This window comes from Choloepus didactylus, chromosome 15, assembly GCF_015220235.1.
Source record: "Choloepus didactylus isolate mChoDid1 chromosome 15, mChoDid1.pri, whole genome shotgun sequence".
Taxonomy (NCBI): Eukaryota; Metazoa; Chordata; class Mammalia; order Pilosa; family Megalonychidae; genus Choloepus; species Choloepus didactylus.
This window is the reverse complement of record NC_051321.1, coordinates 10,091,732-10,235,910: the sequence shown is the minus strand read 5'-3', so window position 1 is coordinate 10,235,910 and position 144,179 is coordinate 10,091,732. Positions and strand designations below refer to the sequence as shown.

General features: G+C 42.6%; 1 protein-coding gene and 1 pseudogene across 3 annotated transcripts in view; one reads left to right on the top strand and one right to left on the bottom strand.

The window, feature by feature from the left end:
* The window catches only part of BUB3 (BUB3 mitotic checkpoint protein), a 24,106-nt gene extending 9,878 nt beyond the window's left edge, over positions 1–14,228 (top strand). Inside the window, exons 1-8 of one of the 3 annotated variants that reach the window (XM_037805016.1) lie at positions 2,199–2,475; positions 2,903–3,097; positions 3,661–3,730; positions 5,585–5,736; positions 8,249–8,407; positions 10,152–10,329; positions 10,850–11,066; positions 13,299–14,228. In XM_037805016.1, coding sequence (XP_037660944.1) covers positions 2,903–3,097; positions 3,661–3,730; positions 5,585–5,736; positions 8,249–8,407; positions 10,152–10,329; positions 10,850–11,066; positions 13,299–13,308 — 981 coding nt within the window. In that variant the 5' untranslated portion in view covers positions 2,199–2,475 and the 3' untranslated portion in view covers positions 13,309–14,228. Of the gene's footprint in view, positions 1–2,189; positions 2,476–2,902; positions 3,098–3,660; positions 3,731–5,584; positions 5,737–8,248; positions 8,408–10,151; positions 10,330–10,849; positions 11,071–13,298 lie in introns of those variants that run through there. The other 2 variants (XM_037805017.1, XM_037805018.1) reach the window with 2 other exon arrangements.
* Positions 14,229–28,768: 14,540 nt separating this feature from the next.
* On the bottom strand, positions 28,769–62,468 carry LOC119509830 (annotated as a pseudogene).
* Positions 62,469–144,179: the final 81,711 nt, after the last annotated feature.

Below are 144,179 nucleotides of genomic sequence, written 5' to 3'. Positions count from 1 at the left end.
TTATTTCATTTCAACTTGGTTAAATTAAATATTTATTGAGCCCTAGTATATGTGGAATACTACGGTAAATGTTGCTAGTCAGAGAGGGAAAGTGAAGACATTGGATCCGTTTTTTTTCTGATTTATTGGGTACATTTATTTCAGTGAAGTTCTCTTCTTCCACTTTATAATCAAACTCCTAAGAATTTCTTTTCCTCTAATATGGCTATTGGAATAGTCTACACAAAATAACCAAATTGCTTCCAAGGAACTGGTTAGATGTGAATTTTCCACCTATACCATTCTTGTCTGCATTTCAAAAGATTATGGTTTTTAAAAGAGATGATGGTTTTAACATTATTGGGCCACTATATCCTCTTTAGTCTTTCTCCTCTGGTAGGAAGTGATTTCTTTTAGTCACTGCCAGTCAAGGCACTCACAGGTAGAGTGGTTTTGCCAGTAAGATTTTAGGGAATGACCATTTCCCAGTTTGTTATATAGTGTAAATTTGGCTTTTTTACCAGCCCAGAATTTAGCAGAGGACCCAATGGTGTAATTAGGTTCTAGGAATTTCTCTCCCTTACAGGTAACTTAAAGTATCACCACAACAAAAAATAGACTTGGCATTTGGACAACAATTTAAATCCAAGATTCCCTTGTTGCCAGATTTTCTATCTCAAGATTATTAATTTGTTTGAATAATAAGCAAAATAATCAGCCTTCTTTCAGTCTCTAAACTAGATTTAAAAGATTAACGTTTCTTCAAACTCAAATGGAGTCTGGCTGTAAGTCCATGTCCAGAGGGACCTGAATCATACACACACTGGATAATGAAATATACTTAGATTTTATTAGTGAGTAATTCATGCCCAGAATCTCAAAACACCAATAGAATTAAATAAAAACTGGGAGAGGGAACCAACTAAATCACGAGATGAAATTATTTAGCCAAAGTTAGAATGGAGGCAAGGCATTGCATTTTTTAAAATTCCAAACTTGGACATTAACTTGTTGAGAAGAGAAAGAACCGAGCATGAGGACTGGTGGGGAGGAAGGCAAGAATTTGTCTTTTCAGTAGTAATATAATCAAAGCAATGGATAGGGTTGTGTGTGTGTGTGTGTGTGTGTCAGGAATCATAAAAAGATGTACCTAATTCAGGTTGTGTGAATGAATAAAAATTAACAACACTTCCTCTTATTAGTGTACCTTATGAGTTAAGCACTTTAAACCCAACAATTTCCTCTCCCTTCACACAAAATCAAATAATAAAATAAGATTTTTTTTCTTAGTAAAAGGCAGTGAAAAAGATGTTATAGCATGGATTAAATTGAAACTATTCAGTGAAACTTTTTCATTCAACAGTAGCTAAGTCAGGGCATTCTAGTGATAAATTAAGTATTGCTTCTCTTTAGTGGCCATCAAATCATCTCTCATTTCTGAAGCAACCTTTTTGAACCTCTTATTCCTGGAGGATTCTAGAAACAGAAATTGGAGCAAACTAAGCCTGTAACTCTGGAGAGTGGTGGGTGTTGGTGTGGATGTGGGTGGGCAAGGGGGGCTTATGTTTACCATATTAGAACTTTCATAAACACATCTTTATAGGAAAGTGTTTGAGCCTTAACACATTACATATTATTTGTTTTCTGGTCTGTCCACCCTTTTGGACAGAGAGCTCCTTGTGTTTCCCAGAGCCTCTAGCCAGGCCTTGTTCGTGATGGGTGCTCAATAAATGCTTGCTGGAAAGATGAATTGGAGAAATAAAGCATAATATAAATAAAGGTGAACTTCTGTGAGATCAATAGAACTTAACACAATAGGAAATGTGAGACACTGGTTTATAGGTGGAAACTCCAGGAAACTGAAAAAATCGGAACAAATAATCCAATTGATGGGAACAAATATTTCCTTCACTCCGATTTTTGGTTAACTTCACGGGCGTATGCACCTCCTGGGAAAGGGAGAATTTAACCCTACAGAAATATTGACCGAAGGGTCTCCTGTGCCTGAGAGTTTAACCGAAATGGCGAGAACACCTCAGGTAAAGCTGGAAAGAGCATCTTTCCCGCCTACTAGTCGGAGAACAGGCAGGGCGTAGGCCTTAACGAGACTACACCTCCCAGCGTGCCGCAAAACAGTAGGAGAAGGCGTAAGCGCGCGGCCTTGGTGTGGTGCTTGCTGGGAGTTGTAGTTTCCACTGGCCCAACTCGCACGCGGGGACCTAAGCCTTGTGGGGAAACGAGACCACGTGATCGGATAAGCCGCGTTTTCCCTTTGAGCCGGAACAGGATGACTGCGTTGACCGATGATGGGCAGCCAAACGGACCAATCGGCTGCCTAGAACGAGACGTTGGTGTTTGAAATCAGCCAATGACAAGCATACGCTGCGGTTCCCTCCCCTCCCCTTTCGCCCATCCCGAGAGTTCTCCGAGGGACACAGGAAGGCGGCGGGGAGCAACGGAGACTGGTGGAGACGTTGCTTCCGAAATCTGCTCAAGGTAGCGAGGCAGGGCGAGGCGACGGGGCGCAGGAGCGGACTCTCGGGGGATTTCCTCTGTCCGGAGCGAGCGGAGCGGTCCGCGGGGAAGCCCGTTGCGCTTCCTCCGCTTTCCTCTTATTATTTAGGAGCGCCTGGGTCACGAGCGCCGGGTTCCCTGGGGTGCGGAAGCCCGCAGCAGGAGGGGTGCGACGGGCCGGCCTCGGGACTGGAGGGAGGGGTGCGGCGCCGCTGGTCGGCGGGTTGGGGAGCTGGAGATGGACGGCGCCGGGGGCTGGCGGACGAGTTTCGACGGTGGCGGGCGCGCAGGCGCAGAGACTTTGTCGCCGAGGTTCCCTGGGGTCCGTCGCGCGGTCCGCCCCCGTCCACCCCGTGGTCAGCCGGCGCGGCCTCTGGCCCGTTGGAGACTCGGATCGCTTGTTCCATAGATGACCGGCTCTAACGAGTTCAAGCTGAACCAGCCTCCCGAGGATGGCATCTCCTCGGTGAAGTTCAGCCCCAACACCTCCCAGTTCCTGCTGGTCTCCTCCTGGGACACGTCCGTGCGCCTGTATGATGTGCCAGCCAACTCCATGCGGCTCAAGTACCAGCACACCGGCGCGGTCCTGGACTGCGCTTTCTACGTAGGTGTCCTCAGTTTCCGATCCTGCCCACTTTCTACGTTAATAAACTCCCTCTGCCAGTTTGGGTTAAGGCTTCTGTTGGTGGAGTTACTGGGACAGCTGTTCAGCTTTTCCCTAGCACCTCCCTTGGCCCAGGTACCGTTTTGGCGATGGGGAGACGCAAACATCGGAGACTCGGTCTCCACTTTCAAGTTGAGTCTAATGCAGTAACCTGACAGACCTTCTGGACATTTGACAATTATATTTGAGATTTGCCTTGGAAACAGTAAGATCTGTTTGCTCTATTAAGAGGAAGATTTAGAAAGAATGCCTTTTTATTTTTAGCCAGTTTAGTGAACACAATATGCCAGCCCTCAGTTAGCCGATGCAGTTTTTGTGAGCACCAAGTTGCTTTTTATGTGGTTTGTTTTTTGTTTGTTTACAATTAATGTTCAAGCCATTTATTGTAATGAATGTTCATCATTCTGAGTATTAACTGAGTGGTTGGCTATAGAAACAGGGATTTTGAAACACATTTTCTAAAACTGCAAAAGTCTTAAATGATCTGTAACTTAATTTTGTAGGATCCAACACATGCCTGGAGTGGAGGATTAGATCATCAATTGAAAATGCATGATTTGAACACTGATCAAGGTAATATGGTCACATTTTTGCCAGTTTATTATTGTGTCAACTTGTGTGGTTTTTAAGAGCGTTAAGTATTTATGTAGGAAGAGTCATTCTTAAATTGCTTAGACATAAGTGGCTTGAATTTAGTTATTTTTTGTTAGATGATAACCAGTATGTTAGTGGTCACACAAACACACGCTGTCTGTGTGTGTATTTATCTATCTATATAGGCAAATACATATCTATGTGTTTTTTTTGTTTTGTTTTTTAATTTCACAGTAAAGCTCATTGTGATTTCTGTCCTAAATTTTACATCAAGTAGCACTGAAGTATTTGACTTTTTCCTTGTCTTTAGAAATGGACTGGATCCTGTAGTGGTCTGTGTTCTGTTAGGACAGTGCTGATGTTTGACAGTTCTCTTTCTCAGAAGCTAATTTAGTTTAGACTGAAGACAGATTTTTAGGTTTTTTTAACATTATAAGATAGCTAACCCTGTCCTAGTATTGTATTAATTCTGTTCATATAACTGTTCAGCAGTAGAATGTGCTTCAGTTGCATTTATTGAATGAATAAAAAGAAGGTGTGTTTTCTTTTAATTTGTTTTCTAGACTCCAGATATGAAACGATGTGCCCCAGATTTTATGGTGACTTTGGGGCAGAGATTAGAATGGAACCCAAAATGCACAGAGCTCTCTAGCTAAGCTGTTTATTTTGTATTTATTTTTGGTAGGTGCATATATTGGACACAGAGGTACTTGAGAGTGCAGAGCACAGAGATGTGGCTAGATAGAGGATGAGTCTGTGGAGGTATGAATAGAGAAATGGGACAATATTTTGTCAAAAGAAGATAGCTTTGAGTCAGAAGAGGCTTTTGCAAGAAGTCACTTTATTTTGTAACTGCAGATGTTTGAGTTTGTTGCTAGCTTACCCTATGTAGGTAGAGTTTATAGTTGTAAGTACTCTTTGAAAATTTGGGGGAAAAATGTTGAAAAGCAGACAAAAATTGTAGATGTTATAGACCATAATTTAGGGAATTGGCTGTTTATTCTCCGAAGATCATTGCCAGGTTTCACAAGATAATTTCCTTTCTTATTTAAATGGTATATTTTTAAACAGGTAGCTTTCTTGCTTGAGGCTCCTGACCGTATGTCACTGTTCATCTATGTATAGCACAGATTGTGGCACATTGGTAGACACTCTGTAATGTTGAATGAATGAATGAATGAATGTGATAATGTGAATAACATGAAGAGTTGAAATTGAAAGGAAAAAATTATGTATTGGAAGTTTGACCCACCATGAAAACCAAATGAAATAAATGAAAATCAAAAGAAATAATTGTCATAAAACTCCCTGTTTTCCTTATCCCGTGCTCTCAGATAGTCCTGTAACTGTGTAATAAGTTTCACTTAAGCGTTGGCTTAATGTTCAAGAAAGTCTTTATCTAGATTTAGAAGCCCAGTATTCTTTACTCAGTTGTTTATTGAGCAGGTATTTCTTGAGCACCTGCTATGTACCAGACTACACTACATGCAGTCAGAGGTAAAGAGTTAAACGTAATCCCTGATTTTAAGGAAGCTAAAATCAAGAAGGGAAAGTAACAGGCATGCCACCATTTTCATGTAGTCTGAAAGTTAAGGCAGCCTTTGGATGGTGCCATGACAATGGATCAAACTGTGCCATGAGGTGAGGAGACGGTGTGGATGACTTTTTGCAGCTGCATCATGGAGAGAATTTCCATGTGTGGACGTTTCTATGGAGTTTGTCCCAGCCAGTTCATCACAGTTGAATGAATGTTTCCTTTTCTCGTTTATTTGAGGGATCTTTGTTTAGTAGAGGTAGTAAAACTAGGTGTTGGCTTTTTTTGTTTTCCTATAGAAAATCTAGTTGGAACCCATGATGCCCCCATCAGATGTGTTGAATACTGTCCAGAAGTGAATGTGATGGTTACTGGAAGCTGGGATCAGACAGTTAAATTGTGGGATCCCAGAACTCCTTGTAATGCTGGAACCTTCTCTCAGCCTGAAAAGGTAGGCACTTTATGTTAATAACAAAAATTGTAGTACTTGGGGTGATTTGATTTGAGGCATGTTTGATGAATTTGGTTTTGAATTTAGAAGTTAAGAATTGATGATGACTCTATAACTATTATATAGAAATATTTTAATATAAAGGGAAGTTAACTGGAGTTTGGGTCAACTTGTAATGGAGAACACTAGTCTTAAACTGCTTCCATGTATTTTTAATGCTTTAAATCTTGGGACTAAGAAACAACTCCCTGGTTTTTTCAGAGAAGTCATTTAGCAGAGATTGTTGATGGTCTTAAATTGGGTTTGACTTGCCCAAACCAGAAAATGGGATGGGGCATCACTCATTTTCATTTATGACCTGAGGTTTCATTTCAGAAGAGTGTTAATAGGGTGAAGTGGTTTATCATTTCAAGTTTAGTGAGAAAGGTGTTCCATGTTCCCAGGCTTTTACTATTTGTTTATTTTGTTAATATTGACAAATGTAGTTTGAAGGCGCTAATGAATGAAGCTTCTTAAAACTGAAACTTTGTGTATTTTTCTAACTTTTTGCTCTTTACCATGAAAGTGTAATTGAACATTCATCTTGTAGCCTCATCAGACTTTATCAGGTGGTTGTTAATTTTAAAGATTGATTGTTTTAACCGTTCAAAGGTATCCTTCACTTGAGTCTGCTTCCTCAGTGTAAATATACTATTCTGTTCCTGTTAGCTATCATTATACACTGTAGTGCATCCAAAGAGCCATTATTTTTGTCACATCACAGTTGAATCTACTCCTGGCAAGACCTTTGTTCAGAATAAAATAATTGCATTGTTTCTAGTTTTGATTTATGGTTCTATGTAGCATGTTAAGAGCTGTGATAAATTGCTGACAGAATATCATATAATGGACAGCCACACTGAATCAAGCTGCTTATTGGTTCAGCAAGGTTCATTATGTCACTTTTTTTTAATACTTTCTTGATAAATGTATACACCTAGTCAGTCCCGTGACAGTGGTTTCACTTGATTTACGATCAGTGGTGATAGAAAGCACTCTTAGAAGCTTGTGTGTCACCTGTGTAGTAAAGATTTAAGATAAAATTCCTGATATGATTGTACCATTATAAATCCATCTGTTTCTGGATTCTGTGTTTTTAAGTTTGGCACTTCACACCTCTGAGATCAGTTTCCATTTTCTGCAAACATTTTGTTTTGTTTGTTTCTGCAAACATTTGGTAAATCTTAAGTTCTCATATACTTAAATCTGCTACTTAAATAATTGTTCTAAATGTTTAATTCCTTGTTTTCCTCTTGGTCAAATTAGTTGTTGAATGTTAAGGCTAGATTGTAGACACTTTTGAGTCCTTGCATTGTTAAATCTAACTTGGTTCCCTCGACTTGTGGTAAACAGTCAAAATACTAGTAATTTCTTATCATATGGTTTAATTACTGACTGTTGAAGAGATACCTTCCCTTGTTGTGAGCCTTTACATTTTTATAGCGATGCTTCATGTTTTAAAAAGTATTAGATCAGATTAAATTAGGGCTGCTTATTAATTGAAAGTGATAATCAGTACAGTTACGTTACTGAAATCTAGATTAAAAAAAGATTTTAAATGATCAGGAAAATTTTTTTTTTTTTTGCCACCATTTTCATGAATTTGCTAACTGTTTAGTCTCACATTGTATCTGAAAATAAACTACTTTAAATGTTTGCTTTCAGGAAATTCCATGAGTAGTTATAAAGGAATTTTTGTGGAAATTTGTTTTAATATTGAGAAAGCAGGCATATAAGGGGACAAAAAAAATAGATGCTTTTAGGGGAGAAAATGCCTTTAAAAATTTTCCCTAAAGATGAATTTTTGCCTTTAGTGTTGAGTATGATGTCAGGACAGAAGAATTTGCCTTGTCATATGCCAGGCCACTCTCCTTGTCTTTTAATTTTGAGATCGTATGCCACCAAAAGCAAATAAGCAGCTAATTAACAATGGCTCCCTCGCTCTGCCTGGAAAGGCCTATTTATGTGGTGTGACAGCTGGGGAAAGTCAAGATATTTAAAGAGTTGCAAAATCTCCTTCCAAAAGGTGGTCATTAAAAAATAACTTTGAAAATAATTGTTTTATGAAAAGCCTGAAGCCCACTGAAAGGTATCTTGAATTTTTTTTTCATGGGTTATCGTCTCCTTTTTCAGTACTTTTGTCACACTTACATTGTCTCTAAATGATACAGGAAGGCTGGAAAAAATCAGCTAATTTGTTTTAGTAGTGAAGAGATTTAATCTTCAAAAGCAACTTTGTAGGATGAATTACACCACATATTACATGAAACTTGGTGAAGCATTAACAGCTTCGCGGGTTTGTTGTTTTTTTTGCAAATTACGTGGTTGAATTCCTAAAATTAGTACTTGTATATGGGAGCCTAATCAGCCAATTTTTTTATTGTTTTATGATTAGATGCACTTTAACTTGGGGCAGAATGTCATTTTCAGGCAAGTAAATGGTTATTTAGCAAGTGTTGCTCTCTCTGGGAAGGTGTACACTCTCTCAGTGTCTGGAGACCGGCTGATCGTGGGGACGGCGGGCCGCAGAGTGTTGGTCTGGGACTTACGGAACATGGGCTATGTGCAGCAGCGCCGAGAGTCCAGCCTCAAGTACCAGACCCGCTGCATACGGGCCTTCCCAAACAAGCAGGTATCGACCCATTTCTTTTTCCCTTTCTGGAATTTGAAACTATGTGACCTTATGTAGTAATGGTTTGGTCAATGCCTTTTAAAGCTTTATTGATTTAGTTTTTGAGTAATGAATTAGGTATATTTTCGTTAATATTTTGACAGTCTTGCATTAAAGACAGTGTGTTCGTCCCATTTTACAGATGAGTCGATGTTCAGATATGTTAGGTAATTTGCCTAGGATTGTCCGGTGATTTGAATAGAGGTCTGCTGGTTCCTTGTTGATTCCTGGTTCTGGATGTTTGACAGGTACATGAGAATGGAAGACGGTTTTGCAGATGTTTCAATTTACAAACCGGTGAATTCAGATTTAAATGTGGAAATTTAGACTTGTTCTGTAAATTGCTGTTCCCTTTTTTTTGCCTCCTTGTAGATCTAATAATAATAGAGGTCTTTCCCCCCAAAAGAATGGTTAGAGGTAATGTCCTTCATATAATGACTGAAGCTCTTGATGAACAGGGTGGGTTACCTTTCAACCCCATTGCTAAATGGGATTAGCCTGTTATTAGTTAGTCACCCCCCCCCAACCCCCACCAATCCTTGAGTTTCTAAGGGAAGGTGATGATGTGGTCAGCTGCAATCAGAATTTTGCAAGAAGAAAAGTCATTAAAAACAGCAGATATCATGGGAATCCTATCGCTGTCCTTTAGTGGTTGTGGAGCTTGAAGCAGTGAGATAATTGGAGATAATTTATGTCATTTATTCTCTTGGCCCTTCTATCTTGAAAGGCCAGTACCTTAAATGATGACCACAGTTCTTTTTTCAGGAAATTGTATGTTTCCCTTTAAGATAAGGAATGGCAGTTATGTGAGACTTTAGAGGTTTATACATGATTAAAATAAGTTTGCATTCATAAGTAGTATTTTATTTGCCTCTATACTTCCTAAAATTTTCTGTAGTACTATATCTTCAGTTTAGGATAGAAGCTTAGCTAAAAGAGGGGTTTTATTGATTTTTTTTTTTTCCCTCCATAAGCAGATTTTTAGGAATAGGTCTTCCCTGCCTGGAAAGACTAAAAAAAGATATAAAAAATAGATAATGGATTTACCTTCTCTTGTGCTTTCTTTGATATATTTGTTTTTCAAGAAAAAGTGAAAGGTTTGAAATTGTAAGCCACATTTGAAGGTTTCTGAAAATCTCTATTGTTTGTTTATAAAACCAACTCATTGTAGTTAAATGTAAGAGGCAGAATGACTGAGATGGGAGGCTCCTTTCCCAGTAGGTTTGGATTATTGACACTCCTAATGAAGGAAATAAACTTCTTAGATTTGTTAGGGGTAAAGAGTTGTAGTGTGGAAAAAAAAAAAAAAGAGTTGTAGTGTGAAGGAAAAAATATTCTGATTGATGGAACAGCAGATTTGAGTTCCCTTTGGACAGGACAACAAATAATGATACTGAAACACTTTCAAAATCTTGGTTAAGTTTGACAGAGTAACTAGAAATTATTGGTTGCAGTGTGCAAGGCACTGGTACAATGAAGAAAGCAGTGATGATAGCCTTATTTGTTTTTCAAAAACAGGTATGATTTGTATGCTTAAGCTCTTGGAATGGTATAACTATAGGAAGAGTGTAACGCTGTTAAAAGTCAGGCTGTGTTTTTTCATTTCTGAAGTAATCTTCTTTATTATGGGTTGAATTTGAGAATTAGTGCCTTGTTTTTAGAAGCTGGATTTACCATTTCATTCCTTCTGATCCCCTCTTGCTAGGGTTACGTGTTAAGCTCTATTGAAGGGCGGGTGGCAGTTGAGTACTTGGACCCAAGCCCTGAGGTACAAAAGAAGAAGTATGCCTTCAAATGTCACAGACTCAAGGAAAATAATATTGAGCAGATTTACCCAGTCAATGCCATTTCCTTTCATAACATCCACAATACGTTTGCCACAGGTAAAGTATGACATGTTAGCATATCTAGTATTAAGGTAATATCATTCTACTATTATAAGAACATTAAACATTTATACTTTTTAAAAAAATTTATTTTGAAATAATTTCAGACTTACAGGACAGTTGCAAAATAATAACAAACCAATACAGAGAACTCCAGTATACCTCCTACCCAGATTTACGAGCTGTTAAGGTTTTGCCGCATTTGTTCATTATTTCTCTCACTCTTTCTCTGTCTCTCTGCTGTGTCTTCTGAACATTTGAGAGTAGGTAGCATGTATCATGCTTCTTGAAGGCTTCATGTATATTTCCTAAGAACAAGGATATTCACCTAAGTGTAATTTAGATTTAAAAAATTTGTGCTTGCTTTTTATAGTATTTTGGAAAAAATATCTGGTACTGTGCTCTTTGGGTGAAATGTAACTTTTGTGACCTTAGACGTTAACTCTTTATTAAGATAATAATTATGTCTGTGCCTGATATTAAGAACAGTTTTAACTATTTTGAAAATGACTTGCAGGTGGTTCTGATGGGTTTGTAAATATTTGGGATCCCTTTAACAAAAAGCGGTTGTGCCAGTTCCATCGGTATCCTACTAGCATCGCCTCACTTGCCTTCAGCAATGACGGGACTACACTTGCAATAGCATCATCATATATGTATGAAATGGATGACACTGAACATCCTGAAGATGGTATCTTCATTCGCCAAGTGACAGATGCAGAAACAAAACCCAAGTGAGTATGCTTCACCTGTATTTGAGCCTTTTCTTGCATTCAACCCAGGATTTATTAATTTTTCTAAATCCATGAATAGCATTGTTGATGCCTGCTTGATATTACAGCTGACTGTAGGGTTGGAGTTGATTTTATCTTGTTCTCCCAAGCTTTCAATATCCGTAGGTTGATAGACGTCTGATGGATAAAATTGTGCCTAGTTGTTTTGTAGAGAAGAATGTCAAACTCTTATTCTTCTTGAATAGGCACTATTATTTGAATCTCTGGAATTATTACTAGCTCATTGCTTCAAAATTAAGTTGAGGAATTCAAGAATAATTTATTTTAGTAAAATCTATTTAAGATATTTAAGAGTTTGAACTGCCAAAAATCTTTCAACAGAGGTTATTTCTTTAATATTTACACAAAGTGAATGACCTTCATGTCTTACTGGAAACCCAGAGTAATATGGCCTCTCCTGGAATAGCAAATTTCCTTAGTTTTGAAATGTTCATAGATGTCTGTGGCTTTTACTGTTGACTGAGAGGAACCATTTACATTTTTTGGTACCAACAGGGCAAAGTTTTTGACTTAATTACGCCACCAGGCTTAAGGGAAAGCTGATACTTATGTGTGTGTTAAACCATAAAATACATACCTGAAGTGTTTTGTCCTGTTCTCTAATACCTACCTCATGTGTTTTGTTCTGTTCTCTGTCCTTCTCTCCCCAGCTGTTGGAGGGAGTCCTCAATAAATATTTAAAGAGTAATGGAATGTTTGAGGATTCCTGTACTTGTTTGAATTATAATTGGCATGGTATCCTTGCTAAATCAAACACCTGAGAGGTGGCAGAATATTAAATATTCAATATCATACACTTTCACAGGTTTGGCTTTAGAAGATACTTAGCATATGAGGCCTATTGGATAAAGGGTTGTGTTTGCATTTAATCAGTCATTTTTGTATCTCTTGCCCTGGCCAGCCATTTTGATCTCATACTGCTCTTTTTTTTCTTTTGAACTTGTAGGTCACTATGTACTTGACACGATTTGATTTACTTAAGTGCTGTGTTGATGATAATAAAACAATTTGTACCCCTGCGTGGTGGAATTATTACTATTAACAAAGAAACCAGGGAAAAATAGTAACTTTAATCTTATAAGAACTTGAAAATAATGGAAAAGTTTTTATTACTTTTAAATACACCCTCTTAAGTGCATGAGATGGTTTGATGGTTTGCTGCATTAAAGGTATTTGGGTAAACAGAATTGGAGGGCAGTGACTGCACTTTTGAGACTCAGTTTGACCTGAGTGATTTTTGTTTCCATTGTGGAAATAAATGTTTTAAAGTAAATATAGGTAATAAAAGTCCCTTTGCTTTCTTTTAGGACATTAAATGACGGAGAAAAAGGCTCTTGTTTCTTTTGCCGGTTATAGTTGCTAATTCTAAAGCTGCTTCAGACTGCCTCATGAGGAGGTTAATCTACAATTAAACAGTATTTCCTCTTGGCCGTCCATTATTTTCTGAAGCAGATGGTTCATCATTTCCTGGGCTGTTAAACAAAGCGAGGTTAAGGTTAGACTCTTGGGAATCAGCTAGTTTTCAATCTTATTAGGGTGCAGAAGGAAAACTAATAAGAAAACCTCCTAACATCATTTTGTGACTGTAAACAATTATTTATTAGCAAACAATTGATCCCAGAAGGGCAGATTGTTTGAGTCAGTAATGAGCTGAGAAAAGACAGAGCCTATCTGTGTATTTGGAAAATAATTGTAACGTAATTGCAGGACATTTAGACAGGCATCTATTTGGACCTGTTTCTATCTCTAAATGAATTTTTGGAAACATTAATGAGGTTTACATATTTCTCTGACATTTATATAGTTCTTATGTCCATTTAGTTGCCCCAGCCGCTGGTGATTAAGGTTAAAAAGAAAAAAAATTATAGCGGGAATGAGATTCATTTCAATGTAATGCCCTGAAGCAGAACACGAACTTAGCTTGGCCTATTCTAGATAGTTCTAAATAGCATTTTTGTTGTTATACTTTTTAGTTTTTATTATTTGTAATTGCATATTTCTGAAAAAAGACTTGGACCTTAAGTGAAATTGATTTTGCCCATGGTGTATTTTTTAAAAATTCTTATGATATGGAGAATTATCTTTATTTATGTATTTATTTTTTTAAGTATTTTAGTGAAGATTTAGTGTAAGTCTGAATCCATCTTTTGAAATGTATTTTCTTCTTTGCAGGTCCACCTAGTCACCTCGTGAAAGTGATTTCTCTGTGGAATGCTGTTCGCTTCCAATGAGCTTACCCCTAAGGGATGCCTCACGGTCATTGTGGACACGTTTTTTAGGATGTGGTTTTCTGTTTTCTGTCTTACAAGAAACTGGTCAGTGTGCCATTTAGTGCTTGTTGTGTGTAGGATTAGGAGCCTGCGTGATCTTGTGCAGTACTCGGAAGAACTTTGTGTCCCTACTCCCACCCACCCCCACCCCAGTAAGCCCAGTTGCTGTTTATGAGTAGCTTGTGCTATTTTTGTATTATAATCTAAACCTCTTCTTTCTGTGCTGCCTAATAAATCAGAGATTCAGAACCCTTAAATATTGGGTGTTTTTAAATGTTGGTTATTAATGTAATTTACTACTGAAAAAGGCTTTATAAAGCAAAATTCCCTTTATCAAAGCATGTTGGGGATGGCATTTTACCTTTAGATCCACACTGCCTCATTTAATTATGGCTACTTTGATGTGCATTGGGGATTCAGTACTGGATAAAGTGATCTGTTGGAGTTCTGCTATTTCCCTCATGCCCCTTTGCTGGACCAGCAGGGCCCTCAAGCTAACTCAGGACAGACACAGACTCGTGGAAGTTGGCGGGTGCCCTTTGGCATGACACTCTGCCAGTGCCAGCACGTAGAGTTCATGTAACTCACACATCCCTGTGCTCATGAAACTGTCCTATCCACACACAGCCAAACGGCGGACCCTTTTGTACTTATCCATCAAATGCTAAATCTAAGCAAAACCCTTGGGTCAGTAAATAATGTAATACCAAGGTACTAACTGATTATATTGGTTCTTTAGTGTGATTATATGCTTTTTAAATTCATAGCCATTTGGCTGAGGAGAAAGCATCCATTTAAAACGTGGTGTAGCTAAGCGAGAATTAATACAGTATCAAAAGGTGATCAAATTAAAGCACTGTTGTGAACCTTGTTTCTTTTTTTTTTTAAATCTTCATTTTATTGAGATATATTCACATACCACGCAGTCATACAAAACAAATCGTACATTCGATTGTTCACAGTACCATTACATAGTTGTACATTCATCACCTAAATCAATCCCTGACACCTTCATTGAACCTTGTTTCAAGGTCAAGGTATGGGAGCTACAAAAACAGCTCCATCTGGTGGACCTATTGTCTTTTGAATCCAAATGTGTCTCAACTTAAACTTGTTAGGCACTCAGTGTCCAGGGCGCTAGACTTGTGGCCTTTGGCTTTGTTAATTTGTTCAGTAAGTAATAACTTTATTATGGAAGTAGTATATGTTCATTGTAGAAAAATTTAGATAACATATAAAATATGAATTACAATATCTCCTAATCCTACAATAGGAGATAATTACTTAACATTTTGGTGTGTAGCCTGTCCCTCAAAAGTTTTCTCTGCATATTTCTCCATAAATAAAAGCTTATCTCTGCCATATCATATGAAAACACCTGGGTGGACAGACTTGGAGATTTTACTTGGAATGGTGTGACTTAAGATACAGGCTGTGTTTCCTGCATGACATTTACTTTGGGGAAAGGGGGGTGACATCCCAGGTGTTTTTAAAGTAATGGGTGGGTGGTCACCCCTTTGAGCATTTGAAGCCCGGATGCAAGAGGTCGTGTGGCTGTGGTAAGAGGAGTCTGGTCATGGAAGTTCCAAATTGTACCTCCAGATAGCCCGTGGGCAGTTGCTCCGAGTGACTGGGTCAGTTTGTAGGTGAGCTGTTTCTCATGTTCCAGGGTGAGGGTCTCAGGCACGCACTTACGACTCATGCTCTTGAGCTACACTGGTGGTGGTGGTGGTGGGGTGCTAGTTAGTATGTACAATCTAAGAACACTTGGATTATACTATATGTCTTGCTCGAGGCACTTAATGCATTATGAAAATTTTCCCATTATTTCTCTTTTGTGTTACTTTTATTGACCACCTATTATTTTATTATTTGAACAATTTTCTAATGCCACAGTACGCCAGGCACTGTGCTAGATACGGGGACCCAGCAGTGAGTAGGATAAATAAGATTCCTGGCCTCATTGGGGTTCCAGACCAAGGATGACTGGTAGCAGACAATTATACAGATAATTTTAGCAGAGAGACAAATGCTCTGGTATCATAGTATGACCAGACTTCACTTTCAAGCATGTGACAGCCTTTGGTCCTTAAAATTGTCCCCTGTTACTGAAGAGGGCAGAGAAGTATAGTGACCACTCTTATGTCTAGGGTCACGTAACTGGTTAATGTAGGAGCTGTGACAGTCAACACGAGGAAAAGCAGTGTGGACAGAAAACCCTTGTTAAAGAGACTTTGAGTTAGGACATGAAAGTACCCTATCATTTTTGAGACCCCTTCCTCCATGTGATCTGTCTCTCCTCTGGAGTTGGATCTGCTAGTTTAGTAGATCAGAGAGTGTAACGTAACCACATGAATCTTGGAGTTCCAGCCTTTGAACTTGGCTTTGAATCCTGACATTGCTGCTTGGTTCATGGTGTCACTGCCAAGTTACTTCATTTCTGGGCCTCAGTTTCCTCATGAATAAGATGAAGATAATAACTTAGGAGTTATGATCCATGGGATGGAGTCTATAAAATGTTTGTCAGCGCATGCTGACCTAGTCAATGAATAGCAACTCTGCTCTCCTGGGATGAAAAATACTCAATCCAGTGTTTTAAATTAAAATTATTGGCAACTGATTTATTTTAGATTTTTTTCTTCTCCATAAATTAGTATAATTCTCAAATATCTATGGAATTCCTAGTTATTAAATTTGCCAGTATGTTTTATTTTATTCTTTAAAAAATTTCAAATATTTCAAATATTCAGAAAAATTCAGTGGATCCTTCCAATACATCCACCATTCGGATTTAAAAATGGTTAATATTTGACCATATTTACTTAATCTCTTCCTTTTGAAATAAAACTCCACAAGTACAATCAAGGTTTCATTTGTACCCCTCCTTCATCCCATTCCCATTTTCCTTAAGTATTGTACCTATTTATGCTTCTATGCTCATGTAGTGTCCATATACAATATATGTGTTGAATTAAAATTTGCAGAAATGGTATATTGTTTCTGTCTGCAGTGAGCTTGCCCACATTCAACATCAGATGTGGTCAATAAGTGGCAGAAGGAAAAGGACAAAGCTAGGAGCAGTATTGTTTGTAAGGAAGAAGACTAAGCAGCAGCAATGCTGTACAGAGGGTGACTGAGCGGAGTGTGACCCCCTTTCTCCTCTGAGATCAGCCACCATTACAAAAGGAAAGACAGTTGTTTCCTACTTACTGGGTCTCTCAAGGGTAAAAACTGCATAATCTAACAGTTTTTCCCCCTAAGACAATATGTGTGTTAATAGTACCCAATAAGATTAGGTATATTAAAGATACATCTGTCTCGACAACCAGGAAGCAAACCAACTGCTCTAGTTTCATGGTTTTTCTCTCCTTTGACTTCCTATCTCAGTCTTTGAAATGTCTCTGGGTAGCCCAACTCTCACTTGGGAAAGTACTGATTTAAGCTATTAGGACTAGTTACAGCAGTTTCCTTTAAAAATGGCACCTGGCTACACTGCTTTGGAACTAGTGCGAAGAGAAATGAAAGCTGCCAAGGCCAGTGGCCACAAAATACCAATTGGACCATTGAGTACAGAGGCACTTTCCCTCGATCAGTGCTCTGGTATGCTTTCATTCTCGGAGGATACCCACAGAACTTATCCTGGGGTGGTCAGGGGGCACTGGCTTCTTAGTTGGGAAGCATTTTGTGTCCTGACAGAAGGAAAAATCTGAAGGTGAAAACTAGACTGTACTGCAGTTTATATAGAGAGCTGTAATTGGGAGAACATGACATGAGTTAGCCTGCCCATTTAATAGAGCACGTGATTTGGCAACCAGCTTTCAGAACATTTAAATAAAAAGCAATTGGTTTGAGTTTGTTGTTTTGCTTTCCTCAAATACAGCATTGGAGGTATGACTTTTCAAATCACCTGCCTTGAATAGAGAAATGAAAAAATCTGCTAATTTTACAATTTTAATGCAACCTGAAGTCAGACTTTGGTCATTGAAGTTCATTGCTAGTGGTTTTATGTCATTAAGCTAATTTCCTAAGAAATATTCTTTCACCTCTGACCATACTAGCCAACTTTGTACAGTTAACACAACCTGAAGAAGCCATACAAATTATACCTGCTGGTCTTGGAAGCATCTCTGTTTGCCTCCCCAATGTTGTAATGGAGTACCTTTCATCCCCTTTATAGGACTCTCTTACAGGCTAGTGCAGTAATTTAAAACCTATGTACCTAGACTCCTGACCTTGTTATAACATCACTTTATAATTCTCAAAATACTTGGCTCTTGAAGATTTTCTTAGCGCCAGCCATGTATTCTTAAAGAGCCCAGATGATTTGTCTTTGGTGTTATATTACCCGTGTCTCCTTAGCTGGTAAGACATAACATTCTCACTGAATCGCCTGACAAAAACCCATTAATCCCTTCATTATTTCACAGTTTAGCCTGGCATTCAGGTATCAGCATTCACCACTTAAAGAAATACCTTTGCTTGGAACACTGGCAGTGTAGTCCTTGGTCAAGCTTTGGGTATAGAAGTGGTTCTCCTGCTGGGTTCGTTGTTAGTTCATCAGGATTGCTGGTGATGTTCTGGAGAAGCCCAGCTGTCCAGCTGTGATTCCTTGGCTTAAATGTGATAATGAAGACGGAGGACAAGCACATTAACAATCAGCTTCGCCCTTTGTTTCTGCTGTTCAAATGAGCCTCGACCTCGGTTACTAGCAGAAGCCTGCAGTGGGCAATGTTCATGGAGAGCATGGCACTGGGTGGCTTGGCTTTCTGCTTACTTTATTTGCGCTAATAGAATGTGAATCTGATACATGTTGGACTTCACCTTTGCTTTGCTTAGCTTTGCCATAAGATACAGCATTTCAAAATATCCTGTGCTTAAATGCTGTCAACCATTACTCAGGTAAGGGTTTTGTTTTTGACTGAAGCTGTCAAAGAGTAAGAGAAAGTTTCATTTATTATGATTCCACAAAGAGAATTTATGATAAATTGACTTGGCCTATGAGAAAAAGCAAATTAAATGAGATTGAGGGCGTGTCTTTAATTCACTCAATGAGTGAATTTTTTGTGGATATTAACACATTATTTTTAATAACAGTGATGATTCGGTCTGTCCATTGAACCAGGGGGATCTCTGCTTATATCTCTACTTGAGTGTAGCCATCCACATCACAGGGATTGGGTACATTTCTAAGGATGTGTTTTTTTGACTGAAAACAAGGAAACAGTTTGATTTACTCAAGAACTACACACTGGTTATTCGGGACAAACCTGTGGAATCTTTGGATACACTGGGAAACAATAGGACTAACTGAAATTTAAATTTGAATTTAAATTGCATTGTCAGTGCAAAATTTTAATTAGTCCACCAAGCAAGATTTCAGAAAAGGTTTTCTTATATGTTACTGATTAAAAAATAAATAGAACCCAGAGGAGAGGATTCTGTTTCCTCTTTGGGACTGTGGTCAGAACTCTTGCCAACATCCTAATCTGTTCCATCATTTTAATCTAAGCTGATTTCTCCCTAATCAGGGCTTCTTAGTGGAGTGGGTGAGAGGGAAAAATAAGATTAGGGGAAGTTATTTTTAATTCTTCCTGCCTTGATGCCTAATTGTAAATTTGGGATTAAAGAGAAGATATGCTGTAAAAGGTTCTGCTTTTTTGGCAGCTCAGGAGAAGAACCTGGCAAAAGAGGGAAGTGGACTTGTTGGACAGGGTAACTTCTGTGCCAGAGTCAATGCTTTTAATACTTGTGGGTGGAGTTGCCATTACTTTTATGAGGAGACTAATCTTTGTCTTTATTAGCTCTCTAGGGATATAGATAAAGGTCAGGAATTGAAAACTGAAGAAATCAGTTTAGAAAAAAGCTTCCTCTGACCTGCATCAGAACCTGCTGAAAGAGCCGTATCCTAACTCCCTGTATAGCAGCAGAATTGAGATCTAACAAGCTTCTGAAGGCCTCACTTCCTATTGAATGTTGACAGCCATATAGAAGACATGGCGTCAAGGCCATCCTTCTAATGGACTCATCCGTCACTGCTGACTGCTAGCTGGAAGTATCAGGTGTGTCTCCTGAGCGCTTCATCACCCTTAGGGATTAGAAACCCGTACCAGGCACAATGCACAAGGGCACACCGTTGAAGGTCTCCTCTTGGTTGCTGCTTAGAGCTGATCATGTAGGTTAATTCAGGGTTTGCAGTCTTAACTTTCCTTTCTTCCTCTGTTCCTCTCTCCCTTCCTTCTCTCTCCCTCCTTTTCCTTCAGTCAATAGCCAGACAGAAGACATTTGTGTGTTAGTTGACTGTAGAAAATATGACCATTGGCTAGTGGGTTTTAAATATTTTTTTGGATTTACATAGTATTTATTGTTCGCTCTTCTTCCAGAGGTTTTGTTTTTTTCTTTAAAGCAATTTTATTGAGATATATTTACATACCATATAAATCATCTGAAGTATGCAATCAGTGGCTCACAGTATCATCTCCTAGTTGTGTGTACATCACCATGATCAATTTAGAACATCTTCATTACTCCAGAAAATAAATAAAAATAAAAAATAAAACCAAAATCCTCCCATGCCCTTTATCCCTCCCAATAATTGACCTCCACTGTTGGCGTAGTATATTTGTTACTGTTGATGAAAGAGTATTAAGATATTACTGTTAACTATAGTCCATTTTCCCCATATACCCCTCTATTAACTCCTTGTAATCATGACATGCATTTGTCCTAGTTCATGAAATAACTTTTTCAAAATCTCTGTACAGTTAATTACAGTCATTGTCCACCATAAAAGTCACTGTTATACATTCCTGTGTTTTAACCTCCAACTTTCCTTCTGATGACATACATGACTCTAAACTTCCTCTTTCTACCACATTCACACACAAGTCAGTACTGTTAATTATTCTCACAATAATGTGCTACCGTCACCTCTATCCATTTCCAAACATTTAAGTTTGACCTAGTTAAACATTCTGCACATATTAAGCAACTGCTTCCCATTATTTGGCCTTATTATATAACCTGGTCACCTATAATCTATATTTTATGCCTATGAGTTTACACATTATAATTAGTTCCTATCAGTGAGATCATGCAATACTTGTCCTTTTGTGTCTGACTTATTTCAACTTAACATAATGTCCTCAAGGTTCATCTATGTTGTTGCATGCTTCAGGACTTCATTTTTTCTTACTAGTGAATAATATTCCATCATATAATATACCATATTTTGTTTATCCATTCATCTGTTGATGGACACGTGGGTTGTTTCCATCTTTTGGCAGTTGTGAATAATGCTGCTATGAACATTGGTGTGCAAATGTCTCTCTGTATCCCTGATTTCAGACCTTTTGGGTATATCCTGAGTAGTGGGATTGCCAGGGTGGTAAGGCAGCTCTATACTTAGCTTCCCGAGGAACCGCCAAACTGTCCTTCACGGCGGCTGTACCCTTTTACATTCTCACCAGCAATGTATAAGTGTTCTAAATTCTCCACATCCTCTCCAACACTTGTAGTTTCCTGTTTGTTTAATAGCAGCCATTCTAGCAGGTACGAGATGATATCTCATTGTGGTTTTGATTTGCATTTCCCTAATAGCTAGTGAAGCTGAGCATTTTTTCATGTGCTTTTTAGCCATCTGTATTTACTTTTGGAGGAAATGCCTTTTGCCTATTTTTTAAATTGGGTTGTTTGTCTTTTACTGTTGAGTTGTAGGACTTCTTTATATATTGTAGATAACAAACCCTTCTCAGATACGTGGTTTCCAAATATTTTCTGCCATTGAGTCAGTTGCCTTTTCACCGTTTTGACAAAGTCCTTTGAAGCACAGAAGTATTCAGTTTCGAGGAGTTCCCATTTATTTGTTTTTTCTTTTGTTGCTTATGCTTTGGGTGTTAAGTCTAAGAAACTACCTTTTATCACTAGATCTTGAAGATGTTTCCCTACATTTTCTTCTAGGAGTCTTATGGTACTGGTTCTTATATTTAGGTCTTTGATCCATTTTGAGTTAATTTTTGTATGAGGGTGTGAGATAGTAGTCCTCTTTCATTCTTTTGGATATGGGTATCCAGTTCTCCCAACATCATTTATTGTAGAGACTTCTGTCCCAGTTGAGTGGACTTGGGAGTCTGGTCAGAAATCAATTGACCATAGATGTGAGGGTCTATTTCTGAACTCTCAATTTGATTCCATTGATTGATATGTCGATCTCTATGCCAGTACCATGCTATTTTGACCACTGAGGCTTTATAATACACTTTAAAGTCAGTAAGCATGAGTCCTCCCACTTCGTCTTGAATTTCAAGACTATTTTGGCTATTTGAGGCCTCTTACCTTTTCAAATAAATTTGACAATAAGCTTTTCTGTTTCTCCAAAGAAGGCTGTTGGATTTTGACTGGTATTGCATTGAATCTGTAGATCAATTTGTTTAGGATTGACATTTTAATGATATTTAGCATTCCAATCCATGAACATGGAATGTCTTTCCATTTATTTAGGTCTTCCTTGATTTCTTTTTAAGAACATTCTGTAGCATTCTGTGTATAAGTCCTTTACATCCTTGGTTAAGTTTATTCCTAGATATTTGATTATTTAAGTTGCTATTGGAAATGGAATTTTTTTTTATAACCTCTTGGATAGCTCATTACTTGTATATAGAAACACCATTGATTTTTGTGTGTTGATCTTGTATCCACCACTTTGCTGAACTCGTTTATTAGCTAAAGTAGCTTTGTCATTTTTTTTTTTTCAGGATTTTCTAAATATAGGATCATGTGTGCAAACAGTGAAAGTTTTACTTGTTCCTTTCCAATTTGGATGCTTTTTTTTTTTCTTTTTTGCCCATTTGCTCTAGCTAGAACTTCTAGCACAATTTTGAATAACAGAGGTGATGATGGGCATTCTTGTCTTGTTCCTGATCTTAGAGGGAAAGCGTTCAATCTCTCACTGTTAAGTATGATGTTAGCTGTGAGTTTTTCATATATGCCCTTTATAATGTTGAGGAAGTATCCCACGATTCCTACATTCTGAAGTGTTTTTATCATGAAAGGGCAGTGAATTTTGTCAAATTCCTTTTCTGCGTCAATCGAGATGATCATGTGGTTTTTCCCTTTTGATTTGTTAATGTAGTGTATGACATTAATTGATTTTCTTGTTGAACCACCCTTGTATACTTGGAATAAAACCCACTTGGTCATGGTGCATAATTCTTTTAATATGCTGTTGGATTTTATTTGCAAGTACTCTCTGAGGAATTTTTGCATCTGTATTCATTAGAGAGATTGATCTTTAGTTTTCTTGTAGTATCTTAATCTGGCTTTGGGTTTAGGGTGATGTTGACTTAACAGAATGAGTCAGATAGTGTTCCCTCTTCTTCAATTTTCTGGAAGAATTTGAGCAGGAGTGGTATTGAAATGCTTCTTGAAATGCTTGGTAAAATTTGCCTATGAAGCCAGCCAGTCCTGGGCTTTTCTTTGTTGACACTATTGAAGGTCTCTTCTTGGTCACTGCTTAGAGCTGATCATGCAAATTAATTCAGGGCTTGCAGTGTTTCTTTCCTGTCTTCCTGTGTTCCTCTCTCCCTTCCTTCCTTCTCTCTCCCTCCTTTTCCTTCCGTCAATAGACAGACAATAAAAGGCATTTGCACAATAGTTGACTGTGGGGAATGTGGCCATTGGCTGGTGGGTTTTTGAAATGGATGCTGGAGACTCCATTAGGCCACTTGGTCTAGGAGGTGGTGGGTGGCAGTGGTTAAATCAGCCCATTGCATGCCCATGAGCCCAAGCACTGGTTCTGCTGTAGCATGAATATGCCGTGGAAAAAACGGACCTTTTCAGAGCACAGTGAAAGAGCACGTTCTACTTCCAGTACATTAAAACACTAAAACATGTGCATTGTGAAGGGATTCTGCCAGGCAGTAGCTTAGGATGTTGTCTTATCCCCACTTTGGGGCCAGTTCAGGTTTATCTGACTATTATCTCTGGGGTTTCATAAGACAGTAAGTGTTTGGGGGCACCAATGGACAACTAAAGTATGCATATTAGTAAAATGTTTGCCATTTGGATGCTGTAATAGATTTCCCAAGTCTAGTAATTTTGAAGAGAGGAAGATACTGGAAAAATATTGTGAACTTAGTTGTTCTTGAAGCAAAAATTATACCCTGATGTAAGGTTTCATGGGAAAATGTGAAATAGTGAGTACAGCTTTGGGATCCATGTCAGGAGACCAAGATCTTGCCCACTTAGCTGGGTGACCTGGGGTGTGTGAGGACTCCAGGCCCTTGCTTTCTCCAAAAGGCTCTTTGAGGTTCCTTCCCATGCTGACATGGTCTGGGCTGCTGTCCTTTTGCCTTTCAAAGGCAAAGGTTCTCAGCTTTTGTAAGTATGGACTTGTTACGTTTCTTAAGTATGTCAACAGATGAAGGTTTGGAATAAGAAAAATGGAAGTGTTTTACCTCTTCTTGCTGAATCCTTAAATTAACTTTATCACCCCTCCAAAAGGACACTTCTTCCATGCGTCCTTTTCTTCCTCACATAGTTTACCCCCTTACAACAAACCAAGGAGGGTGCCGTTATTAACCACATTTACAGACAAGGTAACCAAAGTCACCAGAGGTTCAATAACATTAGCCCACGTGTCACATGGTAACCCCAGAGCCTGAGCCCTTAGCCCACTTTGTTTTGCTAATATAATTGATGCTGGCATGCGTTCTTTTCCTGCTCCCCATTCATCCATCCATGCATCCATGCATCCATTCTTGATATAAGTATTTATTGAACCATACTAAGTTCCAGATGCTGTGCTAGGTAATGAGTTCATTTTGGGCAGGAGACTTGATTTTCATTTTCCCTGAAGCTTTTGGTCCAATAAACATATGTATTTACACTTGAATTTATGAGTACATGAAATTTATGAATGACTTTGTGGAAGGGTGGATGTTCATAGTGTAAGAGTTTTCTTGACCAATGTAAACGTTTTCAACTTCCTCCAAAGGGTATGAGTTCTTAAACCCAGGATCTAAAGCTTTATAGGCATGTTTATTATTGTGTTTGAAGATTTAATGGTGGGAGCCATGGGTTTTCATTTTGCTGGAGAGGCATGGAGAACATTTAAGTTGATCCATTGATAAGTCATGCCCCAATTTATATCCCAAGCTTCCCAATTTGTCTTCAGCTATATTTTTCTCCCTTCCCTGCTTATCTCCTCTCTCTCTCTTTCTTACACCCACACATACCTTTTGAAATCTTAGCCTTTAAGGCTTGCTTCCACCTTCTGAAAGAAGCCTTTCCAAATTTCCCATATCAGATTAATTTCTCCTCTCTCCATATTCCCCAATTATGTTTTTTTGTTCTTCAGTTAGAGCACTTATCAAAGTCCCATTATTTCTATTTTGGAGTAAGTCATGTGCACTAGCAGTGCCAAGACTGGTTTATTAGCCCCTAGAGGTTCACAGCTCCCCAGCACCAAGGATAGTGCTTTATAAAAGCAGCGTGTACTGAATATGGCATTAGAGTGAAATTTGTTAAGAGGTATTTCCTACTTGCCAATTGTCCTTTAACTATGTGCTGTGGCGGCTTTCAAAGTAACATAACACAGTCCCTAACCTCGGGTTTGAAAAGAGGAAGACAATATTTGTAAATGAATGAGTACTGGCTTTGGCAATGGTCAGAGAAGAATGAATATTGATTTATAGTTCATAAATTGACTAAAATACTTTTTGTTTCTCTTGTAATATGACCTGAATATATTCTGTATGTATTTGTTTTTACCCCACATTTAAAGCCATATGAAAAACTTCCTTTGGGATCAATTCTTAATTTAAAAACACTTTTTTATTTGTATTATTTTTTTTTACACCTGGGTTGTGACATTTTGCTTGGGACAGCATGTTTGAAGATCTTGAGTTACCTTCTGACCATGTTTCAATCATGGCTTTAATCATATCCTCAGCTATTTGAATTATTTAGCAATTTTTTAGGTTACATTTTTTTATTCCTAATTATATGACAAAGATATATACCATGAAATATTTATCACTTAATTATGATTGAAATGTACCATCTCCCCAAAGATGTGAATAATAACTTTAAATATTCTATATTTAATTAAAGGAGCCTGGTAGACTATGCTGGGTCAGCTTGGTTAAGCAGAGAACTGTGTTTTCCAGCATCCCCTTCCTTGTGTGCTTCTGAGTTAGCATTGGCCAAAAGAGGAACAGGCTCAGATTGGGAAGGCTGAAGGAAAGTGGCAGCCTTTACTCTGAAGTTTTGTGGCTGTCGGGGGTGGTGATGGACAGTTGTAGAGGTGCCTGGTGGTTCCCGCTTGTCCTTGCGCTCTCTGCTCTGCCTCCAGCTCTTCTTCCCGACTCCTGGTCCTGCCAGCCATCAGGAGCCTCAGGTCCACCGCAGGTGCTTGGCTGTGGACCCCCAGACTGGAGATACTCAGAGGCAGCAGCTCCCCACACGCCTCTCCCTGATCTCCCTTGGCAGTCCCCGTTGGTGGCTGGGCATGCCTGGCTTCTCAGCCTGACTACTCTGTGACTGTGTTCCCTGATGCTTCAGCACCCCTTCTGGAACCTTCACCTCCCAAGTGCTTCCCACAACTCTGTAAGATCAGAGTCCCATGATCAGTCCCTTATTCCATAACCTCATGCTGTCTCTACTCCCCTGATGGAACCCTGACTGCCACAGGGAGTAAGAGAAATGGGAAGCAAGTGGGAAGCCTTTTTTTCGAAAGGACTTTCAATCTTTCCAAGTCTTTTGCTTTTAAAGTTGTTAAGGGCAAGTGTTCAGAGGTGGGCGAAGGTGTGAAAACCTTTCTAGCTTCTGTGAGCTTCTGTGGTCTCTAGGGTCATAATGAGATGGCTTTTTCACATGAAGATGCCCAATTCTGACTCACCACTGTTTGTGAAGGTGGGTTTGTACTGCCCCAGACAAATTCTCATTTGTGAAAGCTCCTTAAAACAGAATCAGTACTCTCCCATGTCTATTTCTGTCCTTTACCCCTTCCTCCTCCTCTCCCTCTCATATGACTCTTGGGTTTTTATGACCAGTGATGGGGATTACTAGGGGTCCAGGTTTTAGCTGAACCAGGAATCCATCAATCCATGCCCTTAATCTCACCAGGGGCATGCCTTAATGCTGCTAAGCGCATTTCCTGGATGGTCCCTTTTTGTTTTCCCACCAGTTCAGCCATTCATTCTCTCAAACAATTCCTGAACCCAACCTTTCTGAATGACCTGGCCTTGGACATGGCACTGGGTTCAAGAGGGTGCACTCTGTAGTCAGACCTGTTGGGTTTAAACACATGTTCCATTATTCACTAGCTATGAAATTTGGGGTCGTTATTTAACTTCTGAGCCCTGTGTCCTCAGACTTTCAGTGATGAGGAAAATAGCCCTATTGTATAGGATTGCGGTAATGTTTAAATGTTATAATGGATACATAGTGGTCGGCACTATGCACCAGTGCACAATAAATGTTAATTATTATTTTTCAAAGATGAGCCAAACAATCTTTGTCTTCAAGAAGCTTATAGTTTCCTGGCATGGGACAGACATGAATGCCAGCAAAATGACCTGAGGCTGAGAGGAAGGGGACATTCCTTAGTATCGTTTGGAAACATGCCTTCTTTTCCTGACCTTCCATTCTAATGTCAACGAGGGAACACATTAGAACACGCTCTAAATTTACCCATTTGACCTCATTCAAATTAACATGAAAAGTCATTTTCAGTTCCCCTCATATATAATTTCTTTTGAGTTATAAATTTTTGTATTTCCCTCTCCCCCTTCATATAAGCAGGATTTTTTTCTCTTAAGCCCAGAGATATTAGAAGTATAGTAGATGGATATTATGAGGATTCATAAAAATGTAAATGTATTGCATCATCATCATCATCATCATCAAAAAGAAAAGCTTCCCACATTGACATCTCCCTAACATGCCATCTGCACAGGTGCACTTTCAGACCCTGGCCAAGCCCTTTCCTTGGGTCGATACCTGAAGCCAAGAACTATATATATGATTCCACCATCCCCCACAACAATCCTCACCCATGCCAGGCACATTTAGGTGGACTTGAGAGCAATTGGTGGTGGGCTTCACAGCTGGACCTGTAGATTTGGGGGCTGGAGGCTGCCTCTGGTCCACGTGCAAGAGGATCAGTAAGACAAGGTGAAGCGAATGGAGGTGTATATGGAGGCACAGACACCTGGGCCCCTGAGAAAGGAGGTCTTGCTCCATTGAGACTTTTGGTCTAGAAATATTTTTTGCAATGCTATCTATACTATTTCTTCTGTGGCATCTCTTGCATACCTCAGCTTTGTCAGGGTCTTTGGGATGCATTCCTCCAGACTCATTTGTAGGCCTTTTTTTTCTGTACTACAGGGTAGTTAAAAATCAACTGACTGCTAATTGCCAGATGTATGCTATTACATTTTAAAATTAGGAATTTTATTTTTAGAGGTACAGACCTTACCCAGTTGTCTTATGAATTTTCAGGATGGTCCAATTCTGCACCTTCAGCCTTTAATGTGTGCCACAGTCCAAAGCTACATCCCACAATTTTTTAAATAGAAAACTCAGATATATTTGTTAGGCTATTAAAAAGACAAAATAATTCTCTGAAGTACGTTGAGGACTTTCACTTGTTTCACTGGTTCTGTTACAGAAAATCACCTAAGAGGTTGGAAATCGAAGGATGTAACCTAAGAGAAAAGACAAGAATTTTGTGAGTTAAACATGGTGAAAATAGCAAAAGCTAGTCAGAGGACAGGACTTGTGTTAGTTAGTGGTAATATGTGTGGCTGGGATGTTTCTGAAGAGGCTACCTAGAGATATCGGAATTAATTAACATGGGTCCCAATATTAGTAAAAGACCCCCACCCTGTGGAGAATAAACAGAGAGTCTAGGACCCCTCTGAGGTAATTTTGTCTCTCTTTTTAAGGGATAAGTGTATCCTTAGATCCCCAAAGGATAAATTCAGCCTCTCTCTTCCGTACCTGGTCTACCTCTACCTCCAGGCTGCTGTGCGTTTTCACCATGTAGGTCTGCTAGCTTACAAAATATGCGTACAGTGAAGGCCACAGTTACAGGCCTGCTCAGAGGATACCTAAACACTGAAAGTTTTAGACTCAATGATAAACTACAAATACCCTCTTGATTAAGATCATTCATTTTTGTTAATAAAGGTCACAAGTTTCTTCTCGTGGTGACAACCTGCTCTCTCAGTATAATCTGCCCTAAGAAAGAACGGGTTCAGGTGAATTTTGGAGAAGGAAAAAGACTTTCATCACCCCCTACTCCACCGTGTAAGAGGAACCAAGTTCTCTCCTACAGTAATGGTCCGAATCTTGAAGCAGCGTAAGTCATTTTCAGTGATCAACATCTGCATCCTCAAATTGTCCAACAACGGTTGGTTGTGCTATCTACCTCCATCCCATCTTCATAATCTCTTTTCGGGTCTTCGGTCCGGACCCCAGCCACGTTATACTGGTTGCTCACACGCCGAGAAAGCATTCCTGCCAATCTCTCTAATGTGGCGTGGCCTTCTGCTGTCAAATTGGATAAGTCCTTCTTCACAGGTGTAAAATGTAGGGATGTCCCCCTGCCCTTGTTCATGTGCTTCCACATCATACTCTTCTCCAACATAATCATCTGAGTCTTCATCCTCAGGATCTGGATGCAAAGCTTGGCACGCACACATTGCATGAACTGTGCTTCCAATGCTGATTTATCAGTAGGCACAAAACTAAACTCAGCAATAGGTTCATCATCACATCACTGTCTTCCTCTTCTTCATCATCAACAGATCCTTTTGATTCTTCTCCAAATTTGGTATTCACCATAACATGCAGATGCTCTCGTGGATAGGCACTTAGGTCCCTGGACACACTGTGTCAACTAACGGTGGCTATTCCAGAGAGCTCTAACCCAGGGTCATCTAACCAAGCCAGGCAGCTCTCAGGGACATCAAGGGTGTGGGTGTCGAGGCCCTTCCTGGCTAGCACAGCAGCTGCCAAAGCCCCTTCATAGGCCGGGCAGCGGAACACTGTAGAGGAAACTCATTGCAGAAGGAAACACCAAGACCCAAGGCCCGAGGGTGCTAAGGCGACAGTCTACATCCCACAAATTTAAATACACGGTATTTTATTGGCATTTGTTTCCACATACTTAATGATTTCCACTGAGATTCCCTATTTTACCCATTAATTATTGACTGGCATTTTTAAGTTTCCAGACCTCATACAGGTTTTATTGTTGCTTTGTAAAGTAATGGTGGTGTAGTTAGCAGGTGGTCTGAATGATATCAATTTTTGTGATTTGTTGTTTCCCTTTGTGACATGATTCATTTTATAAATGACTCGTGCATCTGCAAATAATTTTCCCTATTAGGTGCAGCATTCAATTTTTCTGTTTTTTGGATTGTTTCTTTTTTTGGTCAAATCTTATGCTTTTATTAAATTTTGATCTACATTAAATTTCCTGATGTGTTAAGATCTCTCACTATGGTCATTGATTTGTTAGTTTCTGCTTTTGATTTACATATTTTGCTTTATATGTTTTATTCATTGTATTATTTTGAGGCTATGTTATTGGGTAAACACAAGTTTATGATTTTGGTGGCTTTTTCTTTAATTATTATGAAGTACATCTCTTCATCCCCTATTAATATTGTTTGCTTTAAATATTATCTTATCTGATGTAATATAACTCTGTCAGCTTTATTTTGGTTAGCATTTGCATGGGATATGTATTTATATTCCATTATTTTCAGATTTCTTGTGGGTTTTAGGTATGTCTATTTTAAGCATTATATAGATGGATCAAAAATGCAAATGTATTCTAATAATTTTTGTCTTTAATTGGTGGATTAAATCCATTTACATTTTTGTGCTTACTGATGTATTTGAGTTTATTTCTACAGTTTTACCATCTTCTTTGAGTATTTTTATTTACAATGCTTTAGTTTTCTTTTCTTCCTCCTCTGCTTTCTGTTGGATTGATAATGTTTTCTATATTCCTTTCCCTTTCTTCCACTTCATTTTTGGATTGATAGTCACCCTACAAATTTTAACACTAATAATTAACTAAAATATTTTCCATCAAACTCTATAGTTATTCAGTATTTCCATTGTCTTCTCAACAACAGCAGCAGTCTCTCATGTCTCCTCACTGGACGCTCCCTCTCGCTGTCTTGTAATTGTGTTTATAGTTTTAATTTTATTCAAATTTTAAAGATCAAAGTTAGTTATTTTCTTTTTTATACTTCAGCAGTTAATTACTTGTAATCAACATTTTTTTAAATCGATCTCTCTGCCAGGAGAGTTTTTCTTTGGGTTCATTTTTCTTTGGCTTTCCTTTTTTAAAATTTTATAATTTTTACAAAGAAACTCTCACCTTTCTCTCATTTTCCCCTCCCCTGGTAACCTCTAATCTGTGAATTTGCTATTCCTAGGCATCTCTTATAGGTGACTTCATACAACTTTTTTCCTTATGTGTCTTGCTTTTTTTCACTGAGCATAAGTGAAAGATCATTCCATGTTGTAGTATATCTCATAACTTCATTTTTTCTTATGGCCAAATAATATTCCATTGTCTGTATGTACCACATTTTGTTTATCTATCCATTTGTTGATGGATACTTGCATAGTTTCCAGCTTTTGGCTATTGTGAATAATGGTGCTATAAACATTGATGTACAAGGATCTGTTTTCACTCTCTTTGGGTATATACCTAGAAGTGGGATTGCAGGGTCAAATGGTAGTTCTACATTTTAGCTTTCTGAGCAAACATCATATTGTTTTCCCCAGTGGTTGCACCATTTTGCATTCCTACCACCAATGCACTAGAGTTCTGATTCCTTCACATCTGCTCCAACACTTGTTATCTGTTTTTAAAATAATAGCCATTCTTGTGGGTGTAAAGTGGTATCTTGTGGTTTAATTTTCATTTCTCTGATGGCTAATGATGTTGAGCATCTTTTTGTGTGTTTATTGGCCATCTGTATATTTTCTTTGGAAAAAATGTCTTTGAATATCCTTTTCCCATTTTAAATATTTGAATATAAATTTGAATATTTGAATATAAACTTGAATAGCCTTTTCCCATTTTAAAATTGGGTTGTTTGTCTTTTTGTTGTTAAGTGGTAGGTGATCTTTATATATTCTGGATAGTAAACCTTATTGATATTTGGTTTGAAACTATTCCCTACCATTCTATAGGTTGTCTTTTATTTTCTTGATAATTTCCTTTGATGCACAAAAGTTTTTAATTTTGATGAAATCAAATTTATCTATAGTTTCTTTTATTGTTACTCATGCTTTTCTTGTCATACTTAAGAATCCAGTGCTGAATCCCAGCTCATGAAGATTTGCCCCTGTGTTCTAAGATTTTATAGTTTTTACTCTTATATTTAGGTTCTTGGTCCATGGTTTATTGTTTATTTGTTTGTTTTTTATTGTTGCTTTTTTCTCTTAAAATCTCCTTCTCTTTATTGATATTAACTGCTTGTTACAAAATTTTCTTTATATCTTCCGTTAATTCTTTAATCAAGCTTTCTTTTAGATTTGCGGAAACATTTATAATGGCTACTTTGAAATTTTCATTTGTAAAACATGACATATGACCATTCCTATAGGCAGTTTCTGTTGCATCTATGTATATTTCATAATTTCTCATTGGAAACTGGACAGCTTGGTTAATGTATTGTAGCAACTCCAGATACTGCCAGCCTGCCCTGGTGCATGTTATTATTATTATTATTATTATTATTATTGGCTTAAAACAACATAGTTTATGTTCTTGCAGTTCTGGAGAACTTCAATATATCATTCTTTTTTGATTTTCAAAAGTTTATTTCAACATACCTATGCTTACAGAAATACACTCAGATCGGTTAATAGAATACAATTTAGATTTAATTTATGCTACACAATTTGAACAAAAAAGTTGGTACATGGTTTAAGATTTAAAAAGAGAAGAAGAAAGAAAGGATTTGCACTCAGGTTTGGGCTGGTTTGGATATATTGTGTCCCCCAGAAAAGCCATGTTCTTTGATGCGCTCTTGTGGGGGCAGACGTATTGGTCTTTTGGTTAGGGTGGAACCCTTTGATTGGGTTATTTCCATGGAGGTGTGGGTCTTGATTGGTTCACTGGAGTCCTTAAGAGAGCTCAGGATGGTGGAGAATGCAGGGGGTTGGGCTTCCCCACCTCAATGGTTGCTGATGTGCTCACAGACAAAGGAGTCTGGTGGTTTGATGGGCTGAGTCCTCTACCACAGGACTTGCCCTTGAGAATACTGTTGCTGCAAAGGAGAGGCTAGGCCTCCCTATAATTGTGCCTAAGAGCCTCCTCCCGAATGCCTCTTTTTTGCTCAGATGTGGCCCTCTCTCTCTAGCTGAGCCAACTTGGCAGGTGGAATTATTGCCAACCCCCCTACGTGGGATCTGACACCCAGGGGAGTGAATCCCCCTGATAACGGTGGAATATGACTCCCGGGGAGGAATCTAGACCTGGCATCATGGGATGGAGAACATCTTGACCAAAAGGGGGAAGTGAAATGAAATGAAATAAGCTTCAGTGGCAGACAGATTCCAAAAGGAGCTGAGAGGTCACTCTGGTGGGTACTCTTAACACACAATATAGACAACCCTTTTTAGGTTCTAATGAATTGGAATAACTAGCAGTAAATACCTGAAACTATCAAACTACAACCCAGAACCCATGAATCTTGAAGATGATTGTAGCTTATGAGGGGTGACAATGTGATTGGGAAAGCCATATGGACCACACTCCCCTTTGTCTAGTTTATGGATGGATGAGTAGAAAAATGGGGGAAGGAAAGAAAAAGGCACCCAGTGTTCTTTTTAACTTGAACTGTTCTTTCTCACTTTAATTTTTATTCTTATTATTTTTGTGTGGGTGGTAATGAAAATGTCAAAAATTAATTTTGGTTATGAATGCAGAACTATATAATGGTACTGTAAACAATTGAATGTACACTTTGTTCTGTATGACTGCATGGTATGTGAATATATCTCAATAAAAATGAATTAAAAAAAAAGAGAGAGCTCAGGAGCCAACACAAGTGCTGATGCTTAGAGATGCTGGGAGATGCGAACCGAAAGATGTTGGGAGATTCTAAGCTAAGAGGTGAAGCCCAAAGTTTGCCCTGAGAAGCTAAGAGAAGACCCCTAGAGGCTTAGAGAGAAACACCCTGGGAGAAAGAAGTAAGGATGCCCAGGAGCTGAGAGAGAGAAGCTAAGAGAGACAGGAGCCCAAGCAAGGATGCACAGGAGCTGAGAGAGAGAGGAGCTGAAATAGAAACCCAGAGACATTTTGGAGAAAGCCATTTTGAAGCTAGAACTTGGGAGCAAAGGACCAGCAGACACCAGCCACGTGTCTTCCCAGCTGACAGAGGTGTTCCGGATGCTATCAGCCTTTCCTTTGGTGAAAGTATCCTCTTTTTGATGCCTTAGTTTGGAAAATTTTATGACTTTATTTGTAACCTAATAAATCCCCTTTATAAAAGCCAATCCATTTCTGGTATTTTGCATAATGGCAGCATTAGCAAACTGGAACAGGTTTGTTTTTCACTTTTTACAAATGTATGAAAGAGTCTATTCTCCCTCAAATGTTGCTATAGCAGACAGCAAAAACTGTGAGAAATTTACCTTTGGTTTGCTTCAGAAAAATAACATACTACACTGTAATAGTTTTAAAAATTGCTGCAACAAAACATTATTGAAATGTTTAAATGCCAGCTTACAAAGTTCAATAACTGATGGATGTGTATGGGGAAGGGAAGTGGGTAGCCTGTGTACATATGGTAAAACTGTAAAAGCTATCTAATTTCATTCATCAATATATCTTTTGGGGGAATAAATTCTACCCATAACACTATAAATTTGTCTACTATTAACAAAATAATGTCTATTGACATCATCATATACAAAGAACAGCAAATAAAAACATACATTTTGAAAACAGAATCACATATGCAGAGACTTCTAAAAGCCAATGAGTTCATTTCCTCTCCTCCATCTATGTTGAATTTAGGTCAGTTATGGTCAATTACATTAGAATGTGTCTAATTTTTTAAAAATGCAATTTTATTGAGATATATTCACACACCATATAATCCATCCAAAATATAAAATCAATGGCTCACAGTATCATCATATAGTTGTGCATTCATCACCACAATCAATTTTAGAATATTTTCATTACTTGCCCCCCCAAAAATAAAAATAAAAAAATAAAAAAGAACACCCAAAACATCCCATGGCCCTTATACCCCCATTATATATATATATATGTAGTCTTTATTTTATTACTCATCTACCCATACACTGGATCCAGGGAGTGTCAGCCACAAGTTTTCACAATCACACGGTCACACAATAAAAGCCATACAGTTATACAATCATCATCAAGAATCAAGGCTACTGCATTACAGTTCAACAGTTTCAGGTATTTCCTTCTAGCTTTTCAAATACACTAGAAACTTAAAGGAATATCTATATAATGCATAAGAGTAACCTCCAGAAAGATCTCTCAACTCCATTTGAAATATCTTAGCCACTGAAACTTTATTTTGTTCCATTTATTTTCCCCTTTTGGTCAAGAAGGCATTCTCAATCCCACGATGCTAGGGCCAGGCTCATCCCTGGGAGTCTTGTACCACATTGCCAGGGAGACACATCCCTGGGAGTCATGTCCTACATAGTGGGGAAGGTAGTGAGTTAATTGGCAGTTGGCTTAGAGATATAGGCCACATATGAGCAACAAAAGAGGTTCTCTGGGGGTGACTCTTAGGCATAGTTATAAGTAAGTTCAGCTTCACTGTTGGAGAGAGAAGTTTCATAAGGGTGAGCCTCCAGATTCAGTGCTTGGCTTATTAAATTGGGAGCTCCTATTGCTTAAGAGAATAGCAGGAATTCCCCAGGTGGGGAAGTTTAATAGTTCCACATTTTTCCCCAGCCCTGCAAGGGGACTTTGCAGATCCCTTTTTATTTTCTGCCCAAAATATTCTGGGATGTATTGGGGTATTACATTTGCCTGTACAGAATAACAAGATCTTATTCCCTATTCTAGGTTGCATGTAATTATGTTGTTTAAATAAATTGACCAGACAGGTTAAATTAGATAGTGTGGTACAGAAAATATAAATTGTGTATCAAATAAACTTCTCTTCCTTTGGTCTCACACAGAAGTTGGAGTTTTAAAATACAGTCAATATCATCCTTTACCCTGGATTCTAATTTACCTTAGTCCTAACCAAGTCTGTTTCCTTCATATCTATAATTGTAGCTTGATCTCTCTTTCAGCTTCTTTAACAGTTGCTGTAAGGAGTAATGATGACTTTCAGAGCTGCAGAACTCTAACTCTGAGCCTCAGATATCACATAGATACCAAAATTTCCAGGGCACTACCAGGTTATACACAAAAAGCTCAGCGTCTCAGAATTTAGAAATAACTGTTAAAACTCAGGAATAGATGTGACTGCTGTAAGGGCTTACAATCTAGGAACCTTTACAATAAACCTTATTGAACATTCTGTACTCCTTAATCATCGATTGCCCAGTGTCTGCCCTCATTCTGTCCCTGGATAACCTATGCTCTCAAATTCTGTTCTCAGCATTTGCTCATTATAGTTTGTTTATATTGGTGAGGTCTTACAATATTTGTCCCTTCATTTTTGACTTATTTAACTCAACATAATGTCCCCAAGATTCATTCTCCTAGTTGCATGCCTTACTCCTTGGGCCATTCTGAGTTGGTTGATTTTGTATATGATTTGAGGCAGGGGTCTAACGTCATTCTTCTGCACATGGATATCCAGTTTTCCCAACACTCTTTGTTGAAGGACTATTCTTTCCCCACTGTATGTACTTAGCACCCTTGTCAGAAATCAGTTGGGCTTTTTCACAATGGGTTTGCTGCCAGAACACAGGTGTCATGAAAACCATCACTGATTCTTAAGCCAAAATGGGAAAGGAAAAGACTCATATCAACATTGTTATTGGGCATGTAGATTTGGGCAAATCCACTACTACTGGCCACCTGATCTACAAATGTGGTGGAATTGACAAAAGAAGCATTGAAAAATTTGAGGAGACTGCTGAGATGGAAAAGGAATCCTTCAAGTATGCCTGGGTCTTGGGTAAACTGAAAGCTACAGGAGCGTGGTATCACCATTGCTATCTCCCTGTGGAAATCTGAGACCAGCAAGTACTATGTGACAATCATTGATGCCCCAGGACACAGAGACTTCATTAAAAAGGTGATTGCAGGCACATCTCAGGCTAACTGTGCTGTCCTGATTGTTGCTGCTGGTGGTGGTGAATTTGAAGCTGGTGTCTCCAAGAATGGGCAGACCCATGAGCATGCCCTTCTGGCTTACACACTGGGTGTGAAACAACTAATTGTTGGTGTTAACCAAATGGATTCCACTGAGCCACCCTACGGCCAGAAGAGGTATGAGGAAATCATTAAGGAATTCAGCACCTACATTAAGAAAGTTGGCTACAACCCTGACACAGTAGCATTTGTGCCAATTTCTGGTTGGAATGGTGACAACATGCTGGAACTAAGTGCTAACATGCCTTGGTTCAAGGGATGAAAAGTCACCCGTAAGGATGGCAATGCCAGTGGAACCATGCTGCTTGAAGCTCTGGATTGCATCCTGCCACCCACTTGTCCAACTGACAAACCCTTGCGTCTGTCTCTTCAGGATGTCTACAAAATTGGTGGTATTGGTACTGTCCCTGAGGGCCGAGTGGAGACTGGTGTTCTCAAACCGGGCATGGTGGTCACCTTTGCTCCAGTCAATGTTACCACTGAAGTAAAGTCTGTTGAGATGCACCATGAAGCTTGGAGTGAAGCTCTTCCTGGGGACAATGTGGGCTTCAATGTCAAGAACGTGTCTGTAAAAGATGTTCATCGTGGCAATGTGGCTGGTGACAGCAAAAATGATCCACCAATGAAAGCAGCTGGCTTCACTGCTCAGGTGATTATCCTGAACTATCCAGGCCAAATCAGTGCTGGCCATGCACCTGTGCTGGATTGTCACACAGCTCACATTGCTTGTAAGTTTGCTGAGTTGAAGGAGAAGATTGATTGTCGTTCTGGTAAGAAGCTGGAAGATGGCCCCAAATTTCTGAAATCTGGTGATGCTGCCATCGTTGATATGGTTCCTGGCAAGCCCATGTGTACTGAGTGCTTCTCTGATTATCCTCCTCTGGGTTGTTTTGCTGTTCGGGATATGAGATGGACAGTTGCTGTGGGTGTCAAGGCAGTGGACAAGAAGGCTGTGGAGATGGCATGGTCACCAAGTCTGCCCAGAAAGCTCAGAAGGCTAAATATTACCTGTAACACCTGCCACCCCAGTCTTAATCAGTGGTGGAAGAACGGTCTCAGAACTGTTTGTCTCAATTGGCCATTTAAGTTTAATAGTAACAGACTGGTTAATGATAACAATACATTGTAAAACTTTCAGAAGGAAAGGAATGTTTTGTGGACCATTTGTTTTTGTGTGGCAGTTTTAAGTTATTAGTTTTTAAAATCAGTACTTTTTAAATGGAAACAACAACCAAAAATCTGTCACAGAATTTTGAGACCCATTAAAACAAAGTTTAATGAGAAACCTGTGTCTTCTTTTGAAAAGTCAGCCTTGAATTGCTCAGGCAAAAGATGAGTGCTTATAACCTATTTCTGGTGTTTCATCTGCTGAAATTTGATAATATGATAGTTCAGGTTTAATGGTTTTTTTAGGACAAATTGAGGGATTGTTCACCTGCTAATTGGAGGGATCATCACTTAAGTTGATTTAAGTACTTAGTAAGAAACTGGGGGTGGTTTATTGGTGGCAATCTTAAAATGGAAGAGCAAAGGGTAATTTGTAATGTTCATAAGCGACCTTAGAAGGCCAAGTTCTGTTACAGAGGCCATGTGTTGCATATAGAATTTTAATTTTGTGTAGTTTTATGTCTATATCAATATTGAGCAAATGAGTTTATTGTATCTAGGAAAAATAAAAGATACTGGAAGTTGAAAAAAAAAATCAATTGGCCATAGATGTGTGGGTCTAGTACTGGATTTTCAATTCTGTTCCATTGATCTATTTGCCTGTCTTTGTGCCAGTACCACACTGTTTTGATTGCTGTTGCTTTGTAATGCAATTTGAAATTGGCAAGTGTGAGTCTTCCAAATCTGTTCTTCTTTTTCAAGACCGTTTTGGCTATTCAGGGCTAATTTCCATAAAATTCAAGAATTGGTTTTACCATTTCTGCAAAAAAGGCTGCTGGAATTTTAATAGGGATTGCATTGAATTTGTGTATTGCTTTGGGTAATGTTGTCATTTTAACAATGTTAACTCTTCCAATCCATGGACATGGGAGTTCTTGCCATTTATTTAGGCCTCCTCGAATTTATTTCAGCAATGTTTTGCAGTTTTCAGTATATTAGCCTTCTGTATCCTTAGTTAAATTTATTCCTATATATTTTATTCTTTTAGATGCTATTGTAAATGGAATTAAAAAAAATTTCCTCTTCAGATTGCTCATTGCTAGTTTAGGAACACAATTGCTTTTGAGTGTTTATCTTGTACCCTGACACTTTGCTGAATTCATTCATTAGGTCTAGTAGTTTTCTTGTGGATTCCGTTGGGTTTTCTCTATACACAATCATGTTGTCATAAATAGAGATGGTTTTACTTCTTCCTTTCCAATCTATGTACCTTTTATTTCTTTTTCTTACATAATTTCTCTGGCTAGAACTTCTAGTACAATATTGAATAGTAGTGGTGAAAGTAGGCATCCTTGTCTCATTCCTGACCTTAGGGGAGAAGTTTTAAGTCTTTCACCATTGGGTATGATGTTAGCTGTGGGTTTTTTTAATAAATGGCCTTTATTACATTGGGAAAGTTCCATTCCATCATTACTTTTCTGAGTATTTTTGTCAAGACAGGGTGTTGGATATTGTCAAATGACATTTCAGCATCTATTGAGATAATAATGTGTTCTCCCCACCCCCACCCCCACCCCCTCATTCTATTTGTGTAGCGTATCACATTGACTTTTGTATGTTGAATCACCTTTGCATTCCTGGGGTGATCCCATTTCATCACGTTATGTAATCTTTTTAGTATGCCATTAGATATGGTTTGCTAGTATTTTGTTAGGGACTTTTACATCTGTATTAATAAGGGAATTGGGCTGTACTTTTCTTTTCTTGTGGTGTCTTTTCTAGGTTTTGGTATTAGAGTAATGCTGGCCTCATAGAATGAATTCGGAAGAGTTTGAGAAGTTTTGGTATTAATTCTTCTTTAAATGTTTGGTAGAATTCATCAGCAAAGTCATCTGGTCTTGGACTTTTGTTTGGTGCAAGGTTTTTTTATTATTGATTTGATCTCTGTAATTGTTATAGGTTTGCTGATGTTTTCTGTTTCTTCTTGAGCCAATTTGGGTATTTGACATATTTCTAGGAATTTTCCCATTTCTTCTAGATTATCTAGTTGGTTGGCTGCAATTATTCATAATATTCTCTTATAATCCCTTTTATTTCTGTAAGGTCAGTCATGATATCACCATTTTTCTTTCTGATTTTAGTTATTTGTATCTTTTCTCTTTTTTCTTTGTCAGTCTAGTTAAAGGTTTGTCAATTTTCTTTTTTCAAAGCATGAACTTTTTGTTTTGTTTATTCTCTTGATTGTTTTTCTATTCTCTATTTTATTTATCTCTGCTCTAATCTTCATTATTTCCTTTCTCCTACTAACTTTGGGTTTACTTTGCTCTTGTTTTTCTATTTCCTCAAGATATAAAGTTAGGTTATTAATTTGAGAACTTTCCTCTGTTTTAGCATAGGCATTCATAGCTATAAATTTCCCTCTGAGCACTGCCTTCACTGTATCCAGTAAGTTTTGGTATGTTGTATCTTTGTTTTCATTTGCCTCTCAATATTTTCTAATTTTCCTTTACCCATTGGTTATTTAAGAGTGTGCTGTTTAATTTCCACATAGTTGTACATTTTCCAGTTTTCCTTCAGTTATTGATTTCTAGCTTCATTTCATTGTGGTTAGGGAATTTACTTTGTATGAATTAAATATTTTAAAATTTATTTAGACTTCTCTTGTGCCCTAACTTATGGTCTATCCTATAGAATGATCCATGTGCCCCTGAGAAGAATATATATCTTGCTGTTGTTGGGCAAAGTGTTTTATATATGTCAGTTAGATCTAACTGGTTTATAGAATTGTTCATATTCTCTATTTCTTTATTAATCTTCTGTTTAGATGCCCTTTCCAGTATTGAAAATGGTGTATTGAAATCTCCAACTATTATTGTAGAACCGTCTTTTTCTCTTTTTGTTTCTATTAATGTTTGCTTCATATATTCTGGTGCTCTGCTATTAGGTGTATATATATTTATATCTGTTAAATCTTCTTGTTGAATGGACACTTTTATTTATATATAATGTCTTTCTTTGTCTCATAACAAATTTTGACTTAAAGTCTTTTTTGTCTGATATTAATTTAATACAGTCACCCTCACACTTTTTTTTTAAGGGAAGACAGTATGTTTATTAAAAGGCATGAAATTTTTTTAACTCATTTATAGATAGATGTAATATAACTTACCAGTGAAAAAAATAGCCAAAATCCATCAATAAACAGGATTGTATATTTGAAATGATTTCATATTTGATTTTCAAATAATTTTCCCCTCCATCCTGATTGATTAGTAGTAGCAAGTTTTCAACTGTAGAAAAACCTGTTATCAATAATCGTCGAGGAGGGGAGCATTTTTCAGGAATTTTCTTAGAAAAATGAACCAGTGCAAATCAATTCAGATTGCAAGGGATAAGGTAAGACCTAGGGCTTATCTTCAGAAAAGTAGAAAAAAGAAATCCCAAACATTTATTCATTAACAAATGAAAAAGCAAACTACATTTTGATCAGTTCAAACTAATACAAATGGATATTGTAAAACATTCTTGCCCAGTGTTTGCAATAATTACTCTCATAAATGTATATTCAAGTGCTAATGCTGAGGAAACATTCACACTTCCTGTTAAAAATAACGCTAGACCTAGACATGTTTGGCCACTGCTTCTTTTCATTTAACAACAATGACCAAAAAAAAACATGTCAACAGGTGGCAAGTGACCTGTAAAATACTGTTCTTATTTTTGACTGAAAATGATTTTTCAGTCTGTATTTTATATCTGCAAGAACATGAATAACATCTCATAATGGCTAATCAAGAAGTTCTTTCTGTAAAATAACTTTCAATATTACAAAGACTAACATTTTTAAACACAGGTTTAGCTTAAAAACAAATAGGGCAGATTCTGTTTTCTTTGGAAAGGAATGGTTAATTCCTTAACAGGTGTAAGCTTGCTATTATGCAGACACTATGAGAATACCTCTTCATATTCACCAAAGCCCTACTCAAATAAGCTGAAAAGGTTTCAGGAACTGTGTTGTCATGCTAGCAATGTAGAGTTCAGGTCACATTTGTGCTGACTTCAACCTCATTTATGTGATTACTGTCAAGTCTTCCTTCAAAAAGCTCCCTTCTAATTTTGGCCTGAGTCTCAGTCTTTAATAAAAGTTCCTTTATCTCTTTCACTTTGGGCTTCAATCTCACCCTTTCTTGATTTAAGGCTTCATTAATTAAGAACTGGATTCCAATCGGTTCCAATCGCAATTGAAGACTCACAGTGATAATAACCAGTGCTTTGTTTTTAATTCAACATGGAGCAAAAATCTATATGATATAATATTTCTTCTCCAAATCTGTGATTGACAATTTTTTCACAGAAGTCAGGGTCTATTTTTTTCACTCTCTGGTATTTCTTCTCTTTCTTCAGTTTGGCATTTTCAGGGTCCTTCTCCAGTCCATATCCTCCTTCAGAGTTTCAAACAATTCAGAATTGTCCTTTTTTTCATTGAATCACTGGAAAGAAATTTTCAGTAGCTGTTTACATCATCATGTTGGTGACGTCACCCCCACCCTCACACTCTTTTGATTACTTATTTGCATGAAATAGTTTTTTCCATCCTTTCACTTTCAACTTGTTTGTATCTGTGGATCTAAGATGGATCTCTTGTAAACAGCATATAGATGGGTCATGCTTCTTTATCCATTCTACCATTCTTTGCTTTTTGATTGGAGAGTTTAATCCATTTATATTTAAGGAAATTACTGATGAGGCAAGATTTACTTCCGCCACTGTGCTAATTGTTTTTTGTCCCTCCTTTCCTCTATTATTGCCTTCCTTTTTTGTTTAGATGGTCTTTTATAATGAGCCATTTTGAATCCCTTGTCCTTTCCTTTTTTGTAGATTTATGGTTACCAAGAGGATTACATTTTCTTTATGGTTACCAAGAGGATTACATTTAGCATACTAAGTCTACTATAGTTTAGTTTGTGTTGATTCCAACTTTACCTCAATAACCTACACATACACAGTACCTATATCTCTTCATCCCTCCCTTTTATGTTGTTCTTGTCACAAATTATATCTTTATGCATTTCATGCCCAGTGACAATACTATTTTTTTTTGCATTTGAATTGTAGCCTTATAAGAAGTAAAAGACAGCATTACACATGAAAAATGAAATAAAACTGGCTTTTATATTTATGCATGTTGTTTACTTACATCAGAGTTCTTTATTTCTTCATCAAGCATCAAGATACTGTGTAGTATCCTTTCCTTTGAGCAAGGAGGACTCCTTTTAGCATTTCCTGTAAGGCAGATCTAGTGGTAATGAACTCCCTCAATTTTTGTTTGTTTGGAAATGTCTTAATTTCTCCCTCACTTTTGAAGGACAACTTTGCTTGGGTAACAGTATTTTCTCTTTCAGCACTTTACATACATCCTTCCACTGCTTTCTGGCAGCCATGGTTTCTATTGAGAAATCAGATGTTAATCTTATTACAGACCGCTTATATGTGACATGTTGCTTCTCTCTTGTTGTTTTTAAGATTCTGTCTTTGTCCTTGGCATTGGCATTTCGATCATAATGTGTCTAATTGTAGATCTGTTTGGGTTTATTCTACTTGGAGTTTATTGAGCATCTTGGATTTGTATATTCACATCTTTCATCAAATTTGGAAAGTTTTATGTCATTATATCTTTAAATACTTTTCCCGGCCCTTTATCTCTTTTCCTTCTGGGACTTCTGTGATGCCCATAATGATATGCTTGATGGTATCCCACAGGTTCCTCAGGATCTGTTCATTTTTTTTTTTTTTTCATTCTTTTTTCATTCTACTCTTCAACCTGGGCAATTTCAATTGTTTTGTCTTTGAGTTCACTGATCCTTTCTTCTGCCTCCTCTAATCTGCTCTTGAGGTCCTCTATTGATTTTTTTCACTTCAGTTATTGTATATTTGAGTTCCAGATTTTCCATTTTGTTCTTCTCTATAATTATTTTTATCTCATTTTTGAAATTATAATTTTATTTATATATTGTTCTCCTGATATCCTTTAGTTCCTTGTCCATGTTTTTCTTTAGTTCATTGCTCCTATTTATGTGAGTTACTCTAAGATCTTTGATTAGTAATTCCAGAGACTGCACTTCCTTCAGAATATTTTATGGTGTTTCTTTTATTCCTGTGTCTGGGCCATACTATCCTGACTCCTTATATATTTTGTAATTTTTTGTAGAGAACTGGACATTCTGAATATCATGTTGTAGTTACTCTGGAAATCTAGTTCGTCCACTCTTCATTCTGCTAGACTAAGAACAAAGAGAAAAAGAGAAAAAAAAAGAAAGGAAATAGAGAAAAAAGAAAAAAATACTAATAAATACACAAAACAAAACACCCACACAGAAAAAATAACAAGGAAAAAATAATAAAGTACAGTGCCTGTCTAAGTCTCTTGTTATGTGCTGGTGGGAAGCCAGAAGCTGTTGGTTTCAAGGCCAAATCCTATGCCAGCTTCCATGCTCATCCCTCAGGGATCCATCAGGTCCCAAAATATAAAGCAGAATAAGAAAAAAAGAATCAAAAAAATAAAAATAAAAATGATTGCACTGGTTCTTTATGTCTCTCTAGATGCTGGTGTCAGGCCAGAAGATGCTGCTTATGAGGGAAACTGAGGCCAGAATCTGTGCTGAGCCCTCAAGGACCCTTCAGACTAACAATACAAGAGAGAGAAAGAAGAAACCCAACCAGTGAAAATGGGCACTGGGTCTTTAAGTTCTGGTAGATGCTGGTGTGAGGCCAGGAGCCCTGCAGTGGAGAGGGCTGAAACCAGGGCCAGGGTCTATGCTGTGCCCTCAGGCTGCCAGGCCAGGAAACATCCACAGACAGAAGGAAAAAATAAAACAGCCAAAGAAGGTGCATGGCTCTTTATGTCTAGGTGGATGCTGGTGAGAGTTTGGAAGTGCTGCTGCCCAGAGGGTGGAAACTGAGGACAGCTTCCTTGGTGATTCCTCAGAGTTCCCCTTGACTGGCCTTGGCCCTCAACTCCAATTTTTAGTGAAGGAGGTTCCTCTGCCAGCCATGGACCCAGCTGGCTGCTCCTGGAATCTGGTCCATATTTCTGCAGCCACAGCCATTTCTGCAGCTGCTGTTGTGGGGCTGAATAGTGGGGGCTGGTCACTGGTTTGAACTTTCATTTACAAAAGCTGAACTCCTGCAGCCTTTTGCTTCCTCTGGCACTCTTGTGGTTGTTTTAAATGTCCATTCTGGTTCCAGGGTTACCACATCGTTAGATCCAGTCTCTTTTCCCATATCTTTCACTTTTCTAGTGGAGGGAGCAATTTGTAATGCTTCTCTTCTTATCATAATCTTCCCTTTAGTTGTTTATTTCATGAGACTCTAAGTATATCTTTTTTTTTTTTTGTTCATGTGTTTAAACACTTGTTTTATTTATTTATCTATCTATCTATCTATCTATCTATCTATCGATTTATTTATCTTTTATTTTATTTTTTTTTAAATTCAGTTTTATTGAAATATATTCACAAACCATACAGTCATCCATGGTATACAATCAACTGTTCACAGTATGATCATATAGTTATGCGTTCATCACCACAATCTATTTCTGAACATTTTCCTTACATCAGAAAGAATCAGAATAAGAATAAAAAATAAAAGTGAAAAGAGAATACCCAAACCATCCCCCCATCCCACCCTATTTGTCATTTAGTTTTTACTCCCATTTTTCTACTGATTTTTTTTCAATTTTTTAACTTTGTTTATCAAAAAATTAAAAACAAACAGGCAAACAACAACCAAAAAAACCCCACAACATTTCAAACAAAGCAATGGATTAAGGAAAACAAATAACCTAAAATAACTATTTTGCTTCCAATATGTTCCTACCATACCCCAAGAAAATTAATAAACCATGTCCAAACAGAGGAGTAAGAAAAACAAATAATCTAAAATAACTACATTGCTTCCAACATGTTCCTACCATACCTCAAGAAAATTAACAACCCCTAAGAAAACAAAGGAATAAGAGAAAAAAAAAAACCTAAAATAACTCTATTGCTTCCAACATGATCTTACTATATCCAAGAAAGTTTACAAACCATACTCATTCCTGAGCATTCCCATAACATTGAGATTACCCTCCATAGTTTATCTGTTCTTATTAGATTATCATTCCCCCTCCACTAATTGGTATCTCTAGGTCCCCTACATTCTACAGTATAAAACATTGTACATTTTTCACAGAATTCACATTAGTGGTAACATACAATATCTCTCTTTTTGTGCCTGGCTTATTTTGCTCAGCATTATGTTTTTTTTTTTTTTTTTTTTAATCTTCATTTTATTGAGATATATTCATATACCACGCAGTCATACAAAACAAATCGTACTTTCGATTGTTCACAGTACCATTACATAGTTGTACATTCATCACCCAAATCAATCCCTGACACCTTCATTAGCACACACACAAGAATAACAAGAATAATAATTAGAGTGAAAAAGAGCAATTGAAGTAAAAAAGAACACTGGGTACCTTTGTCTCTTTGTTTCCTTCCCCTATTTTTCTACTCATCCATCCATAAACTAGACAAAGTGGAGTGTGGTCCTTATGGCTTTCCCAATCCCCTTGTCACCCCTCATAAGCTACATTTTTATACAACTGTCTTCGAGATTCATGGGTTCTGGGTTGTAGTTTGATAGTTTCAGGTATCCACCACCAGCTACCCCAATTCTTTAGAACCTAAAAAGGGTTGTCTAAAGTGTGCGTAAGAGTGCCCACCAGAGTGACCTCTCGGCTCCTTTTGGATTCTCTCTGCCACTGAAGCTTATTTCATTTCCTTTCACATCCCCCTTTTGGTCAAGAAGATGTTCTCCGTCCCATGATGCCAGGTCTACATTCCTCCCCGGGAGTCGTATTCCACGTTGCCAGGGAGATTCACTCCCCTGGGTGTCTGATCCCACGTAGGGGGGAGGGCAGTGATTTCACCTTTCAAGTTGGCTTAGCTAGAGAGACAGGGCCACATCTGAGCAACAAAGAGGCATTCGGGAGGAGGCTCTTAGGCATAACCATAGGGAGGCCTAGCCTCTCCTTTGCAGCAACCGTCTTCCCAAGGGTAAAACCTGTGGTAGAGGGCTCAACCCATCAAACCACCAGTCCCCTATGTCTGTGGTCATGTTAGCAACCATGGAGGTGGGGTAGGCGAATACCCCTGCATTCTCCACAGGCTCCTCAAGGGGGCACTGCATCTTTTTTTTTTCCTTGTTTTTTTTTTTTTTTTTTAACTTTCCCTTCTTTTTTAAATCAACTGTATGAAAAAAAAGTTCAAAAGAAAACAAACATACAATAAAAGAACATTTTAAAGAGACCATAACAAGGGAGTAAGAAAAAGACAACTAACCTAAGATAACTGCTTAACTTCCAACATGTTCCTACTTTACCCCAAGAAAGTTACCTAATATAGCAGCATTTCTGTGAACTTGCTCCTACTATATCCATCAGAAATTAACAGACCATAGTCATTCCTGGGCATCCCCAGAACGTTAAATAGCTTATCTGTTCTTCTTGGATTATTGTTCCCCCTTCCTTAATTGCTCTCTATTGCTAGTTCCCCTACATTCTACATTATAAGCCATTTGTTTTACATTTTTCAAAGTTCACATTAGTGGTAGCATATAATATTTCTCTTTTTGTGCCTGGCTTATTTCGCTTAGCATTATGTCCTCAAGGTTCATCCATGTTGTCATATGTTTCACGAGATCGTTCCTTCTTACTGCCGCGTAGTATTCCATCGTGTGTATATACCACATTTTATTTATCCACTCATCTGTTGGAGGACATTTGGGTTGTTTCCATCTTTTGGCAATTGTGAATAATGCTGCTATGAACATTGGCGTGCAGATATCTGTTCGTGTCACTGCTTTCCGATCTTCCGGGTATATACCGAGAAGTGCAATCGCTGGATCATATGGTAACTCTATATCTAGTTTTCTAAGGAACTGCCAGACTGACTTCCAGAGTGGCTGAACCATTATACAGTCCCACCAACAGTGAATAAGAGTTCCAATTTCTCCACATCCCCTCCAGCATTTGTAGTTTCCTGTTTGTTTAATGGCAGCCATTCTAACCGGTGTTAGATGGTATCTCATTGTGGTCTTAATTTGCATCTCTCTAATAGCTAGTGAAGCTGAACATTTTTTCACGTGTTTCTTGGCCATTTGTATTTCCTCTTCAGAGAACTGTCTTTTCATCTTTTGCCCATTTTATAATTGGGCCGACTGTACTATTGTCATTGATTTGTAGGATTTCTTTATATATGCAAGATATCAGTCTTTTGTCAGATACATGGTTTCCAAAAATTTTTTCCCATTGAGTTGGCTGCCTCTTTACCTTTTTGAGAAATTCCTTTGAGGTGCAGAAACTTCTAAGCTTGAGGAGTTCCCATTTATCTATTTTCTCTTTTGTTGCTTGTGCTTTGGGTGTAAAGTCTAGGAAGTGGCCTCCTAATACAAGGTCTTGAAGATGTTTTCCTACATTATCTTCTAGGAGTTTTATGGTACTTTCTTTTATATTGAGATCTTTGGTCCATTTTGAGTTAATTTTTGTGTAGGGGGTGAGGTAGGGGTCCTCTTTCATTCTTTTGGATATGGATATCCAACTCTCCCAGCCCCATTTGTTGAAAAGACCATTATGACTCAGTTCAGTGACTTTGGGGGCCTTATCGAAGATCAGTCGGCCATAGATCTGAGGGTCTGTCTCCGAATTCTCAATTCGATTCCATTGATCTATATGTCTATCTTTGTGCCAGTACCATGCTGTTTTGGCAACTGTGGCTTTATAATAAGCTTCAAAGTCAGGGAGTGTAAGTCCTCCCACTTCGTTTTTCTTTTTTAGAGTGTCTTTAGCAATTCGAGGCATCTTCCCTTTCCAAATAAATTTGATAACTAGCTTTTCCAAGTCTGCAAAGTAGGTTGTTGGAATTTTGATTGGGATTGCATTGAATCTGTAGATGAGTTTGGGTAGAATGGACATCTTAATGACATTTAGCCTTCCTATCCATGAACATGGAATATTTTTCCATCTTTTAAGGTCCCCTTCTATTTCTTTTAGTAGAGTTATGTAGTTTTCTTTGTATAGGTCTTTTACATCTTTGGTTAAGTTGATTCCTAGGTACTTGATTTTTTTAGTTGCTATTGAAAATGGTATCTTTTTCTTGAGTGTCTCTTCAGTTTGTTCATTTCTAGCATATAGAAACATTACTGACTTACGTGCATTAACCTTGTATCCCGCTACTTTGCTAAATTTGTTTATTAGCTCTAGTAGCTGTATCGTCGATTTCTCAGGGTTTTCTAGATATAAGATCATATCATCTGCAAACAATGACAGTTTTACTTCTTCTTTTCCAATTTGGATGCCTTTTATTTCTTTGTCTTGCCGGATTGCCCTGGCTAGCACTTCCAGCACAATGTTGAATAACAGTGGTGACAGCGGGCATCCTTGTCTTGTTCCTGATCTTAGAGGGAAGGCTTTCAGTCTCTCACCATTGAGTACTATGCTGGCTGTGGGTTTTTCATATATGCTCTTTATCATATTGAGGAAGTTTCCTTCAATTCCTACCTTTTGAAGTGTTTTTATCAAAAAGGGATGTTGGATTTTCTGTTGTTTTTGGCCTCGTGGCATTTGCTGAACTTGATAGGGTTCTTTTAGGGTTTGTAGACCTATTGAAGTCCTTATCTCTAATTTATCAGATCTACAGCTTCGTGGAGTACACTTTCTCTAACTAACCAGCAGGTGGCGTCCACAAGCCACCTGTTCTCCACAAGCCAGTTCTCCCCTGCTTAGCCTTTTTGGTGAGTGGGGGAGTGAGTCTTGTGGGGTCCAATTGGTGTACCAAGCTTGCGTGTGTAGTTGGTGTTGCCTGCCCTGTATATGGGGCGTGTTTCTGGGCAGTCAGGGAGGGGGGTGTGGCTCTAACAATCAAATCTCCCTGGTGGTCCTAGAGTTTTAAAGCTGCTGCAATAGTCTAATCCTTCAGTTCAGTCCTGCCACAGTTTGTCTCTGCCGCTGACCCACAAGTCCTTGGTATTGGCGTATGGCTCCTGAGACTTGCAAGTGGGCCCCTCTTCCAGGCCGTGCACCCCGGGTCCTCTGTTGAGGGATGACTGTGCTATGTCACAGGTGAGTGCCGTCCCCCCAGGGTGGTTCTGGGCTGCTGGGCTGTGTAGGGAGGCTCCCAGTCTGCTGAAATGATGGCTGAATGGGGCTTTGTTAATTCACACTGCTCTACCTTCCCAACTCTGGGACAATCAGCTAGGTTGCAGGGAAGGCTAATGTCCACACCCAGTTTTGTGGTGTGTGCCTGTTATTTGAAGCACTTCCATCACACTGGGTTGTCTGGGGCAGTTCTGGGCTATGGGGCTGGCGATGGGCAGGAGTGTTTCCTGTCCACCAGGATGATGGCTGTGAGCAGACACCCCCCTTTTCTTGGGAAGTTGTGGTGTTTAGTGAATTTTCTCAGCCACTGGATTATTGCGTTTTGTCTCAGAGCTCTCCTAGTTCTGCTCTTGACTTGACCTGCCCAAATAGTAAGTCTTTGAAGCTTTCTGTATTGGGCTTCTTAGAGTAATTGTTTTAGAAAAAGAAAAAAGGATTAAAAAAACAAAAAAAAAAACGGGCCCTCCTCAGAGATCTAAAGGGTTATTGAAATGCTAAGAGACAAAGCAACCAGGGCCATTAAGGAAAGGCCCACAGGGCAGAGAGATCAGCTTTTCTTCGGGATTTGCATATGCGCCTCAGGGCCCTTCCCCTTTCTATGTTCACCAGAACTCCAAAAATCCTCCGCTTTTATTTTGGAGTTTTTCGTGTTGTTTTTTTTCTATGGATGTCTCATCTCTGCTGGGCTGGCTGCTCTCAGATTCTCTGGTGTCTGGTCTCAGTCTATCTATGGTTGGAGTTTGAATCAGTAGAATGAGTTTCCGATAAGAGCTGCCACTGCAGTTCTCCCTTCTCCTTCCCGGAGCTGATAGCCCCTCCTCCCCCGGGACTGAGCCTGGCAGGGAGGGGCGCGGGTCCCCTGGCCCCAAAAACTTACAGATTTCGCTGATCTCAGCAGTTCCACGTTTTCATGAGTGTTGTATGAAGTATGCCCAAAGTCAGATTGCTCTGTGGTGTCCAGTCCACGCAGTTCCTGGCTTTCTACCTACTTTCCTGGAGGAGTAACTAAAACATACAGCTCACCAGTCTGCCATCTTGCCCCGCCCTCTCTAAGTATATCTTTATATTCCAGATAATTGTGTTTGTTTAGTCCTCACTCATGAAAGATAGTTTAGCTGGATATAAAATTCTGGGTTGACTATTAATTTTCCCTCAGCACAAACTTGTTAGCATCTGTATGTGAGTCCCACGTGGTCCCTTTAAAGGTTCTCTACCTTTTTTCCCCTCCAGAAGCTATTAAGATGGTCTCTGTTATATTCTGCAGTTTCACTATGATGAGTCTAGGTGTGGATTTATGTATAAATATCCCTGCTTGGTACTTAAAATACAATATAAATCTTCAATTCTTGAAGACTTTCAAGAAATGTTATATTTTCAAATGTTGCTTCCCACCCGTCCCTCCGATATTTTCTTCCAGCACTCCTGCTTAATGATGTTGGAGGTTTATAGTTCTTCTTCCATGTGTCTTAATTGCCTTTTCTATTTTAATTTTATTTTCTCTTCACACTGTGTTCTGGTTGAGTTTCTCAGTACTCTCTCCCAATTTACTAATTCTTTCATATGTTCAAAAGTTTTTCCCCATGTCATAAGCTTTTTAAAATAATATATTTCATTTCTAGGTTTTCTCATAGTTTTCTTCATACATACTTTTCCTTATTTACATTTGCCTATTTTTATACATAATTTCCTAAATTGTTTTTTAATGAAGTTATGCCTTCTTTTTCCTCTTTGAATATTTTGAACAAAAATATTTAAAGTTTTTGATAATCTGAGCTATAAAATTAATTTCATTTGGAGTAATTCATGTTTCAATTTTTATTCTGATGACTGTTTTGGAATTTTGATTTACATCTTATTTTGAGTGGAGTTTTTAAATTTTGGTCCTTTGTTATTACTTTTGATTTTTCTTTTTTTATACTCCCCTCTCCCTGTCTAGTGCTTCCCTTTTACCCAGCAGGAATCAAACTCCCTGCTGCTGCTTCCTGCTTCCAGCCCCAGAGATCAGCTATTCAAGTCCACAGAAATGTTTATCTCATTTTAGAGCCAGACTCTATCTTTCTTGTTTTCTCTTATATTTTAGCTATCCTGGCTGTGGTGTTTGGAAATGTGGAGTAATCAAACTGTGAGCTTATTGTGTTATCTTGATTAGCTAGCTCAAGTGATTTAAAATTTTTTAGTTTCCTAATGCAACAAGATAGATGATCTGATTGTAAACAACTAGAAAATATAAAAGTAGTTTTGCAAATATTTATTGTCTCCTGGTATTGGTTACATTGAGAAACTTTAGTTGATGAAATGAATCAATGAATTTGTTTGCAAATCTTCAGCCAGATGGATCTTCTCCCAGCATTTGTTGTAGTGCCACCACTGATATGACCACATGGTCAGGGATAAGTGTCTTGGCTGCTAGTGGCAGGATGACTTTGCCCAGATTATTTCATGTCTTGGTATGAAATGGAGACTGTGCTGACTACCTCATTGGAGATAACAGGTGTGAAAGCATTTTGAAAAACATTTTGAGGTGCTTTATGGTGGTGAAGTGTAGTATTATTAATACCCCTTGTTAGTACTCATTGGAGAAGACAGCATAGTGGGGTCTGGGGAAAGGACTTTGGAAGCAGGTGGATCTGGTTGTGTGATCAGTTAACCTTACTCACCTTCCTTAAATGAAATAAGTGGTAGCTACCACCACTGTGTCCTTTTGCATTGTTCTATTTGCTTGGGATAGGAGGTCGATTTCCCCTTTGCAATTCTTTCCTCTCCTCTGGAAAGTTCAATCCTGGAGTTCAGCGAGGCGACTTCAAAAGCCCTTTGCCCATTATCAACCCCAAATGTGGTTTCTCTTTCCAGAGCTTCATCTATATGAAGCTGTGTCATCCCTGAGAAAACCCACCAGTTGCTTTTCATTATTATTTAACTTCCTGGTTGAAGGGCCCTAGACTTGAAAGGGCTCAGAGAGACATGTCCAAAGGCCCAGGGAGGCAGAGAGATAGAGCAGGCTCCGCTCTTCCCCCCGGAACCCTGCCTTCCCTGCCTGCATCTCCGAGCTTCCCAAGGGCAGGTGTGTGTGATGAGCACCCACAGAGCCTGCACTTTGTCACTTTCTGTCCTCACTGTCCTTCTCATGTGCTGGGCCAGGAGGGAATGCATTCGGACCTGGAGCCCCTGGAGGGCCTAGTGTGGAGAGTAGGTCTGGCGCCCTGCCCGGCCACAAGGAATCCCAACACATTTAGGAATCCCAACTTGGCCTTGGGCTGCCCTTAGTTTCCTCCTCTGTAACATGAGGGGCTGGAGGTGATGATGGCTTAAGGGCCATGGCAAAGGGGATGGCACTGTTTTGGCTCTGGTTGGGAAGGGATTTGGTTCTTGCCCAAGGTCGGGGACAGCTCCTTCTTCGTCTCAGGACAGGGTCCTCAGGATGACCCTGCAGCCCCTCCTGGACTCTGGTTTCTTCTTTAAAGTGGCCTCTTTGGACTCTCGTTCAGCCATTTCTCAATCATCTGAGCAATACCAATTCCTTTCTGAATTTTACTTGCTCCAGAGTCAAGAGGTTATAGCGAAGCAACCATGGACAACATCCTCTCCCCTTCTGGGTCTCTGTGTGAGTAAAGGCCATTGTTGCAGAAGGGTGGGGGTGGTTATATTAAATTCATGACTCTGATCCTAAATCTTGACAAATATTAAAAGCCAAGAGGAAAGGGGGAGGGCATTCCAACCCAAGCCTGGAGGCTTTCGAGTGGCTAGAAAATCATTGCATTAAGCAGCCATAAACATCAATCTGCAGGTATGCTATAATTTTTTTTTTTACGCGAACATCCAATGGCTGTAACTGCTTTTGTACTGGAGCAGGAAAGCTGTACCCGAACCTGAAAATCTTTCATCTCTTATCCCTAATAATACTCACAAGTACATCGCAGTCTTGAGGAAGTACAATTAAAAAGGGGGTAATCCTTTTTTTCCAGTCCTCAGGTTTAATTTTCATTATTATGGTAGATTATGAGTCATTCCAAATCTTGGTCTCCAGGAGAGACAGCGCCTTCTCTTCAGTCCCTTTCAACAGTTGTTTATGGCAGCTCCAGCCTTTCTGCCTCTTGGAGGCTCTTTATTTTTAAAGCAAGGCAGACAAGGCCTAAAATTATTCCATTAAAGAGGGGCAATTTTTGTAATGGGACTTAGAGTGCTTTGCAGAAGTGCAGGCAAGTTTCTTCAATATCCTGAGCATTATTCGCTCATTTAGTTAAATGATGTTTCTAATTCCCTGGTAATTACGCGTAATGAGGCACTTTTTCTCTTCTTGATGAGACTTTAGCCTAATATAAGATGGCGTATTTTTTTCTTCCTTTCTTTTTTTTCCATGGGGATAATTACCCCTTCCCAGGAAAAGCAGGGTTTGTTGTGCAGAATATAGCAAATTATTTTATTTCCTGCCATCTTGACTGCCAGTAAATTATAAAATTAAGTTTCAGCGGTGCATTAGCACCATTTTGGAAAAGGCTTGAGACTCTATTTTTTCTTTTTCTTTCTTTTTCTTTTCTTTTTTTTTTTTTTTTAAATTTAATTCATGTACTGCTGTCCTCAGGGACTGTAGAGGCTATTATTCATAGAATAGATGTTTTTCTGCCAATTTCTAGTATTCAGATGTATTGAAGCAGCAACATAGGTTTAATTTTTCTGGATGATATCCAATGTAGAATGTTCTTGTAAGCGTCTTTGTGTTCGGGTAATTATCATCACAAAGTTAAGTAATACGTCCCCTTTTTCTCTGCTCTCCCCCCACTCCTCCTTTGGATGTCAAATTACCTTTTTTTGTGTGCAATGTTTCAATTAGATGCAAAGCAACTAAATTTGAATCACATGAAGGTGGTGACACCAACTATTAAAAGGCAAGAAATTCAGACTTAATTCATTCGCTCTACTTAACTCTTCCTGTTGTTGAAAAGCAAATGTGAAGAGAGAAAAATATGGAGAGAGCATCATTAATTAAGGACAATGTCGTGTTGAACTTTGATTTCCTGGATTCAATTATTTTTTACAGATTTTAAGGCTAGTGTGTACATGTGTGTCTGCTGCTGGTCTTTGGTTTTTATTTCCGAAAAAGAAATGTGTCTCAGGAAGAATCAGTACCGTGGGATGGAACGAGTGCCTTGTGTTTTAGGGTGGATTCGGTTTACCTCAACCTGGCTGTGTGGTTTGGGCAAGAGGACCTCTCTGAACTTCTGTTTCCTTTTCTGTAAAATGCAAAGGCTCCAGTGATGATCTCCAGTGTTCTTAGAAACTTGAAAGGCCTCAAATCTATTAGTGAAAGGATTGTGCATTGAGGTTGTTCTGAAACAGCACAGTTTTGAGGTTTTTTTTTTTTTTAACCCTGTGGCTCCCACCTGCCCACCATCCTTGGAAACGATGCTGGTTCCTGTGGGTCCACACCCTGTCATGCCCTACCTTGCTGGTGGGCTGCTGGTTTCTGGAAGGCTCCACTAACCCTAAACCCCTGGAAAGTGGGGGTCACCACCCAGCGCTCCGTCAAAGCAGCACCACTTTTCAGGTGCCCGTGACCCAATATCTACCCCCCCGCCATGTGCTCAGATTTCCTTCAGGAGGACTGTGTTCCTGTGGCTTCTGACGGGTGGTCTAATATTGACCTTTCCTTGAGGGTAACTGAAGACACTTCATTGTTTGTTTGCATGTTTGCAATCCTTTCAGAAAAATGGAAAAAGCCTATTTGACGTGGGCCAATTTGTCCATGTTTTGGGAATGGGGAATATTTACCAAAATGGTGAGTCTTTCTCCCTTGTGTTATCAGCCTGCAATTAAAACTTCCCATCTTGAGTTTTTATTTTAAGACACTGCTGCATGGGGTAATTTTACTGTAGGGTATGTAGGTCACTTTACTTTTCCCCTTGGGGTCACACAGGAGGCCTGAATGGGGCTTCTTGATGGGCCCTCCAGGTGCAGCTGCAGGTGTGTCCCTCCTTGACTGAGCATGCGGCAGGAGCTCCCTGTCAGCCACCGAGAGAAGTGTAAACCCCACCTGCCATTTACAAGCTCTGTGATCTTGGACAACTTGCTTAATTTCCTTGAGCATCAGTTCCCTAATCTGTAAAATGGACATCAAGATAATAATAGCTCAGAGGATGAAGTGAAATATAAAGTACTTAGCATAGAGCTTGCAACTTAACCACTAAGTATTGTTGCTGTTACTATCTTACCTTCTGCTGCATTCCAGCTGCTGTTCAAGTTCTCCACTGCTCGTGCCTGTGCGTATATAGGCTCCCTTGCCTGGAGTTCTTTCCCTTTTATACCTCCCCTGCCATTAATTCATTCTCACACTCATTCATGTATTCATCAAGTATTTAGGGAGTACCCACCACTCCATGCTGGTCCCATCTGCCTGTCTGGCACTTTCAGGCACCTCCTTGGTGACCGCCTGCCTGGAGAGGCTCTCCCCCTCTCTCCCAGCCTGTAGAACCCCCAGCACGTACACCACCTCGTGCCCTCCCTCTCTCACCCCTGCTTTACCTCATGACTCTGTCTTAGTAGAGTGTCTTTCCCATGGAGGGGTCCATTGAGCAGAGACTGAACTTGAACTCAGCCACTGAACTGAACTGGAGCACGAGCTGTCCTGCAGTTGAATTTCCCTTTTCTGAACTCACCAGACTCCGTGAGCCCCTAGGTCAGTGCTTGGTCTTTGCTGCTTGTCAGGTAGCTGTGCCCATGGACAGTGGCTAAGCTCACAGCTCCAACTTGGGCTCCCTGCTCACCAGCTGTGGGGCCTTGGGCAAGTCACAGTACCTCTCTGTGCCCCAGTTTCTCTTCTGTCAGCTGAGCGTAATGATACTTCCTGCCATGGAGTGCTGGCGGGGGATGGAGGGAGAGGTGCTCGTAAGGCACTTAGCTCAGAGCGTGGCACACAGGAAAACTCACTGAGTGTAGGCTGCTGTTATTATCAGTACAATGATGATTATTAGCTTTTCTGCATGGGAGATTCTCAAACCTTATTGCTACCCATCAGAATTACCTGGAATCCATTAAAATGGATTCTTGGGCTCCACCCTGGCCTCCTGAATCAGAACTGCCAGGGAGGAGTCTGGCAATCTGTGTCGTGGCCCTTGGATTACCCTGATGCCCCTGGGGACCCTGCTTCCGCCAGGACCCAGTATTTCCCGATGGATCAAGAGATGGGCTCTAAGTCACATTCCAAAATCCTGCATCGAGGCAGCAACTCTTTGCCAACAAGGTGTATTTTGTGATTAGTTGACACACTTCTGGCATTTATAAGAATCCATACAAATTGGAGAATGATCAAAATATTGGGGGAAAATGGGTCTTGACACCTGTTTTTTTTTAACTGGAGTTTAGATATTGAGGGTTTACGTTGCCTCTGACCCCGTGGGACTGGCCGAGTCTCAGGCTATGTCTGACCAGCTACAGGTGGGCGACTCCGCCAGTGGGATGTACAATGGACTCCTCCTGTGAGGGGTGGGCAGAAGATCTGGGGCCGGGCCTTGGCGGCCCTCCGTCCTCCTGAGAGCTCTTGGATGAGTCACGAGAAGCTTTAGTTTCTCCACTGTGGTTTGTGGAACCACAAACACACTAAACTGTTGTGAGCATCAAATGGAAGATGGAAAGTGTGATTTGACTCTGTAATGGGCGCTATAGATAGTTTTAGTTGCTATTATTTTTATTTTTTAAACTTAAAAAAGTTTCCTTGTGGTAACATATAATAACAAAATTATTTAGCCATTTTTAAATGTACAATGCAGTGGCAAAATTGCATTTACAGTGTTATGCTACCATCAACACCACTCATTACCTGAAACTTTTTCGTCACCCAAAATAGAATCTTCGCACCCATTAAGCAATAACTCCCCATTCTCCCTTCCCCAGCCCCTGGCACCCTCTAATCTATTTTCTGTCTCTATGAATTTGCTTATTTTAGATATTTCATATGAGCAGAATCTTACAGTATTTGTCCCTTTGGGTAAGGTTTCTTTTAGTTGGCATAATATGTTCAAGGTTCGTCCATGTTGTAGCATGTATTTGAACTTCATCCCTTTTTATGGCTGAATAATATTCCATTGTATGGATATATCACATTTTGTTTACCCATTCACTGATTGATGGACACTTGGGTTATTTCCACCTTTTGGCTATTATGAACAATGCTTCTAGAACATTGGTGTGCAAGTATCTGTTTGAGTGCCTTCTTGCAATTCTTTAGGGTATGCCCCAAAGACTGGAATTGCTGAGTCATATGGTAATTCCATGTTTAACTTTCTGAAGAACTGCCAAACTGATTTCCACAGTGGTTGCACCATTTTAAATTCCCACCAGCAATGCTCATGGTGATTATTTTGACTTCAGTTTGGTGAGCCGACTCCCCAAACTTTGCAATGGACTCATGGCAACAGAAACACACTGTTGTAATCCCAGGTTACAACTCTGGAGGCTGTAAAGGAGAGGACGGAATTTTTTGTTTTTAAGAATGAAAAATGGTAGAGGGAGCCAACCGTGGCACTGAATTCAAGAAATGGAGCAACTGGCCCCTGGAAGTGGGGATGCCCCCATCATACACTGCAAACATTGCTCAAGCTACCGGCTCTCTCAGTAGTGAGATGAATTCGCCCAGGTTCTGGGGCCCAGGTGCTGTCAAGGGTGGTTGAGGGTGGACATTGGGGGAGTATATAAAAAAGAGAGGGCTGGAAAATTCCTCTCAGCAAAGGAATAAACACAGATTTGAATATTCAATCCTTAGGGTTATAAATAACTGTGAGTTTTCATTGACGTATAAACAGTGATACATTTAGTACAATAATTAGTTATTTGATTACTTTTGTTTTAGCCTGAAGTAGAGGACAATTGACAAATGAGAATACCTCTGAGACTGCTGGGGCGCAGTAAACTAACTTTATTTATTACAAAATGCAATTTTATTAATATGAATTGACAGTAATTAATTTGCTAGTGTTGATGTTGTTAATAATTGCATGTAATTTATGAAATATTTATGCTAGAGCAGAATAAAATAATGCATAGGTCCTCTGGCTTGTTAGTTAAAAAGTCTGAATATTTCAACAAAGTCCTTTTAATTCAATGTATTCATACTTCAGTGATTTGAAATCCTATAAAAAAAAAAAAAAAAGAAAAAAACCCAACCATTTAACTGCATTGTGTTCTCACATTCTTTATTTTAGAAGTTACCTTGAATTCCAGGCTTTTCCAGGGACACTGAGGTTGTACTTCAGGAAACCATGAAACTCTGTGAAATTAACCATGAGGACAGAGTTTTTGGTGGTTTTCCCCTGAAAGTTTAAGTACCATTGTGTTGTCTCATATAATCTTCACAAAAGTCCCCCAAATAGTCTTTTATTCCCATTTCACAGTCATGGCAAGTTACAGAGGCAGAGATGCAGCCCCAGGTCCTCAGCACCCCAAACCAGGACCCCAGAGAGAAATTGAGTTTTGCGGGGTTTTTTTTTTCTTTTCCTTTCCAATTTCTTTTTTTTTTTCTGAATGAAAGTAGGGGCTGTTCACCCTTCCTAATTCAGTTTGGCGCTCTTGTTGCTAGAAAAGGATAGTAATTAGAGACTCACAATTGAGTTCAGCTAATGCAGTGAGCTGGGCCCGCTGGGGTCTGAGGCCTAGCTCGGCCCCACACGCTGCCTGCGGCTCACGTCAGAGCCTGGCTCCCCACTGCGGGGGCTCAGGAAGGACTCTGTGTTTAGGGACAGCAGAGGCAGCTGTGGGGTGCCGGAGCATGATCTCACCCCACCCTCCGGAAGTCCCTGCTCAACTGCTAACTGGTAGGGCCGGCTTTGTGGGCGGGCAGCTCTTCTGGAGACCGTTCAATGCTCTGCCGTCCCCATCTTGACATTCTTAATAATTTTTGAACAAGGGGCTCCACATTTTCCTTTTGCACTGGGCCCTGCAAATGATACAGCTGAGCCTGCACTCTCTCTGGGACTCCGAGTCGCGTCACTTTGATCTTTGAGCCTCTGCGGGCCTCAGCTCTTGGTCTGTGGAGTGAGGAACCCTCCACGAGGTTCTTGAGGGTGCGGATTGGAGCACGTCGGTGCCGGCCTTGTAAGGTCTGGAGCTCAGGGCCAATGCCAGGGACTCCCACTGGAGACTGGCTTCTTCCAAACCCACATTTCCCAGTTCTCACTGGTGTGAGCAAGAGCTGGCGTTTCTTCAAGAAGAAGAGCAAATGGGTGACTGGGTCGCCCTGCTCTCTCCCGGTCACAGCAGTAGGACAACCAAAAACCCAACAGAGACCTAAAGCCCCATGATAGCCCAGGGCGCCAGGCCTGCCCCGTGTGCCTGGCTGGGGGTTCAGGAGGTCTGCTCTGGAGCCCAAATGACCTTGGAAGGTTTAGAGTTCGAGAAACTGCCACCATTGCACCTCTGCCGTGTGCCTTACCCATTTTGAGAAGAAAATAAAAGGAAAACACTTTATGTGCAAAGTTTCTAACTCATGAATCGTTTTACTCACTGTGAGACCTTAGATGTATTTTCCTCTCTGGACACAGTTGTCTGGTTGGTAAAATGATGATAATAATTGTAGTCACCTCCTTGGGCTATTGTAGGTTCTAAACACAAAAACCAATGAAGAGCTCTTAGCACAGTGCTCAGCTTACAGGAGGCTCTTCTGATTTTCATTAATTAGCAAAGATTGGGCTGCTAACAGGAGAAGGGTTTGGTAGATTGAGTTAAGTAGCTCCTACTCCCATTCCTGTGGGTGTGAGCCTCTTTTTTGTTAATAGGACCTTTTGAAAATTTTATTTTTAGTTAAGGTGTAGCCAACTGAATTGGGATGAGTCTTAATCCTAATTCCGGAGGCCTTATAGATAGAAAGCCACAGGGAGAAAACAGAAGCCAGAAGTCAACTGAGGCTGGAAGAGAAAGGAGAGGACATCACCTTTTGATGGGAAAGCCAAGGAACCCCAAGGATTGCCGGCCACCCCAGGAAGAAGCAAGCCTTCTAGCCTCCGAAACCATGAACCAATAAATTCCTTCTGTTTAAGCCAACCTACTGGCTTAAGCCAACCAGGGCAGCCCCAAACTAAGATAAGGCTTAAAAGGAGGGCAGACCTCACTCAGCACAGCTGGCTGGGGATTGGGGTTGTCTCTTGGTGCTTGTTTAGCTCTGTCCCTCACCCACCTCCCCGTGCTCTCGCTATTTCTCCCCCACAGGTGAGCTCTGTGAGACTTGTGGTGCCTGCTGCCCCCAAACCCCCAACCTGGGGCAAGATTTCAGGTGTGAGCCAGGCTGCTCCGCCGCAGGCTCCTTCTCCCCAGACCCGGTCTTAGGGACTTCCTTGCACCGTGGTTGCTGACTGAAGTTCCTGTCCTGAGAATGCACCAGAAGCTCTGCTCCTCTGGAGTGGGGGCACCCATCACGGGGCTGCCTGTGGCTGATTCCTAGTGAACACCCATTGAATAAACAATGAAACGAATCTTGAAAGGAAAGGACACCCTAAACTCAGATGGCACTTTTAACCACTAGGCACATCATCTCCTTGTTCCCCTAAGTACACAGGCAACTTTGCTTGCCGCAGACCTTCGCTCCAAGCAGAGAAGGTGGAGGAAGGGAAGTTGAGCCGCGGAGAGCAGCGATCATTTACCTTTGCTCAGTGATGCTGAGGACGGCCATGCTCTTTAGTAAATGGACGGGATAATCTCTGTGGTTAAAGCTGCTGAGTGCTCATATTCCTTTCTCCTTCCCCCGTGACAAAAGCTACAGGAAAATGGGGGACATAATGTGAGAAAAGGTAGTGGCAATCTTCTGAGGCCATTCTTGGTTAATTTTGACTAAATGATATGGAGTAGAAGTTTGTCTCCATATGACCCTTTGCAACAACCGACAAGCCCTCAGTCTCCTGGACAGAGGTGGGGTCAGGGTGTGGGCAGCTGGGGGCCCCTCCAGAGGCAGACTGGGTAGGACCCAGGGCATCTGCTGCGAGGAGCCAGTCCTTTCACATCTGTAACTACAAGAACAGTTTTTGCCATCAGACACCCTGAGTCTAACCCACCCTGCCCTTCTAATGGGGCCCCTGTGGGTGCCAAGTGGGGGCTGCTCTCCAGAAAAGGTGATCTGGAATTCCAGAAGACCCCATGAGTCCCCCAGCCCCCAGTCCCCCTCTCTGCAGGCAGGGCACCTTGGTAGAGGGCGAACTCGTCTCTAGGGAGGTAAGGGTCCCAGGTTCTTTGGGCTGATAAGCTCTCTGGGTCTCTGGATCTGCAAGAGACCCTGATCTGACCCTATGGTGAGCAAGGTACGTGGAAGGATTGAGCCCTGCAGGGACCTCACAGTGCTGTAGGAGCCCGGCCATGGGGCAGGGTGCTGCAGCTTGCTGGTGAATGGGGCTGCAGCCCACTTACCTGTGATCCAGGATGGACATGGCCTAGAGAGGGGAGCAGGTCTTTAAGTGACAATAAATAAGAGAGAGAGAGAGAGAAAGAGAGGATGCATCAATGACCAGTATTTCCTGCTCACTCCCTGGCTCAGTGCTGTGGTTGGCTTCCTGGGGTGTAGAAGCACCAACTTGCCTTCTGGTTGGCAGCTGGTGGCAGCTGTCATTTTTTGAGCCATACTGACTCAAGCAGCTGGTGGCAGCTGTCATTTTTTGAGCCATACTGGGTGCCAGGCACCACATTATAGATAGAGTCCTCTCCACCCACCCTTGGTAGCATGGCATTTCCTGGGTGAGTGACCTTGGGCAAGTTAGTTCATCTCTCTGAGTCTCGGTTTCCTCATATGAGAAGTGGGGCCACGGCATTCCATAAAGGGGAAGATGTGTTTAAAAGGTTAGTGCTCTATGGGCCTCACAGTCCCTGTATCACAAAGTGATGTTGACAGAAAGAACTCATGAGCTGGCAGGAGAAGCATTAGTGAATAAGGGAAACTTGGAATATCTTACATGCTTGGGTGCAAATATTGCAGGAGCCACCCCCATTCGTAGCCATGCCTGCAGAATCCCCCCTGCACACCTCGGTGGGCCGAGTAGGAATTCAACCCTGGTCCTTAAGTGCCCCTGTCAGCAGCTCAGCAAGACCCTGCTCAGCAGGCTGAGGAGGAATTAATAGCCCCCCTTAAAAGATGAGGAAACTGAAGCTGAGCGAGAAGACAATGCCCCCAGGAGTCCTGCTGGAGTGTGGGCTCTCAGGAAATCTATTCCCAGATGCTAGGTCTGGCATGCAAAGCTCACTCATTTATTTAAGAATGCTTACTGAGCAGCAATCACATACAGGGCGGGGCTGGGTGCTGCAGACACCATGGTGAGCAAAATCAGATGCAATCCGGGCCATCTTGGGGCTTCCAGGCTCTTCCAGAAGGCGGAATAAGTTATAACCACACGAACGAGACGGGTACTTGTGGCTGTGCTAAGGGTGCCATCTCTTGCGAACAGCAGACAAGTGATATAAGGAGGGCCCAGGAGAGGCCTCTGGGAGGTTGCCCTGAGAAGAGGGAAGGACCTGGAAGGCAACCAAGAGAGGAAGGGCAGCCTGAGCCTAGGCCCTGGGTAGGTTCACGGGCCTGGAGCTGAGAGCAGGAAGTGAGGGTGTGTGAGACAGGGAGGCCTTGGGGACTTGAAGGCCATGCCGTGGGGCTTTGTGCCCACCCTGAGGGGTGGGAAGTCTTCAAAGGGTTGTCTCCAGAAGGATACAACTTAGTCCTGGGCTCTGAAATGCTCACTCTGGCTTCAGTGTTGAGAATAGTCCTAGAGCAAAACTAGTTGAAAACACAAAAAATGAGGAAAATACCATCTGGGTAAAAGCTTAAACAGTTCGTTCACTAACTGGGCCAAAATAGTCAAGAAATGCCCCCAACCTAGTGATCTGGGTGCATGCGTGTAACTCGCACGGCCTCGTCGTGTTCCACCTTGCGGGCAAACCAGCAGGGGGCTGTGCCTTGCTCCATGCCCCATCTCTGGTCCCCAGAGTGTGCACAGCACCTGAACTGACTTCCTGGGCCCTTGATAACAAATGCTTGCTGGACGAGAGGACACAGGAGTGACGGGGGCCATCCCTCCAGGCAGGCTGTGATGTCTGAGCCCACCCTCCGTGAGATGAGAGAATTTCTGAAGGGTGCCCGTTTTTAGGTAGTCTCCGCCATCCCTCTAAGCTTGGGGACCTCCTAAGTTGGTCCCTCAGGGACCAGGCAGTGGAGGCAGGAGGTCCTGGGAGTCGGAATGAGAACATACTGAGAAATCCAAGGGAAGGGCTGCTTACAACTGCCCGACACACCCAACCCCATCCTTTGGGAGGCAGTGAGGGAAGGTGACTGGGCATCTGATACTGAGCCTGTGACACTATAGACTGGACTGAGTGTTCCTCTAAAGCAGAGAGCACTTGAGGGTGGGTGGGGTGGACATTCATCTTTGCTGTTTCCTCCCCGTCATGCCCTGTGTCCCTGGGACTTCATGGTGTGCGATGGCTTACACCTGCTGCCTCAGAATGAGGGGTGGGCCAGGTGAGTGAGTTTAAGAGGGAGCCTTAGCTTTTCTGGCAGCAACTGGGAAAAGATATCACCAGGAGGGAGATTGGCAGGAAAGACCAGGAGCTTGTGGAGGTGAAGGGTTACCCTCTCGTAACTTGGAGTCCCACGTGGTGAGATGCACCCTCTTCCTCCCGCTCGGCAGCAGCCCCCACCGCTCCACCTCGCCTGACCTGTGATTTGAGATGGGCCAAATCATAAATCCTTGAGGGTGATGGAGAGAATGAATGTGTCACCAAGCTATTTAGCTCCAAGTGACTGAAGGAAGAAGCACCAGCTAGAGACAGAGTTGTGGAAGAGGGGCTCATACGGGGTGTGAGGGCTGCTGGACTGGGGCATTTGGGACCAGCCCCGGATCAGAACTGGGATTATCCAACGCTGAGTTGGGTTTGCTCAGCCTTTTGACTTCTGAGGTGGAGCAGCTTGGCTGGGGGTCCTTGTCTGTCCTGGTCTATTAGTTATCTATTGCTTCATAATAAATTATCCCCAAACTTACTGGCTTAAAACACAAAAAAATATTACTTAAAAAGTTTCTGTGGGCTGGGACTCCAGGAGTGGCTCAGCTGGGTGGTTCTGGCTCAAGCTGCTGGTGGGGTTCAAGTCTTTCAAGGATCAATTTAGACTGGAGAATCCACTTCCAAGGAAGCTCACTAGCCGGCCAGGTGTGTTAGTGCTGGCTGGTGGGAGGAGGCCTCAGTTCTTTGCCACGTGGGGCTGATTGAGCGTCCTCACAACATGGCGGTTGGCTTCCCCAAGAGGGGGTGACCCAAGAGAGAACAACGGGGGAAGCAATGGCTCTTATGACCCAGTGTTACACCCTCATTTCTGCCATGTACTAGTGGTTACCTGGGGCAGCCCCATTCCACATGGGTTAGTTGTGGGGGAACTACTTGAGGATGTAAATACCCAGAGGCAGGGATTATTGGGTGCCATATTGAAGGCTGGGGACCACATCTGGCCTCAGTGTCCTCATCTTTAAGAGAGACTGTGTCTGCCCAAGTGCCTCATTGTGAGGATGAGATGAGTCTGTGTGGGAAAGACTCTGAGAAGAGAAGGTGGTAAGTGCTGTAGGGTTGGGGGTTTACACTCAGCTTGAGACCATGGTGAGTTCTGACCCATCTCCAGCATTTTCTAGCCATGTGGCTCTGGGCAAGTTACTCAGCCTATCTGGGCCTCAAGTTCCTCTCAGACTTGTTGTGTGGATTGGGTAAGGTCATGCACAGAAATCGTTTAGCCTGTTCCTGGCACCCAGGAAGTGTTGGCCATTAGTATATGGCTCTACCTTTGTCAAGAGCCTGGCAGAAGGGGGCAGCTGGGTGACCACTGGAAGGCTCATGCCTTTTCCTTTGGTCACTTGGCTGGTATCTGCTGCCCCCGGGCTGGTGACCTCTCGGCCAGTGACCTCAGCTTTGGTCCCCAGAGGCCAAATCCCAGTTGCACCAGCAGTTGCTGGCAAGGGAGTGTGGCATGATGGGGTGGGGGTGGGGTCATGGAAGAAGCTAGAGGTCTGGGTTCTAATCCCAGCCCTCCACCAAGGGGCTGTCGTGACCTCAGACAGTCCTTTCTCCTCTCTGAGCCTCATTTCCTCACCTGTAAGAGATGGGGGGTGGGGCAAGCAACCTCCTGGTACTGCCAATCAAAGTTCTGAAGCCCCCAGTGGTAGGAGCTGCCTGGATCTGCACTGTTCAGTAACACGTGGTCACGGCCACACGCGGCTGTCGAGCACTTGCCATGTGACTAGTCTGAATTGAGATGTGCCATGAGTATAAAATACACTCCAGAATCCTTAATGGACAAAAGAGAATGTAAGACAGCTCATTAACAACTTTTATATGATTACATGTTGAAATGATATCTTGGATACAGTGCATTAAAGAACATTTATTATTAAAAGTAATGTCACCTCTTTCTTTTCATTTGTTAATGTAGCTACTAGAACATTTAATACTACGTACATGGCTTCCATTCTATTTCTATTGGGCAGTGCTAGCCTAGGCTCTGGGCCTCAGACTGGTGATCCTCATCCATGTCTCCCTGGAACATTCCAAGTCTTCTGCACATGATTGAATGAGTGCCCTGAACACAGAAGACATCTGCGGAATATTGAATCGGCAGCTTCGGGCAGTGGGAACACTGTGATCTTGGCGTTGGACAAACCTAGATTTAAATCCTGCCTCAATCTTTGCTTGCATTGGTCCTTAACCTCCATGAACCACAGATTCCACATCTGCAAGATGGGCCATTAGTCTCTGCTCCGCCTCGCTCTGCTTAATGGGGTCAAAGATACAAAAGAGGTGTGACCCTGTGCAGACGGAGGGCTGGTTATCGGGCTTCTGGTGTAAATGCCTGCTGGCTTCAGTCTAAAAGCAGTTTAGGGGCTTGGTGGTGGGACAAGGGCTAAAGAGTGAGGATATGTGCACAACATGTGCATATGTGTGTGGGAGGCCTGCACATGGCTGGCTGTGGGCAGACACTGCTTTGGATTTTCTGATATTCCTGTTGTTTCTGCACCCTGCCCTATCTTGATACTTACTGGGGGAGTGAGAGCAGCGCTGCCTGCCCCAGCTCTGTCCCTGTCCCTTTGCCATCATGGGTGGTGCTTGGAGGAGGCACCACTAAACGGTGGAGGCTCGTCCCAGGGCAGGGGTGCAGGGCTGTGCAGGGAGGGCAGCAAGCTCCCCACATCCCTCCTCCCCAGGCTCTCCCCCCACCCCCCCAACCAGGAACGAGCTCTGGGCTCTGAGCTCCCAAAAGGACTGCAGACAGACAAAAGGGAGACGCGTTCTCTGTTATCAAGGCACAAAATCCTTACACTTAATTAAAACGCACCATGGCAACCGGCAAGGTGCGTGTAGCCCGGGCGCGGACTGGCCGTCACTGAGGGCGATGCCCACGTGCCGTCCCTTTGTTCCTGGTTCCAGGGGAGGCGACCGCGTGGTGCCTTTTGTCTGCTGAGTGAGGGGTGGGCATGCGGGGCCTCAGCCACCAGCGTCTCTCTTTGGGCAAGGCTGGGAAGCTGGGCAACCCCAGAGCCCGGCCCAGCCTGCATCCCCTGGGGCCACACTGGGGAAACTGGTGTCTTAAGACACAGGCTCCCCCACTGGGTGCTGTGCTGCTGCTGGGGGAGACAGACCCCTGGGCAGATGGCAACCAGGTGGGGATGAGGACTTTGGTAGGGGAGTCGGAGTAAGGGCCTGGGGGTGGAATCAGAGAAGGCTTCCTGGAGGAGGGGTCAGCTGAGTTATCCAGTACCAGTCAGGAGAAGGAGGAAAGGGTGAAGGTGGAGGAGAAGAGGGAAAGTCCATTTCAGGTAGAAGCAGCAGCTATAAACCCCATAGGCAGTGATTTTTTTTTTAAGGCGTTTATGCAGCATGAAACCCTCATCCTCACCTCTTTCAATTTCACCCCTGTCTTCTCTATAGGCCAGCCCAGAAAGGAGGAAGTGATTTTCTTTAAATTAATAGGGCTGCTGAATCCAATTCAAAGGGGGCCTTCTAGGGAACCCTGAGACTCGTTCAGTCCCGTTGTAAAGTTTAGGATTTCAGGACAGAATTAAAACATCAAACGTAAGAAGCCAGGATGGCCAGCTGCTGCTCCCCGCTGCTTCCCGCAGGCACCTGCGGAGACTGTGACGATCTGCCCCACGGGGAGCCGGAGTCACTGCGAGGAAAATGGTGCAATTCAGGACCGGTTAGAAATTGGGCTCCTAGCCATTAGAGGACTTTACTCGATGAGAAAATGAGAACTTTTAGTAGTTGCTAAGGAGAGCACCATTCTTAATTTGACCTCTTCTTGGTGTGGGAGATGGGCACTTTATCTGAAACTTAAGAAGAAAAAGAAAGCCAGCTGGTGTGTGGGGGGGACGCCAGCCTGCGTCATGTTTCCCGGTGGCTGCACGTCTATGCTGTGTCCTTGGTGTGTGGCCCCTGGAGCAAGTGTGAGGAGTGGGACAGGATCAGGAGCTGCCCTAAGGATGCAACAGAGGAGAAGGACGCTATGTCCTCTGCAAGATCTAAAACACGGGGGCAACGTGGAGATGAGGGTCCTCTAACTTAGAAGCAGCAGATGTTTTTAGACCAGTAGCAAGGAAACCTATATTGGCATTCAGTGTTGTATTCAAATTATCTGATGATCCGCACAAAGTCCAACTTCAATTTTGGTCCAGTGGGTCGCCCACGGTTTCTATGAGGGTGCCGTCCTATTAGGCACAGTGACTAAAAGGAAGTGAGACGAGGTTGAGAAGTGGGGACCGGGAAATGTGAGTTTTGGAATGCCCTTCACCTTGAGCTGTTTGACCTTGGGCTAACCATTGACTGGACTTTTCTAGACGTCATCTTCTTCGAAGATCAAAACTGTTTTCAGGTCCAGATTTTGTGAGTCTGTAATGACTTCCCACTGCCTTAGATTTTCACCAGATCCCAGGGCGCCTTCCACGCAGTTGTTCTTCTGTTGGTCTCTGCTCTCTTGGTGGTGGAAGAGCAGCTGCCGGTTAGCCTCGGGGTTAGCACCCATCCTGTGGGTCTGCTGACTGCGGTGCGGGAGACAGCCGGCCCCAGCAGACCCGGGAAAGGTGCTGTAAGGCACTGTGTACATTGGCCCAAACCACAAAGTGGTTTAATACTTGTAGCAAATGGCCTTCACAATCAGAGTTTCAAAGGTGGGGTTTTGTAGTAGCCTGGACCTTCTAGAAGGGAAGAGGTTTGAGGGGACCATGGTGGGGTGGGGTTGTTTCAGAGAAGAATTGGAAGAATAAAAAGAGAGACTTCTATGCATGGTATTGCCAATCCTGAGACTTAGTGACATCAGTAGGACATTAGTTTCAATTAGAAGGCTTACCAAAAAGGACTAGGAAGGCCATTCATAATAAGAGTAAATTTCTTAACTGTAAAATGATATTTCCAAGCAATGTGGAAACAATCATTGTCTGAATTGAGTGAGGGAAGTGAGTGGGGGTGTGTCTATGACTAAAACCCAAGCCCCCTCCCTTGTAATAAATGAAAAGAAACCTTAGCAGCTTAACCTAGGTGGTAAATTTCCTGATTACAAGTGAGGTTGACTGCCTTTTTATATGTTTATTGGCATTTGGATTTCCTCTTTGTAAAATGTCTATTCAAGTCTTTTGCTGTTTTTGCACTATGTGAGTTTATCTCACTGATTTGTAAGGCTTCGTTATATATTCTGGATGTAAGCCCTTTGTTGCTTTTATAAGTTGCAAATAAATTGTAAAGTAAGTATCTTCTCTGTGGCATTCCTTTTTTTTTTTCTGAATAGTATGTTTTTTAAACAGAGTTTTAAATTTTAATGTAGTCAAATTTATGAATATGAATATTTTCCTTTATGGTTAGTATTTCCTGTCTTATTTAATAAGTCTTTCCCTACCCTGCTGACACAGACAGAGTCTTCTATATTATTTTGCCTTTCACATTTAGGTCTCTAATTCACCTGGCATTGACTTTTGAGTATGGTGTGAGATAGAGGTCCCATTTAATTTTTTTAAATGGTGACCTTATTGCCCCAGTCTATTTATTGTACTCTCTCATTGCTTTGCAATGCTACCTTTACAAGAAATCAAGTGCCATAGATGCATGAGTTTGTTTCTTGGTTTTCTATGCTGTTCCATTAGTTTATTTGTCTCTCTTTGAGTCATTTCACTATTTTATATAAGGTTTGGTAAGGGTTTTTTGTAAATACATTATATCTTTCATTTTCTAGAAATTTCTGGTTTCTCATGAAGGCATGATGAATTTTATCAACTGATTTTTTTGTATCTTTGAAAAAGATCATTTATTTTCCTTCTTTAATCTGTGATTGTGGTAAGGTATATTCATTTCTAATGTTAAACCAACCTTGATTGCAATTCTTATGCTCATTAAAGATTGAGAACACTGAGTTGTATAAAAGGAAGGAATGAAAAGGAAATCTATATGCAGATGTTTGGGGATTTAAATTGTTCTACTTAGATCACCTGAAGTTCTTGTTGATGTATGGAAGTTGGATATTTTAAAGGGTCTGGCTTGCCTTCCGGATTTACTCTATTTTAACTCAATACCATCCTCTCTCCCCTTAGTACACATTAGAGCATTGGTGAGCTGTGAGGATTCAAGGAGGTGACATATGTGAAAGTTCTATGCATAGTATCCAGTGCATATGACATGCTGAATAGATGCTTGGTTTGAATCGAAAACTTGCTTGATCAGTTCCACATACAGTGATTCTTTAAGGTGTTACAGGGAAGACGTTGGCTGCATGCTCCTTACCTTTCCAAATCAGCTAATCAATGGAGGCTTGATAGAAAACACCATCCCTCTTGTGCCCTTAGTCATAGGTTTCAGGATGCCTAGGAGAATTGAATCTACCCTGAGGGTCAGATTCTAGAGACGGTGCCTAAGTTTAAAGTGGCATAATAATGAGATTCCATCATTTTCACTTAATTTTTTTAAATTGTAGAACATATATACAACTCAAAATTTTCCATTTTAGCTATTTTCAAGTGTAAATAAAGTGGTATTGATTATATTTGCAATATTTTACCACTATCACCAACATCGATTGCCCAAACTTTCTCATCACCTCAAAGAGAAACTGTATGCTTTATGCAATAATTCGCCACTCCTTCCACTCCCTGGTAACCTGTAATCCACTATCTGCTTCTATGAGTTTGCCTATTCCGGGTACTTATATAAGCAAGATCATACAATATTTGTCCTTTTGTGTCTGGCTTATTTCACTGAATGTGATGTCTTAAAGGTCCATCCACATTGTCACACGTATTATAACTTCATTCCTTTTACACTGTGTGTGTGTACCTAATTTTGCTTATCCATTCAGCTGTTGATGGACACTTGGGTTGCTTCTACCTCTTGGCTATTGTGAATAACGCTGCTATGAACATTGGTGTGCAGGTATCTGTTCAAGTCCCTGCTTTCAATTCTTTTGGGTAAATACCAAGAAATGAGATTGCCGAGTCGTATAATAATTCTATGTTCGACTTTTCTAAGGAACCACTAAACTGATTTCTACTGTGGCTTCACCATCTTACAATTCCAACAATGTATAAGTGTTCCAATTTCACCACATCCTTACTAATGCTTGTTATTTTCTTTTCTGTTCTTTTTCTTCTCTCTCTCTTTTCCCTTCTCTCCCTCCCTTTTGCCCCCTCTCTCCCTCCGTCCGTCCCTCCCTCCCTTTCTTTCATTCAATAGCCATCCTAGTGGTGTGAAGTGGTACCTTGTGGTTTTGGGCTACATTTCCCTGATGGCCAATGATGTTTAGCATCTATCTTTTCATTTGCTTATTGGTCCTTTGTCTGTCTTTTTTGGAGAATGCTTTTTCATGTCTTTTGACCATCTTTAAATTGGCTTATTTGTCTTTTGCTGTTGAGTTACAGCAGTTCTTTGTATATTCTGGATATGAAACTCTTATCTGATATATGGTTAGCAATTATTTTCTCCTATTCTCTAGGTGGCCTTTCCAATTTCTTGATAGTGTCCTTTGAGATACTCACTTTTACCACTGATTGTTTTATGGATTTTGATTCTTCTATGGATTTTAAACATACGTGTCTTTAGCTTTCCCCTTTCCAAAATGAGAGGCCCTTGGTGATTTTGGATGCCTTTTGGAATCTCGTTTCCAGCATGGCTTGCTTGCATACTTCCAGCTGCACACCCCTGTGTGATATTCCAGGGCACATTCAAAGTCATGATCACGCTTTTTGCTTTTTTCCCCTCCACTCCACACCTTTGTCTTGGATTCTATATCTGGTATGTAACCAAGTCCTACATCCTTGGAGAGAACTGCATGGTATTTTTTCCCACAATTTTCTCTTCCATTTGTCTACTGTGAGGATCCTCTGCCTCTCTGAGCCTTTTGTGAAACTTTGGGGCTCTCTTTGCTGTCTCTTTTGAAGAACTGGGAACCACAGCAGCCCCTAGGCACGTGGAGGTGTTGCTTTTCCACTGTTTTAGTGGTGGTTCAGGTGAAGATGGCTGCTTCATCCAAAATGTCCAGGGGCCCCACAGTGTGCCCAGTTTGAGAGATGCACCCATGTTATCTCAACTCTTAGGTTTTTATCAGATGGTGTTGACCAAGAGCATCTTAAAACAAAGCAAAACAGCTAATTTTGAGAGTTTTAGTTTGTTTGTGAACTCTGCATGTTTTCTGCATGTTTATTTCACTCTTTTGATCTCTCTGCTGTTGGTTTCTATGGTTATAAAGATTATACAGTGCTTAGCACATAGCATGGAATAGAAGATTATCGAATGAGCGCTATCTTTTAAAATTCTTTTATCTTTTTAATTTACAAAAGCCATATACTTTTTGTAGAATGTTCAGATAATATAAAATACTATAGAAGTGTCTGGAATAAAGTCTAGGTGTCTCCTTGCTCCCTGCTCCAATCCCATTCTCCATGGATTGCTATTGTTAATGGTTTGTTATGTATTATTCTAGGTATTAAAATGTAAATATGAGCTTCATGCATATCTACACGTGCACACACACACACACACACACACATGGACACACACAGTGCATATACTGAGAATTTCTCCCCCTAAAAGTGGAATCATTCTATCAGTACTGTTTTGCCGTTCACTTTTTTCAACATCCCCAAGAAATCATGACTATCATTCCATTTCAGTTAATATACATTGATCTAGTTCTTCAATAGCTGAATAATAATCTTTTTGTCATTCCTCTTCTTTTGCCAAAGCAAACAATGCTGCAGCGAGTTCCTGTACAGCTGCCCTTACACAGCTGGGCAAGTATCTCTGATTCATAGATCCTTCCAGAATAAGACAGGACCTTTTAATTAAAGCCCCCAGTATAGGCCTCAAGCCTTAGAGGGCTACTCTATAAATATTGGTTGATGACAACACTATGTTTTTGTATTAATTAGAACAGGAAAAGACCCATTAGGACAACAAATACACATTTATAGGGAAACCTGTTTCCAAGGAAGGAGGATTTAATACTTAATATTCTCATCTGCAAACAGACAAACCACAATAGATGTAATAAGTAGCAAGTGCCAGCATACCAGCATGTAAAATATTTCCCAGGGAGTGTAGGTTTGACAGAATGCATAAAGATACTGCATTAAAGATAAAACAGAGGGAATATTTACCCAGCACAGTTACCCAGAAAATATACAATTTGATCTAGATAGAGGCTTTTACTGTATGAATTATTGTGGCCTCTACTTCAATCACAAACAGCCTTCAAGTTGGGCAATTGCCTCATAAAAAAAGGAGAAGAGAACAGTTTCCAATTGTCTGGAATGAGCTTCAAAAACAGGCAACTCGGTTCTGATAGAACAATTTAAACTGCCCGTCTTCTTATCTGATGTGGACATGATTTTCAGAGGGGGCAACCAGCTCAAATTAAATAGTTTTGCTGCAGACAGTCTGTCTGTCTTTTCCCCCGCTTTCCTTCACTACGGAGGGTGCTGCAGGCCTCTGCTAATTTAGAAAGATTGGGCTGGACAATGCTAGAGTGAGATGAATGGAAACAATTTTAACAGAGAAAAAAATGAGTGATATTAAAAAATAATAATAATAACAGATAGTCAGAGGCTAATTTTACATGGGAGACTATAGTCCTGGCTGGTTGATTGCCTCATAAACCCTCTTGAAACCCTGGGATTTATTTGCAAATGATCTTCACTGTGGACCAAGAGTTCAACAGGGAAAATAATGAGCAAAAATCTATGAGTTGGCTCGAGCCAAATAGGGCTATCGAGCCCTGCAAGAAGAGGTGGGAGAAAGCATCACCCAGACCTTTTTGATCAAATTGCCGTGGTTAAGGCGGGGGGCTGGTTGTCTTATTGTCTCCTGTCCTTTATGGGCCATCATCCTGGACAGGCCCAGCACTCCTTCCGCCATTTTACTTCCGAATGAGCTGCGGCTGTGAGGGCTGGGGGCCTCCTGCTCCTGCGGCTGAGCAGCTGAGCTGAGAGAGGGCGGGGGGCAGCTGCGGGTGCCAAGAGCAGGGGCATGCATTTGAGAATTCTGGAGAAGAAATCCCAGGCCTCCTTATTTTTGACAGGCTGCAGGATACGCCATCTCTGAGCCTTCCCGAAATCATCTTTCCCCTCCTTTGTACTCATGTACAGTTACGTGTGATTTTAAAAAAAAAAAAGTTTGTTTTGAAATAATTTCAAAATTTATAGCAAGGAACTCTGAGTGCCAGTCACCTAGATTCACTAGTTTGTACCGTTTTGTCAAAAACGTTTTATTTCTACGATGCCTCCTTCACCCACCGCTACTTCAGTGTGTGTTTCCTAAGAACAGGATGTTCTCGTATACAATCCAGAACCTGGATATGTAACATCAATACATTATCTGTATTATCTAACCCACAATCCATCTTCAAATTGCTACAATTTCTCAGTAATGTTCTTTCTGGCAAGTGTCCCCCTCCCCCCACCCCTGAATCCAGGATCCAATCCAGGACAATATATCGCATTCATTATCCTGTATTTTTAATCTCCCTTCATCAAGAATGGTCCTTTAGCTTTTCTTGGTCTTTTATGACCTTGGCATTTTTGAAGAATGCTGGACAGCTTTGCTTTGTAGAAGGTCCCTCACTTGGGATTTGTCTGGTGCTTCCTCCTGTTGGGATTCAGGTTATGTGTTTTGTCAGGAAACCACAGAAGTGCTGTAGCTATTTTCGTGCATCACAGCAGCAGACACACCATGCTAATTTGTCCCCTGACAGGTGATGTTGACTTTGATCACTTAGTAAGGCGGTGGCTGCCACTGTTTTCTCCTTTGCAATAAATAATCTGGAGGAAATATTGTGGGTCTTTGTATATATCCTGTTTCCTATCAAACCTGCAACCAATAATTTTTGCATATAATTGGTGATTCACACACACACAAACACAAATATATTTTAATAATCAGTAGGATATAATAGCTGGGTCCTTGGAGATACTGGCCTTGGGCAGAAGACAGTCTCAGAAGCTACGGAGAATCCAGCCACAGACTAGCAGGGGAGATTGGGACTTCACTCTTTCCTCACCTTATGCTGTGACATTCTTTTCCCTTTGGGTCTAGGTTGTTCTGGGTTGGAACCAAGGCTGCAAGTCACACCCTTAGTTAGTCTTCAACAAACATTTACAAGAGTCTGCTGTGAGCCAGTCACTATTTGAGGGATTCCCAAAAGGAGGCCTGGTCCCCACTCAGAGGCTGGTGGGAGGACAGACAGGGGGACAAAGTAGTTGATCAGAGGACAGCCTTTTGGGGAGGTGGGGATAATATCACGGAAGAGGTGACTTTAAAAAAACTCTTAATTTTGAAATAATTATAGATTCACAGAAAGTTGCAAAGTTAATACAAGGAGGTCCCATGTACCTTCACCCAGGTTCTCCCAGTGGTGACAGCCTAAATAATTTTAGTACAACATCAGAACTAGGAAATTGACATTTGTACAATGTATGTGTATAGTTGTATGCTATTTTATCACATGTAGATTCATGTAACCACCACTGTATCAAGATACAGAACTATTGCATCACTAAAAATATCTCCCCCTTATAGTCACACCCACTCTCTGTCCCCTCCCACCACCTGACCTCTGGCAACCCAATAATCTGATTTCTATCTTTTTATTTTTGTTTCAAAAATGTTATAGAAATGGAATCATATATTATGTGACCTTTTGAGATTATTTTTTGTTTCCTCTCAGCAGAATGCCTTGGAGATCTAGCCAAGTTATTGTGGGTATTAGTGGCTCATTCCACTTTTTACTCTATTTACTTTTTGTTGCTGAGTAGTATTCCATGGCATGGATGTCCCACAGTTCCTCTAGCCATTTACCTATTGACGGACATTTTGGTTTCTAGTTTTTGGCTATTACAAATAAAGCTGCTATGAACAACCATGTACAGGTTTTTGTGAGGACATAACCTTCAGTTCTCTGGTTACATACCTCCCTAGGAATGTAATTACTGGGTCGTATGGTAAGTGTCTGTCCAGGTTTTTAAGATTGCTGTGTCTTCATGGTGGGGTGACTCTTTTATCGTTAGGTAGTATTCCTCTGTGTCCCTTGCAATTTTCTTTGATATGAGGTCTACTTGAACTGATATCAAAATAGCCACTCCTGCTTTCTTTTGATTAATGTCTATCTGGTGTATCTTTTTCCACTCATTTGCTTTCAATCTACATATATTACTATATTTGAAGTGAGTTTCTTGTAGACAGTATATAATTGGGTTATTATTATTTTTTCTATTCACTCTGCCAATCTCTGTCTTTTAATTGGGGTATTTAGACAGTTTGCATTTAATGTAAGTGATATGTTAAGCTCAAGCCTTCCATTTTATTTTTTGTGTTTTGTTCTTTTTCATTTCTCTGTTTTCTTTTCCCTACCTACCTGTGGGTTGCCTGAACACTTTTTAGAATTCCATTTTGATTTATGTACAGTGTTTTTCAGTTGGTAATAAAACACTAACCAAAAGATTTTCTGTTTGGAAGCTTCCCCCTCCCCAAGCTCTTTGCTCACATTAACAAATTAAAGTGCCAGAAGCATAATTCATTCTTTACCTGTGTACTAAAAACACTGTTGTATTGATTTTTTATAACAAGCCTTTTTACCTTTGTGTAAATATGTGTGTGTGTGTGTGTATGATGTACATTTTAGCTCTTAACTTTTAATGGTTTCTAATATGTATGACCAATGTAGACATTGCTTTAAACCGTTCCATGTAAATACCAACCTATTGGAAAAAAATTTAGTGTCTACTCATAAATGTTAGCTATCACCATCATCATTATCAGCAGCAGCAGCATCAAAAACAATTATATGTGAAAGTGTTTTCTTGAATTGTGAGGCTCTATGCACATGATAGTTGTAGAAAAGAGGTTTTCCGTTGACACGCAGGTTTGCTGCGACGTTGTGCGTGTCATCCAATAACCAACCAAATGCAAATCTTCCACCCTTGAAACAGACGCTTGCTGATCCCCCCTCCCTGGACAGCCACGGCCTATGACAGGCAGGGAGAAAGGGATGCTGATATCACCTGTTTTGCTTCCAACATACTTCCCTAGAGGAGAATGGGCTGATGGGGAAAAATAAAGTTCATGGTTAAATAAACTTTTGGTCATTTCTTCAGAAGGGTAATATATTCAGAGTAGGAAAGCACCCAGGAGCTAGAAAACATTGATCATGTGAATGTCTGAACTCAACACGCCCCCCTGAACGGTGGGCCCCATCTCTCCCCGCGTCTGTCATAACTCAGGACGTGCTTTGCAATGTCCAAGTGAGACACGGTGTCAGTTTAACCCAATTGCCCACAGCTCAGCAGCCTGAGAGCAAATGAGGAGACGAAGCTGCTGAAACTAATGGGTTGCTTCCATTAACCTGATGACGATTATTCTGACACAAAAGTATGGCCTCACTTCTGCTGCCTCTGGTGATGGTTCGGGTAAGTTCAATTTGCTTGAAGTTCACTTGGTGGAAACTTTCTGACCACATTGATCATGACAATCTTCTGTGCCATCTGCTCACATGTTCCTGGAGAAGGTTTGGACTTCAGGGCCAAATCTCTGCCTTCTTAGAGCTCCTGAATTCTCTGAGGTGACTGAGAAACTGCTATTCCCAGATTGGGGTGATCTTATCCTGGCACTGATTGGAGAACCTCTCTGGGGTGATCTGGATGGGGTGGTCTCCACAGTCTCAAGCAAAACCAGAATGGATTGGAGGGGACAGCCCTTGCGGAGGCATCTTCTACCAGGTTGGCACTCTGAGGCTGACTCTACCCTCACAACCAAATTTAACTGTATTCGACTGGTAAAGGGAATCAATTCAGAATAGCAGATGCTTCTTTTGTGGGGAAGAGGTGGGTGGAAAAAGTCTTAGTTCAGGATTTTTGTTGGTTGCCAGTAACTGAAACCCACTCCATACTAGAGTAAATGAGTTCATAACAACACAAGGGAATTATAAGTAACTCAAGGTTAACTTGAATTACTGTGGGGCCTTAAGAGGGAGGGGAGTCAGGAATTGGAAAGGGTCATGTTCTGAGGCTGTCATCTTTTTAACTTTTCTCTCACTCTCACCACATGGCTGAGAATGGCTCTCCTGTAACCCCTGAGTAGATTTTGGCTGATCTCAGGGAGCAAGACTAATATACCTCAGCTTCAATTCCAAATTCCATCCTGGGGCCAGCCAAGTTAGTACTGCCTACCAGGCTGCTGGGGCCCCTCCCCTTGGGCTGGGAGAAGTGGTTCTCACATAAAGGTTTTTTGCGTGTGAGTTTTGGAAGATAACCCATTTCAGTTATCTACTGCTGTGTGGAAACCACCCCCAAACTTAGTAGCTTAAAATAACCACATTTTATTATTTCTAAGATTCTGCAGGTTGGGAATTCAGACAGTGTGCAGAGGGGATGACTTGCCTCTGTTTGACTTGACAACTGTTGGGGCTGGAACATTCCAAGATGGCCTCTTTGCTCACTGGTCTGGTGGCTCAGATGGAATGCTCTGGTGCCCAGGGGCTGTGAAAGCTTGACTGGGGCCATGTGTTTCTCTGGGTTGCGCTGTTGTTGGCATCTTTGGTTCTCCTCCAGGTCATCTCAGGGGCTCTCTCTCCATAAGAAACTCTCTTGGTGGCCTGGGGTTCCTGGAGAGGTTCAAGGCAGAAGCTGTCAAACCTTCTTGAGGCAGAGGCTCATAGCTGTCCTGGTGTCACTTCTGCTGCCTCCTGTTGGTTAAGTGGTTTCCAGGCTCAGCCCAGATTCAAAAGGAGGGGACACCACACAGGCATGGGTTCTGGGAGGTGTGGTTTACTGGTAACCACTCAGGTAACAGATGACCAGGACAACCCAAGCATGTCTGTGACAGAAAACCACCAGGTCAATTTTATTTCTCTAATTAACTAGCTGTTCCAAGAAGGCAAACACCTACTAAATACAGCAAAGTTAGCTGGCCTCATTGACCAAGGAGATCAGCACTAACCTGAAATCTTGTCCTTAACCCAGAAGGCAAATCCCCACTTTGAAAAGTGCCCATGAAATGACCTGAGTTACTTATTATTGACCCCTCCCCATATCTTGCCTAGGCCTTTGCCCCTTCTTTGTAGACTGTTCATTACTTCTTAAATGGCCTCTCTGGCTCCAATGGGTCATTGTTTTATAATCTATCCTCTACCCCACTGCCAGGTAAATTATTCAAAAATGGTGCTTTCATCATCTTACTTGCCTACCCTAAAACTTTCAATGGTTTCCTTTTATCTACTGATAAAATCTAAACTCCTATCCTGACATTCGGTGCTTTCTATAGTCTGGCCCTCGCCGAGTGTTCTAGAGTTATGGCCTGCTGAGTTCCAGTCAGAATCTTCCAGCTGCTGCAGCGTTCGCCCTGCAACTTGATCTGGGTCGGCCTCTGTGCTCTCCCGGTTCCTCCTGTGGCATGTCCTTCCTCTCTCACGTGCACCCACAGCCCTTCGCTCAAGGCATCACAGGTCCTTCCTTTCCTGGTGTGAGGTCCCAACTGATATCGTCCTCTCATAATTTAGCACAAAGATAAAAATGATCATTATTCTGGTTTGCTAATGCTGCTGGAATGCAAAACAGCAGAAATGGATTGGCTTTTATGAAAGGGGGTTTATTTGGCTACACAGTTACAGTCTTAAGGCCATGAAGTGTCCAAGGTAACACATCAGCAATCGGGTACCTTCACTGGAGGATGGCCAATGGTGTCCGGAAAACCTCTGTTAGCTGGGAAGGCACAAGGCTGGCGTCTGCTCCAGAGTTCTGGTTTCAAAATAGCTTTCTCCCAGGACATTCCTCCCTAGGCTTCAGGTCCTCAAAAATGTCACTCTTAGTTGCTTTTGGGACATTTGTCCTCTCTTAGCTTCTCCAGAGCAAAAGTCTGCTTTCAAAGGCCATCTCCAAAATGTCTCTGTAAGCTAAAGCTCCTTTCTCAGCTCCTGTGGGTTCTTCAAAGTGCTCCTCTTGGCTGTAGCAAGCTTGCTCCTTTTGTCTGAGCTTATGTAGTGCTCTAGCAAAATAATCAAGGCCCACACTGAATGGGTGGGGCCACACCTCCACAGAAATCATCCAGTCAGAGTTATCAGCTATAAGTTGGGTGGGTTGCATCTCCATGGAAACACTCAAAGAATTACAATCTAATCAACAGTAATATTTCTGCCCCCACAAGATTATATTTAAGAATATGGTTTTTGGTGGGACATAATATATCCAAACTAGCACAATCGTCTTTCAATGTTTTTACTTTTTTTCCCCACCAGATAATGGCACAGTAGTGAAACCAATCATGCTTTCCTTCTTGCCTTGGGGCCTGAGTATCTCAGGGCCAAACGTAACGCTCACATCTCCAGAACTTTTCTGGGTCAGCATACTCATTTCTTCTTGCCTGTCATGGTTTTGGTTTTTTTAAATTCTGTTTTTAATAACCTTATTTTGTATACCTGTTGTCTTAGTTTTCCATGCTGTACCTATGTGTACAGCATAAGTTGGCTTAATGATAGCAAATTACTGTCTTGTGGTTCAAAGGCTGGAAGTCCAAATCAAGGCATCGGCAAGGTTGTGCTTTCCCCCAGAGACTGCAGGGTTCAGGTGGAGACTCGCCATAACCCGTGGGGTTCCTTGGCTCGCATCCCCGCCTTCCATCACATGCTGATCTCTTTGCTCTCCTCCAGTCTTTCTCTTCTGGTTTCCTCAGACTTCTGGCTTCTCCCTGTGGCCTTCTCCAACTCATGGCTTCTGGTTTCTTCTCTTTATAAGGCCTCCAGTGATGTGGATTAAGACTCACCTGATTCAGTGGGGCCACACCATAACGAAAAATAGCATCTTCAAAAGGTCCTATTTATAAATGGATTCACACCTTCTGGAATGTGGATCAAGATTAAGAACATGTCTTTGTTGGGGTACATGATTCAATCTACCACTCCTTCAAAAGCAAGTCTCCTCAGATAGATAGTGTTCTAGTTTGCTAATGCTGCCGGAATGCAAAACACCAGAGATGGATTGGCTTTTATAAAAACGGGTTTATTTGGTTACAAAGTTACAGCCTTAAGGCCACAAGAGGGACCTTCACTTCTTCTTCGGCTGCCCAGTGAAGCGTTTCCTGAGGAGTTTGTCGAAGTTGCCAGTTCATTTCCTAAGGGGTTCATTGAACATATTCGTTGAAGTTCCCAGTTCATTTCCTGAGGAGTTTGTCAAAGTTGCCAGTTCGTTTCCTGAATTCGTTGAACATCTTCATTGGAGTTGCCAGTTTGCTGCCTGCCCTACGTAATTTGGACTCGTGCATACCCACAGTTGCGTGAGTCACTTTCATAAATCTTATATTCATAGATATCTCTCATTGATTCTTTTTCCCTAGAGAACCCTAACTAATACAGATAGGTAGACAGATCAAGAGGCAGACAGATGGACAGACAGACATGTAAAATTTTAAAAGGTGCTGACATGTGACCAATATGAGCCCAGGTGTAGACAGCCTTCACTTGTCAACCACCAGAGTATTTTGAGTTCAGGGCCGATGGAGGAACCAGCATTCTGGTTGAGTGTCCAACTGACCACAAGTTCACCTATTATCATTGAGTCAGGTGATATGTCATGGAAGACTTGTGATATAATAGTACCATTTCTGAGATTTTTTAAATGATCTGTCTAGTTGCCCTGTGTGAAAAACGAATGTCAGTTTGGCGTGAATTCTTAAGTGAGCATCATGTTGGTGATGGCCATGTTCTTTCCCCTCAATTCTAACCAGCCATCAGTTTAATAATCCATAAAAGAGTTTTAGGGAAGTGTAAATTAAAATTTATCAACCTATGGTTTCTAAGATATAACTTATTTGTAAGTGGCAATGACATTTGTTCCTCTTTATGTTTCTGGCTTTAATTTCTTTTCCGATGAGTACTAACATTTGTCCTCGGCTTAAGTTCACAAGTTCTTTTTGTGCCTTGAGATGTATTCATTTGGGCTAACTTTTATGCATTCTTCTCAACTATTCTGGGCCTCAGTTACTTGTTAACCGTGAATATTTTGCTGTTTCTCTTTTGAAGATCACTTTTTCTTTTGAAATGGAAAAGGCTAATGCTACCCACCTTACCCAAGTGATGTGACTATTTTTCTTTCCTCTTGGAAGAGAGCTAAAACCATGGTACTTTTTAATTTTAATTTTTTTGAGGAATTGTTTCTGTGGGTTGGGAGATAAGGACAGGGCTCACTGATCAGGCAGACTAGACGAATTCCATGTCCTATCCAAATCTACCTACCAACCAAAGGTCCATGCTACCATCCCAGTTTCCATAAGCACTGCCCATTTTTTTTTAGCCTCCTGGCAGGAATTTTTGTAAGTTCAGGACATGCTGTGTATATTTCTCCTTGGTTCTGTACCTTTCTTTTTATTGTGGGGCTTTTTCTCTCTAAGTCTTAACTTCTCCAAGAGTCTCCTGTGGGGCAGCTTTGTTGTTGAGTTCTGTAAATTTCCCACCTTTCTCTTTGGAACAATTTGATTGCACAATTAGAACTATCTTCTTCAGAGCTTGTCATATGTCCTGAACTGAATAGCAAAGTCATCTTTTCTGAGAACTTTTTGAAATCTACTTTAATAAGCTTTAGGCCAGTGGTTCTCAATTTAGGCTGGTTGTTGGAATCATCTGGAGGACTATAAAAAAATTGGGCTCAGGGCCTTGGCCCATCCTTGGAGGTTTGATTCTATTGGTCCTGTGTGGCCTGGGCATTGGTGCTTTTAAAAAAGTTGTATATTGTTTCAAATATACAACTGGGGTGGAGACCACCGGTCTAGCACTCTGGGGTATCAATTCTGAACTAAGTTCCTTGTCACTTGGGTATTGCCATCAGTTCTGAGAAAAGGTGTATTGACACTGGCCCATCTGGATGTGGCCACAGCCCAAAGCCTGTCCTCTCTGCTGCTGTCCACATGTTGAAATAGGAGAACGCTCGAGGGAGTGCTGTGCCTGTGAGCTCAGATTGATAAAAAGGAGAGTCACTGGTCTCCAGGATGTGTCTGATGATTATCTAGCTTTCCTGTCTTTTCAGTAAGGATCCTAACTGGCCTTCGTATGTGTCCAGTCTGCCTGTGGCATCACTTCTTTCAAAATTGACTAAAGCAATTTCATCACCACGTCAGCAAAACCATGTCATGGGCTATTGAGGTGCCTTCCAAAGCATAGAATTAGGTGAGAAAGCAGCTCTTCTGTACTGAGCTGCCCAGGGGAGGGTGAGTGAGGGGCCAGAGCCAGGAATGGCTGTTCTGGACTGAGAGGCCTCGGCCTTCACTCCTTTACGAGTGGCCTTTGGCCCAAGACACTGCAGAAAATGCCAGGAAATAGAGGGCTGGCCAGTTCCTCTGGGGATCTGTCTGGGGCCACCAAGACTTCACATCTCGACATGGGACTACACCTTCAGTCCCCTTGGGCTTCATCACCTGACTAAAGAGCTCACCTTGACAGAACTGTCAGGGCTGCCCGGCCTCCGATTTACAGAGGGAAAGGGCCCCTGCCTGAGTCCAATGATCAAAGCCCAGTACTTCTAGTCTGGACTATTGCCAAAACAGTTTAACATTTTTTTCCAAGGATAGTTTCAGGCCAAGGGAAAGGAATTGTTTTCATAGATCTGTTGAACATTTGGGGCCTTGGAATTTCTTTGGAATCCACTGAGAGCTTAGCATTTTATGGTATCCTGTCCCCTCTGGGTCTTCACGCTTTTGCTGGTTCCCATTAGCTTTCCTCCATGTAGCCAGTGAAGCACTCATGGGTTAATTGCATAGATGCTATTAACAATGTCACGGCAGATGATATCCCAGCCATGGATTCTCTCAGTCCGCACATCTTGCTCTCTGTGGACGAGATGGCTACTCTGTCACTGCAGAGAGCTGACAACCCTACTTTGGAGAAGACCACGATGAAGTGGGAGGACATTTGTGCACGTACAGTGGGGAAAGTGAGGGAAGCTGCAGAGAATCTAAGTGCCACCACCCACAGCTGGGCCCGTTGGCTCTGAAGGATTCCCAGAAGGAATCGGGCACTTCTTTCTAAGAAACAGATTATCCGTGATCCCTTGTGAACTTTAAGCCCCTTAACTAAAGTAAATATTGGTTGAAGTGATAGAACAGAAATCCATAATTATTTCAAGGAAGGAAAGCTCTTTGATGCACTGAAAAGAGAAGCTTTGGCAGGTACCTCCCATCACCCACCTTATTCCTTTTCTAAACCTCTACCTGCACATCCTCCCCTCTTGAAAGCCCATTTGTGACCATCACCCGGGTGTCATGCTTGGTGATGAAGTGCCTTCTCGCCCCTTGCCTTGGAGGCCGCATACTGGAGCAATGTGGCCAGGGAGCTGAGGTTGGCTGGCTGCCCACTGCCCACAGCCCATGAATCATGTCAGCCTGGCCAGTCACCTGAGCCCATCTCGCCCTCACCACAGCCCTCCATGACACTCCTTCCAACTTAATTTCAGCCTAAGGGATGCTTTTAAGAAGATTTTAGAGCACCAAAACATCTCCTCAAAAGAATTGTCGTTACATTAAAAACTAATTATCAGAGCTTAAGGGTATAGATCTGCTGCCATATTTTACTCAGAGGGCAATTCATCTCCCAGATCCTGCAATATCATTATAGAACAGGTTAAGGACACCAACCCAGGGGATACGGGGAAAAATGTCGTAAAATCATCGAATGCCTGGAAATGATGAGCAGTGTGATTATGACAAACTAGCTCTGCCCTCCTGCTGCAGCAGTTTCTAATATAACACAATTTAAAAAGAACACTTCTTAAATGAGCCAGTGCATAAAAGTGTGGGTAAGTGTGGATTCTCTGGGACCCTCAGGTTAAGTGTGATATTTGTCTTTGAAAGAGTTGGCTTTTTTGGCACAAAGAACCGTATGTTAAGGAGAGAATGAGATGAGGTTGCCTCAACTGTCCACAGTCTACCAGAGGACGTGCCAAGTTCGGGCCTGTACCACATGTTCTCATGCATTATCTCATTCGAGCCTTGCAATAAGCTAATGAAGGTGAATATTATTATTTACACTTGAGGAGACTGAGTGAATCACTCAGGATGTTTTTGGCTACACATAGCGGGAAACCCAACTCAAATTGGCTTAAATAATTTACTGTCTCAATTAACTGAAAGATCCAGAGTTAATGGTAGGCTTGAGTCAGAGATTCAACAGGGTTTTCATGGACCCAGCTTCTTTTCATTGTCTGCTCTAGAGTCCTTTACTTCTGAAGGCCAATTCCCTTCGTGGTTCCAACACGGCTGCCAATAGCATCCAGGACCAGCCGCTTCCTTGTTCACATCTAGTGGGAATGGCTTCTCTGCGTTCCTTTCAAGGATCCTGGGATTGCACGCAATTATGATAGCTTGGTCCTGTGGCCATGGCTGAGTAAATAGCATGGACTGGGGAATGGAACAAACTGAGGAAGCCTAGCTCATGCATGCTCCCCGTGGAGCTGGCATCAGAACCAGTGCTCTTGAATCCCTGAGGACCCCAAAATGGAAGCCCAGGGAATGGTTGCTGGAGGCAACCCCAGACTGGCAGAGGCTGAATTTGGACCCAGGCAGCCTTACTCAAGAGCTCTTTCTCTCACAGTGGTTCTTCTAGTATTCCCAAATCCTGGGAGCCTTGTACTGAGTATCTTTGTGCCATGCACATGTCTCTTATGGTTTCTGTACTAAGAACTTCACACTGCACCTAAGTGATGCTAACTTTCAGCAAACAATAATTCCAGAAAACCATAGGATATATTGTCTCATGGCATCAAGTGATAGAAAGGGTGCTGGATCAAGTACTGATATCAAAAGGGTCTCTTTTAAGTTGCAGACACACTCTATTTCAACAAAGTTTTTCATTGTTATAACCTGTCAGTATCACCCAAACAGAAAATCAGTGGATCTTCCGGGACGTTTCATGAAACCCACACCAAGGTGGCAGGATGTGCCTTCATAAGAAGCTCTTAGCTGCCTCTTGTTGAGGTGTGATAATTATGTATGTAAATGTTATTCCACTTTTAATTAAACCACAGCCTCATTGAAATGGAAGGTGGAAAGATCCTGACCAGTTCCATTTCAAGACAGATTACACCTGTGAGGTAGAAAATGCTTGGGGAGGCAGTGGGAATGAGATGGAACTTTCCGATGAGCTCTCCGGCCTTTCCCTCTCCTATGTCTGCCTTCTCTGAGGCTTCCTGATGAAAGGAGACAGGCAAACGAAGCTCATGCTTTCAAAAATGTCATCCAAAGATTTGGCAGGGATTCCCAAACAGAGGGTTTTGTGGATACTTTGTGAGCTTGTAGGAACAGTGCGATGATCACCAGCAAACCGGCACGTGTCCACTACCTGGCTTTTGTTGTTACTGTTTCCTGATAGGCAGGGGAGGGGGATGGCAGCACTCCTCCCTCACGTGTTTCCTTTATTCATTCCACAATTGTTTAGCCAGGGCCTACTATGTGCCGGACACCGTCCTAGATGCCAGAGATTCTGCATTGAACAGAACAGTTAACCTTTGTCTTCCAGGAGCTTACAGTCAAGTGGAGGGATTGAAGCATCTCAGATGTGTACTTTGGCAAGGGTTAGACCAGTATGCTTGGAATCCTCGGGTTAAGATGGAGAAACAACCCAAGGAGAGATGATTCATGAGTTAGGTGAGCAAAAGTGAGCCTGTGGGCCATGTGCCAAGGGCTCTGACTTGGTGGATCCAAGGGGTTGGATGAGGGGCTTGGTTGACAAGTCCCCTGTGCTCCAGCCATACCCAGCTGCACGCAGCTCCTGGAAGATACCACAGTCCTCTCACCTCTGAGCTTTACACAGATACTTCCTAGAACATGAATCTCATTTCAACCCTCCACCCCTTCTGTCCTTAGCCTGACCAACTCCTAATCATCCTTCAGAACTCAGGTGACATTGTTACTTTCTCTAGTAAACTTCCTCTGAGTCCTCAAGTCTGTGTTAGGTACCCCTGCTAAATGGCTCCACATCTCCTTTATTATTGTACTTTAAATAAGTGCTTATTGAGTCATCGTCTGCTGCCCCACTAGAACTGACCTCCAGCCTGACGTGTATGGTGTCTGTATTGGTCACTCTCTATCCCAGGACCCAGTATGGAACCTGGGACATGTTAGATTCCTTTTTTTTTTTTTTTTTTTTATTAAATTCAGTTTTATTGAAATACATTCACACACCATACAATCATCCATGGTATATAATCCACTGTCCACAGTATGATAACATAGTTATGCGTTCACCACAATCTATCTCTGAACATTTTCCTTACATCAGAAAGAACCAGAACAAGAATAAAAAATAAAAGTGAAAAAAAACACCCAAATCATCCCCCCATCCCACCCCATTTGTCCTTTAGTTTTTATCCCCATTCCTCCACTCATCCATACACTAGATAAAGGGGGTGTGATCCACAAGGTCTTCACAATCACACTGTCACCCCTTGTAATCTACATTATTATATAATTGTCTTCAGGAGTCCAGACTGCTGGGTTGGAGTTTGGTAGTTTCAGGTATTTACTTCTAGCTATTCCAATACATTAAAACCTAAGAGGTGTTATCTATATAGTGCATAAGAATGTCCACCAGAGTGACCTCTCGACTCCATTTGAAATCTCTCAGCCACTGAAACTATTTCGTCTCATTTTGCATCCCCCTTTTGGTCAAGAAGATACTCTCAGTCCCACGATGCCAGGTCCAGATTCATCCCCGGGAGTCATACTCTGCATTGCCAGGGAGATTTACACCCCTGGGAGTCGGGTCCCACGTAGGGGGGAGGGCAGCGAGTTCACCTGTTGAGATGGCTCAGTTAGAGAGAGAGAGAGAGAGAGAGAGAGAGAGAGAGGGCCACATCTGAGCAACAATGAGGTACTCAGGGGGAGACTCTTAGGCACAATTATATGCTTGTTTAGCCTCTCCCTTGCAGTAACGAGCTTCATAAGGGCAGGGACATGTTAGATTCTTGATTTGCTGATTGATAAGCAGGTTCTTAATTTCCTTGGTCATAAGACCTAAGGTACCTTCCAATCCCCATTTGTAATTTGACTTTTCAGTGGCATTTCATGTTTGTAATGACTTTTAGAAACTCTTTCCTCCTTTGTTTCTGAAACATCGGTAACTGTTGGCTTTCTTCTGAGCCCTTTGACAATGGTCATTTGTTGGCAGCCTCCTGAGCATCAATTATCCTTTTCTCTCCCCCCAGCCCTAATTTCCTAGGAGGATTCCTATGGCTCAGGAGACTTCCTCCCAGGTTCTAAGGATGGAGCCTGTGACCTGGGTTAAGCCAATCAGCACATTCCTTGCCTTGGGCCAGGTTGGCTGGTTCATGGATGGGCATTGACCTGAGCTAGTCCAAACCAAAGGAAACCCAGGCCTGTGCTGGGGCAGACAGTTTTCCTCTCTGAGGAAAGATGTAGCTCTGAGAGCCAGCCTTAGGATGAGGACAACGCCAAGGAAAACTGAGCAGAGAGATGCAAAGAAAAGCAGTTCTTGTAGACATAGCCATGCCTGTAATCAAGCTGTGGCCAAAGCCATGCATCTATATTTTTATTGTTTGAGTTGACTATTCTGTTGCTTACAACCAAAAGCATCTTCCCTGATACACTTTCCACTTCCCCTCCCTCTAAGGTTGGTGCTCTGCAGGGCAGTATCCTCATCTCTCTCTTCTCACTTCTGCACTTGCCCTGGGCACCACGGCCCTTTCTGTGACTTAAATGACATTTGCATATCTGCAGCTTGGAACTCTCTCTTGAGTTCTCTGCCTGTGGATGCAAATGCCTCCCATTTCTGCTTGGATGTCTGAGCAGCACCACAATCCTGACATGGTCCCAAGTTGCGGGAATGCAACTTCACCTTGCAAGTTGCTCCTCCTCTTGTCCTCCCCATCTTGCTTGCTGGTGGGCATTGCTGTCCATCTGGTTACTCTACCTGAAACCTGAGTGAGTCCTTATCCCTTCTTTCACTTTTTTTCTCCCCTTGCCCATTAAGTCATTCACCAGTTTAGGCAATTTCTTTTCTCCTGGTTATCTATCAAAAGCATCCACCTCTCTCCATCTTCACTGCTATGGTGTTAGATCAGGTCACCACCATATCAGCCTGGGCCGTCCCGGTAGGCTTACCTCTAGTCTCATCCCATCCATCCAGGAGCCAGTTAGAAATGAGGCCCCTTGCCAGTGGAGTATCTTCGGTGACTTCTCACCATCCAAAGAATAAAGAAGGCCCTCACACGATGTGGGCCAGAACCAGCTCAGGGCTCCTTTCTGACTGCTCCTTCCCTCACCCCAGCTCTGTTCCTAATTGCATCATAATAAGCAAGCCCTGCTCCACTGCCTCTGTGCATGGGCCTTTGCACAGCTCTTTCCTTTACCTGGAACGTCCTTTCTCACCTTTCCTTTTCCTTCCTTGGTTACCTCCCGTCTCACCTTGAGGACTCAGCTTAAGGGCCACTTCTTCTGAAAGCTCTTCCAGATTTGAGTTGGTGCTTTTTCCAAGAGCCCTTTGTTTTACTCTAAGCACTTCTCAGCTGTGTGCTGGAGCCGGCTCACATGAGCTCATATGCGATTGTACTGGCTCGTACTAACTAGCTTGTGAGAGCTGATTCTGTGCATCTTTTCCCAACTCTGTGTCCAGGGAGCTCAGACGGGAAATTGGACATTGGCATGGTAGGAGTATTTACACCACGGCAATCAGCTAAAGCTACACATCCGGGTGTTTTCCCCCAAGTGAGGTGGTTTTCCAGCACACCCCTGGGTGTAATCTCCTGTCACGTGTCCCCTGCTCTCTTCAAGCTGTGGGAAACCGGGAGAGCCGATTCACCCTGAGCCCTCAGCCTCTGCCACGATGTGGGTGATTAGGGCGATGTGGGCACAGTGCCCTCCTCCCTCCTGGCTAGTTTACCTTACAGAAGCTAACAGTCAACACTTTCCCTCCAGATTCTGAAGACTTGGAAGTGATTCCTAGCAAAATCCTGATTTTGACAGTATCATACGTATTCTGACAGAGCAGCCTGAAGGCCCTTCGGTGCTCCCTGATGTGGAATTTTATCTGTAGGTGTGCTCCATTCCAGCTGTCATTAGCCTAGGCCAGTTTTCCAAAGGAGACAAATTTCCACTCATTTAAATTTAGAGTAAACAACTTCTCCATTCCTCAGGGATGGGCAGTTTGACAGAAACAAAGGGTGTTGGCAGAAAGGATTAATTAATTAAACAGTCCACCCAGGATCAACCTTTCCTCCAGAGTTGGCCTAAGCAAATGGGTGAAACAGGACCTTGGCAATTGTTTTTTGTTTTTGTTTTTTGGCCAGGGCTTGCTGAGTGACTGAGGTGAGCAGTCCGTTCTAGCTTTCTTCTCTAGGAAAACTCACACCCTTTGTGACTGACTCTAAGGATACTTTCAGGGGCAAACTTACCAGCTCAAACATAGTGTGCAATAACAAATGCACGAGTGTGCTAAATGATTTGAAGCAATGGTTTAAAGGCTTTATGATTGGGATAAAAGTGACCTGTTTATTGAACCCATACCATGTCCCAGGCACTGTAATTGGGGCAGTGGATAAAATTTTCTAAGACACATCCTTTTCTTCAGGAACTTGGGGTCTATTCCAAGAGGTAATGCATGTAAGGCATCTGCTATTGAAGTAAGTGCTATAAAGGAACTACATGTAAAGGAAGTTTGGGGAGGTTTTGGGTGGTAGCTCACTCAGTGCTGGGCACTGGGGATATGGCTCTGGACTCACAGCTGAAAGAAGGGGCAGGTAAATACTCACAAAAGAGAGTAAGTGAGACAACAGAGGTGCATCCCCATGCTCTGGGGAAGTGTTATTCTACTGAGGTTTCTGGGAATCAAGGAGGGCTCCTCGGAGGAGGTGACCTTTGATCTGAGATCAGAATAGAAACTCCTCAGAGAAGAGAGGAAAGCACCTCCTAAGCAGGTGAGCAGCCAGGCCAGAGGTGTGGAGGAAAGACTGCACACAGAGTGTGGGAGCCGTGGCCGCCTGGGTGTGTGGGAGGAGGAGGTTCTTGGGGGCTCCCTTCCACAGGATGCCCAGGAGGTTAGGCCCAGGAAACCCCCAGGTTTCTGTGTCGTTGTCATGAGTCTCATTGAAGGCCAGAGAGGGGATCTCCAGGGTGAGCTTGTGAGTCTGAGGCCCACTGGCCTCAACTGGAATAACTTTTGTGCTTGGTCCTTTGGACGGGCTGTTGCACCATCTGTGGTTTTATGCGTCTGTTGACTAAACCAGAGATTTGGGGACAAAGCTGAGGCCTGGGGAAGGCTGGATGGATTTGGGACCCTCCCTGGAGGATGCTCGGTGCTTAAACCAACGGGTGGCTTTCACCGAGACATCAGCGTAGCCCCCTCATTGGTAAAGATACACCTGTGGTCTCCCTCAGCATGGGCTGGCGGGGTGATCGTGCTGAGTTGTTTCCAGAGAAACACGTGGAAATATCAGAAGGGGCGGAGGGCAGCCGGGGAGCCTGGAGGCCAGCTTGCTCTTGTGAACCTGACGCTGTGGGCAGCATGTGGGCAAGGAGCGGAACGCCACTTTACGCTGAAGGTGAGTATAGTCTGAGCCTGTTTAATTAGTAGATATTGAGAACCTACTGTTGTGCTCGGCTCTGATGATTCTGAGACAACTAGGTCATGACCCAGCTCCCAAGGTGCTGGTCCTGTAACAGCCACACTGTAGTGCATTATTTGAGATTCCAGGCTCTGGAGTCAGAACTACACCAAGTTCAGATCTTGGCTCTGCCACTTACTAACTGTGTGACCTTAGACAAGTTACTTGACCTCTCTGTGCTGCAGTATCTTCACCAGCAAAACAGGGAAGAGTTGCTAGGAGGATTCAAAGAGCTAACGTATGTGATTGGCACTGGATCTGTTATGTGCCTAGAGCTCGCTAAGGGTGCAACTTTATTTCTATGCCAAGGAATAAATGCCCATCAGAGGATTAGAGGTTGTGTTGGTGGCATACTAGACCCAGAAGGCTCACGGGGAGGGAGTGGGCGAGTGGCTATTTACCTCATTTGCTCCTCCCTAATTGTTCTCAGCTTTGTTGATCTCTGCCCCTTGAGAGTGGAGACATGCTCTGCTTTTCTGCCTGGGTACAGGTAGGTCATGCCTATTACCTGCTGGCTGTTGGTGGAGACCAGTCTCTTCCAGTCCAATGAGCATCCACGCTCACTTCCTGACGATCTGTGCATTTGTTCACCAAACACAAATGGGTCCCTCTGGGTGTTCCAAGCCCTGGGGTGGCTGAGATGGACATGGGCTCTTCCTTGGGCATCTCGTGCCCAGTGCCAGAGCCAGACTTGCCAATGACCCACTGCCTGTAGGCACCTGACAGCTGTCCCCATCTCCGGCAGCAGTACGAATGCCCAACACCACCAGTCACAACAGCACTTATTAAGTGCTTGCTGTGTACCAGGCGCTGTTCCAGGGGCTGCATAGGCATGACTTCATTTCAATCATAAAGAAACCTGATGAGGTCATTCCCATGATTAGCCCTATTTTAACCCAGGGCACTTGAGGCTCAGAGAAGTTAAGTAATTTTCTCAAAGACACACAGAGGATAGAGATGGGGCCAGGATTTGAATCCAGTGTGGACTTAAATACTGTTAGAAGCATGTGCCCAGGGCTCCAGGCTCACAGAGCTGATGCCTGCCCTGGCCCGATCCACCCTGCACCTCCTTCCTGCCGGTTCCCGGGCCTCTGTCCGCCTGTCTCAGGCCACTTCTTCTCTCCTGCATCGTCGGATGTGTAGCAATGCTTCCCCAGAGTTGTTGAATTTTTAAATATTTGTAATAATTTTCTGTTATCAAAATAGTGGTGCTCATTGTAAGAAATAAAACAACACAGTAATGAGTAATGTAAAAAGTGAATTCTTTCCTCTCTCGCTTCCCACTCCTCAGTAATAGTCAATGGAATATTTTGGTAAGAATTCTTACAGACTTTTTTCTGCACATTGAAAATTATGCTCATATATATATATATGTATACACATGCACATACGTATATGCATGTTTACATGTAGTATTTCAGAATGTATTTATTTAAAAATTTAAGCCTGCTACACATTCTTCCCACAGTGACTCTGGAAATTCATTATATGGATGGGCAGTAGTTTACACTTTTCCATTGATGTCTGTTTTGGGTTGCTTCCAGTGTTTTTCACTATGACAATGAATGTTTCAATTGACTTCCTTGTATATTTGGGTGCATTTTTTCCAAGATAAATTCTTAGAAGTGAAATTCCTGAGTCGAATGGTGTTTGTTTCAAATTTTGATTGCTATTATCAAATTTCCCTCCATGAAGTTAGCACCAGTTTATGCCCTCACCAACAGTGGTGGGGAGGGGAGTTTGCACTCAGGAACGACAGCAAGCTTTCTACCCCTAGAGCTGACGGGGAGTGGTAGAGGTTGGAGGTGGGGGGTGTGAGGGAAGGGTGCGGGTGGGTAAGAGCAGGGGCAGGGCGGAGGAACCTCATTGAACCCAGGACCAAGTGCACAGTCTGGATCTTGGTGGAAGGGTCTCTGGGGTCCCAGGCTGTATTGAGATTCTGTCTTCTCAAGAGAGGTGTGGCTGGGTCTCCTCACTCAGATTCTGTTTTTATTTTAATGTGACCATCAAACTGCCATTCTCCCAAGAAGTCGATGTGAGCTGCGGAAATGTTTCGGGGATGAGCACCTGCGGGCGTCTCCTGCAGGCCGACAGTCCACCACTGCGCAGGGCCTGGGCAGCCTCATTCGGAGCTGCTGACCCCGTGGGCGCAATGGGTGGGTTTGGGAAATGAAGGAGGGCGCTGGAAGCAGGTGTGTTCCCTAGCAGTGCTTGAGGAGCATACAGGGATGTTCATTCCATAAGAACATGTTGAAAGGAAGGAAGTGAGTGACCTCACAGCTACTGAGCATCTAGGAGACAAATCAGAAGAGACTGCAGTCTAGACCATTCTCCAAACCGCACCCAGCTAAAGGTTCTCAGCTGTTCTTGGGGCAGAATAAACTGGAAACTACCTCCCTCTAGGTCCTTTGTGATTACTTGTGAAATGTGATTACTTGGAAATTAGTGTAGCACACTGCCTGGAATTCGCACCGTGCTGTGGGGACTCGGGTGTTCTCAACCAAGCGTGCTTATATTCTTCGTAAATCCCGGCGATAAGGGTGCTCTCCAGGACAGCTATAGTGGCTGCTGCCTCACGATACAGTCATGCTTTTGGTGCTTGGAATGGACAGAAGCCAGAAAGGAGAAAGTTCCTTGGCCTGTTGTTTTTTTCTGGAAGAGCTACACATTCCACTTTAAGTATCACTTTATCATGGGATTCTCACTGCAGCCCCATAGGATAATTATCTCCTTTATATATGAGGAAACAGAGAAGACTTATTGAAGAGGGTCCCTCAGAACATTCTTTCTTTCCATACCACAGCTGTCCTAAGGCTGAGTTGTCAAGGTGCAGCTGGGAGTAGTTTTTCAGGTTTGGGCCGGTCAGGAGCTCCCTCACGGCTCTCCTTGGCTCTCCCCGGTGACCGGGAGCTCTCTGGGCTCTAGTCCTGGGCTCCGGCAAGTCCATCTGCAGTGTGACCAGAGTCCAGGGCCTGGATCCAAGGGGTTAGAGGGAAAGAGGAGTCAGTCTCTATCCCCTGCCCAGCAGACTGGAAAACCAAAGCAGAGACCAGTGCTCACTGCCCCGGGGTTTGGACTGATTTGATGAAGGGAGAGTCTGAAATAAACCTTTGTAGTATTTACAAAAACAGGCCCTGCTAAGCACAACTATTTTTTCCTAAAACATGACTCTCTCTATACTTTCATTATTTGCCTCAGTTTGACTGTAAAACCACCAACCAAATATTCTCCCAATGTATTGGTTAACTATTGCTGCATAACAAATTACCCCAAACATAGCGGTCTAAAACAACAATGAACATTCATTATCACTCATAGTTTCTATGGGTCAGGAGTCCGGAAGCTGCTTGGCTTGGCGATTCTGGCTTGGGGTCTCTGATGAGGTTGCTTGGGGCTGGGTTCACCCGACGGCCAGACTGGGGCTGGAAGATCCACTTCAAAGGTGAGTCACCTGAAACTGGCAAACTCCTCACTGTGTACACCTCTCCAAAGAACCACTTGAGTGACCTCAGGATATGACTCCCAAAGTCAGTGATCCAACAAAGGGCATGTGGAAGCCATGATCTCTTTCATGACCCAATCTTGGAAGTCATGACCATCGTTTCTCAACATCCTCTTGGCCACACAGGTCAGCCCCATTCAACATAAGGGACCACCCAGGGTCACTGTGTGTGTGTGTCAGGGGGCGCATCTTGGAGGCTGGCTACAACACATGTAAGCTTAGCAAGTCAACAAAAATCCAAACAACAAAATTAAAGGGAGTGTCATGACTTGCAAAAGAAAAGTCTCAAAGAATGGATAAAATTGCTTCCAAAGTAATATGCAAACATAGCTCACCTGACAGTGGCTATGCTTGGTTAAATAGCCATATCCTGAGCAGCTAGAGCCATAGAGTGGATTTGGCAGAGCTATGAAGGAAAGAAGGCCGGGCTATTTATCTGTCTAATGGACGATCTGTCCCCGTGGCTTGGACCCAGTTGTAGCACAGGGTAGAGTATCCTGTCCCCATAACAGGAAGGACCAGTAGGTAAAGCAGCTTCAGGCAAAGCGGCCATAGAGATTAAAACATACCCAACTGGGCTGTATCTATTACATTACATACAATATTTCAAAAAGGCATTTATTTGAAATTTAAAGTATACTCTATGTACTTATATTGTACTTTGAATCATGATTCAGTACTGGAGGGAACTCTGTGAGAGCATCTACAAAGGTGCCTGAGACTTTTCTGCCCTTAGAAAGGGAGGCCTTGGCCCTGGCTGCTGACAGCTGGGCATGGAGGGGCACACTTGATGCCGTTTCAACACTCCAGGGACAGTATGAGCGTGCAGCAGAACAGAGGTCATTCTGGAGAGTTCTGCCTGGCCCAGGGATTTCAACAGCTCCGTCATAAAGAGGATTTTGACATCACCAGTAACGGAAGCCTACCATCTGCCTTTTGCAATTACCATGTATAATTAGGCTCAGGAGTTTCTCATTCCAAATGTAGGGTCTGTCATTCTTAATAAATCCTCTTGTCTTCAGAAAGCCTGGATTAAATACCTCTTTCCAGGTATTATTAGAAATATACATCATATATACATAATATATATACGTTACCCACCCCCCCCCAACTATTACAGATAGCTGGGTCCAGAGTGAGCTAGCTATTTAGAAGTTTACCTAATTCCAAAGATTTATTTTTGTTATTATCGTATCAATAAATTCACATTGCCATCCATATTTGAACACAATAAGATCATATCTTCTGTGATTCAAGATCCGGTAAGGAAGACAGCTCTGGTCCCCAGCCAGTGAGGTTTCAAGCAAACCGCAATGGGTGAGTTCTGAAGTGATGTTTCCTGGCTCACACGGGGAGTCCTGGAAATCGGAGAACAGTCAGAGCCTGAGATGGCACAAGGTTAGGGACAAGAAAGTGCTGGCTCGAGACCAAAGAAGCAAGTGCAGGTCATCCCTTGGGGTGGAAGGAAGGGACCGAGGGAAAGACAAGAGTATTTATTGAGTACCTACTGTGTACTTGGCCAAGACTCTTGACTGGTGCGATCTACTGGAGTAACTTGTGCTAATTAAAATTCCCTATGAAATCATTCCCTCTGCCCTTCTATCCAAAAATATTTTGAGCCTAAGAAAGGAAAGTAATGCTGAAAAACAGTGTAAAGCCTTAGAGGACTTGCAAGCCTTCCGGCTGTACACAAATTTGGTTTGCTCGGCCAATCTCTGTCTGCTAGACCAGGGGTCACCAAGCTTTTTCTACAAAGGACCAGAGAGTAAATATTTTAGGCTTTGCAGGCCCTGTGGTCTCTGTCACAGCAACTCAACCCTGCCGCTGTGGTGTGAAAGCAGCCATAGGCAATGCGTGAGCAAGTGGCCGTGGCTGTGTTTCAATAAAACTTTATTTATGTAAACTGGGATTTGAATTTCATATCATTTCCATAAGTCAAAAATATATCCTTCTTTGGATTTTTAAAACCCTTTAAAAATGTAAAAACAGTTCTGAGCTCCTTGGCCATACAAGAACAGGCAGCAAGCTGGGTTTGGCCATGGGCTGTAGATTGCCTACTGTGTCATAAAGAGAAATTCTATTCTAAATTGAATCTGGATAGAAATCGTATCTGAGTACTAATTAGCCTGTAGGGAAAAAAAAATGTGCTTTAGAATAGGCATCTTTGGGGCCACCCTCAATACTCTTGAGAAATGGATCATCATCTATAAACACAAATATTTATGTACAATTTCCATGTCAGCTGACTTGTTTTCAGATAACTGAATAGATCAGATGGCAGGTTAATAGCTTGTTTTCCAAATCCTAATTCAAGCATATGTGCAAATGGGAATTTGAATATATTTGGGATTTTGATGGCATTAGAAAGTTGAACTTGAATCTGTCAGCTGCTGAGATGCACATCTTAGCAATTACCTGGATTCTTAGCTCTGAGTACTGAAGAAGGCACTCGCTAATGGTAGAAGCTTTCAGTATCTGTGAGAGCTGGTGATAAATTTTTAAATCACCACATGTATGTCGTGTGCTATTTGTATTCAATTTACCTTTCTGTGCAGACACTAAGACATCCCACCTGCAGCACTCAATGGGGGAACCACTCTGAGTGGGGTTTCATCATTACCATTTCTTTCCCATTTAGGAAGCATCTGCCATCTCAATATCCTTAAAAACCAACAGATTTGAAGAGGCTGCAGACTGCACTATACCGTTAACCATTATTAAAAGGAAACAAAAACTTAGCAAAGAGGGGTATGGAGGAAGTTGGCGGGGGGCGGCGAGAGAAGAGGGGGAAACAAGCAAGCAGCTGGAATTGTTTTGGCTTTTATGGAAGGGAAAAATTGAAGATTAAAAGCATTTTGATCTTCCGGGAAAACCTAATTGCTTGATATGTGAAAAGCAAGCTTGTGGATCACCGACCATACAAAACACTCTGGTTTCCTATCTGTCACCCAATCTTTCATTGATGAACAGAGCTTTCTCTTAAGTAAACATTTAAGGCCTAATTGGATCATTGGTGGGGTGTCACAGTAATTAACGCACAGCTTGGAGTAAAAGAAATGTAAGTCTGCGCTCTACCAAATCAGAGAGGGACTCAGCAGGCACAATTGTTCTTGGTGATGAGGAAGAAATAGCAGGAATATCTCCAGGATACATGGTGTATTCTACAGAGATTAAAAAGAAAATCTCAACAATGGCCAACTAGTGATTAGAGCTTTATTATTATGTTCGGATAAGAATAGATTGAAATGACCCCAAAAGCAAGAGTGCAGTGTTCTCACTGATTCTATGTCCCATGCGTTGGTTAAGTCTGGGATGCGGAAACCAGCTCAAGCTAGTTTAAGCCTAACAGAGGAAGTCATTGTCAGGGTGCAGGCGTGTTTTATTGGAAGCCAAGAGCAGAAGTGCAGGCAGGCCTCTGGAAGGGGACCACCTGGGAGCAGGGAACTCACCGTGGTCTTTGCACATCTCCATCGTCTCCATAGAGCTACTGCCTCATTTTCCTCCCTCTATCTGAAAGTTTTCTCCAGTGGTGTTCTGTAAATATCTAACAATCAGCTCTCTGGGAGAAAAAAAAACCCTGGTTTGGAGTGTTTGCTGATTTCCATGGTGTAAATACTGCCCTTGTCGCTGTTTTCAAGCTACCAACACAAAGGAAGATGTGCAGGAGCATGCCACTAAACAGTGCTCCCACATAAATTATCTCAAGAGCCTAGATAATAATACAATGTAGTAAACTAATTATGAAGTGATGCATTTTGAATATTTACTGCCTTTTTTTTTTTAATTTTTATTGGGATTGTTCAGATACCATACAATTATCCAAAGATCCAAAGTGTATAATCAGTTGCCCCTGGTACCCTCACACAGCTGTGCATCTATCACCACACTTAATTTTTGTTCAATTTTTAGAAACTTTTCATTACTCCAGACAAGAAATAAAGTGGAAGATGTAAAAAGAAAAGAAAAGAAAAAGAATGAAAAAGAAAAGAAAAGGAAACTCAAATCCTCCCATATCCCTAACCAACTCCCCTCAATTGTTGACTCATAGAGTTGGTATAGTACATTTGTTACTGTTTGTGAAAGAATGTTGAATTACTACTAATTGTAGTATATAGTTTACAATAGGTATTATGTTTCTTCCCTACATGCCCCTCTATTATTAACTTCTAGTTGTATTGTTATACATTTGTTCTGGTTCATGGAAGAGTTTTCTAATATTTGTACAGTTGATCATGGACATTGCCCACCATAGGATTCAGTTTTATACATTCCCATCTTTTGACCTCCAACTTTCCTTCTGGTAACATATATGACTCTGAGCTTCCCCTTTCCACCTCATTCACACACCATTCGGCACTGTTAGTTATTCTCACATCTTGCTACCGACACCTCTGTTCATTTCCAAACATTTAAGTTCATCCTAGTTGAACATTCTGCTCATACTAAGCAACCGCTCCCCATTCTTAAGCCTCGTCCTATATCTTGGTACCTTATATTTCATGTCTATGAGTTTACAAATTATAACTAGTTCTTATCAGTGAGACCCTGCAATACCTGTCCTTATGTGCCTGGCTTATTTCACTCAGTATATTGCCCTTGAGGTTTTGTCATCAATCCATTTTTTTTTTTTTTAAGATGGTTTTGTTCACACACCATACATTCCATCCTAAGCAAACAATTGATGGTTCTCTGTATGGTCACATATTTATGTGTTCACCACCTTCACCACCATCTATATAAGAGCATCTACATTTCTTCCACAAGGCAGGAGGGAGAGTCAAAGAAGGTAGACAGGCAAAAGTACGAGGAAAAAAAATGACAGCTAGGAAGTAGCAAAAGGAAAAGTATCCTTAAATCAAAGTAAAGAGTCAGACAACACCACCAATGTCAAGTGTCTAACATGTCTCCCCTATCCCCCCCTCTTATCTGCATTCACCTTGGTATATCACCTTCGTTACATTAAAGGAAGCATAATACAATGATTCTGTTAGTTGCAGTCTCTAGTTTATGCTGATTGCATCCCTCCCCCAATGCCTCCCCATTGTTAACACCTTGCAAGGTTGACATTTGCTTGTTCTCCCTCGTAAAAGAACATATTTGTACATTTTATCACAATTGTTGAATACTCTAGATTTCACCAAGTTACACAGTCCCATTCTTTACCTTTCCTCCTTTCTTCTGGTGTCTCATATGCTCCCAACCTTCCTCTCTCAACCATATTCATAGCTATCTTTGTTCAGTGTACTTACATTGCTGTGCTACCATCTCCCAAAATTGTGTTCCAAACCATGCACTCCTGTCTTCTATCACCCTGTAGTGCTCCCTTTAATACTTCCTGTAGGGCAGGTGTCTTGTTCACAAAGTCTCTCATTGTCTGTTTGTCAGAAAATATTTTGAGCTTTCCCTCATATTTGAAGGACAGCTTTGCTGGATATAGGTTTCTTGGTTGGCGGTTTTTCTCTTTCAGTATCTTGAACATATCACACCACTTCCTTCTTGCCTCCACGGTTTCTGCTGAGAGATCTGCACATAGTCTTATTAAGCTTCCTTTGCATGTAATGGATCGCTTTTCTCTTGCTGCTTTCAGGATTCTCTCTTTGTCTTTGACATTTGCTAATCTGATTATTAAGTGTCATGGCGTAGGCCTATTCAGATCTATTCTGTTTGGAGTACGCTGCACTTCTTGGATCTGTAATTTTATGTCTTTCATAAGACATGGGAAATTTTCATTGATTATTTCCTCTATTATTGCCTCTGCCCCTTTTCCCTTCTCTTCTCCTTCTGGGACACCAATGATATGTACATTCTTGTACTTTGTTTCATTTTTAAGTTCCCAGAGACGTTGCTCATATTTTTTCATTCTTTTCTCCATCTGCTCCTTTGCGTGGGCTTTCAGGTGTTTTGTTCTCCAGTTCTTGAGTGTTTTGTTCTGCCTCTTGAGATCTGCTGTTGTATTTTCCATTGTGTCTTTCGTCTCTTGTGTTGTGCCTTTCATTTCCATAGATTCTACTAGTTGTTTTTTTGAACTTTGGATTTCTGCCTTATGTATGCCCAGTGTTTTCTTTACAGCCTCTATCTCTTTTGGGAAATAGTCTCTAAACTTTTTGAATTGATTCAACATTAGTTGTTTAAATTCCTGTGTCTCAGTTGAAGTGTACATTTGTTCCTTTGACTGGGCCATAGCTTCATTTTTCTTAGTGTAGGTTGTAGTTTTCTGTTGTCTAGGCATCTGACCTCCTAGGCCACCCCAGTCAGGTTTTTCCAGACAAGAACAGGCTCGGGTCACAGAAGGAGGTAATATTCAGTATCTGGTTTCCCTGATGGTTTTTCATAGAGGATTGAGACACCTGTGCTTTTCTGCCTGGCAGGTGCACCTGTCAGCCTGTCACTGCCTGTGTAAGAGGGTGTGGACTGTGGCTCTCCTCCCCCAGGCTTTGGGGTCTGGTTCTGGAAAGGCGGGCAGTAGAGCTGGGCCCCTCTCTTTCCTCTTGGGAAGCTATGCCCCCTCCAGAGAGGTCACCTGCATATTGATAAGTTCTTTGTTTCTCTGACTCTGCTGATCAAAGTGTTTTGATTTTAAAATGGCTGAGGCTGTCTTTACTGCAAAGTGTTGCTGGCTGAAAAAGGCTGAGGTTTTCTCCACAGAGAGAGAAAGGAACAGAAAAGCTCCCAGGTTCATCCGTCAGCCAGAGATAGCTCCTGATCCTCTGGGCTCCCCGTCCTGAGACCGATATGTCCCCTGACTCTCCCAAGGTCAGTTGTCACCAAAAGTCTCTGTCTGCTTGTTGAGGATTTGCTGTCTGTACTGAGAAGTTAACATTAAAACCCCAGTTGGAGCTGGGCTGAGAGATTGCTGCTTTCTAGCACCATGAGGCTTCCGTGAGGGAGGGGCTCTCAGTTCTCAGCGTGGGTCCACAGTTTTACTTACAGATTTTATGCTGTGATCTAGGGCATTCCTCCCAATTCAGGTTGGTGGATGATGAGTGGACAGTCAAGTTTGTCTCCCCGCAGTTATTCCAGGTTATTTACTAGTTTTTTGGTCATTCATGAATTGTTCCAGGGGGACTAACAGTCTTCCACTCCTCTCTATGCTGCCATCTTAGCTCCTCTACTGCCTTTGTTTTTAATGTAATTTATTTGATTGTAAGTTTATAACATTTAATTTTTAATAAAGGTTATATTAACAATCAACTTGCAAAATTCCGCTGGCCCTTGTGAGCTGTCAAGAGCTGATTCCAACCCACCATTGGTTTACTGGCCACTTCTGTGAACGAGATGGTGCATGGCTGCCCCTCCACACTTCTCCCTCCAGAGGGTCTTCCGGGCAGCCCCAGGCCCAATTCTACATTCTAGGGAGTGAGACTCTGGTTGGCTGAGCCTGGGTCAGGTGTTCCTGTTTGGTCCCATCAGCTCTGGCTGCCGGGTGGGGCTTGCCTGGTACAAATGTGGCTTCTAGAAGACCTGGCTGGTGGATGGAGGTGGGTTCCAGAGAAGGAAGCCTTGTTGGGTGCTGGGAAGACAAGATGCCTGAAAAAGCTCTACACCATTCCCATCATGCTGAGTGGGATCATGTATGTGAACACACTTTAAGAACTGTAAAGCATGGTACAAACTTCAGACGGTGTAATTATGAGGTTCTCAAAAAAAACCATCAGTGCTTGGCTAGCCTGGTCCCCTTGAGGTGCAGTGGGCCTGTCCCCTCTTCAAAGATACCCCCCAAGGCAGGGGCTGGGTCTTCTCAGGGCCTCTCTGCAAATCGTTGTAACCATCTTCCCTGCTTTTTTATTCTCAGTCCTTCTTTGCCCTGTTCTAACCGCTATGGGCCCGCACCATTTGGGGCTCTCTGCCTTAGGGCTTCCATTTGGATTTGGCCAATTGAGGTACCAGCAGGAGATTGGAGGGAGGGAAGGGAGAAAGTTTGGGGTATTTCCTCCCCTCTTCCTCCCTGCTTTGGTGCCATCTCTCTGGCCATAGCTCGTCCCCCTGTGACTACAGCTCCTGCTGGGCAGCTCTCCTCCACAGACCACTGTTTCCAACCCCTGCCTCTTCAGCTCTGGGGGAGGTAGCAGTCCATTGTCACAGGTCTGAGGCTGCCTCACCATCCCTAATTTCTTTTATCTGCCCCAACTTCTGTAAGGAATCCCTTCAGTAAGAGTTCTGATTTCTGCTTCCTGTTGGGTAACTTCTCTGGATCCTGTGCCATTGAGCCCCCTCCTCCCCTCCCCCAGTACCAGATGACACAGGAGAGGAAATGGCACAAGCCACAGCCTAGAGGCAGACACGAAGCAGCTTGACGTATTTGGAAATGGCAAGAAATGCAATGTAGTTGTCACCCCAGATGTGTATGGGGAGTGTAAGCCAGAAGGCTGGAGGAGTTGGGGGACCAGACGGCGAAAAGCCTTGAATGCCAGGTCAAAGAGCTTAGACTCACCCTGAGGGCAGCGGGGAGCCACTGAAAGCTTTGGAGCAGGGAAGTGACAGGGTCAGATAACACAAGTTAGACTCTGCTACCTTTTGTCTGTCCTATGTTTGAAGAAAAACCCATTTCCAGAAACTGTGCCAAATCTCTGCCTCCAGCATCACCAGTTTGCCCCCTGCCAGGCACCTGTTTGCCTGTGTTCTGTTCTGAAAGCTAGGTGGTGGTGGTGATGGTTGGGGAGTGGGGTGGGGCTGGGGGTGGCCAGGTGGAGGGGTGGAGACACCCTCTTCTTTGAGGCCTGTCTCCTCCAAGCCACCCGCTGCTCTCATCTTGGCTCACCCTAGACCTCCCCCATAAAGTTTCAGGCAGAAACCCTGCCTCAGCCTCACCACTCACCCACTTGGGGGACGGAGAAGTCTTAGGGCCTCCTGAGCCCCTGAAGTCTCCAGAGCTGACTTTGGAACCAGAGGCTGCTGAGCCCCGAATGGGCCAGAGGGGGACAAATCTCTCCAGAGCTGTGTGTGTCCCGGACCAGAGGCCTCTACGGGAATCTCTGGGCGCCAGCTTCCTCATCCATAAAGGATGATTTCTAGGACCCGTCATGGATCTGACCTGGGCCAGTGTTTCTCCAGTTCTATTTCAAACGTACTTGTTCCGTTTGAGCCAATGCTCCATGCTTGCCTTTGTTTTCTGGAAGGGGCAGGCATACTGAGGGTGTAGAAAGAATTTCCAGCAGCTTCTGTGTCGGTGGGAAACATTCAGAGGGTAGCGTTTGTTCAGGATTTAGTAGGTCCCAGACTCTTTACAGGTACTTTCTCATATCATCTTCAGGATTCTGTGAACTGGGCAATACCGCCCTATTTTACAGATGAGAAAACCGAGGCCCAAAGAAGTTCAATGACTTGCTTAAGCTCACACGGCTGGTGAATTGCAGAGCCAAAATTCACTCCCAAGCCCAACTTGCCCCAAAGTGCTCTTTCTGTCAACCACATTTTATCTCTCACCTGAAGACATCATGCAAAATGGAACCCTCGGCCTGATGCTGTGGAGGGATGACTGCAACAAGCAGAACAGAGAAAAAGGGACTAAGAGAATAGAATTTGAATATGCAAAACAAGAGCAAAGCTACATATTTTTTCACCAAAGAAACCATTCTCACTGTGGCGGACTCTCTTTTTCTAATCTCTGGGGGCAAGAGGCAGATACTGACCTCATTGTAATTTAGGGTTTTGTTGCAGATCATGCTGAGTTGAATGGTCTCTTTAGGGGATGGATGCTCATTTTTACCTTATTCATTGTGTGCCTTTTCGCTGACTTTTGTGCGCTTCTGCACTCAGGTATGGGATGCAGTTAATTCTTCCTGTAGTTGGTATTGATGGTCAGCTAAGCAGAACTAATGCAACAAACTGTTTTTACTTTGAAGGTTATATTACACGCTTCCAAGCTCTTAAGAAAAGGGTTCTTTATGAATAAGTTATTCTTGACAATCTCTAGGAATTTAAATTTTCCCTGTTCTGAATTTTCAAGCCAGCCTATTGAATCATTTAATGCAATTCCCCGGAAGCATACCAAGCCCGACAGACAACTGGATATAGACAAATTGTTAGTGTATTAAAATGTTTCTTTCCCTGGGGGTGTGAGATGCGCATATGCTCTTCATTTAACTGGTTCCTCTGATATGATATGGTAGATCATATCACATGCATGTACTATTATTATATCATATATATATCATAACTGCAAATCACTTTAGTAATAAAAAGATACAAGGAAGGGGCTGAGAATTCTGACTTTTGATCATTTCAAAACCGCATGCAATTGTTGCAGGTAATTTCCCAGATAGCAGAGGAAGCATGAGCAAGAAATATCTTTTAAAAAAGGACCCTTAAATTTTTATTTTTTTTAAGGCAAAGTGCAACCTTTTTGTGCTGAATGCATGATACCATTAAATACTATAAATGGACAAAGCTGGTCAGAAAATTCATTTAGCTGTTTTGGAAAAAATTCTAATGACTCCAAAATGATGGTGTTAAATCCGCTAATTTAGAGTCACTCAAATGTAGTTCAACAGAATGACCACATACTCTCTCCCAGCTCTTCAGCTTTTAAGATGCACTGACAGTACTATTTTGTTCTATTTTCTTTCTTTTTGTCCTTCTTGTAGTTAAAAATAGTGTCAGTTCCAACTGATGCTTCTTCAGAGGTTTATATTAAGTGAAAAAAACACAAAATCTAGGAAAGAATATCTGATTTTTTAAAAAAAGATGCCTTTAATTCTTGCTTTCTGAATCTTAACACCCCAACTTTTATTTTTATTTTTGTTTTCAAAATAAAAAATCTTTACTTATTTTACAATTTACATTTATTCTTTTGGAAACGGTGAGCCTTGTAGCTACAAGACTGTGTTTTCCATTTCACTTTGGTTACCAGGAAACTCTGAGTCAAAATTGTGGCCTGCTTCTAAAAATTTTATAGGACTGTGGGAGCTGATCCACGTGTATGGATCTTAATTCTGGATTTTCCCCCCATGTCACCCACACTCGCCTTTTTCCATCTTGTTTGTTAGAATTTTGGTTATGGAATTCTACCTGCCACCTACCCTCCTCCCTCACCTTGAAAAAATTAGATGAGTATATAGGATGTGATATTAAAAAATGACTTACTGAAACAAGGGTGAAGGGCTCCCCGGTTCCTGGGAGGGCGTCTCCGGATTCTCTGCAGGGGGTTGAGGTCCCCCACGCGGGCAGCCCCAGTTCGGGTTATCCCTCCACGGGGTCCCCCCCAGGGCTGGGCCTTCCAGTGCACCGCGGGGAGGGCGTCAAATGATGAAGCAGGAAGGGTAGCCGAGGAGGGGCGAGGAGGGGCTGGGGGTGCCGACCAACATGGCCCCGGAGGCTCGCTTGGCGAAGCAAAGGGCTCTTGAAAGGGATGGAGGAAGCAGTTCCGCCGTTTGTGAGCGAGGCCTTCTGATGTCGCGGCCTCAGTGCAAGTGCGAGCGCGGCTGTCCGGCTGTCCGGCTGTCAGGAGGTCTGTCCGAGGGCGGAGTCCGCAACTCCGCAAACTCTGCCAACTCCTGTGATGAAATGTGCCCATTTTCCATCTTTATCGATGCGTGTTTAAAAATAAGGCTCTCACTCTCCCTCCCTTCCGGCTTCCTTTCTCCAGCAGTTTTCCTCTGGAGAGGAGCCAAAGTGAGGTTCCACAGCTGGAACCCCCAGAAGCCGCATCCCTGGAGAAGGGACACTGTGGACCTGCACCTGCTACGCGGCCAACCCACGCGGCGCCCTGCCCCAGGGGAGGAGGGCCGTCTCCTTGGAAAAGATCTAGTTTCCCTGGAGGATCCCCTTTTAAAGCTGAATGAACCTACAACTGCCTCTGGAAGAAAAAGGGAAGGGCAGTTTTCTCCCCCAAATCTGTTTAGTTAGTAAGATTCCCAAACAAACACATAGAACACAAGGACAGCTTTTGTTCTGATTAGAGCCTAAAATCTATCCCCTGGCAAACGCACACCAAATGCTCATGGCTCTTTCTCCTCCCTGAGGAAGCCGCAGATGTGTAAGCCAGTTCACCACTATGCGTTTCTAAAAAATATGTCGGTGGATTTCTTTTCAAATTGTGTGCTTAGGACAGCAGAAATTCCTGACGAATCAAGTGCAGGTGATTAAAGCTTGCAATGTAAATCAGTTAACATCTGTAATTTTCCTAGTTCTCCAATGTTATTAGTTATCTCAAGGGTAAAAATGGATGTTTTACTTAATTTTTAAAAATCTTACTAGGTACCCGTAGCTTAACTTAATGATTTGTATAAGTGATAGTAATTGCTGGGACTACAGTTGAGTATTATTAGCTATAAAATGAACATGGTTATATGTCCAACAGAGCTAGCAAGGGACAGAAATGCAGTTGTATCCAAGAGAAAATAATTACAGCAATAATCAGTGTAATTCATGATAATGGCTGAATTGAATTTCACACCATAGCTCCAAGCACTTACATTTAATGAATGTAGTTTGTGCTTGTTTACTAAAAAGGTTTTTAGCAGAAAATCGATAATGTAACTTCAGTGTTTCTAATTGCAAATGCAATTATTTTTTTTAAAGTAGTGGTTCAATAAGGATTTTGTAGAGCACATTGAGGTATGTGAGTTCTACAAATGCTGGTGCTTTAATTAGTCTACCTGTGCATTAGTGCCAGGTTGCCTTAATATCTATTTATTACAACATATTGATTAAAATGGATTTGTATTCAATTTTAGTGCTGGCAGATGTAATGGACATTGAAACTTTTCTGGAAGCATTGGCTGGGATTACAACATGTCCCTGGGTAATGAGGCTTTCAAGAGGTCATTGCAGAAATCATCTTAAAAATCTGATGGTGGGGCCAAGGAGGGGACCCCCAGGACAAAGGCCAGTGGCGGACACATGGGGGGCATCTGGAAAAACAGGAGGAGGATTTATAAAGGCATTACAGAGACTTTTCTTACTTGGGTTAACTTCTGTTTGTATCTTTTCTGAGTCCAAGCTATGCTTGAGATGCTTGTACTGGGGTTAATGATTTTCTCCACAGTAAAACCCTTTTTACAGACATGTGAGCTCTGGGATCCAGGGCTCGTGTAGCCTGAACCCCTCATTCTGAAGAAGCTGTGGGGAAGTGAGTTTTCTCAGGGGCCCTGGCCTCTGAGCAGACCAGTGGCCTTTATTTAGGCTCAGCATTCGTGCCTGCACACTGGTGTTCCCTGGATTAGCACTCTGTGGTTAAGTGGATCCTTTGCTCAAAACCAACGCCGACCCCAGCCCTGAGCCTTGCCTTTCCCTGTGTGTGTGTGTGGTCACAGTCACCATCCCATTGCCGCCACCATCGTCGTTATTGTCCTCCTCTTTCTTGATGTCTTGTCCCTGGTGTGCACACTGGCTGTGTGGTAGGGTCTTGCTGAATGCTATGGGAACTGTATCCCACTAGAGAGAGTGAAGTTGTAGCTCCTGATAATCTGAAAATTCCCTAACAGCCTAAATTCTAAATGAATTCACAGGACAGGGATTCTCACCTTGCACTGATGCCATCCTGGTATCGACATCTCAAAACCAAATTAATTTTAAATTTGAACTTCTTTGGGGGGAGGTAGGAGAGGGCTTGTGTATTTCAAATTTGTAACCAACATTGACGTGGTATTAATATCCAAAAGGACAAACAATATGGCAATACTGCATTATTAAAAGCAAGTGTACCAAAAAACCAGAGCTCCCACAGGGTCTTCTATCACAGTTTTATTAAAAGGGAGCCTCTGGCCCCATGGCTCACTCCTTCCTCTGGGTTCTGGCGGCACTTCCTGTGTACCATGCACTGTGCCAGGTGTATCGAGTGGCTTATCTCCTACGCTTGCACCAACTCTTTGAGGTTAGTGGTATTGTACTCCCATTTTCCAGATGAGGACACTGAGGCTCAATGAGATTAGGATGATGGCCCAAATTCAGACAGCTAGAAAGTAAATGGATGATCTGGAGTTCCAAGTGCTTTCCTGCACAACTTCTAGGCTCCCCATTGTCCTTACAGTTCAACATTGACTCTACTTGGTTTTATCATTAGGTTGAGTCTTTAGGTGTATATCTTTCTCATCTCTGAGCTAAACACTAGGTTTCCGCCTGTCTCTCCCTTCCACTCCCCCATCCCTGGTACCTACCCAATATCATGCCCATAAATCTTTACAAATCAGGGAAGTGAGTGATTTCCAGACATAGGTGAACCTGAGGTGATTGTGTCTGTCTATACAGAGAGAGAACAGCACTGTCTGGCTGGACCCTGGGGCTGAGGTATGTGACTTGAAGTGTATGTACAGGTCTGGGTGCTGAGATCCCACTGGTGTATGCATGATACATGTACCTTGGGCTTGTCCCAGAGAACAAGTGAGATAGAGAACCATATGCAAAGCAAACATTTGTCCAAGGCAGGGAGATAGGGGTGGGAAGATGAGTTCAAGTCCCCACTGGCTACACATCAGCTGTGCGACCTCTGGGGGAGCTACTTCACTCCCTGAGCCTTGGTTTCCACATCTGCAAAGTGGAGTCAATGACCCCCTGCCTTGCCTCCATCCTGGGGCTGCCAACAGGTCCACCTGGGATCTTTTGTTTTCCCTGCATTTGGAAACTTGAAAGTGCTCAACAAGGGTAAGGAATCCCTTAAGAAGAATAAACGAAAGCCACCAGATGAAGGGGGTTTCTGATCATTTGTTTCAGTCCAATCCGTAGGAAAACAGCCCATAGAGGGCCCATCCTTTGCTACTGCTAATGAGGAAACAGTCCAATCCTTTGATTGCTAGAGTCATTAGTGTATAGATCAACAAACTAATGCCCATCCAAGCTTTCTCCATTCTCTTTGGCACACGGGATATATACAATATGGCTCCTTGGAGTCAACCAGGAGCTCCTGCTTGGCAGAATGATCTCTGGTGCCAGGCTGGAAGAGACAGACACCCTAACTGTTGACCAACAAACATATAGAAAATAGGCACCGGTAAGTAGCAATTACCTAACAATCTTATCCAAAGAAAATGTGGGCTCAAATTCAGATGATTTCACCGGGAAAACATTAAGGTATACAAAGAGTTCTTAATAAATAGAAATAAATAGTGCAGGGTTTACGCCATGATTATTTCCGATGGTTATCTGCCCCCGCCGCTACCGCGCCGCTGCATTTTCCGTGGGGCTCAGCACGGCATTTTGCTCTACAAAAACAACTAGCTCCTTTCCAGCCAATGATTACTTGTAATTATGCTTTCCCCTGCTATTATTCTAATAGACCTGTCATGCTGCTCGGAGGATTCTGGCGTTTGGAATATACGCGGCTTTTATGGATGGACTGCTGGAACACTTAATATAGCTCTATTTTTGAATTATCAAGTTCTATCCTTTTGAAGTCTGTGTTAGTGGAACTCCTATTTATGAGATGTGCTGTGCTTAAAGGTTTGCTATTGATGAAGAGGTCCAACAGAGCCTTTATCGTAAGTACGGCAACATTCCCCCTGAGAGATAAATAGCCGTGCTAAAAGGTATGGTGTGTACCGAGGCTGCAAATTACTAGCCAAGTACCTCGTAACAGTATACTTCAAAAATACCTTTATGCTTCTTGTTTGTTCTCTTTTCCATAGAGATGAATGCCATTTCTTAAAACAGAGAGGGGTGGAAGGCTATTGGTCATCGCTGGTCATCAACATAAATTGGGTTGGAGAAGTGTGTGTTCTGGTACAGGCCATCTGAGTAAACACATCCACGGTTGCTTGTATCATCAATGCCTGCTGGTTCGAGAACTTGCTTTTCTTTAAGTTCTTTTAACTTCAAGGTTGGACTAGTTTGGGCTCAAGCACTTTTTGGAGAGGGGAGAAGGTTTGTGGAAGGAGGGTAAGCCAGGCAGTGATGCCTGTTCTGGAGAATCTGGAAAACGGTGCTGGGGGAGAGCAAGGGCCTGTGATCGTGGACCTCCGGTGGTGGTATCTGGGCAGCAGTGTTCTGTGCCTTGCAGGCTGGGCAGACAGCATGCAGAAGACTTGGGAGGGGTGGCCTGATGCAGAAGTCCCAAGAGTCTGGTCATGTGGGCGATTTGACCACCACTGGCATGGGTCGGTCCTTTTTTTTTGGCAGCCTCACCCAGGTGGTTTCTTTGTGGACCCAAATGTATAGGCACTTGGGGCTTAAAGTCGCTGGACAATTCAGGCATGTTCTTGGCCCTGGGCAGTCATCATATGGAAAGATACATTATGGGAATTTAGGGGAACAGGTGGTCTGGCTCCCTCACATTGTGCAGAATGCACTAGAGATACTCCAAGCTTCTCGCAAGCATCCCAGGAGCAGGCCAAACTGGCAGCTGACTGAGAAAACACAGAGCCTAGACCACTGAGCAGCTTTTGCTCATGTAACGAGAATTTGCATCGATTCCCTAAATAGGGCAGGCTGTGGCTCCAGAGTGTTTGCCTGGCGTTTTTCACTTGGAACCCTCATGCATCAGAACCTTGACTGCACACTCCCCATCTAATTCATCTTCACCCATACATTTTACCAGTTAGGACAGCCTTCCCCTTAAGCTTGTCTATTTACTACTTGGTGTGACAGATGACGGTGTCTTTGAGCCATGTTAGATGGCGTTTGCCTGGCTCTGATGCCAGAAGCGTTCTAAGCGCTGGTGTTGCATATTTATTGATCTCCATATTCCCAATAATCTCATGCCCGTCACATTTGACAACCTTAGGTGGAGAGGTCAGGTAGATGGGGCTAATGAAGCTGTTTCCAAGATGGATGTTTTTTTTCCCACAACATTACCCTTGCAAATAGCTGTCAGTGGGACATTTCACTATCGGGTCAGGAATCTGAGTACTCTTTATTTATTTATTTATTTAAAAAATAGTTAATGGTAACATTAAACAAAACCCAAAGCTATTTAATCTGAGTATATATGCACAGTAGAGAACATGGACGTGCTGGCATCTTTCCAAATGTAGATCTTAGGAACAGACATGGGGCTGTGGCAAAGCCCTCAGCAACTGGAGATTGGCTTGGCTGTCTAAGATGTTTGATGGATTAGCCCAAGGTGATGTAAAGGACCAAACGGGAAACGGCTGAAGTCTGGAGGATTAAACTGGCAAACAGACAGGCTTGCTGTTGTCTGGAAGCGTGTGGTGCTTTCCTGACTGCGTTTCCAAGCTTTCACCCTGGCGAGAATAGCCAGCACAAAAAATGCACTCAGGTTTAGACAAAGCTTTACAAAGTGGGAAAAAAGAGATAAAGAATACAAAGCAGTGTTTGCACAGAGGCTCCATTTTAATGAAATGCGTATGAATTTATGGTATTGGAAATGCATGGGGAGCAGTAATGAAAACGTTTAGCGACAGGCTGCCCACACTGAATTCAGAGCCCCTCAGAAGCCCTGCAAAGGGGCATCCAGAGACCTCCCCATTGTCAGTCCTGAGGGTACCATATTGGTCAGAGATTCTGGTGGCTCTTTCTACAAGTCCATCTTGGTTTAATTCCAGGTGGACCTTTAGTCAGTTAGAAATTCATTGGGTAGTTGCACATCTTTGTCAGGCCCCTGTGAATTTTGGGTTCTTTAAGAAAAGCCTGGTAAATCTTTAGTCTGAAATGCAATATTTTACAAAGACATGTATATTAATGGGCTTCTTCATGGTGATGTTCCTCACCCAACTCCACTCCAGAGCAGACACAAACAAGGACATACAATGGCCTTAATAACACTTGACTCCTGGCCCGTGCAGAACTCTCTTAGCCATGAATTCATTTACCCAGCGCTAGCATTTAGGAACATTGATTCTCATTGCTCACCAGCATCAAAACTGACTTGTTTATCTTGTGGGGTTGAAGGGAAGATACCAGGGAGGAGATGAACTCTTGGGCTTTCCTCCTCGGTGGGGCTCCGTTCCTCTTTCCATCATGTCCTTTTCCAGGTTATGCCTTTTGCACCATGTGAAATGAAGAGGTAGTAAAGGACTGACACGTTCAGGAGCAGTGAAGTTCAGTGCTGGGCAGATGCCTGTGTTCTTTCAAGATGGAAAACTTGTTTCTCCTTCATTCCTCTTTCTCCACTCCCATGGGACATATATGCCAGCAAGAAAGCATGTACTCCTTTCCTTCGATGAATACCTGAAAGTAATGAGGGAAACAAAGTCAGATGATGGCAAAAGTGAGCTCCAGGTAAGGCAGAGCAGTACAGCATGCTGCCTACAATTTAAGAGACAAAATTCTCATTAAAGAAAAACACTGTCAAAAAGTAATATGTGAGAGATGCAAGTTAAAGCTACCCTGGATAGCTTTAACTTAGACATGAGCCAATTACATGGGTAGGAGTTGCTATAGTAACTAGTAGACAATATGGTGTTTATGTTGCTACTGAGATATCTTGTACTTTACTAAAATAAGAAAAAAAAAAATGAAAAGAATTTCAGGAGTACCACACAAAGGGGACGCGTCTCATAAATATTTTACTTCTTCCATTTTAGTGTTTACTAATAATGAAATGGGTGACCTAGAATTCTATACGGAATGTGGATTGGTTTGTTGTTGTTGTTGATATTTTCCTAACTGAGATGTCCTTTAAAAAGCCTCGTCACGGTGGCATGCCTGCAGGTAGCCTGGCTGCCATCTTGGCTGCCAGGAGTATTCTGTGGTCCAAACTGGCATGCCATGAAGTGCAAGGTAAAATCAGTCTGCTGAACTTGGACCTAAAGTCTGAGAGTGCAAAGAAAATTCAGGACAGGACAGATGCTGTGAGTGCAAAGAAAATTCAGGACAGGACAGATGCTGTGAGAGGTTGTGATTTGTGGCATTTATGGGATATTTGATAGTTGAAATGATTTTGGTCCTTTCTGGAGACAATTAAGATGTTTCAAAGAGGACTTAGGATGAAATGCGGTTGTCTCTAATACGAGGCTGCAGGCAGTAGAGAGAAGGGGGAAGAGAAGTCCCAACCTGCGGTGGGAGTTTGGCAGATGGACCCCAATAACTTGGGTCCCAATTTGAATTTGGGGGGCCTGGCAACCAATTCCATTGCAATTTACCCGACAGCTTATTGCTTTGCCTTTTTACAGCTATGGGTTACTAATTCCAAATCTGCTTTGGGGAAACTCCAGGTGCTTCTAGTGTTTTCAAATTCTTAAAGCAAAATTGATGCATATTAATTTTATTTAAAAACATGTATCAGTCAAGACATTTTTTTTTTCACTCTGGGGATGGAATAGGGGATTCTTAAGAAAGGGAAATGTAGAGGTAGTGCCCCACTGTCCCCAAATGCTGGGAGTGATGGCTAGAAACACAACCTGAATTCACCAAGATCTTTTGATAGGGCACCCACTCTTGAATTCGTCCTCTTCATAGCATGAATTCATATGCAGTTTTCTCTCCACAAAGCAGCATGGGAGAGAGGAGCAAGCATTGTCTTTGGAGCCAGAAAACCTGAATTTAGTCCCAGTTCTGGCATTTCCTAGGATTGTAGCCTTAGGGAAGTTCCTATTAATGTTTCTCATTTGTAAGATGCTCCTAATACCCACCTGATCAGTTGGGACTGGATGGAGCCGCATGCTGGAAAGCTGGGGCTCAGGATCTGGGCGGCAAGTTCTGGCTCTTGGGAGCTGTTTTTCACCCAGACTCCCACTCTGGCCACCCCTGGCCATGGGAGGAGTCATTGGATTTCTCTGGCATCAGTTTTCTCATCTGCAAAATGGTCTCATTTTTCTTGAAGCCCTCCGGCGGCCCTGCTGCTCATCCTGTGCTGTGAAAATATGGCATCAGCTTTTCCAGGCTCCCTTTAGAAACTTATGCAAAGACCTCCCACGGCTCCATGGTCAACAGCGAATTCCTCTTCTTTTTCCTAAGTTGGGAAAGCTGCTCAAATGGAAAGCTGGTTTGAGACAAAAAATACTTAATTTACGGCCAAAGCTTCTGGAGCTGGAAGGAACAGAAGAACCCATTAATTTGAGCACTTTGCCTTTAGGCTGAGAGCATGTTTTAACTCCTATTTTATAAATGAAACAATTGAATTTTCCAGAGTTTAAGTGATGGAATGCAAGGCCCCCAAATCCCCAGTATTTTGCTGGCCTCTACCCACTCACTATACGTTTATACACGCAGAGAATTCATGAGAAGACAGCAGTTCCAAGGAAAAATGTTGAAAGGTGAGGCCAGTGAATCTTGACTCAATTACTGTCAAAACATACACTGCAGCGCAGGTGGAACAGACGGTGGGCAAGCACCTCCTGCGGGGGGCAGGGAGGGGAGGGAGGGCTGTCGAATTGTTTGAAGAGCAGGATTTGGTCACCCGATTTATAATTCCAATCTGTTTTTGAAGCCCTCAGTTCCTGAGCTACTTCAGCGCCTCACCCCGCACCATTGCCTCCAGATTGCAAAACTCATTAGACTGTGAAGTAAGGTGAGCGAGAATCAATTTTTTGTCTAGCCCCAGAAATTCTTTGGAATAATATGTCAAAATAGTTATCTCGTCTGCAGAAATTGGCTTGCAAATATCAGAATGTCTCTGGGTATTTATAGGATTTCTCCACAGCAAGGTACCTATACAGCAGACTGGAAAACGTGCAGGGAGCCAAGTGCATTTCTTTTTTATAAAGGGTAATTATTACAGTCTCTCCTCCCAGAAATGAGTCTTTTGTTTTATGTTTCTGGCAAGAACTTGGGAAATATTAAGATATTTTACTGCCTTAGTGTTCTGAATTGGTTGCCCCATCCATATTGCAATATAAAACTCATTAACAGTCGAACAATTTAATCAGAATGAATCAAGTTGTGAAATGGATACACAGGCAGTTCACCTACCCATGAAGCATGATGGAAACTTTTCGGAACAGCTTAATAAACCTTAGAAGGCAGCAAGAAATAAATGACTAGCCTGGGCCAAATCAGGGTAAACAGAGCCTGGAGCCATGGATTTGGTAATTGTTTTTCCTTACTCAGCACTTAGGCCAAGCTTTGGTCTTAATTCATGGGATGGGCCAATGACTCTTGGGAATCAAGTTGCCCGTCCTTCTGCACAATTTTTTCTCTTGATAATGGGCATGAGCAGGGAAGCCAAGTGAGAGTAAGAACAGTAAGCCTGACTTCAATTTCTAAAGTGTTCCTCTGTAAAAAAAAAATAGGCTGCAAGGATACAGGGATGCAGGGAGGCTCCAAACCACAGTTTTGGGGAAGACCTCACTTTTTAAAGGGTAACCTTTTCATTGTACTTAAAAATAGCATGTATCCCAGAATTCTCTCTGCAGGGGCAGCTGAGTGTGCTCTATTGGGGTGGGTGTTAGTGTCATTCCAAAGTTTGCATTGTACCCGCATCAAATACTCCAAATTTTCTGGCAGAGTCAGCTGTGTTATGTATTTAAAAAATTATTGTGGTAACATATATATATATATATATATATATATATATATATATTATGCAAAATTTACCATTTTTAAGTAATTCAGTGATATTAATTGTATTTGCAATGTTATGTTTCCATTCATTACTAAAACTTTCATCATTCCAAACAGAATTAAGCAATCATCTCCCATCCCCCTCTCCTCCCAGCCCCGGTAATCTCTGATCTACTTTCTGTCTCTATGAATTTGCTTATGCTAGATATTTTCTAAAAGTGGGATCAGACAATATTTGTCCTTTGGTGTCTGGCTTTTTTCACTTAACATAATGTTTTCAGGTTCATTCATGTTGTAGCATGGATCAGCACTTCGTCCCTTTGCATGGCTGAATAGTATTCCATTAATGATATACCTACATTTTCTTTTTCCATTCATCGGTGATGGACACATGGGTTGTTTCATCTTTTGACAATTGTGAATAATGCTGCTATGAACATTGGTATTATGTATTTTAATTTGAGGCCACTAATAAGTGATCAACTTGCCCTGGACTGTCTGATTCTCTCCTGGGTTTAGCACTGATGGTCTCGCATCCTTGGAACCCACTCAGTACCAGGCAAATCGGGATGGTTGACCACCGGAAAAGTCCCAGGCCCCCAGGTATTTTCTGGTCTTGGGGCCTAAAATTAGTATCCCTCCAAATGCAAGAATTTGTTTACAACTTCTTAAGCAGATGGCCATCCAGTATCATTTTTTTGTTGCTCATCATTTTTATCCCATCTCTTTCTGAGGATAAATTGAAGCACCTGTTGGAGACATCTGTCCAGGTAACTGGGATATCCCCCACCTCTGGGTTGTCAGTGAGAACTTGTAAAATGACAACATATTATCCATAGTCTTAATATGATAAATACTGATCCCACCCTTTGACCCACACCCTTTTGTTATTTTTGTAATTTGAACCTTTTCTGTCCTGCATGGGTTTGAGGACCAGATCGAGACACTCCTATAATCCTAACTTTGATTTTGAAAGTGATATGCGCTATTTCTATTATTCAATGGCTACCCTTAACATTTTAACATGCATACTTACATTAACAAATAATATAATTTTTGCAGTATCTTTATTCTCCTGCTAAACAGTCTGAGGCCATTGCAACATTGATCCCATTCTGATTTTTATTCTCAGTGTTAATTTGGTTTCCCATGTGTTTATCGGTTTCTTTGCTCACAGTTGCTTCTGGCCTCTGACTCTTTCCTTTTGGCTCAACTTCCTCCTAAGTGAATGACCAATTCTGGTGTCTCATTCTGCAAGGATGTGCGAGGGGTCGACTTTTTCAGGTTTTGTTTTTCCTGGCTGCGAGGAGTCCAAGCTGGGAGCACACACCCCTCTGCACTGTCAGCCAGAGGAGAGAAAAGGCCATCACTAAATGATCCTTTTGGCTCATTCCAAAGTTCAAACTCCAAACACACTACAAAACATACTGTACAAGAGAGGCCTCTGGGAGGAATAGATCAGGAAGAGAAAAGAAACCAGGATTATCCCTAATGGGATAATTAGGAAAATCCTTTAGTCAATACTGTTTAATTTCCTTTTGAATTCCTAGTTGCCCTCTTAACCATGCAGTCAGTGCGTTCTGATAATTTCTAACAGGACCCAGAACTGACCTTTCCCCTCTCAAAGGGGTGGGTCTTTTGGTTTTCTCTTCTATGACCCCAGAATGTCTCAATGTCGGCTGTGGTTTTGCGGCAAAAATCACTCCACATTGGAATTAGCCCAAATGGCAGAAAATGGAATATGGTGCAGAGGTTTGCTGTGGTACAAGGTTAGCTCAGCTGAACCTCTTGTATTAACAAGTGGTACTGTTCACAGATGACTCATTTTATAAACAGAGGATGGGTTTTGGGGTTACCTGGTGCTGCCTCGCCCCCCTTAAAACCCGCCAGTGTGTGCCATGGTAGATGCAGAACTTTCAAATCTGACTTTTGAAGAAATCTGGGGAATCATTTCTAGCATAGAAAACTCCTAACTGGTCTTTCTTCCTCTGATTTCTCCATCTTTTACAATATTCTAAAGGAACAGGCCAAAAGGAAAACTGTTTAGTTTTCAAAACAGAGACTGATCACGTCACTCCCCTGCTTAAAACCCTGAAGGATCCAGTGAAAACCCCCCAACCCGGCACTTAAGGCCCTTTTCCCCTTCCACACCTGCAGCCGCAGCCTGGATGACGCATGGCCTCTCACTCCTCCGAGTCCTCGAGTCTTGGCTTGTAGCTCTGTCCTGGCCCATGACACCGTTCTCATCAGAGACCACGCAATTTAACCCTTGCCACGTGGGACCACACTGGGAACAAAGACAGACCAAAGAGAGCTGTGCCAGGCTCCTGGGCGGCTGGTTTTGGGCTTTACTCAGTGACAGCTCTTTGGTGTTACCTCCCCTCTCACACAGACTCACTCAACTTTTCCATCTTGGCGTGGGCCCTGGACTGCCTTTTGCACCAGCCCCTGCCCCATGGTATTCCCGTGGTGCTCTAGGGTACTGACTCGTTTTTCCGGCCCTCTGCTGGGATTGGACCTTTCTTCCCTTCTTTGCCTGACAAATTCTTACCTAACCATCAAGACTCAGTATTCCTGTTCCTAGAGCACCTTCTCCATACTTTTTATTTCTGTTTGAGCATTTGCAACATTGAATGGTAAACATTCTCCCATTGCTGTCCAGTGCATATGTTTGAGGAGACAGAAATAAGAAATCCTTTGTCTTGTTGGTAAGAGGAGCTTGATTTTTCTTGAAGAATGAATGAAAGAATAAATTCAGACAGGATATTTTTCAGTTAGGCACCATTTTGCCTTAAGGAAGCTGGACCAGAGGATCTTGTGGGGCCCATTGAGCTGGGTGAGGAGAGGAGGAGACTTCATCCTAATACCAGCCAGTTTGTTGCCCTCACTCTGGGCTGCTCTTCCAAGAAGGCGGGGCTCATTTCCTAGGCTGAACATATCCAGAGGGTAGAGATGGGACCTCTCAATACGCCACGAGGGGTACTGCTATCAGAGAAGATGCTGAGTGTGTGAGTTGATGAATGAATCAGTGAAAGTGTGTGAAGGGTCAGGGAAAACCCATTACCACAATGATCAAAAGAATCTACTGGAGCCTCTGGAAAGGACGCCTAGGACCTGATGTGAACAGGATGGGCAATACATGATTACTACAGGCTAAGGAAAGTGGTTGAGCTGAGCCATATAGAGCCAAAGAGACAACTGTAGGCAGAGTGAAGAGAGGAATGGAGTGAGGAGGCCTGGGTTTCAGTTCTGACTTTGCTACACTGTGACCCTGGGTCATTTGTCTAGCCACCCACCCGTCTATTCATCCATCTGTCTATTCAACCATCTATCCATCTATCTCCCAATAATCCATCCTTCCATCCACCCATTTATCCATCCATTCACCCATTTATCCACCATGCACCCATTTATCCATCCATCCATCTATCCATTCATCCATCCAATCATTCTGTCCATTAATCCACCTATCCTTCTTCCTGTCCATCCATCCTTCTGTTTGTCCTTTCATCCATCCCATCCAAAATCTGTCCATCCATGCATCCATCCATCATTACCAAGCATCAGGGGTTAGAAATACAAATACAAGAAAGATACTGTCTCTATCTCCATGGAACCCAGTGTGTATTGGCAAGAATGCCACGCAAACGAATACTGTGCATTAAGATAATAACTTCAGAGGACCATTGTCTCCTCTGGGCCATGAGTCCACAGGAGAAGGCACTCCTAAGTTTGCCCAGAGTCACAAGAGCCTTCCCAGAGAAGGTGATGACTGAGCCCAGACTGGAGCAACCAGTAGGTGTTCAGTACTCTGGACCTCACATTCTACCTCATCTGAGCCAAATGGCATCCACCTGTGACAGCACGCGCAGCAGGTGAAGATTTCCCACTGGGCACCATTAAGAGATACGGAAGGCTGGTGAGGACACAGCCAGGTAAACACTTGGCTGGGGCCTGGGGCACCTCACCCTCAAGGACCTCCAGACCCTGCCCAAGAACTGGTTGTTGCCATGGTTAGTTGGAGGAAAAGCTTACTAGCTTCCTGGGACAAGGCTAGAAGTGGGCTTTCCAGTCTTGTTCAGGGCCAAGCATCCATTGTCTGTAGTGTGACAGGAACCCCATGAATTTTAATAGCCTCTATTCAGGGTGATTAAAACCTTAATGAAATTTAATTATCTTGATGTTAAGCGTTTTGTGCTAAGTTATTGCATTCTGACCACTCATTGTTCCCTGCAAGCTCAGGGCGGCTAACCCTTCCTCTACCTTAATGGAAAGGAAAGTTGAATATATTTAAATGAAATTTCCCCCAAAGTAATTGCCTTCGATGAAACACCAACTAGGCATCAGGACTGGATTTACAAATTGGGCCAGCTGCAGATGATAGCTAACATATTTGGAATGGTTTTCATTAATCCAGGGTCTCCAGAAGGAGCAATGTGAAAAGTTCAGACTCTTAGTGACAGGTGTTTATGGCTTGCAATTGCATTAAACAGGCTCTTAAATGCAGGTTAAAGGCCTCGGTGAAATATAGAATATCCCTTAAAACGTAGCCTAAATTTTTGCCATTTTGGACTTTGCATTACTTACCTACAGAATTAGTAGAGCTTTCGGTTAATCAACTGTCAGTGTAAATTGCAGTCGAGTGAAATGCTTATAAATACCAGTGAGCAGTTTGCTTTGGCCTGTTGCTTTTTTCTCCCCCTGCTTCCTTCCAAAGGCCTTCAGCTGATGGAGAGTTTTAATTTCACATTTGGGCCCCCACCGTAGGTGATAAACAAAGGTTTCCCCGTTGCTCTGACTGGGGTCAGTTATCCGGCCTCCCTGTCAATCCTGCTCTCCGTAATTACACACAAAAGGTGCCCGAGATCCACAGCTAATTTGCGGCCTCTGTTTAGCAGAATTTAATAGCAGGTATTACTGCTGCGGCGGTAATTAAGGACCTTTGTCAATAAGACGGAATGGATGGCCACACTTGGTTGTAATCAGTGGGCTCTCGAGAGCCAGAGGAGTGAAAAGAGGGAGAGAAGCAATCCATTTTGTGAATAACGCCGCCCTCCCCGGCCCTCCCTCCCTCTCTCCCAGACCCGGCCTCGGAATAATAATTCCCCAGGCAATGAAAGTACAGGAATAAAAGTACTTACCCTCCAGCCGGTGATTTTTTTTTGACTTTTTATTTACTCTACTGAGCTTTCTTATTTGCTCGGGGCTGCATTTGATGAAGTATTGTTTAAACAGCACCGAGCAAAATAGATGGAGGGCGGCGGGGAGCGGAGAAGGGATTTTAACCAGGTGGCAAAGGAGGTGCCCCCCGTAAGGTGCACAGCCGCTCGATTTATCAATTATTTCTCCTGGATAAAAAAAAAAAAAAAAAAAATGACAAAACCAAGTGGCTTCGTGAAGAGGGGGAGGAAGTCATTTAGTGCTGTCTCCGAGCATAGTCATTCAGCTCTAAATGGGTCGCCTGTAACGAGCGAGGAGTGAACTTGGGGCGCCCGGCCCCCGCCCGCCGCGTCCCTAATGCACCGCTGAATGGCCCGGCGCGGGGAGGGGCGGGGGCTGGCGGCCACAATTCAAGGGGACCTTCAAGGTGTGTGCCCCGCGCGGTAATTGGAGAGGAAGCTGTCTTCCCTCGCCGATTCCCTGCCTTTTTACTGGTTTTAACAAGCGTGATGCTTTTAATAGTGCTTGGAGTGCCTTCTCTTTAGACGCCTCTCCTTTTTTAAAGCAGCTTTAACTATACTCTTTCTGTTGCTAATGTCTGAAAAACTTCTACCTTTAATCATTCACGGATGAAGCCGCCAACAAGCGGCCCCTTTTCCTTTTGCAATTATGGGGGGCCGGGTAGCGGCTGCCTGGCCGGGAAGGACGGGCGCGGGGGGCGAGCGGGAGGGGAGCGGGGTCGCTGCGCCCGGGCGCGGGTTCTGTTGCGGGGCCCAGGGCTTGGGGGTGTTCAAAGGGGCTTCTCGGTTAGGGGGAGGCTGCGGCTTGATTTTTTTAAACGTCCAAACCTGCGGGATGGAAGACATAAGTCCATGTGATAGGCTATTTCAGGACCTCACCGCCCCCTACCACCCACCCCTCTCCACCCCACTACCCCCCACCCGTCTCCACCCCCAGCTCCCCACACACCTAGTTCTTCGTTTCCCTTTAGGAGCCAGCCTCAGCTGGGCTGGTGGGTGATGTTCTTGTGTGCAATGAGATTTAGGGGGTTATACCCCCCTTCTAGGATGGGGAGGTTTTCAGGGTGGGCCACTCCAAGTGCAGGTTCTTGGGTCACGCAGAGGAGGCGGGGGCGAAGTCTGAGCTGCAGGGCCCCTGGAAGGAGCTCCTGGCTCGGCCGAGGAGACTCACAACCCCCCCCCCGGCTAACTGCCCTGGAGCACCCTGCTCCTCACCACCGCATTTGCAGCTTCTGAAAATGGGACCCTCTTTCTGGAACTATTTATCAAACCAAAGTTGGGCAGATGTTCCCAGTGATCCAGAGGTGAAACCCTTCCTGGAGAGAGGCTCCTGGGGAGGGAGAAGGGTTTCTTCAGAGCTGCCAGGCATCTCTTCTCCAAAGGTATCAGTCAGGAAAGCATCCCTTGGGTCTCTCTCTCCCCCAGTCACATTAGGGCTCAAGTCTGGGGAAATCTACTAAGCCAGTTTTCCTGTCTGTAAAATGTGGGTAACAATAGCTCCTCCATCCTGGGGTCAGGACAGGTGAGCTGGGAAGGTACTTGGCCCAGGGCCTGAGGCTACCTGTCCATTTGCCCCTGGGGTCTAACCATCCATTGGATTCCTCTTAATTATCTGGAGGATTGGTGGTGGTGGGGGGGGGGGGGGGGAGGCTTGCAGCCTGTTCCGGGGCTGGGAAGAGCAGAACATGTTGTGGATATTCAAGGAGTGCTGGGTTGTGACTGTGTCCATATATTCAAAATCCTCTCTTGGCTCAAGATCCCCGAGGAAAGTTTCATCTTGCGCTAACCTGCTGGGGAGAAGTGAGGAGAGGGGGCCGAGCAGAGAGCATGGAAACACCTTCCCCAGGTCCACCCGAGAAGTGGGCTCAACAACGGCCCCCAACAATATGGGGTCTTAGTCCCTGGAACCTGCAAATGTCACCTTAGGAGACGACAGGGGTCTTTGCAGTTATGGTTAAATTGAGGCTCTTGAGATGGGGAGAATGGCCTGGGTCATCCACCCGGGCCCCAAATGCAGCTACGTGTGTCCTTTTAAGGAGGCAGCAGGAGCTGGGAGGCAGAAGAGGAGAAAGCAGCGTGAAGGGGACGCAGGGATGGAGCGATGTGGTTGCAAGCTGAGGAATAAATACTGCAGCCCCCCGAAGCTGGAAGGGGCCAAGAGGATCTCCCCAGGAGCCCCTGGAGAAGGCACAGGCCAGGTGGCACTGGGGTTTTTTTTTTTAAATCAGTTTTATTGAGATATATTCACATACCATACAATCATCCATGGTGTACAATCAACTGTTCACAGCACCACGATAATAGTTATGCATTCATCACCCCAATCTATTTTTTGAACATTTTCCTTATAACAGAAGCAATAAAAATAAGACTAAAAAATAAAATTAAAAAAGGACACTCAAATCACCCCCCCCCCCCATTCCACCCTATTTTCCATTTAGTTTTTGTCCCCATTTTCCTACTCTGGATAAAGGGAGTGTGATCCACAAGATTTTCACAATAACACTCTCACCCATTGTAAGCTACGTTGTTATACAATCGCCTTCAAGAGTCAAGACTACTGGGTTGGAGTTTGATAGTTTCAGGTATTTACTTCTAGCTATTCCAATGCATTAAAACCTAAAGAGGGTTATCTACATAGTGCATAAGAATGCCCACCAGAGTGACCTCTCTACTCCATTTGAAATCTCTCAGCCACTGAAATTTTGTTTTGTTTCATTTCACATCCCCCTTTGGATCAAGAAGATGTTCTCAATCCCACGATACTGGGTTCAGACTCATCCCTGGGAGTCATATCCTGCATTGCCAGGGAGATTTACACCCCTGGGAGTCAGGTCCCACGTAGGGGGGAGGGCAGTGAGATCACCTGCCAAGGTGGCTTAGCTAGAGAGGGAGGCCACATCTGAGCAACAAAGGGGTACTGAGGAGGAGACTCTTAGGCACAATTACAAGCAGGTTTAGCCTCTCCTTCAGCACTGGGATTTTGACCCGGAGATACCAGTTTTGGTCTTCTGGCCTTTAGAACCAGGAGAGAATACATTTCTGTTGTTTTAAACCACCAAGTTTGTGGATATTTGTTACAGCAGCCACAAACAGCTAATATGGATGCCTTGGTGGAAGGTTCTAGTCCATGAATGCGGCAAGTGAGAACTTGAGGAGAAGGGAGAAGGTTCTGTGCCCTGGGGCCCTGGCCAGGACAGGTGGGCTGGGGGTCGTGGTGAGCAGCAGGCTTTCTGACACCTGTGGGGTTCTGTGGTGGCATTGCTTGGGATGTTCCTGCAGGAACCAGTGCTCCGGGAACTGTGTCAGGCAGGCGTGTGTGGGCCCGGCTCAGCCGCAGGGTGGGACCGAAGCTGTGGGCTGCAGGTCCTCTGTCCCCACAGTTGACAGACCTGGGAAGGCAGTGGTGACACCCCCATTCCCATTTAATGAAAATAACCTATCAAAAACAAAACAACAAAAATATAGGGCACTCTCTCAGTGGATAATTTCTTATTGAATGAGTATGTTTTCTAATAGTATGAGTATATTTTCCCATATTGCATAAAGAAATTTTCTCAAAGTAAGGTCTGTTCAGAGTGCTATTTTTATGCATCTCCTTTCTTGACACTATAGGATCAATATTGTATAATAGATTTTTTGGTTAAGAGGTAGGTTATTTCTATTGCATCAATTGTAAGTTCTACTTTTTTATATCTGGATAGTCATTCTAATTCATACCAAAATGGAGTTTAGACTTCAGAAATCAGATTTATTTCTTGATTGATTTCTTTTTGCTGTTAATATGTATTGAGTGCTCAATATGTATTATGAGGATTGAAAAAGAGACTGGCTCAGATGAGTCCAGAAACTTGCCCCGAGACAGCCATTCTGCCTGCTGTTCTGACTTGAGAGCTCAGCTCTGGACTCCCCTGCTTTTGAAGTAAAGGAGGAGACGCACCGCCCACCGCCATGCTTAGTAGAAGACATGGCTGTGGCCCCTGCTGACCCCGTCCCCTCCGGGGTGTGCCCCAGGCCCACCCACCATCTTTCTTGCAGGGTCTGGGCAGAGCGCTTGGCGCATGGGATCCCAAGAAGTGTTCACAGTTTTGCGTTGAATTATTTCTGGGAGTTAAAGGGCCCTTGGAGCATTCATGCTAAATATGATCTCTTGGATCTCTAAATACAAGCCAGAAGTCAAGGTGGGCAGAATAGAGTCACAGACGTTGGAGGCACTGTCTTCATTTCTTCGGGCTGTTGGGACAAAGTGCCACAGACTGGTGACTTAAAATAACAGAAACACTGTCTCACGGTTCGGGGGCATAGACAGGGCCTGGCTCCCTCTTGGAGAGATGAGAGTCTCCTTCCTAAGCTGCTTTCCCGGGCATTCCTCCAACCCCTGCCTCGTCCTCACGTGGCTGTCTTCTCCCCCGTCTGTGTCTCTTCTCCCTTCTTATAAAGGACACCACTCACATTGGATTAGGTGCCACATCTTCAAAACCCTGATTTTCAAATAGGGTCCCATTTGTGGGACCAGGGGTTAGGACTTGAGCATATCTTTTCGCGGGGCACAGATCAACCTATAATAGGCACAAAGCACATTCCTTATTTATCTTTGTTATTTTCATTAGAGAGGTTGTAGGTTTATAGAAAAGTCATGTAAAAAATACAGCGTTCCCATATACACCCCCTACTGTTGACACATTGCATTAGGGTGGTAACTTTGTTACAATCGATAAAAGAATATTAAAGTATTACTGTTAACTATAGTCCATCATTTACATTAGGTGTATTTTCCTCCATATACCACCCTATTATTAAGACCTACGGAGCACATTCTTCACCTCCTATGAGGGGAATTGCTAAGTTTGTTCCCGAGGCACAATAATTAAAGGATAATGCTGAGCATCTGGACATTATGGTTTACTGCCGTAATGTCAGAGCGCAGTGCCAAGTCTTCATTTTCAGAGCAGAGGACAACATGAGAGCTCCTTCTCTGCCATTTGGCGGTAGAGCTGGCTTCATGGCCACACCACACCCTGTCCAGCCTCCCTCCCGCCTGGGGCCTCTGCTCCACAGCTGGGTGCTAACCAGGAGAGCTGCCCCAGTGCTGTGAGTGATGTCTGCTGAACCCATCGGGCCTCCTGGTCTGGGTAGAAGGAAGCCAGAGCATCTATGAGGAGAGCTACAGATTTTTTTTTTTTTTTTTTTTTTTTTTTGCAACCTGCTCAGAACACTGGAAGGGCCATGGCTGTCTTTGTGTAAACAGGATACACTGGGCAGTTCTCTGGATGGTGAGAACCATGAGACAGCAAGGTAGAAGGCTGTATGTAGAGCAGAGAGATCAGGGTCAGAAGGCTGTGTGACCCAGGGCAAATTTCTTAACTTCTCTGTGCTGCTATTTCTTCAGTGGGTAATGGGGAAAATAATACATTCATCTTGTAGGACTGTTGAGAGGATTAACTAGGATAAAGCTCATACAGTGTCCTGCATGCAGAGCTTGCTGCTTTTATTAGCTTTGTGGAAAGGCACTGCACTCGGAGTCAACACACCTGGGAAAAGGCCGATTTCTGCCAAGCAGCGGGGCCCTCTCTGAGCCTCGGTTTCCTCATCTGTAACCTGTGGAAGGTAATGAGGAGTGATTAGGAAGAATAAATGGGAAAGTCTGTAGAAAGCTCCTACTCATATAACTTCTTAACAAGAAGTCTTAACAAGAATGGTTTCCTTCCTTCTTCTTTACCCCTTCTAGTCCTTAAGGGCTTTTGCTCTTTTAGTGGGTTCTTTGTCTCCAGTCTGCATCCCTCAGGCAGCCGGTTAAGCCCACTTACTCCAGCTGTCAGGCTAATGCAAGGAGTTGATCCATGGGGGGCCTGCTCTATGCCTGGCACGGTTTTGTTTGCCATGGGATGGGGAGGAGAGATGAATCAGGTTCTTCCTATCCTCAAGAAAATGTCCTCTCCTGGGGTTGCTGGATAAAATTCAGGATGCCCAGAGGCATAATTCAGAGAAATAAAGAATAATTTATTTAACGTAAGTATGTCCCCAATACTGTATGGGACATACTTATACTTGCAAAATTATTTCTCATTTATCTGAAATTCATGTTTCCGTGGGTCTCCTGAATTTTTATTTGCTGAGTCTGGCAACCTGAAGGATCCTCCGCCTCTGTAAGATGCCAAACTTGGGGTCACTGCCCAATGGTTTGGGGAGCCCCTCTGAGGTCCTTGGTGACCAGGATCGACTCTGCTGTGTCCCTTCCTTGCTCTGACCCTGGGCAAGGCCCTCCCCGTTCCGTGCCGTGGTCCCCTCCTCTGCACTGGCTTCTCTCTCCGGGGTCCTTTCCGATTTCCTTTCTTTGACCTCCGAGTTGGTGGAAATATCTGGCCAGCCCCCTGTTTGGTATTGCGTAGACAAAATAACCTGCTGGTTTGATTGCTTCTTTCACTTTCGAACACTTGTTTTGGCTTCCTGTAGACGCAGCCCAAGTGCCTTTGACCTGCCCTTTCAGTCCCAATTCTCAGTACTTGTAAGGAAAAGTCTCCTTGTAACACAGCCCAGTTCCCCAAGCTGGGCCTCTAAAGGGCATTTTGGAGCCCTTTTAATTTCCAATCCATTAAAAAAATAAATCTTCAGAGGGTTTGCTTCCTACATAGCAGCATGCCTTTCGCCTCGACAGCTGTCAAACTGAAAAACACTCCATGAATTCTCGGAGTAATTTAAAAGTTGCTCGGACTGAAATATGGGGCAACGTCTGCCCAACTGGAAAGGTGTCATTTGTACCCAGGTGACTCAAGTTGCTTGATTGTTTTTTTTCAGGGAATTACTTTCATAAGGAAAAGGAGAACGAGCACATTTCACTCAATTATGAAATGGGCATTCAGAGCTAACTTGTTACTTCCCTTCTAGTCGGTTCCACCTTCCACTGCACCTCGGGGAAGGGTGATCTCTTAAACTATCGCTTGTTCTTTGGCAATAATTACTTTGGGATGTGAACAAAAAGTCCATTTTGGGGGACTGTGTTCTGTGATGGATATGTCTATATATGAAATCCTTTTAGGAACTAAGCCTCCCACTCACACAGGCGTTCCCTTCTCTTTAGAGATTAAAACACTGCAACCCCCATTCCTTTTGAGCAAACACAGTGCTGTGAAATGCTGTAATAATAGCTCATTGGGGATCTGGAGCCACAGATTTCCTTATTAATCTTGCTAACACCTTAGAAGATACTTGGCGCCTCCCAAATGCATAAGCTTCATGATCTTTAATTCCTTAACCATTTATCCCACTGCCCTAAGTTACAGTTCTGCCAGCTTTGTTTCCTCCTTTCTCTTCCTCTCCTGTCACTTTCATCTCCCTCCATCCTTTTCTCTTTCCCTCCTTTTCTCCCTTCTTGGGCTTGAATTTTTTAGTCTCAATAAAAGGGCTTGTTGTCTACCACTGGGAAACCTTACTCCCATTTCTTCCCCCAGAAAAATGGAACAGGTTTCTTTTAACTAGTGCAAGGCTCTCCTCTCTAAAAGATTTTTATTATTGAGTGCCCAGGGTCCTTAGTTTCAGACATTTATCTTCCAGCGAAGCAGGAGCAAAAGAGAGAGGCAGCTTTTTGCACCCCGAGTTTCTGAGTAATCACCCGGTGGTTAAATGGAAGCAGCCACAACATCTTCTTCATTGTGTCACTTTGGGCTCGCTCTTTAATTTATGAGCTTCAACTGTCAAAATAGTTTGTGCAACGGACCCTAAAAATGGTGATGGAGGTCATCAATCCATGGGGTTTTATAGCCCTGGTTTCCCTCGCAGCAGGCCTGCCTGCTGTATACAGCATGTTAAAAGGAGAACCACATGCACGATAGATGTGCCCAAAATGAATGCATGATGAAATACCAAAAAATGCACCCCCGCTTGTAGGGCTTCAGGAGGCTGAATGCTTTGATAACGGTCCATCCCTGTGGTTCTCATGATGACGGGCAGCTTTTGGACTCAATGGGAGGATGTCCTTACCTGACGGCAGCACCATTATTTCACGTGCACCACCTTCTGTTATTCTAGCTAGGTAGCCTCAAAACGGCGCCATTCGGAGTCTTCTGGCAAGATGTGGTGATGAGGTGTGGAAGTAGCGGGCGAAATTCAGCTCCAATGCAATGGAAGTTTTCTTTTCTTTCTTTTTTTAAATCCCTTGTGATTACAGAATCTAAATAGATTCTCAACAACTCAAAAAACCTGTTTGCAGATTTAAAGTTTGTGTTTAGATGCTGGTCTACTTTCTGGAGTATATTTGCCAGAAGCGGATAACTTGATAAACTATAAGGGCTCCTTTATAAATTTCCTGTTTTCCTTCTGGATTCTAGGCCCTGCCGAGGGTTTGTATATGAGGCAGAATTTTTTCATTTTCACTTTTTTAATCATACATACATGTTCATTATTGAAAACTTGGACAATATGGAAAAGAAGCAAAAAGCCTTCTCCCTAATTCAGGGCCAATCTCTGCCAACAGTTGATGTAATTTCTGACTTCTGTGCATATGATTTTTATATATTTGATAATCTGCCTATATAATTTTGTTTCTTGCTCTTAAAATATTCTTAAAGCATTTTGATTTTTTTTTTTATGGTGAAATCCCGTTGTTGGCATGTACTGTAGTTTATTTGGTCATTTCCTTTATGTTGAGCATTTAAATAATTTATCACATTTTGTTGTTATCAATAAAAGGAGCCAGGCTGGCAAGTTTTCTAAAAACAGCCCTAAATTCAATGCCCTCCTGAACTGTACATTTCCCAGTCTCCAAACATCCTCTCTCATTCCAAGAACATCATGGAGCCCCAGTGCCTTCTGGGTATTGACTCTCGCTAAGGGTGGCCTTTCCTAACATTTTCTGTGTATCTGGTGAACTCCTACTCATCCTTGAAGATGCAGCTGGAGCAGCCCCTCCTCTGTGAATTCTAGATTCTCCCTCTCCAAAGAATTGTCCATACCCTTCTTTGTGTCAGCCTCATTTGTTCATCCATGGGATCCCTGAATGGTATTACATGTTACTGACAGTGACGGTATCTCTCCAGTCCCGCTGTGCTGGTCCCTAGGTGCATGGCACATATCTAACTCTGGGTTGTACCATCCTCTTCAGTGGCTCTGGCTACACTGGACTTTCCAGGACTACCCAGCGTGCATGGAGCCTCCAGTTTTCTGAGCTGTGCCCAGCACACTTTACAGATGAACCAACCACTTAAGAGCCATAGCCCAGGTGTTCAGGGACCAGAATGAAATGACACTAAAATGCCTCTTCAAGCTCACAGAACTAGTCCTTGATTTCTACTTTGGGTATGAAGACATTTCCCCAAATGTCCCTGTTGTTGATAGAGTTCTGCTGTCAGAGTTCATGATGGCATTTGCACTGAAAACTCTTAATCTGAAATTTCTCTAGTGAATTTAATGAGCACAAAAAAGTGTCATTTAGAGCTAGTTTCTCTTTGTGCTTTGAAAAATGAAATGCACGTCGTTATCTGTAAATGAGATAATTACCTCCCTACTTTGCTAAAGGCACCTACTAGTGATTTTTTAGCTTGTTTCACCTGATGAAAGCTTTACAAAATAGGGAGCCCAGAGCTGTTAATAGGCTTGTTGTAACAGTCTCTGAGAAAGGGAAATAAAAACCAGTTGCTCCAAACCAGTCACGGAAATAGCCCCGATGAAATGGCTGGCAGCTCAGACATAAATTTAAGTCTTGGTTGCATTTAGAGCAAATATAATAATAGCTGCAACCAATATTTTTAATATTACTGATCTTTTAACAATAATTACCTAGAACTTTTAATGTCTGCAATTAGAACGCTAGCAATTCAGTGGCACAGACCAGTGGTGAGCCGCACGAAATTGGATACTTGCTGTAATTGGTAATTAATCACTTTTCATTACCGGGAAGGGATGTTGTATTATTCTGAATAGATACATCATGCTAATTACCGGCAAACACAGACCTATATATTTGAATTTTGAGCTTTTAGGAAAATAAGTAACCCATGCCGATATTCTATTGAGAATAGCTCACCCAGTGAAATGAATAATAAGAAGGGGCTGTGTATATTTTGCCAAGATCCCAGCAGGGCAAGAGGGTCCCATTTCCTAAGGGCCTTGATCACATTTCTATTCTTTGCTGTGGATAATTTCAACTCTCGTCCTTCATGCAAGTTTAGAAATGGCTCCAAATTGTTTTGCGTGTGTCTCCCTGGGCGAGCTCTCATCGCCATGAGGCGTCATCTGCCCTCCTGCCTAGACCCTCCTGTCCAGCCCGGGTCTCTCTCGGAGTCCAGCAGCATCAGGCCATTTCTGTGGGCCTCCTCTCCTCTGTCGGTGCCTCTTCTATAAGTGGGACCATCCTTTCCCCCGACTTGAGATGTCATTCGTTTCTCTATCTTCCCCCAATCTCATCTGAACACACCTCACCTGTCCCCAGGCCCTGTCACTCCCCCCTTCCCACCCTGCCACCTTTGCAGCACCCCTGCCCCTTTCTCTTTTCACGGCTGTTGCCCATTGCAGGGGCTCCATGTTATTTGTCAACATTGCTGCATCAGTTTCCTGCGGCTGCTATAAAAAATGACCACAAACCAAGTGCTTAAGGCAAGAGAAGTGTGTTTCTGTGCAATCCCGGAGCTAGACGTGTGAAATCCAGGTGAATCAGGACACTGTCTCGGCGGCTCTGGGGAAGAGCCCTTCTTTGCCTCGTCCAGCTGCTGGTGGCTGCCGATTTTCCTTGGTTTGTGGCCACATTGCTCCAATCTCTGCCTCCGTGGTCTGTGGCCCCCTCCTCTTCTGTCTGTGTCAATCACCCTTGACCTCCCTCTTATAAGGACACCTGTGATGGTGTTTAGGGCCCCCCTGGATAATCCAGGACAGTCTTCCCATCTCAGGGTCTTTGGTGTAATCACACCTGCAGAGACCCTTTTTAGCCATATGAGCGAATAGTCACAGGTTCCAGGGATCAGAACATGGATAGCTCTTGGGGAGCCATTTTCAGTCTACCAGAGTTGCATTCAGAAAAGCACCACTTATGGAGAAAGAACCATAAGGGAGAAATATATCTATGAGAATTAACATGGAAAATTCTTGATGCATGTCCAGGTCCCTGTCACTGTCAATAACATATGACATGCCAAAAAAAGATGATGAAAGAAGAACCCTGGGGACAAGCTAAATGGTTCCACCAAAGATGTGGCCATAAAAGTACATCCCTGAGGTGGAGTGAGAGGACAAGAGTAGGATCATCCCCACCCACCTCTGTCTCCTTCTCACCCATACCTGGAAGCCCAGGTCCTGATGGAGAATTCAGTCCCTTAATTCTAAGGCAAGAATTAAGAGTTGGTTGAGGGCCTCAAAACCCTGTGTCCTCTGTGTTCTTCAGAGAGAAAGAAGGAATGCCGTCTTGACTGCTTTTTTCCATGAATATTGGCATCCTTGGTATGCCCATCCTCTCCTGGCCAGAGTTGCACATGCCCCACCATCACTTCCAAATAGGGGCAAGATGCAGAAATGGTCTTATGTAAATAAGCCACTTACAGGCATCATGGTGTGTAAAGGAGCCCACGAAAAACAGCTCTTTGTACCTGTCACCATGACTTCCGTGCACCTTGGCAGCTTCTTACCTTGTTCTCCCAACACAAGAGCACAGCAGCTGTCATTCTGCTCTGGTCACCAATTTCCAGGCCCTGAGCACTGGAGGGCTGGCCTTGGTTTAGATGCAGAACATCCCTCTCCTTTCTCTTGGCATTAGAAAAATAATTCTTCATGGGCATGTGAACAGAAAGAGTGGAGGCTGACACACACAGATACATAGAGAAATATAAATACTTATAGATATACACACGTAGCTCCATGTGTATATCTATGTTTATGTATAGAAAGAGACAGAAAGTCAGAGAGATTTAAAATGTATCTATTGAGGTAAAATTCACATAACATAAAATTCACAATTTAAGCCATTTTAAAGTGAACAATTCTGTGGCATCAATTACATTCATAATGTTTTGCAACCACCACCACAACCTGGTTCCAGAACATTCTCATCACCCAAAAGGAAACTTCATACCCATTAAGCAGTCACTTCCCCAGCCCCTGACACCACTAATTTGCCTTCTGTCTCTATGGATTTGCCTATTCTGGACATTTAATATGAATGGAATCATTTAACATGTGGCCTGTCATGTCTGGCTTATTTCAGTCAACCCAATGTTTTCAAAGTTCATCCATGTTGTGGCATGTATCAGGACTTCATTCTTTTTATGGTTGAATAATATTCCATTGTAGACATCTGGGCTGTTTCCACCTCTTGCCTATTGTGAATCGTGCTGCTAAGAACATTTGTGTATTTTTGTTGTTGTCGTTGAACTCTGTTTTTAATTCTTGGGGGTATATACCTATAGGTGGAATTGTCAGGTCAAATTGTAATTCTGTGTTTAACTTTTTGAGGACCTGTTGAACCATTTTCCACAGTGGCTGCTCCATTTTACATCCCTACCTGCAATATATGAGGATTAGGATTGCTCCACATTCTTGCCAACACTTGTGATTTTCTGTTTTTTAAAACATTATTATGGCCATCCTCTCAGGTGTGATGTGGTATCTCGTGTTTTTGATTTGCATTTCTCTGAGGCCAGTGATGCTGAGCATCTTTTGTGTCTTCTTTGGAGAAATGTCTATTCAAGTGGACACCTCATTTTAGAGAGAGCTGCAGTTGATGAACCTGGCCTGCCCTGTGTCATCGGTGATGGACACTCACCATCTCAGAACTGGCCGCCAGCCCTCTGCAGTGAGAGTCCCATCAATGGCATGCTTGGCCCAATCTAATATACAGATAGAATTTAAAAAAATTATACATGAAATAAATAGCCATCCCGATAAAGCACAAAATTCTTACTGCAATTCTTCCTCAACATGACTCATTACACGGAGCTTCTTTAGCCAAATTTCATTTTGTTCCCTAACCAGAGTCCCTGCCATGGTTCCTTGCCCAATAGTGCCGTTTCAGCTGCAATCTTTTTCCTCCGCCTTTGTCAAGGAGCTGAGTAATGATGTGACAACATGTGATTGGATGATTGATGTCAAATGTTAGCAGCAACATTCATTTTCCCCTGAAATGGACAAAGAAGAGCATTAGTCATTTAGAAATTTTGTCTAGAAGCTGCACCTCATGAGCGATATTCCAAAATTGACTTGGGTCTGAAATTTAAAGTGGCTCTTAAGTTCTTCTCCTCTGATTGCTCCTTGGGTCATGAGGAGGTGTGAGAGGCCGAGGGAGCAGGTTAGTGACGGGGATGTTGAAGTCTTTCGTTAGCCTCCCTCCTGGGGCAGGAAGTTCCTGAGAACTGGAGCCACCTACAGAAAGGCCATGGGCTCTAGAGACAGGTGGATCTGGGCTCCAGCCTCAGCTTTCTCACTTATCTCTTACTCTGTGAGCCTCAATTTCCCCATCTGTGCAATGGGGCTATTAACACATAAGCCACAGGCAGGGTGAGAGGACGTAAAGCACCTGGCCCTGCTGGACACTGCGCACCTGGGAGTTTTCTTTCCCCATTTACTAAATGTATAGGCAGGAAAAGAAACCATTCTTTTCAAAATCCACATTTACTTTCCTGCCAAATAATTAACCACAGAAGCAAAGAATGCTGTCTGTACGGCCACAGCCCACAGTGCAGGGCATGGGGCAGTGGCTCTAGTATTTTTCAGCCTGCCATTAAAAACAACAACAACAACAACAATAAAATGACAACAGTGGATGCTTGAGTGCTTTACCCTGGGCCAAGCCCTTCCATTCAGTAGCTCCTTTGCCCCCAGAGTGACCGCATGAGGTTGGATTGTTTGTAGCTGGTTTATAGCTGAGAGCACATCAAGGCCCTTGTCCAGGACCACATAGGATAGCAAGTGGAGGAGCCGGGGTGCAAACCCCCAGGCTGTCAGCCTTCAGAGTTCAGGCTCTTCTGCTGTTGGGCAGGGTCTGTGTAGATGTGGCCATTTTTGTGCCTGGGGACAGCTCTGGGGCTTGGAGCAAGACTGTCGCTTGCATCTACCTGGCCAGGTAGGGAGGGACCTGTGTGTGCAGAGACGCTCCCCACAGCTTTTGGTCTCCTGGGTTATTGTAATGTCTCACCATGAGCTAGCAGTGGATGGTTCCCAGAGCGTGTGATCAGTGTCCACAGTTGCTGGTGTTGATTGAGCTCTTAGGACGCACCGGGCCTTGTGCTGGCATTATTAGTCTTCTTTTATGGATGAGGAAACCAGAATCGAGTGGCTGAGCAGGCATTGTTTTCCCTTCTTTAGACGAAGTTCCAAGTGAGTAAGTGGGGTGACAAGTCTGGGGTTACGTGGCAGAGCTGGCATTGGAGTCCCATCCTGCACTGAGGAGGCAGCAGCCTGTGCCTTCCAGGTGGTTTTTCCCAAAGCCCTGCCTTCTTACCTCCATGCTGGCCACCCTGTACCTGCACCAGTGTTTCAGGTCCTCAGATTCTGGACTGAGCCAGGCTCCCAGCAAAACCTGTTGGACACATGCATTCTCAATGACACCCTGAGGTCCCCAAATTCTGCCCAGCCCAGGGCCATCCCATCCCACATAGTAACCAGATGCTTTTGGGGCATCCACAGTTGCCCTCACTGGAAAAGTTCATGTTCGCTAATTAAGGATGCAGCAGAAAGAAGGATGGGCCTTGTTTCCACTGCAACCAGAGCCAAGAAAGGAGGCTTCCCAGAATTAAAGTCACCTGTCTGGTGGGCGGTGGGGAGCATCTACTGAAGCCTGACCCTGGGCATCAGCTGTCAACCCAGAACAACCGATTCCTGAGACTTCAGATCGAATTTGGTTGGAAAGTATTCCCAGCCCTAAAAGGGACAGATGTTTTGGGATTGTTGTGAGGATTTAAAGGAATGAGATCCCCGTCGCCTGGCCTGGAGGTCAGATGTAGGCTACAGATGAGTTTTCATCAGCCAGAACTGTGTTTTAAAAGTGTTTTATGTGAGTTTCCACATTTAAACATTGAGTAATTTCTCAGACATGTCCCAATTTCTGGCTTTGGGGGAGACTGGGAGATGTGCTTTCCTCAGGCCTGCAGCCTTTGGCTGGACCGTGTGGTGACATCTCTTTCAGGCTCTTCTGTAGCTGCAGACACACTGCTCTCTGCTCCTTGGTCCAGTCCACGTCACTCTCCCATTTCCTGCTTGACCTTCGAGGGCATCCAGATTGCCAGGAGCTGATGTGCTTTGTGGCCACCAAGCGTCCAGCACGGGGCTGGATGACAGGCAGCAGTGAGTGGGGTCCCTTACCTTTCAAGAAGTCATTTGGATGCTGATGTGTGATGTCTTCTGTGCTTCTGCAAGGCCCCTGGGACCAGTTGGCTAAATGAGGCCAGACAGTGAGCAACTGCTGTGCGAGGCATGACGGGGAAGGACAGGGCTTGCCTCGGGCAGCCAAGAGTCTACTGGAGCCTGCTGACGTCATAGGAAATCCTGCACTTGAGACTTGCTAGTGCCACCTCCTTGCCGAAGTCTTCTCGAAAGTCTATGGTTTGGGGTGTCTGTGTCTTCCGTGGGGCTCCTCTGGGAGTTTAATTGCACCAATTTTATGCCACCGATCACCTAGCCCCTTATGATGTCATTGTTCCTTTTTTTTTTTTTTTAAATTATTGTGGTGACGGAAGATCAGAAAGCAGTGACACGAACAGATATCTGCACTCCAGTGTTCATAGCAGCATTATTCACAATTGCCAAGAGATGGAAACAACCCAAATGTCCTTCAACAGATGAGTGGATAAATAAAATGTGGTATATACACACGATGGAATACTATGCAGCAGTAAGAAGGAACGATTTCGTGAAACATATGACAACATGGATGAACCTTGAAGACATAATGCTGAGCGAAATAAGCCAGGCACAAAAAGAGAAATATTATATGCTACCACTAATGTGAACTTTGCAAAATGTAAAACAAATGGTTTATAATGTAGAATGTAGGGGAACTAGCAATAGAGAGCAATTAAGGAAGGGGGAACAATAATCCAAGAAGAACAGATAAGCTATTCAACGTTCTGGGGATGCCCAGGAATGACTATGGTCTGTTAATTTCTGATGGATATAGTAGGAAGAAGTTCACAGAAATGTTGCTATATTAGGTAACTTTCTTGGGGTAAAGTAGGAACAGGTTGGAAGTAAAGCAGTTATCTTAGGTTAGTTGTCTTTTTCTTACTCCCTTGTTATGGTCTCTTTGAAATGTTCTTTTATTGTATGTTTTTGTTTTTTTTTTTAATTTTTTTTTCTTCATACAGTTGATTTAAAAAAGAAAAAAGTTAAAAAAAATTATTGTGCTGACATATATACAACATAAAATTTTCCATTTTAACCCACTTTCAAGTATACAGTTTCATGGTGTTCATTACATTTGCAATGTTGTGCTACCATGGCCACCATCTGTTACCAAAACTTTTCCATCACTCCAAACAAACTCTGTACCCATTCCTCATTCTTCCCTACCCTGCCCCAACTCCTGGCCCCTGGTAACCTGTAACTTGCTCTCTGTCTCTACAAATTTGCATCTTCCAGTTATTTCACATAAATGAAATCACATAATACCTGTCTTTTGGGGTTTGGCTGCTTTCACTCAACGTGGTGTCTTCAAGGATCATCCATGTTGTAATATGTATCGGAACATCATTCCTTTCTCTGTCTGAATAGTATTATCTTGTATGTATACACCACATTTTGGTTTTCCTTTTGTCTGTTGATGGGCACTTGGGTTGTTTCCACTTCTTGGCAGTCGTGAATGATGCCGCTCTGAACACTGGTGTGCAAGCATCTGTGCAGGTCCCTGTTTTCAGTTCTTTTGGGTATATACCTAGAAGTGACATTGCCAAGTCATATGATAATTCTCTGTTCTACTTTCACAGCATCTGCACATTGTTCTTGAAAGTCTTCTCTTCTCAACCAAACAGTGCTCTGTCCTATTGTCTTATGCAGGGTCTGTCCATTGCACAGACAAGGATGCTCATGTGTTGGATGAGCGATAAATGAAGAGACAGTGGTCACAAGGAGTTGTGCCATCCAGAGACCGTGGCAGAGTGGATAGACTGGTTCTCCCCTCTGGAAAGTTTTCAGTGGCTGTGGATGAGTCTTGGAGAAGCTGCATGTTTAGCAGGAGGAATGAAATGGCAGATGGTACCAGCCAGGAGGGCTCATGAGAGATGGTCCTGAGCACACATCTGCCACAGGGAGATGGTTTGGAAAATCAAGATGCTAAGGGCTGAAACCCCCTTGATGGCTTTGTTGGGCCCATTCCATCCTAGTGATGATTACTTCTTGTTATCATTAATAAAAAACATGTCCCTGGGCAAACATGTATTAAATACTGTTTTGGTTTGCTAATGCTGCCATTATGCAAAATACCAGAAATGGATTGGCTTTTATAAAGGGGGTTTATTTGGTTACAAATTTAAAGTTTGAAGGCCATAAAATGTTCAAATTAAGGCATCAACACAAGCATACCTTCACCGAAGGAAGTCCAATGACATCCAGAAAACCTCTGTTAGTTGGGAAGGCACGTAGGTGTCATTTGCTGATCCTGGCTTGTGTTCAAGATCCTCTCTCAGCTCCTGTTGCGTTCTTCAAAATGTCTCCCTTGGCTACAGCAGTGAGCAACTTTTGTCTGAGCTCTTATATAGGACTCCAATGATTAAATCAAGACCTACAATGAATGGGCAGGGCCACATCGCCATGGAAATAATCTAATCAAAGGTATTGCCCACAGTTGGGTGGGTCACATCTCCATGGAAACAACCTAATCCAAAGAAGATTCCAAACTAATCAACAGTAATACATCTGCCCCCACAAGCTTGCATTCAAGAACATGGCGTTTGGGGGGACATAATACATCCAAACTGGCACAAACATTTACTATGTGCTGAGCATCTTACTCCAGACTTCTCATGTGTAATCTCATTTTATCACATGAAGTAAGGATTATTAACATCTTCACTTAACAGATGAGGAAATAAAGTTTAAAGAGGGGAGTCAGTGGCCCAAGTCGCACAGCCAGCGAGGGTTGGAGTGGAACCACAGATCGTGCAGCCCCGTTTGGCCACTGATTCCCTGGCTGCATCTCTGAACCAGGAGACCTTGTCCTGTCCTCCACCTTCACCCGGAGGGTGCTGGTCATTTCACACACACCCATGGGGCAGCCATCGTCCCACCAGGCTCACTTCATCTCCTCCACCAGCAACAACTGACCAGTGTGTCTGTGTAGGATTTGGTTTCAGACACAAGGCTCCCCGGGGTTCCCCTGAAGACCGTTCCAATGGAAGCCAAATGGCCCTGCATGATGAGAGCTTAAAATTCCCGCTCCCCGTGATCAGCATTTTGATAAAAAGAAATACGCGGCAGGCTGGGCTGGTTATTTGACATCTGGGGAGGCTCTGGCTCACTCTGAGCCCTCTCGTGCACTTCCAAGTTACCGATATCATCTTTAGAAACGGTTTCCACCTGTGGCTCTGATTCATGGGCTGGCTTGGACCATGATTCATGGCCTGCTAAGGAGCAAGCGTTCCGGCAGGTGTGCTCCTGAAAAGTGCCCTGCCTGGCAGGCTCGCTGCACGGAGAGGAGAGCCACGGATGTGATGCAGTCAGATATGCTAATGAGATCAATGTGATGTTACATTAAAAAAATCCAAACTTCATTTGCAAATTAATGTTAATCAAGAGGAAAAGCGCAGCTGAGGCTGGACCGGAATCAATGGCCTGACAAGTTCTTCCTCAGTTAAGTAACATAATTTGTTCAATTTGTTTTATGTCGGTAAGTGAAGAACCTTTTACTCACTTTGATTCATGGACGGAGGTTAGAAAATGGTGCAGTAGAAAGGAAATTAACATTTAACCTGCCTGCCTGGATTTCCTAACGGATGTCTCACTATGACTGCGGCTGTGCGTAAATTCTTCTGATAAACCAGAATGAAATGGCAGTTATTTAAATCCCAAAGAAAACCTGGATGGCAGATATCGGACGGTAAAATGAGACTGCTGGATGTTGAATCAGGAATCCAAAGACCTGAAATCTAGTCTTGTCAGTTACTCATCTGTGAGTTTGAGCCACCAACTCCCCAGGCCTCAGGTCTTTCATCTGTAAAATGGGGTTATGATGCTTATGACAAAGAGATGTTGGGACAATCAGATGAGATAATTGTGTGAGTTCATAGACTTTAACATGCCATTTGAACACACAGTATGCCAATTAATTGATCTAACAGCTATTTATGAGCACCTAGTATGGACCAGGAGCTGGGCTAGGAGCTAGAGATACAATGGTGAACAAAATTGTCAGGGCCCCTGACCTCCAGGAAATTATAGTCTGATGAAGCACCCTTTAAAAAATTTTTGGAATGAAATGTGTCAAACCTTCCCCAAAGTGGGCAGAATATGATAATGAACTTCCATATACCCGTCACTCAGATGCACCAATAAACAAGATTTTTGCAAATTTTGTTTCATCTATCTTCTGTGTTTTTTGATGAATTGTTATAAAGCAAATCACAGACCATTTTCTATTACTGCCCAACAAATTACCACAAACTTAGTGGCTTAGAACATAAAGGGTTTCTTTTTGGCTTGTGTTCCATGTCCATTATGGCTTGGCTTCAGCTCTTTCTTCTGGAACCTGGGTTGAAGGAACAGCCCCTTTTTGGGAAAAGAGAGGATTGCGCGAAGGCTTTTAGAGCTTCTGCTGAGAAGTGGCAGTGTTACTTTTTCTCACCTCTCATTGGCCAATCCTGATGTCAATGTGCTGGGAAGTGCGTTCCTTCCACAGGGAGGAGTGGGTTGGAGGGGGTCAGTCACATGGGGCTGGAGTGTATATTATTTTCTAGCAAATAATGGACACTTCCACAGTCATCTCTTAAGTATCTTTTACTCTAGAATAGTCTCCCCCCACACCTCTTCTTCCCCAAGCCATTGGGTTGGAGTAACAGATCAGTTGTCCTATAGAACATCTTACATTCTGAATTTGCCGGTTTGCTTCTGCAGAGCATCAGTGAACTTGTACTTTTTATGTCCTGTGCTTCCTGTAAGGTAGAAGTTAGCTCTAATTAACATTTTTTTGGGGGGGTGGTGGGCAAGAATACTTTATAGAGAATGTTTGGTATTTCATATTTCTTTACATCAGAAAGCATGTAATGTTTGATGAGGCAGTCTTTAAAAATCTTCGTGTTTCTTTAAGTGAAATTTTCACTCTTATGTCTTGTCATCCATTTATTAGACATTTATGGCTGGTCAGGTTCTGGGCTGGGCCTGAGAATATGAAGAAAAGAAAGTCCTTGCCCCAGTGATTTCATGGTTCAGTAGGAGGGAACAGATTTCAAGATAGTGTGATGGGGACAATTAGGCAAGAAAAGAAGAAAAAGGCATCCAGAAAGGAGAAGAAGTAAATCTATGTCCATGTGCAGATGACATGGTCTTACATATAGAAAATCATAAGGAATCCACAAAAAATATTAGAGCTAATAAACAAGTTTAACAAGGTTACAAGACATAAGTTCAATATATAAAAATCAATTGTACTTCTATACACTAGCAATGAACAATCCAAAAATGAAATTAAGAGAACAATTTCATTACCATAGCATCAAAAGAATAAAATATTGGCAAATAAATTTAACAGAATAAGTGTAAGAGTATACATCAAAAACCACAAAACATCCTTGAAAGAAATTAAAGAAGAGCCAAATAAATAGGAGGATGTCCCATGTCCATGGGATAGAAGACTTAATATTGTTAAAATGGTGATATTCCCCCAATTGGTCCACAGATTCAGTGCAATCTCTGTCAAAATTCCAGCTGGTTTTTTGCAGGAAAAGCTGATCCTAAAGTTCATATGAAAATGCAAGTAACTCAGAATAGCCAAAACAACCTTTAAAAAAGAAGAGCAAAGTTGGAGGATTCACACATCCTGATTTCAAAACTTACTACAAAGCAACAGAAATCAAAACAGTGTGCTACTGGCATAAGGAGAGACATATAGATCAATGGAATAGAATTGAGAACCCAGAAATAAACCTATTTATTCATGAGCAACTGATTTTTGACAAGGGTGCCAAGACCACTTAATGGGGGCAGAACAGTCTTTTCAACAAGTGGAGGTGGGACATTGGATAGCTCACGAAAGAGAATGAGGTTGTACACCTACCTCACACCATAAACAAAAATTAACTCAAAATAGATAAAAGTCCAAAATGGAAGAGTTAAACTATAAAACTCTTAGACAAAAACACAGGTGTAACTCCCCATGGCCTATTAGGCAATGGTTTCTTAGACATGACACCAAAAACACAAACAGGCAAAGAAAAAGTAAACTGGACTTAATCAAAATTAAAAATTCTTGTGCTTCAAAGGACACTACAAAGACAGTGAAAAGATGAACCACAGGTTGGGAGGGAATATTTGCAAATCATATATCAGATAAGGGCCTAGTATCCAGAATATATAAAGAACTCTTACAACAATAAAAAGACAAATAACCCAGTTAAATAATGGGGAAAGGATTTGAATAGCCATCCCTCTGAAGAAAGTATACAAAGGCCAATAAGGACATGAAAAGATACTCAACACCATTAGTTTTAGGGAAATGCCAGTCAAAACTACAATGAGATACCACTTTGCCCCACTAGGATGGTTATGATAAAAAAAAAAACAAACAAAACGACAATAACAAGGTGTTGACAAAGATAGAGAGAAATTGGAACTCTCATACATTGCTGTGGAAATGTAAATTGGTGCAGCTATTTTTAGAAAAAATTATGGCAGTTCCCCCAAAAGTTAAAGACAGTTATCATATGATCCAACAATTCCACTCCCAGATAGAGCCAAGAGAATTGAAAACATATGTGTGCACAAATGTTTATAGTAGCATTATCCACATGGAAACAACTCAGATGTTTAAGTGTCTGTCAACAGATGAATGGATAAACAAATGTGGTATGTCCATTCAATGGAAAATTATTT